Source organism: Acipenser ruthenus, chromosome 8 (assembly GCF_902713425.1).
Source record: "Acipenser ruthenus chromosome 8, fAciRut3.2 maternal haplotype, whole genome shotgun sequence".
Taxonomy (NCBI): domain Eukaryota; kingdom Metazoa; phylum Chordata; class Actinopteri; order Acipenseriformes; family Acipenseridae; genus Acipenser; species Acipenser ruthenus.
Window position 1 is genome coordinate 48,208,980 of NC_081196.1, and position 103,668 is coordinate 48,312,647.

Genomic DNA, 103,668 nt, shown 5'->3' on the forward strand with positions numbered 1-103,668 from the left:
AGCCGTGCCAGATAAAGCAGACTGTTTAAATATTCAAGCGCAATCTTCATTTTTTTACAGTTCCATTTGGTTTTGTTTGTATCTGTCCCAGTAAAGCAATAAGACCCAGCACAGGGAAAGAAATCCTTAAAGTATCCTGTTTGTTTTCTGTAAACAGTCTGAGATGGTATACTCGGTACAGAGATTTTTGTAGCAGGACTTCCAAGCAGTTAAGCAATAACTCTCTGTCCACAAAGATCTTCTACTGAACATCAACGTTAGAAAATACAAGCGTAGTCATCCACCAGATGGTGCTGTCTTACTTCAAAGATCTTGGTCAGTACTGTAGATGGGTTTAATTAGATTTACAGCTGCCTGGCTCTGTTGTGGGTGGGAATATGAACATTAATACCCTGCAGAGATTAGGACGTTTATTATGCTTAGTCTCTGAACAGAGACACCAAATAACATATTGTAGTTATATATATATATATATATATATATATATATATATATATATATATATTGAAACCATTTTATTTTGTCATGAAAAGAGCCATCAATAACTTCCACTGTCAGCTGCTGCTCTTTTTTAATTTCCATATGCAATCTTTCATTGGGGCCCCTATTTACAACTAAGTTTCTGTTGTGGCTAATGCAGTCATCTGCTGCCGAGATAGCTTATGTTCCTTTGATTGTGTGTGTGTGTGTGTGTGTGTGTGAGAGAGAGAGAGAGAAGAGCGGGTAACAAAAATGCTGCACCACCATGAAACATTTCAAATACTGATTTGTTCAGATGAATCTCAGTTCTGATCTAGAGATTACCCACTCAATCAGAAGGATTCTTTTTTAAAACATCTTTTGCCTAGATCAGGGGTGGGCAATTCTGTTCCTGGAGGGCCAGTGTCCCTCCTGGTTTTTGCTCCAACTGTACCCTAAATTAATTAATTAATTGGACCAATTAAGCTTCTAATAAGCACCTAATTAGTTCAATTAAGTAATTTAGGGTACAGTTGGAACAAAAACCAGGAGGAACACTGAGCCTCCAGGATGAGGATTGCCCACCCCTGGGCTAGATTATATAATGGTTGTACGTGGAACTTCAGTTTGTTCACTAGCCCACAGCTCCTGTTGTATAATATTCTAACTTTATTATCCTCAGAATCCATCAATATTGATTATACTGCAGTGCCGAAAACCAGCAGTTGTCTCCTTAAACCATACATGATGCACCAAAACAAGACTAGTTCAGCTACCCCCAATATAAAGAATTAGCTAATGTGCCTTTTAACAAATTAGTGTGTATATATATATATATATATATATATATATATATATATATATATATATATATATATATAGTAATTAATCAATATAAACAAAAAAAAAAAAACACATTTTCAGTTCTAAGATCAAAGAGCCTTTCTAAAATGAACCTGGAAACAACCGAAGGCCTGGCACTAGACCAGAAGTAGGCAACTCCACTGCAAGGACAATGTTGTGATTAGCTACATCATGGTGTCTTGGTCAGGGGTTTAAATGGTGCAGGTTTGGAATGGTGCAGGTTTCCTACATTCACAAGCCAGCTTAGTCAAACACAATGCAAGAGAATTGCAAAGGACGAACATTTAGTAAATCCCCCATTAACATAGCTCTGTCTCCACCTGCACCTATTGTGTCCTCAAGAAATCCATTACAATGAATGGATTTAATTGTTAGGGTCAAATTACTAATCTGGAGTCAAATGCGATTTTTGTAAAGTCTCGAGGTTTGGGCTCAGATTTGACTGAAAGCCTTATCCCTTTCTAGGTGCTGAGAGACCAAATGTATTCATAAGACATACTTTTTTTTTTTTTTTTATCAAGAAGTCATTGTTACCAATTTCAACACTATTCAATTTCAATATACAATAGCTATCAACTGCACAAGGCAGGGAAATTAGAGACATTTTATTTGAAATAATCCATGAGGTGCCCCTAAGAAAGACACAGGGTACTGGCCACTTTATACGAAACAATATATTTTATTTTTCTTCCAACACCACAGCTCTGGCAAGTGGTTCTGTACCAAATTGAATGGAGTTACACACGACAGTTTTACATGGGGGAGAGGGACATAAAACAAAGAAAAACACAAACACAGAAATCTTACAATAATGTGGATATCCAGATCAACTCCCAATGCAACAGCGGTCCTGGGAAATTCTTGAAAAAAATTATACATACTGCAGCAATTAAGGTTTGTGACAACCCTCAGTCAAAACAGGATCAATGATTTGAAAAATGAGGTGCGTAGTTTATTCTCTAAACCCCCCACCCCTCCCCCCTCCAAAAAAAACCAAAAAGATATCGCAAGAAACGGGAGGACAAACTGAGCATTTTACAAGATTCCACTGTTTCTACAATTATTTTGCCCTTAATGACAACTTTAACAATAAAAAAACACTTTCAGTTAATCCATTTTTGTGCTTTTAATACTATTATCTGTATGAGGTCATAGTTCAGTTTGTTATACAATGGAATAACAACAAAAAAAGCGGGAAAAAAAAAGTGATCGTGGTTGACCCAACCCTAAGTAAACAGACATGTTTAGTGACTGGTGCAGCATATTACTCGCCAAAATGCTCCCCCCCAAAAAATACAAATGTCATGAGTCACTGCTAAAATCCCTTTTACAATACAAGTACAGTACACAAATACAAAGATTATTTTATTTCCAAAGGAAACAGATCCATGACGTAAACACACAGCAAGAACGGTGCAACTTGTGATAAAATGGCGACCCTTTGTTTATTTTCTTTATTTTTATTATTTGTAAAAAAAAAAAAAAAAAAAAAAAGAAGAAGTACAGCTACAGACTGCTAAACCTGGAGCTTTTTTCCCCCCACATCCCGAGTCCACAAAAATGGATAAAAAAAAAACACAACCCCAAAAAAAACCTAGGAACTGTTGAACTAATGATGTAAAAATCCACTGTAGGTTAATCTCATACATTCTGGAGTTTCCAAAAAACAAAACAAAACTTTTCTGCTTTCTTGTTTTTATATACCCATCTTGGCATTTGTTCTCCGTGTCACAGTAAGACTGTTACACATGCAAGTCACTTTTTGTTTGTTTGAGGTTTCCCCCCCAATTGTACACTTGTGTAAGTGATGCCCATTTCCAGTAGTTCCAATCTACAATACATGTGCTTGTGAGTACAAGTCTTTTTAGCAGCTTAGAACATTATATTCCCTGGGTTTCCAGGCCCCTGGTTGAATACCATTCCCACATCTGCTGCCATGCCTCTAGGCCTCATCTGAGACGGCATCATCATAGTTTGTTGCGGGCCACCCATCCCGTGTAACGACATCATCATGTTTGGCGACCCAACCGGTCCTGGGTGATTATAAAGACCCACCGGTCCTCGCTCTTTGCCTTGCATCATAGCTGGGTTACCCATCATGCCAGGTTGCCCAGGCATTCCAGTTTGTCCAGGTGACAAGATCCGATGCTGAGGTCCCATCATTCCTTGTGGCATAAAGCCTGGGGGTCGCATAGGGTTATGGGCTGGGTTTCCCATGACCATGTCCTGAGGGCCCATGTGGCCTGGTCCACCCATACCTGGCATGGGAAGTCCCATTCGAGGGTTTTGCTCCCCCATCATTCCCTGCATTTGAGGAAAGCCAGGGACTGGGCCCGATGGATGGGGCATTTTGCGGCCAGGGCCGTCTCCACGTGGGAAGTATGACAGTGTCTGGCTGGGTTTCTCCGAAGGCATGATCCGGGATAAATCGAACTCTGGAATCCCTGACGCACCAGGTCGAATGACCTCTTGCAGATTAGGGTCAGTGTAGACGGATGGCATGGGATTACCCATAGAGTTGAAAGAATCTGGGCCACCAGGTGCATTTGGCTTACAGAGCCCAGGGTCACCGCCTGGGCCTTGCGGCATATTGACAAGACGGGGCCCCCCTTCCCCTGGGAAACCCATTCCATGATGGAAACCGCCTTGAACCCCACCAGGACCAGGGCCGTTGTGGGGGAAGGGAACGTGTTGTGGTGGAGATTGCACTGGTGGAAAACCCTGTTGCCCGTGAGGAAATCCCATTCGACCTTGAGGTAACATATGGGGGTTGCCAAGCCCTGGATCTTGAGGGCCAGGATGCATCATCATGTTATGGGGCATCATACCTGGCCCCATTGGGCCACCGTGTGGAGGGATATTGGGTCCCATTGGGTTTGGAGAGTGCATCTGGTTTGGGAGTCCATGCGAGAGAGGCTGGGACCCAATAGTGTTCAACCCCATGGGGCTGTGGGATGGCATATGTCCTGTAGAGTTTGGAGCCATCATGCGAGGGTGGTTTGGGTGGTGATTGCCACCTACGCCTGAAAGAAAAAGGAAGAACAAAAAATGAATACATTATGAAAAATTATGTATCAATTGAAGACCTTGGTATTAGCACTAGTCTAGAATAAAGCTACATTAATATGAAAATTTTACACACTGATGCACAGTGCTTCTTAGTTTGAACTGGCCATTTTTGACACAGATGAACTGACTAAATAAAAGTCATATCTAAACCAAAATGAAGACAAACAGCTTGAGTTAAAAGCTACTCCTGCCTACTATATCTATATATATATATATATATATATATATATATATATATATATATATATATATAAAATCAGCAGAACTACAGAACAAAGTTACGCAGTAAAATGAATTTATTGCTCCAAATAAATAAATAAATATATATATTATATATATATATATATATATATATATATATATATATATATATATATATATATATATATATATATAAAATTAACAAATAAATAAAAACATGGACTTAATGTTTGAAACATATTCTTTACCAGGCATGTTGTTCATGGGCGGGAGGTTAGGTGAGCGGGCAGGTGGCGAGTCATCGTCCGAGCTTGCAACTGTCTTGATGGCATCGTGGTAGAGGGGGGTGGAGCTAGGCATAGCAAACTTTGACATACGGGACATCATAATGGAGAGGGGGTTCTGGGATAGTGTGGGCTCAGGGGGCATGGCATAAGAGCCACTGGAGGGAGGGGCAGAAGGTGGACCACCTGGGTGAAAAAAAAATGTAGAATTTTGTTTTTAATAATGTTCAGGTGAGAAGTCTGTCAGTGTGTTTGTGTTGTCCTTTTTTGGTTTATATCATTCACAACCACTGGTAAAGGACATATCTTTTAAAGCTCAAGCTATTAGAAACAAAGCCAAAAATACTAGTACGTTCTGGATTCATTGCAGAGACAGAAAAAAAAGGCTGCAAGTGTTTTATCTACAAAAAAAATGTCTCTTTGAAAAACCTCTTTTGGGTCTGTGGGATCCTGTTTTATCTTGTTGGAAAGCTGTAATCTTGTGAGATGTCATAACAAATTTAATGCAACTAGGGACAGATTTAAAACCGAGGTGCAGATGGGTAAGATCTCCGGTTGGTTCTTCAGCAATCTGCTTTAGAAAATATTAAAGTATAACCTTGAAATGTACAAATCAAATGTAATAAATCTTCATTCTTACAAATATAATTTGTTACAGTATACAGTTTTTAAACGATGTTTCAGATTTCGGACACCACATACAAAAATCTATATGTTGCTTTAAAGTCAGATTATATCGAATTTAACGTTACTTGGCTGTTTAACAAAGATTATTAGAAAACACGCATTTTCCATCGCACAACAGAAGAGGCACTGGTCTAAAGAAATAGCTTAATTGAATTTGGAATTTGAACCCATCTTAAATGAGAATATGGAGAACAAGTAATAAAATGCCTTACAAAATCAAACAAAAATATATAGAATACACAGTGAAATTCCTACATTACGACAACCAATAAGACAGTCCTAAAAGGGAGATCTTTGGAAAGAGGACTAACAACGACTAGCTCACCATTCACATCACTGTTGAAGGAGCTGGAGAAAAAAAAAAAACAGATGATCTCTCCAAATTAGTTTACTATAACTAGATGGTTTCTGACATTTTTGTGCTATTACATTTACGTCTATGCAGGGGACCACCGGGTGGAGCTGTTTCCCAGTAAATCTTGACACAATGGTAGAGGGTGTAATAAGAGAAATGCATTGAGTGTCTAATCTGGAACCAGAATTTCTAAGAAAAAGCCTAATACCCAAACACAGGATTTGACCTGATTTATTTTTCTTTAAGAGAAGCAAATGGACAATTTAATAAAGTTAGTAAACAGCCAATTAAAATGTACCTTAAAACGGCTGGGTTCACAGGCCTTGATTAGTACGGATCTTGTTCTAAATTAGGTAAGGTTTTCCCAAGATCAGAGCCATATGTTTTTTTTTTTTATATCATGTAAAAAATCTGTTACCTTGCTCTACATTTCCCATCATGCTTGGTGATGTCATGCTAAGTGAGGGCTTGCTGGTTTGGGGGATCCCAGGGCTCTGCATCAGAGGTTTGGGAGAGGACGTCCAGCCTGGAGAAGGAGCAGAGATGGATGGAGACTTTAGGTGTACGGGGGAAGCTGCTGCTGATCCCATAACAGGAGGGGACTTGATAGAAGCAGCCGCTGCGGCAGCTGCAGCAGCTGCAACAGACGCCGGGCCAGACAGCATCCCTGCCAGCTGGGAGGGCGTCTGGGGCGACTTCAGGTTTGTGGAGGGGGAGCCCAGCATAGGTGAGTGGACTTGCCTCAGTGTTGGAGACTTGAGGGGGTTAACATTGGGCGAGTTGACCTGGCCTGCAGAGACACCAAGGTCTGAGGGCTTGCGGGCCAGGTTTCGTGGATTACCAGAGGGGCCTGCATTAAGACTGGAAGAGTTCGGGGGTTGGTTTAGAGGTAGTGGTGGCATATGACTAAGCCTGGCATTGCCTCCCATGTTAGTCCTGTGCTCAGGCCCAAACGGATGTTCTCCCCGGGGGCCCCTCATGCCGCCTGGCCCTTGAGGCATGCCAGAAAACTGTCGGTTGGGGCCCATGTGGAATTCCTGTGGTTGGTCTGGGAACTGGTGTGCTTGAAGCATCTTTTGCTGCGGCCCCATATGTTCAGGTGGGCCGCCGCCTTGACGCATTTTCATAATTTCCTCAGGACTCATGTTCATGGGTGCTTCCCGCATTTTGCCCATCATCTGCGAGTTGGAGCTCATGCTGACATTTAGGTTCATATCCACCTTCATGTTCATGTTCATGCCTCCAGGACCCATGCCAAACTCCATGTCTCTTCCAGGTCCTTTCACAAAATCCATTCTGGAGGGGCTCATAGGGCCATCCCCTGGCATCCTGGGAAACATGACTCCACCACCATTACTTCCAGGATCCATGGACCTTTGGTTGGCCATCATTCGATTAATGTCCATGGGCGGTCCACGCACATTGTCCATGCCCATTCCTGGCGGTAAGCCAAGCTGCTGTTTTTCTGCCATTTGCTGCTGGAATATTCCTTCCTGTACTGCCTGTGGGTTAGGGAATCTCTCAATCCGGCCTCCTGGACCACCAAAGACTCCTTGGCCAGGAGGGAACCCTCTACCATCCCCCATCTTGGGCATGTCCTCTGGCCAGTTCATGCCTGGTCTTGGCATGGCATTGGGGCCACCATCCATGTCTGGATTCATCATACCAGGGAAGCCTGGCATTCTCTGCACGGGATGGGGAGGCATGCCTCTTGGGGGAAGGTTCATATGATCACCAAAGGGTTCAGGCCCTCCTGGCCCCCAAACCTCACCAGGGTTCATCTGATAAGGGGGCGGGGGCCCCCTTATCATACCCCTGGGGCCATGCTGATGAAGCATTATATCAGCCATTGGTCTGTGCTGGATTTGCTCCTGCTTCCTCTTCTTCTCCTCATAGAACTCCTGCTGCAACTTCAACCACGCTATTTGCTCTGGGGTCATGTGGTCCGAGTGCTCAGACCCAGACCCTGGTTGTGTGTTCATGGGCGGTCCAGGTGGGGGCCCCAGGTCATCGGGAGAGAAGGGCATATCGCGAATACCAGGCTGCCCAAACGGAGGTCCTTCCTGCCTAGGGCCAGGAGGCTTGCCAAGGCTTTGGGACTGGGCCATCATAGCCTGGAGGGGTCCTTGATCAGACTTACTGGGTAAGCCTTCCATCATGCCTACGTTCTGGGGTGGAGCCCCAGCATTGCCTTGCCCCATGGCCGACAGGTCTTTAAGGGCAAAGTCCTTGTCGTCGGGAAAGAGCATGCGCTGGATATCCCGCAGAGTCTGCAAAGAGCGCTCCCGGTGCTCAAGCTGCTCCTGGGAAAGACCCTCTGGGTTCTCCCCCATGCTGGACAGAATTTCATTAGCTAGTTGCTGGTGGTGCTGCTGCTGCTGCTGTTGTGGTGTTATTTTCAAATCCCCCTTCATTTCCGGAAGGAGGAACCCAGTTTGAGGGCCCGGGGTGGAGGCCGATTGGCTGCCGGCTGTACTGTTGGGATTAGCTCCCTCATGAGGAGTTGTGTTCCTGGGGCTACTGACTGGCAGGCTTTTATTGTCCATGCCTCCTGCACTGTCCTGCGGCAGGTTTCCAGAGTTCGGTCCTTGCTGCTGCTGTTGCTGCTGCTGTGGTGGTTGAGGTTGGGGTTGCTGTTGCTGTTGGCTGGGCTGTACTTTGGATACCTGTTGATTTCGTTCTGGTGGATGAGAGGATTGCTGCTGCTGTTGGGGATTGGACTCATTTCGAACAGGTCCTAGTTGGTTGTTCTGAAACAAGTAAAATCCCATTAGAGCATTTAACAATCCAGTATTTAAAAAAACACTAACAATACTGAGAGATTCAAATATAAAGCAAATCATTGGTAAAATAGTATAATAGCTCAGTAGACTAATCCTTTTTTTTTTTTAATATAAAATGTGTTAATTGAAAGGATGCTTATTATTTCCAAACTAGGAGGACTAAGGTGGGTTTACAAGAAAACTGTAATGGGAACTGGAGGGAACAGCTCAGTTCCAAGTGCTGAAGGAGAGATTTGCTAGACTTTCTACTTACCACTGGGAGATGACTTTTTTCTGTCTTGTTGCTGGATATATTCTGCATGTGGTAGGCAACAATGGAATCGGAATGGCCTTTGATAACAGCATCTGCAGCCCTAAAAGCAAAAACAAACAATTTATTTGGGTTTTATTTATTTTCATACCAAAGTTTTATTTATGTATATATTTATTTATATATATAATACAGTTTATGTAATCAAGTGTTAAATTAGTTTAAATCAGTTTTGGGTTGGAATATATTTTAAAATAACACTAAGTAACAGTTAGCTGACCTAGTCCGGGCTCTCTTCTGTTTGACGATTCGTGCAGCTCTAAAGACAGCAGTCAAACATACTTTGGGAAGCTTTATGACCTTGTAAGGAACTATACTGGTGTGTTTTTGTTGTTTAAGCTTTCATTATTGACACCCCCTCTACCAAATGCCATTCAAATTAAAGCTATTTTTTTCCACTAGATGTAAATCATGTGTTTGTGTTACATTTCCAAACAACTTAAATATCCTTCAACTATTTCTCTCAAGTGAAGTACCATACCGGTGAATGTAAATCTGAATCTCAATGAGTTCTCCTGGCTAAGTGAAATAAAAATAAATAAATAAATAAAACTGTTGTATCTTGCAGCCCTTGTATTCCTTTTGCAGCCTCCAAGCATTGAGATTCGATTTCTACTACATATAAATAATTACTTTTGGAGTAAGATGAGCAGCCTTGGTTAATTGCCTTGTACAATGTGAAATAACTTTTTGCTACTTAATGTTACTAATAGTTGTATGACTCAAACACAACCCTTCATAAGAAAATACTGCGCCAATAGCCAGCTTTAGGTATGAGTAGGCTGTATACGCACACCCCCTGTTCCCCCACAAAAAAATATATATATATATATAATTTACTTGTTGGCCATCTCTGTGGAAAAGACGTAAACAACTTTAGTTGGAGCCTTCTGACTGCCTGTTGTCTCAGAGGTGGCATTCTGTCCAGCAACAGAATTATGGGACGGCGTGGAGGATCTACTTATTCCTGCATTGGAAGAGGGGAGGGAGTGAGAATCTTGGGGCTTCACATCACTGGAATTACAGTCTGTAAAAAACAAACACACAGGCAGGCAAGAAACTTATGATACATTTAAAAAATATAATATACAGTTACATCATGAATCATATCTTATTTCTCAAATTATTATTATTATTATTATTATTATTATTATTAGAGCTCCACATAAAACCATAATGACTAATGGCTACAATGACAGACTTACTGAAGAAGCCTTGCTCATCTTCATCACTCTCACCCCCAGAACACCAATCTGTGCCACTGTACGGCTGCCTCCTCTCTGCTACACACATCCTTTTACTTCGGCTTCCTGCATCTGGGAAAAGAAAAAGATAGTGGTGTTTTTTTTTTTTATTTATTTAAGGTGGCAGCTTACTTACAGGACAATGTGGTTGGTTCTTGCACTTCTGTGAGTAAATCATTTGATCGATATAGTGCTGCATGTGTGAGTCCTGACAAGAGTTAAATCCATGATAATAATGCAGGGAGAGGAAGACTGTAACTTGAGATTTCTTGCTTCATTAGGCCAGCACATGCTGCTAAACCAAGAACAGACAGGAGAGGCAGCTAATGTTGGTTAAACTACACCAAGCCAATCCAACCTTCCCAGCAAGTATTGCTTTTTTTTTTTTTTTTTGCCGGGGCTAAATGTAAAACTGTGCATAGAACAGGTAATTTAGACAGTGGTCATTTTAGCTGTGTTGCCCAAATGTATGGTTTTTAAACTGGTGGTTTGCACAGTTTAAATGTTTCATTAAAAGGGCAGTAAACCACTGTTGTAATGGTGCTACATCAAGCAGTTATGTCTATGTATATTTTAAAAACATCCCAACGAAAAATTAGACACAGTCCGAATTTTACAGTATCTACCGTATACATCTCTGACAGATGCCTGCTCTAAAGGGTTATATTTAGAGGTGCCAGCCACCTAGCGGGTGGTAGGATGTGGTAGTACACAAAACCACACACATGGCATGCAGGTCGGACTGCCAGTGGCCAAGGCACGGATTAATCAAACAGTCCAGTGCCACTCAGCCAACCACTCTGCAGTGATTCTCAAGCTGGCCCCTGCAGACTCCTGGCAGCATTTAGTGAAAAACAGTGCTACTGTGCTCTACTAGTAGGTGTAAAAATAAAATCAATTTCTTTCTGTTTGCAGAAAGTGTGACAGAGAGAAGAAATGTCTGAGATTAGCATCAGACTAGAAGCACTGATCAGCAGCTGTAATAGAAAGGCAAGTTGGCCTATATAAAGAATTAGTGCTTGGTTTGGGTGAAAAATGAAACCAATGTGCAGTGAGCACGGAATGCAATGGTGACCTTCGGGACTTGGCTGGACTTGTAGACACACTGTCTGTGGTTCTGCAGTGTTAGGATGAACCCCTTCTGAGAGACTGGGACGGAATATAGTGACTCTAAAGTAATAGAAGACACGGTTTAATGGTTTGGTTGTCATTTTATTATTATTATTATTTATTTCTTAGCAGACGCCCTTATCCAGGGCGACTTACAATCGTAAGCATTTTAAATCGCACATCCCTTAGAACAAGCATAGAAGTGAAACAAATCAAGCTGTAACATTGTTCTGGTGTCATAGACAATATTATTACTAATTGGGATCGAAAGCAGGCTTTATTGTTAGTGAAGAACGATACCACTTTTAATTAGGGAATACACCAAAAATGCCTTGAATGACTGCAGCTGTCGTGTGTTTGCCCTATTTTTATTTTTTAAATTACTATTATGGCAATAAAGCTAAATAATATATACTATATAAAAGTCCACCAAAATATATTAATTCCATCTAGAGTATTCAGTATTGGTCTAGGTTTAATCAATTCTTCTAGATGCAATATTCAATTGAAAAAATACTCTCGAGTTCAGTGTCCACATCCTCATAAATAGATACATAAACAAACAACAAATTGGAGCTTTTGTGAACAAAAACAAAGCACCCCATGGTAGTAGAATCTAATGGGTATGTCATATCAAATCGAATGGTTTGTAAACATGAAGAAATATGGAAAACGCATTATTGAAATGTCCAGAGGTTAAGGCAGGGAAAAGGTTCATTTCTACTGGACGCCACCTCTAATGTAACTTTATTGAGAGAATCATAGAATACAAGCATGTACCAGTTATAACCCTATGTCAAAGCATGTGATTGATTGATTGATTGATTGATATGGCCAAAGGTTAAAGCAATTCGGCAGTGAAAAGGTCATTTTAATAGACAGCACTGGTAATGGTACTTAACCAACCCGCTAGCGAAGTAGGATCTGAAAACCAATATGGTGGCCATCTTAGGCTACTGGTGAAAGTGAAGGGTGCAGTTAGATTTTGCCTGCATAGATTTCATAACCCTGAAAATGTGAAGTTGACGGCTTATTCGGTTCATGAGAGATTAACGGTAGTGGGTGTGGCTGGTTTGCAAACTCACATCAAAATAAACATATAAATAGGAGATGTGTATTTCAGATTTGATAAACAAAAGGAATGTAAAGTTTTTAAACAATTCAAGTTTAATGTGTTGACTTTATATCCAACAAATGCACTAAGGTAAAATCTTGTTATAAAATGCTATTTCTGAGGAAAATGATACCAGGATTTACAACTACTGATTTCGAGTCATCATTATTACTGATGGCCACCCCAAAGGGAAGTGACCTAATGAAACAGCACTAAAAGAGGAAGCTGCCTGCCCCCAGAGCTACATCAAGGCAAAAAAATGTTCCTTTTTCTAGCTGTGCGGTTAACCACGCACCACACAATTAAAACTCATTGTGGTAATTAAAAGAACTATTGCCACAGAGTCAAGCGGTTTTTAATTTCCCCCTTCCAGACGATCTACTGCAAACAATTACATTACACAAGTTTCATTTTAGATCCTTTCCAGCCCATCCTCCCCCCCAACCAGTCAAACAGCTGCTCAAGACACAGACAATTTACTATGCACAGTGAAGCAACAACTGCTGTGGCTAATTGTTCGGAGGGCTCCGCTTTGTATTGCCAGCCCCTGAAACTCTATCAGTATGCTAATGATCTGTAATCGTACTTTAGATGGGAACAGGCTCTCCTGGATTTCCTTGTACTGCCCACCCTTTTCTCTGTGTCTACGCAGTGTTTCAAGAAAAAATAAATGTCCAGCATGAACTGACAAAAGCTTTCCTTTTGAACCACTAAACCTGATTGAAGTGTTTTAATGTTGTGCAACGTGTCAACATTGTAGGTAAAGCGTTTAAATATATATAAAATCTCTTGTGTATTTGCTATCTGAATTCAGCAGGTCCTGGATCTTTTTCCTCCCCTATGAGAGGTTATTGTTGTGCTCTAGAATGATCCTCACTTTCCCTCTAGGGTTATTTATTATACACAACTTGCTTTAGAGCACTGTCTGTATGTCAAACCTGTCCTCTATAAAGATCCAAGATATATGAAGAACATACAAGCATGTTTAAATGTATACTCACACAGCAGGGCTACATAAGTCGGGATGCACTGTTAATGCAAAATCAAAAGACCAACTTAAGCCTCCTTGCATTCCAGGCAAGTGATCAACTTCTGACCAAGATACTGTAGCCACACGGAACACTTTTCTGGAGTGGAGATTGCAAAGTCAAGCAGCACATTGAATGTCATGCTAGTCTTGGCAAAGTCCACTGCACATAGCTGTATTGTGACTACTATTATTTAAATGATCAGGGCTCTCTAGTCCCTTGAGGTCCAGCACACCCTTCGGTAGACTCTATATTTCTCTATGCCTCTTACTGGAAGACAGGCTTATGTCGCTGGGAGCATTAGTGATCAGTAGTCAGCTGGGGAAATGTAGGGGGAAGTATCAAAACTAGTACCACTAACAAAGAAGGTGTTAGACCACAGGCAACTGCAAAGATAACCCATGCTCATATCCACAAAACTAAAAGGCACATTTGAGATATTTCAATGTTACGCTACATCCAGTGCCCAAAAAATAAAAATGAGTTGCCATGTTGACTGTTTTTTCATGTTTAAGCAGTGTGGTCTGAATTGGAACAGCCATACATAACAGGAATTGGGGACTAGTTAACATAACATCCCAATTTCAAATTCACTTATTTTCAGAAATGGCTAAAATGTCTAACCACAGCACAATAATAACACAAATGAAGAACTCAAGTATGGGGGCTTACCTTTCAGTTCGGATTCGTTGTTGGGCGTTCCAGTGTCCCGCTGCTCAAATGAGTCGGCTGAAGTGCTCCTCTCCCTCTTGACTTTGCCCTTTGCCCCGTTACCCGTGTTGAGGCCCTGTCCATTTTTAATCCCCATGCTTCCCGTCGCACCTTGGGGCCCCTTGGGAGCATGGCCCCCACTCAAGGTTTTGGGATCACAGGGAGAAGGTTGAGACTGGCCCCCAGTACCACCCTGCTTTCCCTGATTGGGCAGTTTGGAGTCCATCTGAGCGGCGCTGGAAGGGGACATCACAGGGGGTGAGCGCACCATGGCCTCCTGTTTCGATTTTGGACTGCTGCAAAAAAAAAAAAAAAGATAAATAAAAGATTTAAAAAAACAAAATATAATATTACTATACTAGAATCCAAATTTGTTACAACTGGCCACAACAGTTAAAATGCTAAATTGTGGTCTCAAGGCTGGTTGCAGTGTTTGTGGGACAATAGGAAGCATAGTCCCCTCTAGCAATAAGGTCACATCTGAGTCCTGTCTGTGAATAACCCCAAGTGACCCCATCTACCAACACCTCAGCAGGGTATACAGGGGATGGTCTGTTGTCAGTCTGGGCGAGACACATCCAACAAGGCTTGAGAGCTACAACTGTCAGAGCACTGGGGTCCAACTCTGCCGTGCTCCCACAAATTAAGAACCTTCCAATCCATGAACAAGCATGGGCCCATGAACATCCCAAAAGCATGTGCAGTGGTATGCAATACCTGTGTTACCCTAGTGGGTATACCAAAATAGAGCGTTTATAACAGGTCTACAACAAAGATAATTAGCTTAAAATGAAGCACCCAAATAAATAATTTCAAGAACAAGCTTCGTTCTGTTGGACACCTAATTATTGCAAGCCCTGCTACGCAGTTAAACATCACGGCAATCCTGTCTAATTTCTGGTAGCTTGCCAGAAAACTTACTGGTCGGCAGCCCAGCTGCTTATCAAGAGATTAATGAATTTTTACCCTTGCCTGCGATTACTCCAGCAAATGATTTTATTCAGATACAGGACACCACCATCTGGAGTGAATGCGAGAAAGGAATTACAAACCAGCAATGTAAATAACGATGCAGCAACCCTGGGTTGCTTTAAGTCAAATGTTCAAGTTTAACAGTGACATTATTTTTGTTTGTTTGTTTGTCATGATTACCTTTTTTTATTCTTTTTAATTTGTTGTCAGTTTATTGACTGTGGTAAAGCATTTTCAAAGAATAATGAAATAAACCCTCCACCTACACCTGCCCACCCCCACAAAAAATGTGAAACCCTGCCATAAATCATATCTCAACACTGCCGACACACAGCTTTTACACAATATAAACTTCCCCCCAGCTACACTTCACGCTGAACTAGATAAAAAAATATATTGTTGACACAGTAGAGGTTAAAATGCAAGCCTGGCCCGGTCTTACACAAACAGCCCATGGTTGTCAGGATTTATCTGATTCACACAAGAAGCAGCCATCTATTGGCAGCCGCACCTGTCCACAGTGATGAAACTCAGTTTCTATGTACAGAGACACTCTGCAAATATAACGTGATGTAAATACTCCGCACACAAAGATATAGCATTCGGGGTGGTGGGGCAGAATTTCATTCGTGCAAAAGGATACCACCCAACAGAATAAAGCTATACCGAAATATTTATTTGAATCAACCACTACTATATATACACACACCAAATTACTGTGTATAAAGTGCATTGCATGTTGGGTCCTAGAAATGGTAACTGTACAGAAGGATAACCCAGGGATTTTGCAATAATGACAATAGCAGTCTGTTTCAGGGGAGGTTACCTTTTCTATACCTGTATAGTGTCAGTAACACATCTCTACTCCAAGCAACTGCTTGGAAAACAATTGCATCTTTATATACATACAGAGGGACATACCAACAGCAACGTACATACATACAGTAGATGAGAAGACAGGTCTTCAAGGTAAAGGAAATACACATGATATCCCACTGGATATTACAGTACAGCAATGTAACATCCTCTTTGCGTTTCTTTTTTTTTTTTTTAATCCTTTGAGAGCAGAGAGGCTGCTTGAATCTAGCACTGTGGACTCCCTACTGATAAAGGGTGTGAAAGCAGTTACTACATGTGCTGCTCAGTTCACACCTTAGGCCCAACACATACTCACTAGGGTTTTGAAATACATTTCCGGGCTTGAAATATTTCCACCCGATGACAGGCAAGTGAAACAGCGAGTGTTTAGCTTTCTGTGCACTCTGCACAAATCAGGAAGAAGATCTTGTCGTCAGATCAGTATAGTTACACTCCCAAGGTTTAATCTACATCTATGGCCAAAAGTTTTGCAACACCTAGAATTTAAGGATTGAGACAAAATAAATAAAAAGATAAACTATGTGAACATAATTCGGATGTTTTATTTAACATCATGTAAAATCAAAGAAGCTACAAAATGATTCTCTCAAAAGTCTACCGGAAGCCATAACAGTAGTACAGTACTTTAGGTTAGATTTCGAAATGTCACATTATTCAATTTGTCAGTTTTTGTTAAGTACATGGAAAACTACAAAGCGGTATGTAATTCAATATGTTAACGTAACATTTTTCAACAGGTTTCATTCGACTTTATGAAGCAAAATTTGTTAATTCCATAGGGGGATGCAAAACGTTTGGCCATCGCTATATAGTGGTACCAACTTCCTTTACACTTAAACTTTTTTTTTTTCCTGTAGCCCAAATAAGCATACTCTTAGTACTTCTTATATCAGTAAAAGTGTATATACATTTAAGATATTTTAGTTGAGAGAAAAAATTCAATAAATGATAATATTTTAAAAAGAAAAAAAGCACAAAAAGCCAGTGAAGAGCTATTTACCTCTGAGTGTTTGCTGATGGGGAGTTCCTCACTTTGGGGTTACTGGAATGCATTGACGGAGATCCCGAGGAGACAGAGGAGTGACTCAAGTGCTGGTGTGGGCTGGCGTGGGCTTTCTGCACAGTCCGGGGGTTCCTCTGGGAAACACTGCGGCTCTCGCGGCCGTCCTTCGCCTCGTCGTGCTCCTTTTTCGCTCGCTCTTTCTTATTGAAGTGTGCTGATCTCTCTTCTTGCACTTCCAGCATTCTTTGTATGTGTGCCTGGTCTCTCCCCAGGAGCCCTTACATCCCTCGGGCACACTACAAAGTAAAAAGACAATTAAATACACCGATTAGAAGTTAACTAACAATCAGAATGTTAAAAGAATGTTAGGGCAGCAGTGTGGAGTAGTGGTTAGGGCACTGGACTCTTGACCGGAGGGTTGTGGGTTCAATCCCCAGTGGGGGACACTGCTGTTGTACCCTTGAGCAAGGTACTTTACCCTAGATTGCTCCAGCAAAAACCCAACTGTATAAATGGGTAATTGTATGTAAAAATAATGTGATATCTTGTAACAATTGTAAGTCGCCCTGGATAAGGGCGTCTGCTAAGAAATAAATAATAATAATAATAATAATAATAATAATAATAAATGGCTAAGGCTTGTCATGTGGCAACAGATCATGTTGGATTTAGACAAAGGATAGCACTTTATGGGTTAAAATACATGTTGTGCAGTAAGTCTACACGGTCAGCCTTCTCCTCTTACGTGGGGACATACAGTAGTGTTTCTTTCTCTAAGCACCTATAGATTTTGGGCTGGCGATTTAAAAAAATATAACAAGTACAGTTGGCAAAACAAGAACTTGCAATCAATGCATTGAAAAGCATGCATTAGAAATCTTGTTTGAAGTCCTTAGGATGACAGTCAGGTATCTCTCGCGTACAAAAAGACACTTGGTTTTGCAATGCTGAAATCCACAAAGGCAGATAATTCACTAGAATCTGCACTTATTACCCCCAAAAATGTATTGTAAAGAAATGGAACGAGTTAAAGGGGAAGGGGCTGCACTTGTCCTGCAGCCAGTTCTAATTTCTAGAAATACGCTGTTGAAACATAAATCACCTAGTGCCAACAACCAGGTCCGTGCTAAACCAGCCTGGATGTTTTCCAGCAGCAATTAATGAACAATCTGTGTGTCACACTTACATATACCACATCTAGAGAACCGTTTATCCAATTGTCTTGAACCTCTGTATTACTGTGGTGTGTGGACAGTACTGTATCTGCCTGTCACACTTACAAAGTCACTTTTCAAATTGTTAATTTCATTGCTATTTATATTCTGTATTCTTCATCACAAGAGGTTCACTATATAAAACTCTAAAGTAATAGATACATATACATACTTACTTCCTTTTGCTTTTAGTAACGTTAACATGAAAAAGGTGTAAATTACACAAGAGACCAAGCACACCAAAGAATTTGTCAGATTTCTGAGCCCAGATAGTGAAGAACAGACATCATGCCAGTGACTGAAGGGGCGTGAAGCCAGAAAATGACCCTATGTTAGACAAAACAACAAAAAGAAGCATGCCCAGTGGGCCCAGTTCTAAAAATACAAGCTCTCTCTCTCACTAGCTTGATGGGAAGATGTGTGCGGTAGCAGAAGGAAGAGGAATACAAGAAAACCAGTATGATGGTGGCACGGACATTTGTACAAAAAAATAAATACAAAAAATGTAAAAAAATCACAAAGGGGAAACTTGTTCAAAATCAGAGGGAGGAAAATTGTGTTAAGTCACAGGGAGGAAAATTCAACTATGTCTTTTTAATTGCAATATACCTACATAAATAATATGAACAATAATATACTTATGTGTTTTGCTAAAAAGAAAAGAAAATCATCCATATGTAATGGTCAGTAGTGATAGAGTAATAAGACTTTTTGGAGCCACTGTAGAAGCCCCCACTGTAGCCTCAATAGAGGATAACAAAATAAAAACATACTGGCAGGGAAAGGCCTTTATATCTTAAATTTACAAGAACTATATTTTCTCCTCAAACACACACACACAGCTGGTGTAGCTGAGACTTGAACTTCAGATTGATCTGAAGCTGTGAGAATCAGCCCTGGGCTGTTCCAAATTAAGTGTACTTGGTGAGCCAAATACTGCGACAGAAAATAAAAGAAACTGACTCATATCCCATCTGTTTTTGTTTGTGTGGACATTTAAAGAAACAGAGGTTATTACATACAGTGACACAACAGTCTGACAAATCTTCTTATATGTAAATGTAAACAATAACTTTCTTACCAAAGAAAAAGACGTATTTTTGCTATTCAAGAAAAGCCAAACAAATTAGTTTAATAGTTAACAATAAACATCCACAACTTTCAATTATGTACGTTCTCCCCCCAGAACTGGTTCATACACCATATACTATCACTGCATCACGGTACTAAATCAAAAGATTTCCTTCTAGGGGTGAATACAGACCCTTTGTTTAAAAGCAAACTGCATTGGCCCTGAAGCTTGGCCTTCTACATATATTGACATCACAGCACTTACGAGGATACACTTTGAAAAATAAAGCTGATATATTTTAATCGATTAACCTTCAGGCTTTTTTTTTTCTTTTTTCAAATTGTATAATTGTTAGTGGTGTGATGCCGCAGTCTCTCTAAGTGTTCTGTCAAATATTTCTGGGTTCTGTTGTTCAAACTTCCTGTTGTTGTTTTGTTGTTACTTTAACCATTTGAATTGCTCGTCCTGTTACTACAAAGTACGTATTAACAGATTAATAAACACAATGCTGTTGATGGCTACTGACATTTATTTAACCCTTACATCCCTGTGAATACATACAACAGGAATTTAAAAATGAAGTTTTTTTCAATACTGTATCAGGAGAACTCAGAAGTATAAATACATTATTTATAGGTGGGTCATTCTACCAAGAGAGTGCCTTTTTGTCCCAATGCCATATTTTGTATAAAATAACTGATTCTACTCAAAGTAATTAATACATCATAAAGTATTAAGTAGTTCTTATACACAAATGAAAATATTTAGCACTGTCCCTAAATCCATTGTCAACCCTGTTACCACAGAGAAGTCCCCCCTTCAGAATAATGGATTATTCCACGAGTCACATGATTTTCATTATGTGACTGTCATCAAGAAGGAAGATACGGGAAACATCTTCAGGTATGTGTCTAAGCAGTGTATGTATATATATTATATATATATATATATATATATATATATATATATATATATATATATATATATATATATATATATATATATAAATTTAATTGCATTTAAAAGTCAACTGATTAAAAACCATAAATACCTTTATTTACAGGTAGATTTAGATCAATCACACTTACTGCTGCAGAAAAACAATGGCGCTACCGTGCACGCCGTGATGCAGATCCAGAATTACTTAATAGAACCCTTAATTGAACTAATAATTTGTCTAATCAGAGCTTTTAAATTATTTCTTCAATGGAGAGTTACATATAAAATTGTACAAGGAACTTGAAATTTCCAACTTTATAAGCTAAACTGTTAAAGTCTAATTAAGCAAATTATTAATTCAATTAAGGGTTCAATTAACTCATTGAGAGCCCAGTTGGAACAAAAACCAGCAGACACATGGGATCCCCAGGACTGTTTTATGGCCATATTTGTTGAAGACATTGTTGAGCTCTTCCACTTTGATAACAGTAACATATTGCTGATGTGTGCAGTGTGTTACATCTTGCTTTTACTGACAGAATTTGTGTTGCTGAATGCACTGTTAAAATAATTTTGTAATATTTGAATTTGCTGATGGGTTGCATATTGGCAATATTCATAATAATAACAATAATAATAATAATAATAATAATAATAATAATAATAATAATAATAATAATACTTTTGTAATAGATATCTCAATTTTATTCATTGAACATTTTTATTTTCTATCCATCTAAATATTGATTTTGAACTTTACATTCAAAATGTTACATTTTGAATTTGCTTGTTAACAGTGCTGTTACATTATGTGTATTGTTAACATTAAAGTTTGTATTCTACATTAACACTGATAATACATACAGCCCCTCACAGTTAAGATCTACATGTATAAAAAAATTGCAGTTGTATAGTTTAAAAAAAAAAAAAAAAACATTGTTAATTATCTTCTTGTATTGCAGTTGCATAGTTAAACAGCTCCTGGCTTAGTTTCCAAAATTCAGTGTGTGTTTTGCAATAAACATTCTGTCTACTGCAACTTATAAATGCTAACATTTGTAGGACTGTATTACAATGACATTTGTGACTTCTATATCTGTGTGACCATGTTAGAAATTAACAAAATAACTGCTGCACTTATCGTCCTGTCAAATGTTACTTTTGTCAACACTGATACTGTGTTGTCAACTATGTTACTTTCAAATATATTTCTCCAAAATATTTAATTTTGTGTTTTGTAATAAACTAACTTGCTTTATTGACTGGCAAAAGTGAAGAAAATGATCCATCCTGAATATTTTGTGAAAATTATGTTGATATCTAACACTAACTTATTTGTCCATAAGAGTCGACGCAAAATATAGTTTAAACAGCAATTTGTGGCTTTTAAATGTAAAGGTTTTTTTGTTGTTAAGCACGGCAAAAGTGTTTTTTTATGCTAACACACTTTTTTTTTTTTTTAAATACACAATGATTTTCTAAATTTTTACAAGGTGCAAAAGGCACTCTATTGGTAGAATGACCCAGGTTTTCATTTACAGTACACTTACTCAAATTTCCTTGATATCTTGATCTCAAGGGCACAAATATGTAATTCCTCAACAGAAGAGGAGATATTCTTTTTAATGGATTTCCTGTTTCTGGCCTCAATCCCTGAACAGTAAAAGTTAATATAACAATTTATTGGAATCTGGACATTTGATAGAGTCTTTAAATTTAGTAGTCGCCAATTCGTTTTTTGTTATTTTCTCCCCAATTTAGTAGTGTCCAATTATTTTGTTTGGCTCAGCTCACCGCTACCACCCCAGCTCTGACTCGGGAGGGGTGAAGATGAACACATGCTGTCCTCCGAAGCATGCGCCGTTAGCCGCCCGCTTCTCTTACACACTGCAGACTCACCAGAGGACAACGCAGCCCTGGGCAGCTTACAGGCAAGCCCGCAGGCGCCCGGCCAGACCACAGGGGTCACTGGGGCGTGGTGAGCCAAGGACACCCTGACTGACCTGACCCTCCCTCCCCCCAGGCGGTGCTCGGCCAATAGTGCGCAGCCTCCTGGGAGCTCCCGTCCCCGGTCGGCAAAGGAATAGCCTGGACTCGAACCGGTGACATCTAGACTATAGGGCGCATCCTGCACTCTACGCGGGTGCTTTTACTGGATGCGCCACTCGGGAGCCCTAGCTGTGTTTTATTTTTATTTTATAACGTGGTTATGTTCTGCATTGATCAATTTTTCATAAAGGGCCCTATTTATTATCTATACAGTAGAGAGTCAATAATCAACTGAACTCGCCTATAATCACGTGATGAATTACGTGTGGTGTATTACGCACACAGCTGCTGCTGCTAAAACTGCTATGAGATTTAGCTGCAATAAAAAAAAAGGACCAGCAGACCGAGGCAAATGAAAGTTAAAGAATTATTCAGACCACCAAAACCTTAGATGGAGGATTGTGTGCTTTACATTGTTGCAGTTAGGGGTCTCCCGAGTGGTGCATTCGGTATAGGCGCTCTGCGTGGAGTGTAGGATGCACCCTATAGCCTGCAGGTCGCCGGTTCGAGTGTTCCCAAGGGGCGGCTCATAATTGGCCAAGCCTCGCCCAGGTGGGGAAGGCTTAGGTCGGTCAGGGTGTCTTCGGCTCAACGCACACCAGTGACCCCTGTAGTCTGGCCGGGTGCCTACGGGCTTGCCTGTAAGCTGCCCAGAGCTGCATTGTCCTCCAACGCTGTAGCTCCTGGTTGGCTGCATGGCGGGCCTGCAGAGTGAAAAGGAGTGGTCGGCTCACGGCACAAGTTTCGGAAGACAGTGTGTGTTTGTCTTCGCTGCTCCAGCGTCAGCGCAGGGGTGGTAGTGGTGAGCTGAGCCTAAAATAATACAACTGGCTATTTCAAATTGGGAGAAAAATGGGGTAAAAAAATAAATAAATAAAAAAAAAAAATCAATCGGCGACTACTAAATTAAAAAATAAAAAATGTTTTCTTCTATTTCGCTACTAGATCCTGACTGTTATTGAGCAACTAAGAACTTTTATTTTATTCATTTCAATTGCACTGTATTACAATGCCTTAACAGCATGTATCAAAGTATAGAAACATTTTACTGAATTTTTGAAGTTTAATGATTCCTAAAGTTCTGTAATGTGTCAAAGTTGTACTGAATTGTATTCTGATGATTTTTAAAGTTTGGTATATGGTACGTTTAATTACAGTATTTCATTACTTTAACTGTGCAGAAGGTGTTCATTTTACTGAATTGCATTAATTTAATGATATGTAAAGCTTTGTAATTTTGTATGCTTAGTGTGATAGAATAGGTTACTCGCTATATATCATCAGTAGGTACTTGTGTACTAAGTGCATGTGTATGTTAACTTTATCCTATACATTATTAAAAGGTACAGTAATTGTTATTAATACTGGTTCAATTAGCCATACAAATCAATTATGTGAACTAGTATCAGCCCCAATTAGTTCGGATAATTGACTCTACTGTATATCTTCAGCCCCATACCCATGAAATTTCAAAAAGCCTATTCAATATCATATCCATAGTAAATCCACATAAGGCAACAGAGGCCTACTTAATTTTAGAAACAATCACTTCACTAAACGTGAAACCAAACTATATTGTCACTATATTTACAAACTCTTGCAGTTACATCGTACATGTTGGCAGATGGCGGAAGCCCTGGGGTCTAGGCAGATTGTATAATTTATCTAAATACATAAAATAAGTAGAAAAGTGGTACGTACAGTTTCAAGTGATGGTTTACAAATTGTATTAATAATGGTTTAAAAAAAAAACGCTTTCAATCATTGATATGGAATATCGGTATCTGAAAATCGGCCCCAAAAACCACAACTGGGGCATGCCTAATATATGGTACCTCAAAGTGTTTTATAAATAAACTACTCACAAGTTATTTTCAAAATACTTGTGGTTACTCTTTTGGTACACCCATTGCAGAGAATTTGTGAAAAGCATGTTATCACTGATATGGGTAGAGGGCAAAACGATGTAATTGAACTTGACAGAGAGAGTCATAGAACACATACCAAAAATGAGGACAATATCTCAAAATGCGCTGTCTATCATATAAAACCAACAACACCTAACATGAAAACCGTATTGGTGGACAGGTCAGTGTCAAAGTAACATTATGCATGCATCACATGAATAACCCTGCAAATATGAAGCCACAACTAATAGCCTGTAAAATGTGAGGCTGTGAGAATGTGACAGCGGCTCCTTTGTAACATTATCGCCACTAACTGGGTTTTGTGGCAGCAATTACATTCAGATCCAAAAAGCCTATTTATACCAATTGTCTCAGGAGTGGCCAAAGGTATTGATTGACATTGCATTTAGCCAACCACCTTCCCAACTGGTAGAAATAAATGTATTCAAGGGAATCAAATTTTAATAAATCACAACCAACAATTGTGCCCATATCGCTGGAGCCATAATTGTATATGCACTATAAATTCCGATCAAAAGAACCCAATAGGAAAGCTGTAAATCTGAATAATAGGCACGCTCTCCTGGACTGTTAGGCTTCCTAAGTAGTAGTAACAGCAGCACCAGCAGTAAGTTCAGAACTAGCAATACATTAAAAATAAAGAACCACAGCTTTTTTACAGGACTCTTGCTTGCAGCGGTTCTTGACAGTCGAAGAGCCAACAACCTTCATTATCAATTAGTCAGCCAGGCATGATACACAGGGCCTGGCCCAACAGACATGGTAAACAATCCCAGAGTACATAGAGTCTGTCTGAAACCACAGCCCACAGGGGCAGCAATGGGAGAGAATGGGAGAAGGGATGGGAAAAGGAAAGAGCAGTCTCCGCAGGCTGTTTGCATTGCAAGAATCCCCCAGAGGTTTCCATGTTTGCTCTACATGCTATAGTCATCTCCAGACATCAGTGGTGTGGGAAAGGGTTAATTAAACTAAAGCAATTTCACTTCTGATCATGTAAAAACTGCCTCCAGCCCTAGAAGGAATGTGAATTTGATGGCCTAAACTATACTAAAGGAGGTAAAGTCTATTAAGATGCAGCATCTTCTCTCCTGTAGTGATGCATTATAAAAGACAAGTCAAAATAATGCTTTTAGCTTATTGGCGACTTAAAAAATGGATGCTTTGAATGGTGCATTTGAAGATATGTATACAAATACATATCACTCAAGGGACTACATGGTTATTCTAGCCTTTGGAAAAGAAGGTACAACAAAATGAGTTATTTAGAGCCGGTTCACTGTTTACAAATCATGCACATCACATTTCATTTTGAATTTACTGACTTTCCTTCATGAAAACTAATCTGTCTGGGAGGTTACTAGACATCCTCTGCTTTTGACCGACTCTGAGGACACCTGATTTTTAGTCCCATGAGAATCATGCTGAATGTAAGATAATAAATATCATGAATGGATGTACCCTCATCACAAAAACCATGTATGAGGTAAGTCATTGGTACCGGAGATGAATTACGGTGGTAATATATCACATCTTTATAAACACATATTCTGTTAAATGTAGGTTAACTAGATAATTGAAATGTATTTGCTTACGATTGTAAGTCGCCCTGGATAAGGGTGTCTGCTAAGAAATAAATAATAATAATAATTGTCTAATAATGCACTATCGCCAGGAACTACAGTATAATGCCCATAGTATAAGGATATTCAGAATATAGTATAACATTACATTGTCCAGAACTGTCAGCAGATAGTCTTTAAAAATAGATGTTAAAACAATTAATTGCACCGACACAGTTCTTAAATTGGCGACAAATAAAAAAAGAACTGAGCGTTTGTCTAATTCGTAAATTTACTGGATGCAGAGCTCCAGATAAAGGACCGGAGGGACAACACATGATATACTATACAGGGCATTGTGGTGACTGCAGTTCTGTGCTGGAGACGACCTCATAAATCGAAAGGAATAGAAAAAAAAACATGCATGATAAAAACAGCCAAAAAATAACAAAACCACCAAAGACAACATTTACCTGCTAAATTCTTTCAAAACAAGCCAAATCTGGCTGCACTGATCATGGGGGAGAAGCCTAAAAGTTGCATGCATTACCTATTAAATGTTAACAAATAAAACGTGAATTCATATAATTTGTTTTAGAAAAATCTATATTTTAATTGGCGTTCCGGTACTTTAAGATGTAGGTCTACACCACTGTATGCAAGGGTGGTGGTACCGCCAGTATATTTTACTTCAGCCTTGCATAAACAACATACCGCAATGTTTGATGCTATACAGCCATGCTTTTTAGATTCCACACATGTGACTTTGCTTTGCAGAATTTAAGCAGCTCAAAATCTCTGTGTGCTTCTGCCATATTTTCTTTTGTGTCAGCACTGCTCGCAGGAAGTGATTCTCACGAGATAATAGCCAACATTTTTCAGTAGACGTTTCCCTGAATCGGTTAAACCAAAAATGCCTGTGTTGTTCAAATACTGGATATTGTATTGCCTGATGAATATTGCAGCACACCGGTATATCGGTATTATCTCGCCACCCTACATAGTTCTATCAAAAATGTGTTCCAGGTGTGGCCTGGAACACCTCCCCTTCCAGTATTTTCATATCCAGGGATATGCACTCCGACACATAACATAGGTTAAGGACTATCTATCACGTGACTGTGAAACCATTAAAATGTGCTACACTGACACCTAACTCTGCTTTTGTGATCAGACAGGGACAAAGGATTAACTTTACACGAGAAAATCAAATAAATGAAAGAACAGGTATAATAATTCAGAACCCCACCCCTGACCACCATCTCTCCCCCATTAACCCCAGTAAAACCAGTTACTTACAGTATCCACAGTACAAGTGCATACAGTAGTTACCATTAGAAACCAAGTTCTTCTGAAATCTTAACCAATGCTTTATGGAAATTCAGCACACACCCTCAGTGATCATGAGGCTGAAAGCAGAAAACTCAACAATAAACCCTTTTTCTATGAAATGTTTGCACTGAAATCCCAGTCTCAAGGGACCCTCACTCACACTCTTAGGTCAGTCTCAAGGGACCCTCACTCGCACTCCTAGTTTGGCGACTAATAACCCTGCAGCATGGAAGTAAAGGGTTGATCATTATCAAAGCAGACTAGTGTTAAACAACATCCACTAGCAGTGTTTCTTCATGCTGTAAAATGAAGTCTGTAACAGCCCAGCAGGGGGTACTGCCAGTCTGTATCAGAATGATTCATCATCCTCCTCCTCCTCCTCCTCCTCCTCCTCCTCAGGGGGTGATTTTAACCCAGGGAATTCATGCCAAATTGCACTTATTTAAAATTATTTCGAATTTTCAGTAGCCAGAAAAAATAAACCAGCAACACTGGGCTCTTAAAAGGCAAGTGAATGTTTTATTTGTTTTGAAGCTGACAAAGGAAAGGTGGCCTACCATCACTATAGCAACAGCTATCTGCTTTCAACGGACTCTTGTCACTGTTAGCACATCACAAAGAAACAGAGGCCTCTAAAAACAGTCTTTTTTAAACCTAGGCTTTTGGACCAGTTGCATGAATAGCATCCTTTGTTTTTATTTATTTTTTAAAATCTAAATCAACTTTTACCTCCAGTTAACTTCCCGATTCACCACTCACCACTGCAACGTATTTCCTGATCAGTATTATGGTTCAACAGGCAATGTTCTCGTGGCCAAGCCAGTTTGTCTATTCTCACCCGTCTGTTCTACAGTAAGCAGAGTATGTTAACATGCTTCTGAACCGTTGAGTCGAGGCCCTGCCTGGGAATGAGGCGAGCTATATCCCCAGCCAACGTTTCTCCCAACTCTGCTGAAGCTAATGCAGCACTCCCTGTGGCTCCCCAGCCAAGATCGGCACCTCATGAACAGAACTCACACTGCCTGACAATAGGCAGAGCTTTTACTAGGGGAGCAACTGCATAGCAGTTTGTGAACTAACGTGCAGGATACAGTATAAACTGCACAACTAACACAAAACACAGTTTGGAAATATGAACCCCCTCCTCCTCTTCTTTCAGGACTTAGTGAAACACTGATAGATCTAAGAAGTAACATGGGTGAAAGTGGCCAATTATCATTCTGTGATAATCCTGGGCAAAATCAATCTTTTGGTCGGGGCTCTGGGGTTGTACATGCCCTCAGATGCATTCTGAGCCATTTTGGACCACTTTCAGAAGCAAAATTGAACTTGACTTTGTAGAACTTGTCATTTTACCAGATGGATCAACCTGACAAAATCACAAACGAGGCTAGTTAACAAACATAGTTTTTGAAATGTTACTGAAACATTTTACATGTATGCCCAGTTCACCTAATATCAATTTTATAAAACTGTATACAGACGGAAAACTTTCACCCATGAAGTAATCAATTAAAAAAAAAAAAAAAGTTTATTAATATAATTTACTACTAGAAATAAATAAAAATAAAATCATAACACAAATCTGTAGCGGTGATTAGTTTAAAAAGAACTAGCAGTGCAAGATTCATATGTATGAAACATTTTACCCAGTTTCCAATTTAACCAATATCTACCGAAAATGATTCCAGGCTAGAGTTCAGTCATTCAGTCTTCTAGCACAAGATTCAGAGGCTACTGAACAAGTGCAGATTCATATTTTTCAAGTGAAAAGGGTCCCATATTTTGTCCTTGAGCTAGCAAAACAGCCACAGCTCTTTGGCATTGTGTAGAAAAACAGCACTCCCTCTCCAGCTAAACCATCCACACCGGTAGCTTAAAAAAAATAAATAAATAAATAAAAAAGGAAAGATCGTCCATTTATTGCTAGTATTATGCAAATCCTATTTTGAAGTGTAGCCCTGGCTGATCTGGGACAAAGGCTCACATACCACACAGAACTCAACACAAACCACAGGACCAGGGTGACTGCCTTCCACTGCTAGCTATCTGAAACAATTAAACACAAACCATAGAACCAGGGTGACTGCCTTCCACTGCTAGCTATCTGAAACAATTGTAAAAATAAAGGAGAAATGGTGAGCAAATGTGTTCAGCCTCCATTACTTAACACGCATACTCCAATGTTATTTGTATTTTACAACATCCTGTACAGTTGCCTATAGGAAACACTGGTTAGTTTTATATGCTTGTTAAAAGTACCTGAAACAATAACCACTTAATAATGACACTAATAAACACATTTGTGCGAAGAATCTAGCCATGGTAAAGCACTGTTAATATTTGTAAAAAAATAAATAAATAAATAAATAAATACTGTACATTTAACAGTTGTTAAGGTACCAACCTGAGCAAAGTCCTGCAGTTTGATTTCTAAAAAAAGCAGGTTTCAAAAGGCAGCGCTTTGCTCCTACACATCAATTAGTTATAAAAGGAGGTTTATTGGGCAGACTTAGCAACAATGTGCTACGTGCATAAGCCAGATAAAAAATAAAAAAAATTATGGAACCAGAAATTCAGATATACTTGTCTGTAATTTATTTTTTTTTGTAATTAAAAAGGTCAAGTAGATGCTATGGCAATTAAAGAGTGCATACTAATATTCTCCCTTTTCAGACAAAACAAAGGAGAGCGTCTACATCCTCAACTGAAGAAACGATTGCCAAGCGAGTCGGCATCCAACACTTTCACTGGGCAGGAAAAGAAATGCAAAACAAAACAAAATCTGCATAATGTCGTGCGGTTGTCAATTACATTCTAAATGTTCCACACTGTCCCTAGACCAAATCTCAAAATAAGCCAGTAGCCACTGAATATTAGAGTCCCTGATGTGCTGTTTATTGGCATTATTGGGGTTACAGTTCCCTGCAGCTTGAATCTGCGAAAATAATAAACAGCAAAAATCACTTGATCACTCAGACAGACTGTTTTCAGCTGCAAAAATAGAAAACATTTAGAAAACTTTAAGATAACAAAACACACAAAACACACTCGAATATCCAACACCAGGGATGGAAATAAGACTCCTATTGCATAGCAGTAAACCCATTCCAGGTTGATTAGCTCCAGTGTATAGGCAACAGACTCAGGTGTGTCTTATAAGTGCTATGCAATGCAAGTCTTATTTACATCCCTGTAATACCATTAAAGAAGTTTGACAAAACGAGCTTGAAACTGTTGCTACCAAACAAAAACAGAATGAGATTAATGAATCAGCCAGAAGCTGCTGCTTCTTACCTGTACTCACATAACTGTTAAGACTAAATCATGTTTATGGCAGCAGTGTGGAGCAGTGGTTAGGGCTCTGGACTCTTGACCGGAGGGTCTTGGGTTCAATCCCAGGTGGGGTACACTGCTGCTGGGTACTTTACCTAGATTGCTCCAGTAAAAACCCAACTGTATAAATGGGTAATTGTATGTAAAAAATAATGTAATTGTATGTAAAAATAATGTGATATCTTGTAACAATTGTAAATTGCCCCGGATAAGGGCATCTGCAAATAAATAAATAAATAAATAAATAAATAAATAAATAAATAATACATACATGCCAGTTTAACAGAGAAAATACAAACATTCAACAAGTACAATCCAGCCCCACAAACACTATACATTAAAACCAAAACCACTACAATATGGAACTACTGTATGAGATACTTTAACAGAAGACTATGTATTTCTTATACAAATAATTATGTAACTGGAACTTCATCTTTAAGTACAAAAAGAAAACCACTTAATAAATGGCAGTTCCACAAATTAGGCAACCTCACAGTCAAGATCATCCTAATTACAAAGGTAATTATCTCTAGTTTTATAAAAACAGGACTTAATGTTAAAGTACACACAAAACAAATCTTAATTTATTAATGTTTTGAACATAACAATAAGAAACAAACACTAAAATCTACAAACAGAACGTTTTTTGTTTTCTGTCTAAGAAAACAAAGAACAAAAAGGCATCGCAATAGAATCCACGAAGATCCATAAAAGGACAAACCACAATTCTATGCAACCAGGCATCCCCCACTGCTCTCAATACTAAAGGAGACCAAATGCTCCAGAACCTCTCAACTTTTAAAACTTACTTTTTTTTTTATTAACAAATGTATAGTGTTATAAGATGAAAAAGTCAGTTTGTCTGAGTATGTCCGACACCATAGTATTTTATGAGCATTTCTCCCCTATCAAGAAAGGTGGACAAATTATTTATATCTGAATTACAGTCCCAATTGGTTGACATACTAGGCTCAAGTAAAAACGTAATGATTCCTAATGATTACCCACATCCGAAACTGTGCAACTGCCCACAAGTGAATGAAAACTGAATGTGTGGTATATAATATAATTAGTTAAGCAACTGAGGTGTTAGTATCATGGTTAAGTGTTTTAAAACTAGAAATGGATATCTATAAAATAAAGCATCCCCAGGAGCATACTCTAATGTCATTTTCAATCAAATGATTTGTAAACATGAAGTAAAACTGTGTAGGTACTCTATGTCAAACCATGTGGTCTGTATCATTCACATGGCCAGAGATTAAAGCAGTGAAAGGGTTCATTTTTATAGGAAAATTACTCCCACTATCGACTGTGACCAAAAGAATCACAGAACACATATGTGTAACAAGTATTAAGCCAATATCTCTAAGCACTGGGTCCTTATCATCCCGAAACCAGTCACGTGACCCCAATATGGTGGCCATCTTAGGTCGCAGGCCAAAGTGAACGATGCCTTTAGATTATGCCTGCAGAGTTTCCACAACACAAAACATCTGAATAATGAAACATTAGCATAAGTAGGTGCGGCAGCAGGTTCACAAACTCATACAAGTTCCCTTTACAGGGATGCTTAATGACTGATGTACAATATGTGGAATAACTTACTGTCTTCGAGAGATGTTTTAAAATGAAAGAGTGGCATCGATGGAGTGATGTACAGACAGAGACACAACAATATATCTCCACAATCTGATACTCACAAAAACATGCAGTATACTAAATAATACCAGTCATCTCATATGTAAAACAAATGTTCCCGTCTTTTACAGTAGCTACATGATTAGCTCAATGGTGAACCTACAGAATCCATACTCAGTTGCTACAGACTTCAAACATTATTCCAGTATATCCATGTTGACCTTGACTGATTTCAGGAAACACCTTGCTTTCAGCACAGTACACATTAAGTACCTCAGCCATCTTAAACAGTGCACTGTGTTCCACAGTCCTGTGTTCTAAGGCAGCGTATTCCAAAGCAGTGTTCTGCCTCTCTATCAGCATTTGCTTTCCTTCGATCAATACATTAGACAATCTAATACACTGCATAACTGCTGTGCAAGTCTTTCCTGGACTCAGCTCCTCAGTATTCCTTAACTGTACTACAGCAAACTGCTTCCTAGACATAACAAATAACTGCAATACTCAGGAGGTGTTCCAGATACCAAATTACTCATGATAATGAACAAGAGGTTTAATTAATCCACAAATGCTTAGTGTAAACTTTTTTTTCTGGTAAACAGTGATGACTTTCAAGGGCTCATGCATTAGAAAAAAAGGCAGTGATAACAGTCTTAAAGCCAAACACTTAAAGGGAAAAAACTATGGGGAAATTGAGGGGTTTTATGAAACTGACCAAAGGCCCTACCAAGAAGAGAGAGAAACACCCTTTTCAGGGAAGGTTCAACTCTTCAGAAACACAATTATTTCAATCTATGGTGCAGTCTTCGCATGTGAAATAACGTATTTTTCTCAACATGCAAGAATGAGTAAGACAGTTGTGTACTAGAAACTATACTGTGGTTCAAGACCGTTCTTTAATAAAAGCATTCTCACTTTGGATTGTGGAGTCTTCGGATATTTGCAGCTAGTGAGCAACTTCTGATAAAACACAATATGCTTCTGTGGCAGGAAATGTGACTCACCATGTCCCTCTGTGTCATGATATAGCCGTGGCCATCTCTGTAGCTGCACTTCAACGGTACAATAGAATTAAATCCAGCTACCTGGAAAAAGAAAAGACAGGTGTTATGGTTATGAATCATTGTAGTTCACAAATATCTACAGCTTTATATGTTCAAAAACAAAATGATTGGGGCTCCTGAATGGCGCATCCGGTAATGCAGGATGTGCCCTATAGCTTAGAGATCGCCGGTTTGAATCCAAGCTATGCCACTGCCGACCATGGATGAGTGTTCCCAGGGGGTGGCACAGAATTGGCCAAGCGCTGCCCAGGCAGGGTAGGGGTTAGGTCAGCTGGGGAGTCCTTGGCTCACCGCACACCAGCGCCCCGTGGCTGGCCGGGCGCATGCAGGTCGGCCTGTACGCAGTTTGGAACTGTGTGGTCCTCTGATGCTGTAAATTCTGAATATGGCTGCACGGCGGGCTTGCTGAGCGAAAAAAAGTTTCAGAGGACACGAGTGCTCGTCTTCATCTCTCCCGAGTTAGTTTGGGGGTTGCAGCGATAAGCCAGATTGAATAATAATTGGACATTCCAAAATTAGGAGAAAATTTGGAAAAATGAATAAAAATAATGTATTCTCTGGGTTCCCGAGTGGTGCTTCCAGTAAAGGCGCTCCACATGGAGTGCAGGATGCACTCTATAGCCTGGACATCGCGAGTTCGAGTCCAGGCTATTCCACAGCCGACCGTGGACGGAAGCCCCCAGGGGACGGCGCACAATTGGCCGAGCGTCGCCCGTGGGGAGGGAGGGTTACGTCGGCCAGAGTGTCCTCGGCTCACCGCGTACCAGCGACCCCTGTAGTCTGGCCGGGTGCCTGCGGGCTTGCCTGCAAGCTGCCCGAGAGCTGCGTTGTCCTCCAACGCTGTAGCTCTTGGGTGGCTGCAAGGTTGAGTCCGCAGTGTGAAAAAAAGCGGTCGGCTGACGGCACACGCTTCGGACGACAGTGTGTGTTCGTCTTCGCCCTCCCAAGTCAGCGCAGGGGTGGTAGCAGTGAGCTGAGCTTAAAAAATAAATGGCCATTCTAAATTGGGAGAAAATAATAAAAATAATTGGCAACGACTAAATTTATAAAAATAAATAAATAAATAAGAATTATGTATTCTCTGAATGTCATTTAAAAAGAGCCAACCCAAATAACACTTCATTCCACAATGTGCAACAAACCAACACTATGGTGACTTGAAGGGAGGCATAGGAAGGAAGTATTTGACCAAATACTTTGATGGATGTCCCTGAACAGAAATTGTGTTCGACCACAGTTGCTATTGCTCCTATACAAATATTATTTCCCTCTGTTAGTCTTCCAGTAGATTCCAATACAATTAAGAAGAATTGAAGCTTAGCAAAAAACTTTGAAATTGTCAGCAAAATATGTACCTATATTACCTAAAGATAATTCTTAAGTTAATATGTACAGCTGACTCCTTCCCCTTAGGTCTGAGAAGTAAAAGGCAGAGACCTAGACTATATCCTCCAAAAGTAATGCAAATGCTCTCTCTGCTCTGTAATAAACATAGCCTTCACAGACCACACATTAGCTATATCCTGTCCCTCTGAATTACCCCAGATGCTAATGTACTTCAATGCCATTATTATGCCATGGTATTAAATGGCCAGGATATTTTTTCCGGCATGACTCAACACTGGCAAGGTATGACACTGGAACAGCACTAAACTGGCATGCTGTTATTCTGGCATAAATCTTTATTGGCCTGGCATTGAAAACACTGGCAGGATATGTTGGCATTGCGTTATATTGTCTTGGCAATAAAGAGTTCTGACCATTTGCAAAATATGTCTTAAAGCTGTGCCAGTTGCAGCACATTATTAACTGCCTGAGGGATATTGGCCATTTATACTGAAAACCTGATTAATGTGGTGGGCGACACAAGAAAATTACCAGAAATTAACAAAGGTTTTACCCCCCCCCCCCCCCCCCCCCCCCCCCCCCATTAGTATCATAAAAAGGGATTCCACAAAACCTGCACTCAAAGTATGCAACATATCAAGTTGCATTGCTAAATGTTTAAAAAGAGTTTACAGTGCAAGTGTGTAGCAACAATTACCGGCACAGAGACAATTGAACAGAATACCATATTCTGGCACTCAAAAACAAGTTTGAATCGAGGCCTTAAACTTTCCAGTGGTCAGAAATCAAATTTTGTTGCATATGCGACCCAAGAAATTGTTTGTGCAGCCATCATTTGTTTTAAGCAATGCATGTGCTACCCGATAAGAAACGTACATTGAAATTATCCGGCAACAAACTCCCCATCCCGAGTTGTACGGCTTTCCTAGAAAAAGGAGAACATTCCGGGGGACTATTCTACTTGCAAGACGTCTTGCTCATTAAAATATTTAGCATATTTATAAAGAGGAGATGATTATCTAGTAAGAGATACCAGGATATTTAATAAATAAGGAGTCTAAGTGGAGAAAATGGACAATACAATACCCACCCCTAGTCTTGCTGTAAATCATTTGTTGTTGCCATAGTGTGTGCTGGTATTGTGTATATTGGTCTTGCTAGTGAAGTGATGCTATCAGGCCTGGTCTGGCTTTAATTGTTTTAAGGTTTTCCTGTGCTGACAGTGGAGGATATGTAACAGATGCAGGTCCCATGCTCCACCAGTAAAATCTTGCAGTCCACTCACTTTGATTTCAAACAGTTGACAGGAAGAGCCCTCCCTGCTCAACAGCTTACTTTGTCACATTTCTGTTGAAGATAAGCCCTCCTGTGCATCAAAAAAGGGGAAAAAGGAACTACTCCAACACAACTTAACCGGTTTATGTCTGTAGGTCTAGTAATTGATTTGCAGTTTACTTTAGCCAGTTAACAGCATATTTAGCATGGGTTTGATGCTCACATTGGCACATGATTTTTTAAATTCTATTTCTCCATTGCCATAGGGACCACTATCTTTAAGAGAGGGTGACAAATAAAACATTGCTAAACTGCATACTGTAGATGCTATACAAAGTTTAGGTGATAATTGCCACATAAACCTAATTTTGTTTCATTATCTGTTTCTATCAATTGTTTTCTGTCTAGATGCATGTAAACCTCGCAAGTACAACATAATTTTTACTGGCGTCATCTCACTTTTGTTCTATACAGTATTTGCCTCCATCACATGAACATCCATGGTCCCCAACAGGGTTAGGGTCAATTTCTGTTTTTCAACTCCAATTCCATTTCCAATTCCTTTTTAAAATCAATTGATATTTCAGACCACACAAGTGACCCGCAAATTGACATTAAAACCTCCAGACCTGCGACAGTTATTGTGCAACTTGCAAAATAAGACTTGTATGTAAAATCACACTTTGGGTGACGTAAAAAAACTGAAGTTTGTCACTGAACATATGATTGTAAGCACACTCCATTCATTGGTGGGTTCTTAATTCAAGTTGCAAATTATATCATTTTAAATGAACCAATGTTGTTGTTTTCTTTCAAAATATAACTAATAATTTAGGTCAGATCATTGTCCCACATTTTCTCGAGGAAAGGGGATACCCTGAACCCCCCTCCCTGTTCTGGCAATGGTCTGATTTTTTATTTTTTTTTTTCCCCACTGTACTGTCTCATAAGTTTTTTATAGCACTTTAAATACAGTGTGGTAAAAACAGTCATACAATGCTTGTGGTTAACAGAATACTGCTAACAGCAATTTTGATCAGTGATGTGTTGGATTGATTTAAAGGGAATGGGAAATTGATTTTTACAGTATGCCTAAACAGTACTAAACTAAAAGAGTAGTTCTGTTCACACAGTGAGTATCAAGAAGAGATTTTGAACACTTTAGAAGATCTGCCTTCTCAAACTTGGCCCCTTTTCCGTGCTTGTTTTCATCTGTCACGTGCACACCCTGATTATAGGCCACTAACTTCAAAAATAAGGAGACTTGAGAGTTAATATTTTGGGTTGCTTCTTAAAACTCTTCAGGTAAATTCACAATGCGAGACCATAAGAATCTGAGAGCAACAAAGGTAACACTGGTCCATTTGATGTGGAATGGCCCAAAGCATAATGACCGGGTGCAGCAGGCACATAAGATATTCAAAAATTTCACACAGTATATTGCTGCAACATGACAGCATAGGAGTTTTAGTAATACAGCCACAATGGAATTGCAAGATGATTATAAAATGTAGTGTTAAACTGGCTTGAGTTCACCAAGTTTTAAATTAATCATAGCAATACTCTTCCAAAAGTAAAATTTACAAAAAAACTCTGGATTTGGCCAAATACATTTCAGTCAGTTTAGTCACTTTGAGCAGTGGAATAAGACGGCAAACAAATAACCGTCTGAATTGGTTCCCTACAGTCTCTAAGTATATTAAAAATAATTTAAAAAAATAAATAAAAATAACAGTGCGACTTACACACATAGACAGATGAATTGACATGCTTCTGCTCATACAGTATACACTGATTCGGATATCGTATCAGTAACTTCTGCTAAATAATGTCCTAACCAAGTTTTATCATATTTGGATAACCAATTCTCTAGAATCTGATGCACAACTCTATAATGTGTAACATATGGGCACACATTTCCACTACACCCCCATGCATCCATTCCCCAACAGGGTATAATAATCCATATATGTAACCAACAAGTATAGAATTGTATTCTAAACCAATTAAAATGTCCTTCTAAATATTGCACAGGAAAGCTCACGTCAAGTATGCACAGACACCTCCACTATAAGCCTGTTGCTGGTAATATGATCTCCCACAAAATGGTGATCTCACACACACACACATCACAGTCTGATTTGCTCAGCCTCTTTCACTTTCCATAGGGCTTGTCGGTTCTAGGGTCAGCATCTAGCTTACTTCTTACTGTAAATCTGTCTCACTCTTCATTATCAGTAATAAATTGACTGCACATGAATATATGGGATTACCAGAACTGCAGACCGAGGTCTTCTGTCTATCCAGAGGACACATACGCTGTTAAGAGCCACACAGAGATGTCTGTCGAGAGGAAGGGAAGACATCAATCCCCACCCCTTAACTACTGAATGGAATTGGCAGCCTTGCATGTTAACCCTACCTTTACTACAACAATACGTTGCTTTCTAGTGAAAGTATATGGCAGGGAGGAAATCAAGCAAATTCAGTACTCTTTCTTCACAACAGTACATTAACATTTTAAACATCAATAGAGTAGACAGAATCTTTTATTATTATTTCTTTATTTAGCAGACACCTTTATCCAAGGCGACTTACAGATACTAGAGTGTGTGAACTATGCAGCTGCTGCAGAGTCACTTACAACAACGTCTCACCGGAAAGACAGCGAGTCAGTGAGTGAGCCAGGATTTGAACTGGGGACCTCCTGGTTACAAGCCCTTTTCTTCAACCACTGGACCACAAAGCCTCCTAATCTTGTCAGCCAAAAGGGATCACTGAAGGTACCACTTACTACCAACAAAGTGGTCTTGATCCATAAATGACCAGGCTCTTAACATTGACTGAATTAGTACTGTATCTGGTGATTTTCTTTTTTCACTCTACCTAAAAGTCATTACCTTGAAAAGCCCCCAGATCCTAATGGCAGTGGCACTTCCTCATCGGAAGAACTTGCAGGTAGAGCCCTCTGGGAACAACTGGACTGCTAACAGATTGCAAATTTCAGGTGTAACCCCTTTCAGATCCAAAAACAGCAACCACCCAAAATCCAGGTTCTCTGGTTTAAATAATCCATCCACAAACCTAAAAGAAAAAAAAATAACGAGATTCGGAGTTTATTGAGAAGCTGTGTCTTATTGCAGTCAATGAAATGTGTATTTAACCACTTAGAGGCAATAAACAACCAACTGTCCTTATTATATAGCATTCTTCATTATGTGTTGACCGGAGGGGACTGCAAGGGCTGCTTTTGGTTTTATTTAGGTCTACCTTGTGCAATCAAGTAAAAGTGTGCACCCAAGTTTGATTCGTTTTTTTTAAGCCGGAGGGAAAAACACTTCTGCCTGTGTAAACAGCTGGTCCCTCAACGTTGCGACTGCATTCACCAGCATTGCCCTGGGTGTTCATGGAATGACAGTGGGGGCACCCAGAGCTCAATCTTCTGATTTAACTACCAATTTAAACCACTCTTCCTTTCGAATTTCTGTGTCTGGTCCAGTTGAGATATTCGCCTTGTAAGTGTTGCCCCATTATGGGAAGAGTTAGTCTGCCATTGCACTAACCCAATCCACTGAGACAACTTTGTTTCAAACACAAAACGAATACCACCTCTGATTGCATCAATGGGTCTTGGTGGAACCTCTGTTGACTGTGATCTCTGCCACTGTTATGGAGTGGAATCAATAAAAAACACGCTGTTTGTACCCAGTTCATGATGCCTTGCTGGAGTTTTGTACATACCACAGACAGTTCATCCAGAATTTTAAACACTCAGTTGATACTTTTGATAAATTGATACTTTTCCTTTTTATGGTGTTATTGAGCAGCTTTACTTTCCTTGCATTTATCTGGAATGATTTATGACTGATTTCACAAACCTCTATTAGAACCTTTTACTTTACCATGGTCCCTATAACATGGTTGGAACCGATTACTCAATGAAAATGTGTAGTTTGAGGTCTTCCAAACTGTGTTCAGATCCTGTAGATATAGCAACACCTCCTGAGCAACATTTAAATAAGACACACAACTCAATGTGTTTAAATAGACACAAAACATATAACTTCTTATTTGGAATGTGCCCTTTTGTGTTCTTGTATGGCCCAATTCTTACAATTTTTTTTAAATAGCTTACAGTAGTACCTCGCAAGTAAACGAAGATTTATTTATTTTAAGATGAAGCCCCCCTCCTCAATAAAACACACAATGCTTTTAAATGTCAACTTGAACATCCTGTCAGAATGGATCGTGTACTCGCCTTGATTTACAATCAGGTACTCGTAGTATTTGATACAGTAATTCTGATGCACATCATTATGCAGTACTACTGCCTTCTTAACAAGTTGTCACGAATACTGTAGCACCTATAGGACCAGTAAACTGGAAAAGGAGAAACCTGAAACTAATTCCTGTACTGACTCTTTCCAGTCGATGTTAGATTGAAGTACCTCTTAGAACACAACAAAAAGCACAGAACAAAAGTTGGTGAAACTACAAACAAAAAGTTTCAGATCAGTTGCAATCAGTCGACTGCATTGATTTCACCCACGTGCACAAACATTGCTCATTATCTCTTTAAATCTTAAAGGAAATAACCGAATACGCAGCCTGCAGACAAAGAAATGGTAAATCACAAAAAGAGTATTAATATGACCACGTTTTCTACCAATCATTTCCAACACAAAACAGCAGGGGGAAATATGTTAATATTTAAATGTTTTACTAATTCTAAATGTTCTTACTAAACGACCGATACCGGTAACTAAATGTACCAAAAATAAAAACAAAATCAATCGATTAAATGCTTACAAAACAGTGATAAATACACTAGCATGCTTACATTGATTAAGAACCGAACATTATATTATATATATATATATATATATATATATATATATATATATATATATATATATATATATATTACTCCCGAACTATAAAATCGAGCAAGGCCAATTTTTTTTTTTTTCAAAACGAACAACTACAAATAAGAGAAAAAATTGTATTTAATGGTTATTTTTATATTTTAGACACGATAGCTATTTAGACTCACCCCGTGTTTAATATATTGAGACCACATTCCATAATAATGTGGTACATCCACTCCAAATTAATTTCACACCAACATCAGTAAGAGTATCCAACGATTATCATCTTTTCTTTTTAAAAGCACTCCTCCTCAGACGACAAAATCCTCCAAAAAAAAACCCATCCACGGTTGTTAATAAAAATACAAAATACACACGTTGACGTTGGTTTAAAAACCACAGCGCTGGGACTCCGTACGCCAAACAAACAAACACAGAAAGTTTCCCGAAGAAGTTAGTTTCAAACTTGTGCAACTTTTTTTTCAAATAAGTTGTTCCTGTTTCGCCAAACTTGGGGGAGGGGAGTTCAAATAAGCTCCGTTCTAGTAACATTTAAGACAAAAGTTTCTCAGTGAGAAGAGAAGGCTGCAGTACTACCGACTCACCAGGATAATGCAGTGGTCGGGAGTTTTCCTAAATAAATGCATTGTGCAAGAATGTTTTTGTCGTTATGTATTTTTGAATAAAACGTGTAACTTGTTCATGGATTTATTTTTTTTTAACTACATTGAAGCACAAAATATACTTGGGCATTTATTCATGCATTTCTTATTTTATTATATATATATATATATATATATATATATATATATATATATATATATATATATATATATATATATATATATATTTACCGACGGTGTTTAGAAAGACTCCAAGGTGTAGCCACGGAAGACATAGTAAAACTCAAATATTATAATATAATACCTTTCTCATAATTTCTGTTTGTAGGTAAAATGTGTTAAATAATATTTTATGGCATGACATTCAACTTGGAAATAGTAGTAAAAAATAATGGTTTTGCATTCATCCTTTGGTATAATTTTATCACATAAAAATGACCTTTTTGATATGTTTTATGTTAGTTGTGATACCGAGTAGCCGACAACAGTCTCCTTGCACAGTTGCTACATATAGATACATAAAGTCCATCCGGCTAACAAACAACAAAGTAACAAAAAAAAAAAAGTCCTTCTTGTATTATTTACACCTCTAAAGTCTTTACACCTCTGTCTTTTACAGCACACCTCTACAGGTCACGTGATTAACTGTATCTTTGCAGTGGCGTATATCATTTCAACACAGTGAATAGAAACATATTCAGTGGCCATTAGTTTGCTGGCATATGCACCCCCGCTTGCTCAGAGCAGATGGAAAAGTCCGACTCCAAACAGTGATTCTAGGTCGGGTCGGTGTGCCATTGAATACATTAAAGCCTGGAATCAATGCATGAGTGTTACAATCATAAGGGCAGTAGCGACCCAGCCGTCAGGAAAGCTGCAGGCGCTACATTTTCAGACACACTGCAGTAGTAATTACTGCAGACGTTAACCTATTTACATAAGAACATACGAAAGTTTACAAACGAGAGGAGGCCATTCAGTCCATCTTGCTCGTTTGGGTGTTAGTAGCTTATTGATCCCAGAATCTCATCAAGCAGCTTCTTGAAGGATCCCAGGGTGTAAGCTTCAACAACATTACTGGGGAGTTGGTTCCAGACCCTCACAATTCTCTGTGTTAAAAAGTGCCTCCTATTTTCTATTCTGAATGGCCCTTTATCTAATCTCCATTTGTGACCCCTGGTCCTTGTTTCTTTTTTTGTAGTAGGATGGGATATGGTTGTGTGTTTGAGGAATTTCAGACAAGTAACCCCCAGGCCTATTTATTTAATTTATTCCATTTGAAAATTGTAAAATTGTTTTATGAAAGAAAAAAAAAAATGTCCATGTTAAAAAACAGGGAAAGAACATAGTAGGTTATATTTCGTGACAAGATTTTTTTTTTCCCCTAGTTTTGAAAGTTTACTCTAGTGTTTCCTAGTAACATTGCTGGTATGTCTCTGCTTTATAAATACAACCTTGTGTAGTTCCTCAGATTTATTAATGGAAATTTATTTTTGAATTCCAAAAAATGAATTTGCTACAAAGGCTGGGGAGGGAAATGTAAAGGCTAATAAACAAAACACTTATTACCAGACAGTGTTGCCAGTGTTGTACTTGAGCAAATTATTTGGGGAATTTAGGCCTCAAACCCAGTGGCAACATAGATAAAAAATTTTAAAAAATGGATAAGCTTAGACCCTGTCTGTCTTAAATAAAGTTTCTGCCACATATTTTGTCCGCCCTTGTCAGGCCTGCTCATCAACAAATACATATGCAGCAGGAGAGAACAGCATAGGACAGATTTCTGTGTCTGCCAACCCTACACGTTTTCCATGGTATGAATTTAGCCCAAATTGAGAGTTTCTGTTTTTACCCTTCTGTTAATTTATTGCCAGGCAAATAAATCAATATAGCCTAACCAGTGTGTCTCTAGCCTTAACTGACTGTTTAAAGAAAGAGCACAGTTTGACGCACAAAGAGAAAGTGTCGTCACAAAGGGCCTTATTGAAAATGCATCATCTCCACTCAGCTCTGAATCACAGTCGTAGAATTTTCTTCAAAATATGGTAAACAAACAATTCAGAAGAACCCTTTTATTTTCTGTATGTGTGGGTGGAGCCTAGGGTCTAATTTTACAGCTGTAATTCACTTACCCCTCTAGTTAGGGACCTGAATAAGAGTATTTGTTGTTGTCTGTGTTCCTCCTTTCCCCCTTTTTATAAGCATGAAACAATTCCAATTAGTTCCCTCTTCTAGGTTCTTTCTTCATGTTGCAGATAAACAAACCACAGAAATGTGAATCTTGCTTGTTTGCTGTTCCCTCACCTGCATACAAAACATATTCGGTAATGCAAGGGATTAAACAACCTGGTTTCTGTATAATCCTGTGTATCTGCCTGCTCTACTCTATACCCTAGTGAGTACTAGCACGAGGAAACCAAAACCTTCTACAGCACACATTTGCTTTCAACAAGAGTCCCCTGAGCTAGTTGGATGCACTTGTTTTAATTTTTTATTCACAGGCATTTCTATCTGCTGTTTATGTAACCCAGCCATTTTTTTCAGCCAGCCTGCCAAGAACAGCTACAAAACAGAGGCTTTTATAAATAACAACTTTTTCGAACTGTGCCATTTCAAGCTCCTTTGTTAAACTGTTAGATTAATTTGTTGGTTGATGGTTGTTTTCATGAAGGAGGATGCCTGCCGTCATGTGTGACAACGTTAAGTACAGTAAGTAAACGCTTATAATGGTGGAAATTCCTTGTTCCTTGTTTTATTTTTTACATCTAATAGCAATGATGTCGAACTAATGTATCCCTGGATATAAAAAGTATAAACTGTATATATTCCTGTATATTATACTTTTGATATCAATTGTACTCCACAAGCGCATTCTATTTAAACTATATTTCCACCTCATGTTGTTATAAGAGACATATTGATTATGTTTCCCCATTCTGTGACTACTGCAACAAAACCAGCCGTGCTCTTTGAAATAACAGTATACAGTAAACTTCAAGCAGTTGAGACTTTCTAGTATCTAACTGTACAAGGACCCCTTTTCTTTGAAATGTTTTCTATTAAATCGGCTTCTACAAAATCATGTTAAATTTCCAAAACTGTTTTTAGAATGACATACAGTTTACAGGGGAACATTTATTAGCTTCTTACCCTAAATCTGAGAGTGATAACTAAATGTGCTACTCATTTCCAAAAGAATGACTAAATGCAACTTGAATGTTGAATAAAAGAGTTTCACAATGTTAGTTACATTCAGATAAATAGAACGCCTAAAATTCTACTGTAGTTAACCTGTGGATTAAATAGGCTGCAGCACGCATACAGGTATCCAGCATGTATTTTACCACCAGGAAACAATCGTCACTGGGGGCTAGTCTACAATCTGAAATGAGTCTCCTCATGAATAAAACAATCACGTCCAAAAAATAAAAAAATGAATTCTCCTGCAAATGAATACTGTTTGCAACTATTTGCAGCAAAATTGGGGTTGAAACTGAATCCCCTATGGCATACTGCATGTTTTGGGCAAAGATATGGCACTGTTTCGGCAGAGAAGCTGAAGTACAGTGACATCAATAATCCTGGAGTCTGAATACACAATTGTATAGGACATTTTAACCAACCAAAAGACTTACCAGTAAACATGTCTTTATTCGCTAAAAAAAATAAAAGGCAGAATAATTTGGTTACATGCTCAGTTAGGAGTAGGGGTGACTGAATTGCCTGACTGAGACTGTAGTGCCATTAATTTAAGCGCATTAAACATATAACAGTTAATATGGAAATGACACTCATTAGCTGTATTTACAGGGATGCAAGGAGATGATTAATTTCATAGTGTAATGTTGTCAGTTAATCAGGGGAGATGTTAATGAATGTGTCGGGTTATTAGAGCATTTTCACTCTTGTAAACCCAGAAGTAAAAGCTATAGCTTAATTTGAGCCAGGTGTCAAGCAGTTAACAAGATATATCTAATTTACTGTGGGGTGTAGACCTGTGCAGAGCAAGCAGGGTGGAAGATATGAAGGAATTAGTAAGGCATTATCAGATTATTATCTGGTAATTGCAGATGTAGATCCAGTTTTACATTTTGTTTAAGGAATCAAAGACCACATTCCGTAAACATACTTATGCAATAGTAAAGATAATAAACTCAGTATCATTGTTAATTTGTTTCTGTTTCATTTAAGCTTACTTCAAATTCAAACCTTGAAATGTATTCTCTGTTTTACAATAAGTATGCCACATTTACATTTACACAAACATTTATTCACCTAATTATTATTTACATTGTTTTCAAGGATATGCAATATATTCAACACGGTTGTTTTAGAAAAAAACAGCTATATATATATATATATATATATATATATATATATATATATATATATATATATATAGTAGCAATCAGGGTTAACGCAGGCAGACGCATCACAACGGGTGAGGCAATCCACAATATAAACAATTCAGTTGGTCTAATAATTAAATAAAGTTATTCGACTGATGAACTATTATTGAGAGCTACAGTAGATACCCAGAGGATGAACACTGCTGTGTTCCTTTCCATTAGCCTTTCATTTGTTACAACAGGGCACACTAAAGTCTTTCTTTGTCATCAGCCCGGGTTGACAAACAGCCTGGGCAGATGCTGAAATGACATAAAATTCGAAGCTAATTCGGCTTCTGCCCGCTGCAGCTGGGCACTTCGCCAACTGCCCGGGCATTACGGCAACGGTCCATAACATATATGCATGTTTTAATTTGCCTGAAATTAAATTATAATTGACATGGCTGAGGCACATTTATCCTGTCACAACTACGCTTCTTGAAAACAGTGTTTCCTGTCCTTGTTCACTGTGCATGGGGTATTAGACACACACCAGAGCACCATATCCACATGTAATGCAACACAAAACCTAGGTAAAGTGGGATCCTGGTATTGTGGCAGGATACATGTTTAACATTTTCAGTGCCAAAAGTTGCAATAATAGACCTCAGCAGGCCTTGTATTGACACAAATAGTGTCAATAAACCACATGCAAAGTATGAAAGTGTGGGGTCTTTAAGAAAACACTGCCTCCTTCTGGGGGCTCTGTTTTGAACATGTTGAGTAATTGTGAGCTTGCGAGACGTAAAGAAGCAGTTTTTCATGCTATTTACAATGACAGCCAAAAGGTTAAAGGGACATTTTTATTTTACTTGGTGGATTAAAATGTTCTAATTGCACTCTTATCTTTGAAGCGAAAAGGCTGACAGAGACAATGCAAGCATGTGCTGAAATAAATCATTGCACTGGGAATAGAACACAGCATTTTCACCTCTAGGTCAATATTCTCATTATAACTCTGGTCAGTAGGGATAAAGATTTTTTCTTAACTTGACAATATGGATTCTGGTACGTTATTTACTCAGCTGAGTCATTTGGTGCCTTCGCCACAAAAGCCAAAGGGGACCGTCTCTAAAAGATGGCAACATTTAGTTCTACTATGTCACACCCTCAGAGTGAAGTACTGTATCCCACTGTAAATTTGACAGTAGGGCTTTGTAGAGAAATAGTTTCAAAACTACTGAGTAAATGGAAATAATCTAGAATTTACAGTATGAAAGTGGAGGAGTTTCAGTAAAGTCTACCAGTCCAGTCAGTCTTTATCTGACACTAATTAGAGGGATGGAAATATGACTTCTATTGCATACAAGTTTCCCCCATTGCAGATGAGCTTGATTATCCACATTGTATACGGTAGGTAACAAGCTCAGATGTGTCTTATTAAACTCATAGCAACACCAGGAATGGATCAGACTGCTATGCAATGGGAGTCTTATTTTCATCCCTGAATTATAATGATGGTAATCACAGGGCAGCACGGTGCACTGTGAGATTCCAGGACCCCAGTGCAGAAAGCAGCAGAGTGACAGACTCAATCCGAAGCTCTCCATTGGTATCCACTGGATGTTTCTCTTTGGTTTACTCTATAAATCAAGTCAGGCACACTCATGGTTGCGAATGAATGAGGATGTTCTTCTTCTATTGTTTCCAGAAGAACTTATTTCAGGAAAGGACTTTGCAGCCCGCACCCACCCAAGAATGCAGCCCTCCAGGCTGTGCGAAGTAGTTAGTCAGTCATTATAAAAGGCTTTTTTTAGACTCCTACACTACTTCTCCTCTTGAATGCTTTCTGTCTGCATCACACACATCCATACTCCTGTTTTTTTCACTCAGATATTTAGTAAGTAAGGGAGCTCAAGTAAAATAAGCAATAAAACTCTATCTATTTCAAGGCTGGTGTCCCAATGTATTAGGCAGAACGGTGTATATATATAATATGATTTAAAGTTCTGTACAGAGGGCTGCCCACAAATGAGCTCCTTGGCTGCTTCAGCTTGTATCTCACAGCACCCTATGCTATATATTTTATAATAAATAGTTTTATAAGAATAATTGAACAGTACAGGTACATCTTCAAGTGACATAATTTCCAACCGATTTAAATTATGTGACACAAGGCATCTGCTACAAACCATCAGACATGTTTGATATGTGAAACTCTTTATACAGGGCAACTCTTTCAGAATTCATGCTCATTTCTAAAAGGGCCCTTTCTCCATGGTGACGTGGTGAAGTAAACATTCTCAGGGGTATCTGTCTGGGAACGTGCAAATCAGGCAGGGAGGCAATGGTTTTTATTTTTATAAAAGACATAACCTCTACAGCAAAGCACCCCCACACTTCGAAGGGTAGGCTACTGGTAGCTAGAGTAACTGTAGGCCTATGATTGAGCAAGGTTTTGAATTGGGACACTCGAACTGTGTTACTGTTACCTTTTGTGATACATAATTAAGAGCGCAATGATCAGTAAGTAGGGTGACCAGACGTCCCGGTTTAGCTGTGACAGTCCCGGTTTTACATCAAAGGTCCCGGTGTCCTGACATTTTGCTCAAAATCTTTTAAAAGTTCATGTAGCACGACACACTCTAAATACCTGAAAATAACGTGAACACCCGGTTTTAGTTTATGGCACCAGCACTGAAAACAAAATAAAATAAAAAAAACAAGGTAGTCGGGTAATCGAGAACATTATTTTTATAAAGTGATTAACACAGGCATGCATGCTTATTCCTGAGTGTGCCATGCATTTTCATATATTCAATATGAATCTACAATTGTGTGTAATACGGTCATTTTGTAGCTGTAGCCCCGACATAGCAGCGAGAGGTTGCAATCATCCGAATCCGCCAGGTTAAACCACATCAACATCGTCAATAAATAGAGCCTGACGCAGTAAAAAAAGAAAGAAAGAAAAATGCCAAAACGTAAATGTATTTTTAATGATTTAATGTATTATTAAAATAGCCTATATTTAAATGGTATAATTAGTCTTATCAATTATTTAACAATGTGTGCCGGTTTTGAGCTTTGAAAATATGGTCGCCCTATCAGTAAGGGAAACGCAGCTGCCTAAAGTGGACTGGGCAGCTTCTGTATTGTATATTACTGTTCATCCTGAAACCCTCCATGGTTTCCAATTTGTGATCAACAGCTTTTGAAACCATCCTGTACTGTTGATTGATAGTGACTGAGGGTACAAGTGAGAGAGGATGTACTCTGATAAGAGAGGCTATGAATGGCTTTGTTTTGTCTGGAAGTGGGCTGACAGTGTAATAAAGCTTGCTATCACACTCCCGGTATGAAATGCACAACTGGCACAGATTTTATAGCCGTCCACTCGGTGGAAGACCCCCCCACCCCCCACCCCCAGGCTGAGAGTTCCTACCAACTACTTTTTAATATCAGTCCAATACATGCCCAATAAATACCCCTATAATAAATGAAAGACATAACAGACCAGCTTCATGGTAGCAGCAAGGGAAGGGTGGCACTGGCACAGCAGTGTTTTATGCTTCTGGTCTTCTGATATGGATGTTTTTTTTGTAAACCATTCTCTTCATATTTAATAAGAAAGCAATGTGGCAGATTGGGAAAATTTGATTATTGTTTTTTTTTTTTTTAATTCTGACAATGGAATCCAAGAGAATTAACATATATATCCTCTTTAATGACAAGCCGACTGAAATGACGACTTTGTGAGATTAGCAGCTACTTCTGTGTTAGTGCTAATAGAAATAGTTGATTGAGTATGCCTATGATGCAGTAGGGGTAGGACATCACATTTTACCCACCCCTTAACCTAAACAGAACCATCATATTTTTCCAGGGATTCCACAGCTTTGTTTTCAGATGGACGTGTTGGGAATGCAGTTCCTCATAGCAGCTGTCAGATGCATCCCGTCTTTGCCTGTTCGAGTTAAATCCCAGAGTGACAAAGCTGCAAGTCGACATGGGTGACAGAATAAGCCCTTTCCTGAGGAGTCACTCAGCTGAGCCCCAGATCTTTAAACTGAAGCTGAAGATTTAAAAAGCATTTCAGAGAATATCAATATACGGGTGGGGGTGCAGCAGCTACACAATTTGCATAGCGCAGTTACATGCAAATCTATTTTCTAAGAGCAGTCACTGCTAATGACTAGAAATGGCTACAGAGCTATCAGCTTGGGAATGCTAAGAAATCAATACAGCAGAGGAGAAGTCTATCTGTGCCTGCAAGAAAATGGCACCTCTTGTTGAAAAGACTTCTGTCACTGTTTGAAATGAAACGGATGAAGATTATTTTTCTATAAAGCACTAAACCTCTTTCAGACAGAAAACCTTTAGAAGACCAAGGACAGGTAGTGTCGCTATTCTTTTGTAATGCTACAGATAAGGCTCACCTTAGAAATATGTGCAACAAGTAATCTAAAGCTAAACATGGGAGTCAATACAATATACATAGGGCTCTTCATTTTCGTTTTTTTTTTTTTGATCACTTGATGTCCCTTCAAGTTATATTGCGCCGACTTCATTAAACTCTTGGAAATCAGTTGATTATGAAACAAGATCAATTTAGTTTTTTCTCCCGTAACTTGAATGAGACTCAGATTCTGTTTCATTGACAATGTAAAAAAAAAATCACGTGCTCATGCAACACATGCAATCACACATTCTCCAGGCCAGCTGAAATTTTACAATGTATTCGTATCTGAAATGTTTCTGTCAACCTACAGCAATTGAATGTTCTAATTAACCCACATCTATCATCAAGATTAATATCAATATTGACCAAAGGGTGGACTCTCTCTGCCTATCCTTATCTCAGATACTAGAATATGGCCATTAAGTTATATAAAAACATACCATCCCATATTCTAAAGGATTAGCATGCCAGTGAGTGCATAGTGGACTCACTGTACTCAAACCAGTCACACTTATTTATTATTATTATTATTTATTTCTTAGCAGATGCCCTTCCAGGGCAACTTACAATTGTTACAAGGTATCACATTATTTCACATTATACAGATACCACATTATTCTTTTATTACATACAAATACCCATTTATACAGTTGGGTTTTTACTGGAGCAACCTAGGTAAAATACCTTGCTCAAGGGTACAGCAGCAGTGTCCCCCTCCTGGGATTGAACCCACGACCCTCCGGTCAAGAGTCCAGAGCCCTAACCACTACTCCACTCTGCTGCCCCTCATGTAATACATGTTGTAATACATGTTGTACAATACAGTCTAGCTGTTCAAATTTTCATGTAACAATAAAACATGACAATAACGTTCATGTAAATTTGACTGTCAACATCTACTATTAGATAGATCTTTTCAGGAATGGCACAATATATACAAACTCTGTCTGCTGCTTTCCCTTTTTTCTCCCCTGTTTCTGTAACACACATTTGTGAGGATGGGGAAAGATATTATTGTTGCGCTATGCACCGAAGCTCATAAGTGAATCAATGTGTACTGAAGCCTTTGCTACACTTATGTTCCTAATAACCACATAATTTCCTTACAATCAGCCTTGATAAGCCTTTTGAGAAGCATGTTTTGCTGGAAAAGTGAATTAGCAAGGCAAATAACATGCAGAACACACATACCTTTCTACTTGCACTTTATGTAGAACTGTGTGGGGTAAAAAAAGAAATTGGATCAGAAGAGAACCTGTCTCCTTGGAGAAGAAAAGATCCAGCAATGTGCTCTCATGAGCAGGGGTCTTCATTCCAGGTATAATACGCAATGAGGTTTACTACAACATTGTGTGGTGGCATGCTGTTCCATTCAAAACTGCCCGCCCCTGCCTTGAGGGTCTCCTGACCTTTCATTGATTCAGTGATGAAGCGGATAGAGTCAAGTAGTAATATGTGCCAGATGCTTGATATGCATTGCCAGTGGAATGTCTTGAGATTCTTATCGATCGAAGGCCTTGTATCTGCAAAAATGTCACTCAAGGCAAGGTCTAAGTCACTTCTGGTGAGGGCAGTGTTTAAGTGTACAAAGACAGCGTCTAACTGTTTTAAGGATTTTGTTTATTTGTACTAGCCTTGAACATATATAGTACATTTATAGTATCAGGGCACCCGTGTCACAATACAGTCAAAGTATTTATCGCAATGAAAGATGTATGTATTACAATTACAACAATATTCGTCAACTAGTTCACATTTTAATGAAGAAACAAACCAAAAATGAGAATGACTGCAAAGCAAATTCTTTTCACTTATGGTACCCAGTATGTCCCTCAAGTATTCCAAAAGTAGGGCAGAATCTGATTTAAAGATAAAAGTATCCTTGATTAAAGCTATTTACAATAATGTTTAAAATAACAACTTGCCCAGACGGAGAAGCAGATAGCTAGAGGGAACCACAGACAGGAGTTATATTTACGGATATATATATATATATATATATATATATATATATATATATATATATATATATATATATCTTTTTTTTTCTTTTTTTCAACAGGCTTACTAAAACTTTGTTCAATTGAACTGGAATATAAAGGGCATGTGAGTCTATTTGGTATATTTTGGGCTGGATTTTCAAAACTATTTACTTCAAACCCTCATTAGCACATAGCGTAATTTTGTGCTGAAAGGAAAAAGAAAACCACTAAGCATCAAAAACTAATCAGAAACAACTTAATATTTCATCCAAGCCCCTGGATTAAAAGTCTTAGGGGTAGATGTACTAAGATGGGCCAGTCACAGCACAAACATACTGCAATTTGCGTTTTTGTTATGGCAATTCACAAAGTGTACATTTTGTCGTATGTACTAAGAAAAAATATGTAAATGAAGAGATCCACAATATACTAATCTAAATATTATTGCATCATCTTAGCGAGATCTCTAGCGAGAGTTGTGAGACATTTTTTCAAATAAAATAGCGGCAGTTGAGTTGTGGTTTGCTGCAGCAGAGGGTGCCCAAAGGATAACGTCTCTACATGCAAGGGTGCAAGAATCAAAATAACATGTTTTTGTTAAATGTAAACGTCATGTGTGTAATGCATTCTGTTCCATCTTCATTTTACTTATTTTAATACTGTATAAATGAAAGGCAGTTTAATCCCATCAGATTCTATAGTGGGGTCCCAACCTTCACCCCCAAAAAGCGTTTCATAATCATACAGTGGCCCCTCACTAAACCGGACGTGTCTGTCAGACATAAGGAGGTGTCGGGTTTAAAAACAATACAATAAAATCGCACACACATACATTTACAGTTCTTGATGTATTTTAAATATAAATCACTGCGCTGAAATAACACTAATGTGTTTTAGGTAGGCTACACATTACATTATGTAAAATATAAATCTGTACAGTAGGCTTATACAGTATACAGTACAGTAGTAAAATCAAATGAATACCTAGTGCACATTTTTGTACTTTAGCCTACTGGTAACACAAAATAAACCATGCTGCTGCATTGTACACATTGGTGTACAATGTGAATAAAAGATTATTTTAAATTGAAACTAAATTATTTTAGGGTTTTTTTTTATTTCATTTTAATTATTATTATTTTTAACTTGGTCTACTTAGTAGCCTAGACAATTAACACACAATAGATCATGGTCCTATACAGATGCTCAGAGGGGGGGTTAGTGGCAGTGTATTGCTCCCAACATGCTGGGAAAACTGGAAATGCCATAGAAATTTGTTTTCAAGGCTTGTAAGTAACCCTGACTTTAGTGAAAATGAGGTACTTGGGTGTTCGTCTCAAAAATACATTGAGCACACCTGGCAACACATGAGAAAAAGCGGACTGGGAAATGCCAGTAACAATTGCGCCTGCTTAAAACATGCTTCCAAAAGTTCTTAACAAATTGATGCAATTGTAAGTGTCGCAATTGCCCGCAGCGTTAGTACATCTCATTACAATATTTTTGATCCCTCATTTGCACCATCTCCACCCTGTTTTTGTGAATTTCTGTAGGAATGCCCAGAATTACATACTCATTTAAGGCTAAAATGCAAATAAGAATGGTGGCTGCAGTTCCGCTACACTTCCGACTGGTTTGCAATGATTGCGACAGACGCAACACTTTAGTACATCTACCCTTAGTTGTTTATTGCTGGTTTGGTAAATCTACTGGGTGTGTTTCTAGTTTCTAAAAAAAAAATTGCTAATGACGAATTGGAGTAAATAGCTTTGAGACTGTAGCCCTTTGTCTGTTAAAGTAGTTATTTAGATCGACTACTCATTGTTTTAGAATGAAATGTCCAATGTTACAACGCCCCCCTTTTATTTTAGAAGTGTTGTTTTATTTCTTTCTTTTAAAAATGATCCCAGATGTTAACAAACCAGAGGAAGTCTGTAAAGCCTCTACATTTCAAGCCAATTCCTCACAGTTTGAAAACATGTCTTTATATAATGTACCGGTAATTCAAAATATATATATATATATATATATATATATATATATATATATATATATATATATATATATATATATCCCCTCTCCAGCAAACACAAGCACAAAAATTCCCTGTCCAGCCCAAATTTCAAATGAATGCAAGCCAGTCTGAACTGGATGAATTCCAGATAAATCGGAAGAGGCAAGATTTGCAGAGCTCGGATTTGAATCAGCGCCAGTTGGCCCCCTCCTAGCAGTATCTGCATTTCAATGCCTAACTTGTTCAATTTTAAAACTTGCTTGGATGTTTTGTGACATTGGATTTTTCTAAGTGTAATTAGTAAATCAATACCGTTTTCCAACCCTCTTCAATGTGGCAGAGGGCCATTGACAGGGGGTGATACACACCGTTGGTGCTCTTTTAGTATTTCAGGTCCTAGTACGGTATACCTGAACTTCATATAACTATATTTGATCTGATATTAGTTTGCTAAAAAATTTAATTCACTACTTGCACACTAATGTTTCCCTGGAGGGTGTGTGTTTTTTAAGTTATTTATTTTAATATAACTTTGCCAGTGATGACTGCTTACTGCATATGATACTCAGCGATTTTGTTTTGTAAGCTCTGTGAATGGTAACCCACTATAAAGGAGCTCAGTGGGCTATTGTATAATCTTACTGGCAAGTCTTTTTCAAGTAATGATCAAAAACCATTGTTAAACTGTTCAGGCCATTATAGGTCTCCCTCATCAACTTGTACCTTGTGCAAATAAAATATTTCTGCTGAGCTGCATGTAAAATTCCCATTATTTCAAGTTATGGTAAAAGCCACATTTAAAAGATCTTTTCAAAAAAGTACTCCAGCTTCAACTACAATAAAGCCCAATCAGAAAAAAGCAAAGAAGGAATCCTTTTCAGTCATTGCCCATACAGTAAAATCTATTCAATTCAGTAACTTACAAAACTTAGGCCTGTCCTGAGCCTGCAGGCATACAGGGCAAGTGCCGCAGGCCTCTTGTCTATCTGTATAAATAAATCAGACTCTGTATGAAAAAGACATCAGGCACCATATCTGACTTTAAGGGCTGCCGTACAGCTGAGGCCAAAGGTCATTGTCACCACCTAACCAGCCCTAGCAACTGTAGACAAGGTCTTACTTGGGTCTAGCTCTTGGGTCAGGAGGCCTGCTGGCCTGTGTTCCACCACTGAAGCTGCATGTTTACTTACAGCACTCCCCCCTCCCCTAGGGACCCATTCTACATTCTTTCACTGGCCTCCCTGCATTCTTTCACTGGCGGAGCTGACTACTCTCAGTTACTTTATCCTCTGAGCAGCCTAAATGAATCTATTGATTTGTAACGAAAGAAAGAACTGTGCGTTTCTGGCTATATTTAACATGCTCCACGGTGCTGGACGCCCTTTGGCCTAGATACAGGCGTAAGTCTTTGTCCTGGCAGTCTTGCCAGAGAGATTTTTTCCCCCTTGTCTTTCCTCCCCTGAAAACCAGACAGTGAGCCAAAGGCAGTCTACTTTCTCCACTATCTTAATCCACGGGAGCCCGAATGAACAGATGCCCAGTGGCTACCAAAAGTATGGGTTGGGCATGTTACTTTTAAGTGTTACCATATGACTAATGATTCTTGGTAAAATGGACCCTTGCTACAGTTATACATAGTCTCTGTGTATATGCTGAAAATGGGGTAGAACATCATTAAAAACTAACATTGTTTTGAACAGATAAAAGCAAATTACATAAATATTTTTATAGCTCTATCAAAATGGAACAACAAAGACTTTACATAGTTAAGAGATGGTGGGCTGAATCTAAATATCACCACTGTTTAAATATTAAAATAAAAGACAAACATGCACCTCATACTCTCAATCACTGTTAGAGATGGGTGTATACAACAGTCCTTACTACTGAATATGCTTTATCATTATTTAATATTTATATTCACACAATCCTGCATTGTGTGTATAATGAGATGTGTGTTAGAATGAAGGTAATTGCAACAGGATGTAATGTAGGCAAGAGCCAGCTTCCCACAGACATTTTATTAACAGAGAACCTGATAATGAGTGTGACGTGTGCATTTAATTCCTCTTAAAATCACCTTTATTATAATATTCCACTCCCCAAAACATTGGTGAATTGTACATCTCTATAAATACAATAACAGGACATGATAAAAAATTTGATCTTTATCTATTAACATTTCATAACCCTGACCCTCAATGGGGCTGCAAGTACAGCATTTAGCACATTGCATGAAGACACTAATAATTAAGACTGTAATAATTTAGTTAATCTTGCAACAAAGAAAGTGGCATTTAACAAGAAACGAGTGCTCTGGTGAACAAAAGCAAACCATCCCCCAGGACCCCATCTCACAACAAAGTGCTTAAATGTTTATTTAACAAATATTCTTGAAAAGTTTAATAAAATGCCTAGCTCCCAAGATATAGCCTTTGATTAATCAAGCACTAAGTCACCATAGCCGAGATTACAATGGACTGCTGATGGGCCATCACAAGTTCAAAACCAACCGCATTGGAATAGTTCCTGTGTTTCAATGCACTGGGTTCTCTTAATTACAACAAGCTACTGCAGAACTCTTCTGAAAGCTGTGGCACAACAGCCGTCCTTTTTGTTCTGCTGTCAATTAAGACACAACATGGAATTTGGTGTTTCCGACATCCCCACTCCTGGTGGGTGGGGTTTGGAAATGAAAATGTAGGCAGCTAACCAACCTACCATTACATGCAGCAAGCCATCGGTCAGTGTTTAGAGGACCTGCCTGGCAGTGTGTGTGCATGTGTGTGTGTGTGGTTAGTGTGGAACATTGACAGGATAAAACTCTTCAGGCACTTTAACACTGGCAAGGATCAGATAAAAGCCACTTGCATAGGTTTTTATACTGTATAGGTTATTTTATACTGTACTTGTATTTGCTTTGATATATTACAAATGCCCCCCCCCCCCCCCCCCAAAAAAAAAAAAAAATCCTAGTTTTATATTTTATTTTTTTCATTTGATATTTTGCTGTGCTTCTGTGTCAGGAGGAATGGCGTGTTTTAATTCAGAGGGCTTCGTTTATGTTCGCAAGATGTGGTGGTGGAAGTGGAGATCTTTTTTGACACTTAATCAGTTTGTTTCATGTTTTCTGCCAGTGAAGTACTGTAGCTGTGCTGATTTAATTGACAAATATGCAGGGCCTCCCTCACATTCAGATTTCATTTAAAGCACTGGAGAAGTAAGAATGACAGCAATTGACTGACAGTCAAGTACCACTGACATTGCCAGGGCTGAGGCCTTCTGGATATGACACCTGCACTTGTGTAGTGAAACGGGAAACACTGAACTCCAGGTGGCATAATTATATTTTCCTGTCTGTCACAGTTAAAACAAATCTGTTCTAAATGATTGTTATGGGGATATTTAGATTTATTTTAACACACAAAATTACCTGCTAATTGTGTAGAGAGCTGCAATTTAACAAACCTGTTACTGATAACCATAAGCGCTACTGATAAGGAGGACAAAAAGAATGAACAGCCCTGGTATTAATATCCTAAGTTGCATTATAGTTGCAGCTGTTGAACTTTCACTGAACACACCTTTCACAACCCGCTTAAAAACATCTACACATTTACCAAAGCCAGGTACTCAAAAAAGGCACTGAAACAAAAGTCTCCTTGGATTAAAACCAATACCATGCTGAGTGTAAATTCTTTGCCCCACAGACAAGAAGTTCTAGTTCTTCCACTTCTTTTGACATTCCAGAATGTAAGGCCCACATCAGTAGGATGTATCTGGGATGTAACAGCCACCACAGACTCCCCTGTGTGCTTCGAAGTGTTTACATACAAGCCAATGGCACACTTCTGACTGTTTACTGCCTTACATACCAACCCTATAGAATTATTGAAAAAAAAGAGAAACAAATGGAGGTGGCAGCCCTTGGGACAGCAAGGCCCACTTTTTTTACCGTGTTGCTAAACAATTCATACAGGTGCCACTGTTTGCTTATTACAAGTGACCCTAAGCATTCTGGCAACATTGGACTGGACCTCATATTCAGTAAACTATTATGGTGCTGGGCAATTTTTTGTCTTGTGTGGATATATTGTGTGATATTCCTTCTTTCTTTTCTATACCTTTGAGTGAATAGGCCAAACTGGCTGTCACAGTTCTCCCACATGACCTTCCTACTGAGCCCTGCAATGGATTTCCTATGGTACAGTAGCCTGCAAAAAATAATAATAATAATATACATTCAGGAGCTGCACTAACAAGAGTGCTCCCAAGTAACCATAGGAACAGCCGGAAACAGGTTAATCTCTTCAGCAAGTTTCTGAATTCATAATAAGTCTTTGTCCTGTCAGTTGCTGAGTTAAAATAACTTTAAGAAAATCTAAATCAATTTGATCAAACCTTCATTAGCTGATGACTCCAGTGCTATGAGTTTAGGTAATAGGATGATCCATTTTACCAAAGATACCAGGTATGTGTGTGTGTGTGTTTGTGTTTTTCTTCAACATTGGAATTGGGTTCTATGCACGGGGTGACATCTGTACACAGGATATGTACTGGAATTTTGGCAAATACTTCACTGTCTTTGGTTGATTTCTGATATTGGATTTATAATTGTGTCTATCACATACACTGTGTATAACACACATGACTGAGGAACCTTGAGTTTATTCCTTGTAACCTGTGTATACAACACTGCCTTTTCATTCAAGCACACAGTTATTTTCACAGTTACTTATTTTCACATTGATAAGAAATAATAAGAAAGGAAACGGGAAACTTCAAACATGAAAAATCCTACTTGTTTGACTGCATGCATTCAGCTGTAAGTTACTGACAGTTACAGCCATTGATCTTCCTCTCACTCATTTAGTGCCAACACACCTTCCCAGTGTTTGCGATAGTTCCCTCCACATGCATAAAACACACATTGTTTGTGCTGCAATTTTGTGATTTCAGACAAAAGAAAAACAATGTTGATGTAATAAGACGATCTCAGCAAGTATTCAGTTACAAGATCACTTTCTAACATACACGGTTACAATGCAATGCTTCCTGCCTTGCTCTGCTAATAGTCACTGATTAAAGAAAGTTTTGATTGTCTCATCAGGGAATACTTAAATCAAGCAGTTTAAGTAAAGCTGTATCATCCTCAGGGCTCTCAGCATTTTCTACAGCCTCACAAACCAAATAAATGGCTTAGCAAGCTCGGCCCTGATTCCAAACATTAAGTAATTACATTTTTACTAGAGACAACTGGAGCACGAGATCTAAATATAGGAGGCAAATACTTCCTGTACCCGTATTACTGACATGTTGCGATGATTGCGTTTAATTATACTTGGCGCTAATTTGGTTAAATGATCTCCAGCTCTCTTTTTCTAGCTCCACGCAGCCACAAAGGAGCCTCACCAGCATGTCTAATGTCAAACTCATTTTCTTGCTTTATTTTTGTATTTTGAAATGATTTAGAAGGATAAGCATCTTGAGAAGAAGTCTGCTCATTTTCAGAGACCACATAACAAGGTTTGCAGACATCTCAGAGAAAGTTTACTTAGAATAATCCTGAGCTTCTTGGCATTTTGTGAAGATAGTCCAAATAAAGCTTAAATTGGCTTTAGCAAAATTAAATACATAGAAATGAATGCATAAATAAAGCTGTTTGAACAGGAAAATTATGTGATACCAGGCTCCTGTTAAGATCCTACCTGTCAGAATCTCAGTCTTAAATTGAGGTGCAGTTGAGAGAGAGAGGGGGAGGGAATGGGAGAGAGAGAGCTTCCGACTAAATTTGAGCCAATGGTAAAAAACAAACAAACAAACAAAAAAAACGTCGTTTTGTTTTAAGATATAATAAGGAGGGAAGATATTACATCAGGCAAGCCACTTTACTTCTTTGCAGACATAAACTATGGCTTTCATATGATTTGGGCTGGCTGATTAGTGTATGAAAGAAGGATTGGGATTCATAAATAACTGGGACTGCTTTCATGGAATATTGAGGTACCACAGGGGCAAGTAGATTAGCTGCTAATATTGAAAATCATTTAGTAAACTATTTAAACTAGGACCTGGAGAGGGAAGGAAGTCTAAAGATGGCTGCCATGAAATTGAAGTCAAGATATCTAACCGGTCCCACTACTCACTGCCATTGGCACTGAGCAGACCTCTGCTCTTGGTGATACCATTCTACGCTTGGCTTTATCAGTGATTTTATTATGGACTATAACCTTAATATTTTATCTTTAACTGAAACTTGGCATGGAGCTGATGACAATGTTTCTTTGATTGAGGCTTCTCCTCCAAATTATTATTTTTCCCAGAATGTACACAGTACTGGTCGGGAGGTGGCCTTGCCTTTATATTCCGCACTGAATTTAAAATCAAACAGGACATTTTCAAGGGATATTCATCTTTTGAATTGCTAATGCTAACTATAAATAACATATTGCCTGTTTTTATTGCAATTATATATCGTCCATCCAAGTCTAATTTGCTCTTTTTGAAAAAACTTAGTGATCTTTTATCTATATTGTCTGTTAACTATGACAGAATTATTTTATTGGGTGATTTTAATATCCATGTTGACATTGACACTGATTCTAATTGTTCAGAATTGTTGAGGCTACTGGAGTCCCTAAATTATGCCAAGCATGTTAAAGGTCCTACTTATAATTGTGGCCATACTTTAGATCTAGTAATTTCCTGTGGTCTGATTGTTCAAAATATTATAACTACTGGCCTTACTATTTCTGATCATCTTAATTCTTTTTGAGGTTAAATTACCTTCAAATGCAAAGAGCCTGGACAGTATAATCAGAACCGTGAGGCTTTAAGCTTATTGGCAGTTACTCAGTCTGTATCATTAGAGGAGCTGGTTAACAGCTACAACACCTCCATAACTAACATTTTAGATACTGTAGCACCAGTTAAAACCCAGAGGGTGTTTTCCAAAAGAAGCACACCATGGTTTAATGACACGACTCGTAAGCTGAAATGCGAGGGTCATAAACTGGGATGCAGGTCGAAGGGTTCTGATCTGCATGATCATTACTGTGCATGGAAAAGTCCCAGGCTAGACCTTCATACTATTCTAACCTGATTGAAACAAATACAGATAAGCCTAGATTTATTTTTGGGTCCATAGATACATTAGTAAATCTACCTTCTAATACTTCTACCCCCCAACACTGGCTCCTCTTTTAACTGCAATGGCTTCTTAAAGTATTTTCAACATTAGAGATCAGATTTTACAGATTCCTTTTATTATAGACCACTCTTCCTTACCTGAACCAGCTAGACTTGCTAGAGCTACAATGGAGGCTTTTTACTTGATTACCTTACAAGACCTGACTGCATTAGTTCTGCATATGAGACCTACTACTTGTTCCCTTGATCCTATCCCAACCAAATTATTAAAATATGTATTCTGTGTTATAACACATGCAATTTAACAATTATAAATGAATCGCATTTAAGGTTGTGGTTGTAAAGCCCTTGCTAAAACAAAAAAAAACAAAACAACCTAAAAGCCTTTATTAACTATAAGCCAATCTCCAATCTGACATTTTTATCAAAGGTTCTAGAGAGAGTTGCTGCCAACCAATTACACAAATTTCTAGTTTGTAATACTGTATTTGAGAAATTTCAGTCTGGATTTTATGCTGCACATAGCACCGAGACAGCCCTTGTTGGGGTAGTGAATGATCTTTTGATAAGCTCTGACTCTGACTTTCCTTCAGTTTTAATTCTCCTAGATCTCAGTGCTGCTTTTGATACCGTGGACCATTCCACTCTATTGAATTGTCTTGAAAGTTTAGCGGGTTTGTCAGGAGGTGTCCTATCTTGGTTTAGGTCTTATCTTTCTGATAGGTTCCAGTTTGTCTCTATCGGAAGATGAAGTCTGATTTGTCAGAAGCTGTCTGCGGTGTTCCACAAGGCTCTATCTTATGTCCTTTGTTGTTTTCATTATATATGCTGCCATTAGGTGATATTATCCAGCTATACTTGTTTTTAAATCCAGGCAATCCTTCTACTGGGGTGCTATTAGCTGCTTGCCTTGCTGACATCAAGTGTTGGATGTCACAGAACTTCTTAATGTTGAATTCTGATAAAACAGAGGTCATGCTTGTGGGCTCACAGCACCAACTAAAAAATGTCGATTTACATAAGTTAGACATTAGCAGTCTCTCATCAGAACTAAAACTGGAAATGAGAAATTTGGGGGTCATTTTTGATCATGATCTATCATTTGAGACTCCTATTAGGAACATTATTAAAGTATCATTTTATCATTTGAGAAATGTAGCTAAACTTAGACCTATTATTTCTGTACCTGATGCCGAGAGGCTAATGCATGCCTTTGTTTCATCAAGAATTGACTACTGTAATGCACTTTTTTTCTGGGATTCCAGAACGTTTGGTATCTCTCTTACAGCTCGTCCAAAATGCCGGCGCAAGAATACTAACTAAAACCAGAAAAAGTGAACATGTTACCCCTATCTTGGCCTCTTTGCACTGGCTCCCTGTGCAGTTAAGAATTACTTTTAAGACTTTGCTTTTGACGTATAAAGCTCTCTCTTAGCACCCAGTTATTTACAGAGTTGTTGACCCTGTACACTCCTAGTCGCACTCTTAGATCACAGGATGCGGGGCTGCTGGTTATTCTGAAGGTGAATAGACATAGTATGGGAGAAAGGGCCTTTTCTTGTAAGGCTCCAACACTATGGAACCCTCTGCCTTATTCTGTCGGAGAAGCTATGAGTCTTACTGCTTTTAAATCAAGACTGAAAATGAATTTTTACAAACTAGCCTTCTTATAATAGTTTTTTTTTTTTATTATACAATATAACTGCTTTTTTGTTGTCCTTTCTAATTTTACATTTTATTAATGTTCTTACTATGATGTTTTTATTCTTTTTACATGAACTGGCTTACATGAACGTTTTGTGTTTAACTGTCTTTTTACAATTAATTGATTTTTAACTGTGTAATATGAATGGTGCTATATAAATGTGAATAAATAAATAAATATTGATGGGATGATTGGGTTTACCAACTTTCTAGTTATTATTATTATTATTATTATTAGTAGTAGTAGTAGTAGTAGTAGTAGTAGTAGTAGTAGTAGTAGTCATAGTTGTAGTAGTGGGTTTTCTAACATAAGGGCAGCAGTGTGGAGTAGTGGTTAGGGCTAAAACTTTTTTGTTTTGTTTTGTTTTGTTTTGTTTATCTCTTCCTATTTCAATGTCCAGTGCCAAATGAAATGTATTTAATTTCACTGATGTATTGCTTTTCTAAAGATCCAATACAAGTAAATGACCATGACACTGAGACCTCACATACTGTATTTGGTAACATGCAGTTACCAGAAATCATGTTGTTGTACCTCTCATAAGAATACAGTGTATTTGGCCTGATCTTTGCCACCTTTTGTTTACTAGCTTTGTTTTTGTACAGTGTTTTATTTTGTAATTATGTACACGTGTGTGTATGTTCTCCTGCACTAGGGATACCATTGCTGGTAACCTAGTGGTGGCCACCAACCACTGCAACTGCCTGTTTGTAAATAAAACCTGGACCCCTGAGGAGCGTTTCAACTGCAAACCCTCTGTGCCTCTGTAATATCTCAGCGGATACCCATACTGTGACAGGACCCCCTGTTACATGCACCCAACAAATCCAACCAAATACCAAGTCTTTGGTCATGATAGGGAGCCATGAACAGTGCACTCTACCTGAAGCCAGTAGGTTTTGTTCCAGTACGGGTGATTGCTGCTGGAATATGTAGCTCCAGTCTCTTTATGTAATACAGTAGTTATTATTTGTTGTATTAATATTTGTATACTGATATTGTTGCACTGCTTGGTGTATCTGCACTTTTGTATTTTTATTTTAAACAAGATAATCTCAAGGGCATATCTTGGTTAAATAATTAATATATAAATGCACGCTGTAATCCCTTCAACTAGTTTGGAATATCAGGATCCATCTGCTACTGCTACAAAGAACATGACAATATCACTTTATTGCATGAGGTCTACTCGCTAGTCTGCTCATCCCCTTCCCAGGCAGCTGCCTTTAAACCAAATTGCTTTCTGTCCTCTAGCCCACCAGAAGGTTAGGTTAAACAGGCAGGTCATTGTAGAGCAAAGGGCCACTTTTCGTCCCATTACAACCAGAGCTTGCCATAAACAAACAATAAATCTCTTTACAAGCCTTGATTTTAATTTGTTTAAAAATAATCACAAGAGGGAGATGAAACAGGTGGATACACCAAATGATGGTAACCAAGATTCCTGAAGCACCACTAAAACATTAAAACAGTAATCTGCAGATTTTTCCCATGGACTCACAACATATTGAGGATTAGGAAGGATTGTACCACAGCAGCAATGCAAATCACAAATATAATATATATATGTGTGTGTGTGTGTGTGTGTGTGTGTGTGTGTGTGTGTGTGTGTGTGTGTGTGTGTGTTTTAATATCTTAATTTATTATTTGCAAGCACCAATCTGGTGCATGGAATATAAAAACATTTTAAATCTGTTTTGGAAGCTGCAGTGTCTACAGATGAACCATTTTTTATTCATGATTGCTGTTTGTTTAAAAAAAAAAAAAAAAAAAATCGTATCCAGTTTGCTGTGATGCTTTCTACTGACAGTCCAATATTCCAGCAAGGTTTTTACCTGCGGTGGAGAGAGTATTGATTGGTCTGCCATCTCCAGTATTTTGAAGCTTTTAAAATGCTTTATCTTGTTTTACTTGGTAGGTCTGCACATCACTTTCTATAGGAGTATCTGACAAACTGCTTGACGAAGCAAGCTGATCGTCTATCAATTGCACCCAAATGTCAATAATCCTGGTACATTTCCACATTCAACATGCAGAAACAGGGAGGTATTGGGTTTACATGTTTGGTTTCACGCTCTAGTTTTTTACTTCTACTCTAGTCTAAAGATCTGTGAAAATCTAGTGGCTGGTGCTCTAGTTGGAAAGGGCTCACAAAAGAAACCAGCAATTTTCATCTATTTATAGAACGAAAATCTGGGTATTTAGGTAGGCAGTGGGATGCAGTTACCTTAGCAACACTGTTGGTGCAGTAAACAGAATTACTTAAAGCTAAATGTAAGAGCAGAATGATATTTCAGAAGGCTCCAAGATTTTCTATAGAGTTATTATGCACATGCCTGAGTGCATGTTTTTTTTTCTTTTTTTTTCTTTTGAAAGCACTGTTTTTGCCTGTTATGGGTCAATGACCGTTTTTATTAAAGTACAATCTACAATCCATAGGAAAGACTTTTTGTTAACCTCATACAGTATCTTTAACATATTTATACTAAGAGTGTAGGTGTTCCAAAGCGTATTTAATTTTCATATTGCAATGGCCAGTTTGTAACAGTGAAGTCACAAAAAACGGCTTTGCCGGGGCTTGAATTCAGAGCTCACCACAACAGCAAGTCATAAAACAAAAAATGAATTGCCTTACTAAATCATCATAGGTACATTATGAATTACACATGGGATAAACCAAAAATATGATTGTTCCTCCCAGAACCATTACATATCCTCTTTATAGTAGACATTGCTTAGGGCTTGATAGCAAGTAAGGCACAAATGGAAAATTATGTTTGAATGATCACATCTGGATTAACCTCCAATCCAGCAAATGGCACATGTTTTCTTGGCATTTTGAAATGGTAGTTTCTGGTTTGCATGTTTAAAGAGATATATGTAAATACTTTATTAGCTTTATAAACTTGTAAAATCTACTGTTTTCAATGCTCTGCTGGAAAATGATATAACTACAAAAAGTCTGTAGATCTCCTGTCTTGGAGAGATTCCAACTTTATGGCTATCATTTCCCATGCTGGAGGGGATCCGCTTGCCTCATTGCATTTTTTAAATGTATTTATTTTTTCTTAATGAAGCATCAATCCAACTAATTGGTTTTGACAAAATCATGAACAGCATAGGGAGCAAATCACCTCTATGATAAATGACATCTTTCAAAGGTTAGGAATGTAGAACATAAATAAATCTGTGTTTTGTACTGGGACTCAGCATCACTTATGCTAATATGCACGATTGTAAGTCGCCCTGGATAAGGGCGTCTGCTAAGAAATAAATAATAATAATAATAATAATGCACTGCTCACATTGGACTAAGTGTCAAACCTGGGATGACAGTGAAATGATGACGCCAGTACTACAAGACACTCTCATTGTACCGGATGCAAGCTAGCTATGCATGTTTGAATGCAAAGCAGTGGTCAGTGGCTTTAAATCCTCAATTGTACTGGGATAGTTCTTTTTGCTTGTATTAGTCAGAGGTCTAAACAGTGGTGGATCTCCAATGACGGTCTAAAACTGATGATCTTGCTCCATCGCTGACCACTTTTCATTGTATTTTTATTTTATTTAGAGATGTTAATACAGGTGTTAATAGAATGAGGAAAAAAGGTGGCAGTATAGAGATACAGAGAGAAAGACAAGAAAACAGAACATCGTTATCAACCACAGAGATCCTGTATGTCTCGAGTCTGCCTCCTAGTAGAGCTGGGATATATATTTTAGTATTTAAAGTGCCAAATAAACACAGCAACATCTCCTGGCTGGGAATATTTTGTACACCTGGTTCTGTCACTCACTGTGTGCTACTTGCAGGCTTCCTGTTTCTGAGACCATACTTTTATAGCATCTAGTTTTCATAGCCCTCCCAGACCTAGGCTTGATCATGACTGAGATCCAGATTTTGCCATCTTTTGTTAGAGTTCTAAACCATCTTATCTGTAACATTGCCTTTAAAGTATTCACCTGATGAATGGACCCTACACTGCAAATCCAAGATAGTGGTCGGTATATTAATCTCAGTAACACCAGTGCAAGCCCTATATATAACTGACTCTTGCTAAATTTATTGAGATTAAAATAGCCCCCAAGGTGTGATGGTACTACCAGCCAGCAATCATGGTGACACACAATATCCTCAGTCTAGATTAGGGACACACTGCCTGCTGGCAGCAGACTCCTGTACATCGCCCCCAGGATTTGGTAGGTTAGTCAATTTAGTCGAGAGTCAAGCCATATATCAGAATTTATTTTATGCCCAACATGTCTGTATCCATATTTGATTTAGTGTCGCTGCGAGAAATAATGGTGAAATGGCTTTGATGAAATCATATACTATACGTGGATTCAGCTGTTGCCTTGCCTTGGAGGAGGGGGGGGGAGGGTTTAGGAGGGAGGAGAAGGTAGAGAATAGTTTATGTGGGTTGTTAGTGGAGATTTGGATTATAGATTGGAAATAAGAACATTTAGCAGAGGAGAGAGTAGAGGAGAAGGAGGAGAGGAGAGAGCAGTAGAGGTCTAGGGCAGCAGGGAGTTTGGTGCTCTTCCATTTCTTTTCAGTAGATCGCAGTGTGGTTCTTGCTGAGCAGAGCATAGAGGAGAGCCAGGGTTGGGGAGGGGAGGGGCAAGCAGGTCGGGAGGTGAGGGGACAGAGGGAGTCGAGGGAGGTGAGGGAGGAGAAGAGGAGGTAGCAGAGTCTACAGAGAGTTGGTGGAGTCGATAGGAGGGAGGTGAGAGAGAGTGGTGGAGGCAAGGACAGAGGGGAAAGAGAGAGCGGAGGTTACAGAAAGAGGTGACAGTGGGGATAGGAGGAGCAGGGAGAGAGGGGAGAGACAGAGAAAAAGAGATGAAATAGTGGTCAGAGGGGTCCAGGGGGTGACAGAGAGGGTGGAGGGGCAGCAGGCCCTGGAGAAGGTGAGGTCCAGTTGACAGCCAGCTTTGTGGGTAGGGGGGGATGGAGAGAGACAGAAGTCGAAGGAGTGAAGGAGAGGGAGGAATCTGGCAGAGTGGCTGGGGTCGGAGAGATGGATATTGAAATCACTTAACAGGACAGTTGGGGTAGACAGAGAGGGGAGGGAGGAGAGTAGATAGTCGAGTTCAAGTGAGCAAGAGGCCCAGGGGGACGGTACAGTACAATTAGCAGGAGTTGACAGGGAGAGGTTAGTTGGACTGCATGAAATTCAAAGGTGCTAATAGAGAGTGAGGAGAGGTCAAAGGGGACAGAAAAGAGTAAGGAGGGGGAGAGGAGAAGACCTGACTAGTAGATGGCGTCTTCCAGAGCGCTGCTAGGTTCAGAGCTATTCCAACAGCGTCTCGGCGCAGGCCTCCCCGCGCTGGACTCCCACAGCTAGACTCCCGGCTCTGTTGTTGTGACACTCTTCAGTTGGCTGGCACTTCGTGCTGGTGCACAAAATAGCCTGCCTGACTAATATAGCAACTAGGTGGAAAAAAAAACAAAATTGTGTGGAAACCAATCAAATAGCAATCAACCTCTATTCAATTTAACCACACTCACCTGGTACTAATCACACACTACCTCACCTAATTGAAACACCACCTTACAATGTTACTTAATGTAGTTAATTTAAAATTACTTGAAGCAGAAACACTTACCGATCTGCCTCAGACACTGGTTACCTGTAAATAAAGTCTGCAGACACAATGGTTCAGTTTAGCTAGCTTCACACAAGCCTGGTTTAAAAACACCAACATGTGCTTCCAAGGCCACACTCACTGCTTCACTACTCATTTCCTGAAAAGACTTTTATCCACCAGCTGCTGAATGATGCTTCCTGTGAATGATGCTTCCTGTGTAGGTTTTCAGCACACCATCCCGTACCTCAATATGGATGGGCTGCATCCCCATCTCTCTGTCTCCTTGTTTGCTTTTCCTCTAGAGATCTCACCACACTGGGGGATGAGTCATTTTTTTAAACTCTACAGCTACACATCACAGGTGGCTTGAATGTTTCAATTTCAATTAAATAATCTTTTAAAAGAAAAGCTTTCATACAAAATTCAGACCAGCTGTTACTAATACTGAGTAAGAAGTTGTGTGTTCGATTCATTGCACACTTTTCTCAGCCAGGGCTTCACAGGTTTGGACAAATTTCATTTAGGGTATTAAGTGTGCGTGATGATGTTGTCTATAAGGAACCATTTTTCTCCTAAAATGTAAAAACGTCTTTTCTGTGAAAAAATGCAGTAAATATGCACTAAATATTTGGGCCTAGTCCTACAGTATCCTCAAAACACATTCTGATTGATCATCACACCTATTCATCACTGTAAAAGGCCCTGTTCACAAGTTCAGAGCTTCAGTCTGTAAATCACCCTGTGCACCTCTTCACACCACGTTCAGCCATCACTTCTTTGGTGAATTCCTACAACAACCGCATAGTGGGGTTCCCTGCACATCAATTGTCAAGCCAGCCATTTTGAATCTAATGGCCTGCTTGGTTTACCAGTACCTAAAAAGCTGACATGTTTTGCTACTGGCTCATAAAAGAACAGAAAAGACCACACTGAAATCATCTATTCTGTATGTAATCTTATATTTTCCACAAACACTGCATACACTAACCCAGATGGAAGTAGACACACTTACTTTGCTTTTCATGCTGTGTATGATTATTTTTCTAGTCTCCAGTATAATTACATTAACTGGGCTGAAAGAAATAAAGATATCAATCCAGTTTCCCTTTTTTTAGGGGGGTGATGCTGGGACGCCAGAATCACCGTCGAGCCGTCTTGAGGTGTCGTGGGCTGGTCGACGAAACACTGAGGATGGAAGGTGCCCACTTGAAAACCCCAGAGATGTACCCTACTTAGCTCAATCCAGACGGTTGTCATGCTGATGCGCTGGGGAGGCCGCACTTTGGTTGATCCCCGGAGCCAGCATCGCAGCCGTTGTGTGTGCTGATGCGCCAGGGAGGCAAAATAAGCTGATCCCTGGAGCCAGCATTACACTTCAGCCATTAACATCAGACAGAAGGATATCTACATCATCATATGGAAGGAAACGTAAATGGATGGAGACGCATATGGATCACATTAGTTTACTGTAAAGCTACGTCTTAGTTGGTGCTTATCTTGGCGAGAGCCGAGTTCAAATCAGCATGAAGTTTTAACATCTACTCTCGTGTAATGGAAATCATGAAGATCTGGATACGTCCAGTGACTGCTGTGAATAGTGCAGCTGGCAACAAGGGAAAGACCTTGTGACAGCCTGGAGAGACAGCTGACAGGAGGAAAGAGACCCCATTGGGGCTGGTAAGGGTTAGCTACCCTTGTCGGCAGTATCCAGCTCTGTGTTTACAGGATGCTGGAGACACCCGCCCAAGGCTTCTAAGAAATTAAAGAGAAAAATACCCCTAGAGTCTGCGAGAGCGGGGGCGGAAGATGACTCAACGTTGGACAACACGGTTAACGACTTAGGAACGGAAACGGATATGAGTATGGAGAGTACTTCACAAAAGACTAGTTCAAGATCTGCAGTTAACAAAGACATGGAACTCCAGGTTTGTGTCTGCGGCTGGAGCAAGGCGACAACGGTCAGGGGTTTGAAGATTCATCAAGGGAGAATGAAATGCTTGAGGGAGAAGGGACAAGGGCCTCGCATTGATCAGTACTTCTTACGAAGTCAGTCAAGTCAGTCGAATGAAATCCAGCGACAGGAAGCAAACCACAGTTCGCAGGATATCAGCACCCCTGTCACAGATGTGAGGAGGACTTGCATGGACACAGTTAGTGATGGACCTAATGATCCTTGTGAACCCGGTCAGACAAACCAGCATAAGAGAGAAAAGAACCTCAACGGGCACAAGCCTGGAGTTAAATGGCCAAGAGCTTGTGAGAAAACTGCATGGGACACAGTAAACACAGATCTCTGCGTTGCATTGGAAAGATTAAGTGGAACAGTTGAAAAGAAGCTGGATAAATTTGGGGACATCATCTACGCATATGGAAGTGAGAGGTTTGGAGTTGAAAAAAGGAAGGAAAAAGTACAAACTATTCCTGGAAAGTCTAGACGGCAGCAGGAGATTGAACGCTTAGTTAGAGAAAGGAGACAGCTGAGGAACCAATGGAGAAGAGCAGAACAAAGTCAGAAGGAGGGACTCAATCTCTTACAAAGGGTCATAAAAGATAAGCTTGCAACATTGCGCAGAGCTGAGCGCCTACGGAAACGCTACAAAAAGAAGGAGCGTGCGAGAGCTAACTTTTATAAAGACCCATTCAAATTTGTAAAGAAGTTATTCACCAGTGAGAAGAATGGCACACTAAAAGCATCTAAGGTTGAGCTGGAGAGATATTTGGAGGAAACACATACAGATTCAAAAAGGCAGGAGCCTATGTCAATTCCGTCAGACATCCCACCTATCAATCCACCAGAATACCAAATGGAGGACTGTGCACCTAAGTGGAAAGAAATAGAGCAAGCTGTGAAAAAAGCAAGGGCTTCATCATCTCCAGGGCCTAATGGAGTTCCGTACAGAGTGTACAAGAGTGCTTCAGGAGTTCTACGAATTCTGTGGAAATTGATGAAAGTGGCATGGGAAAAACAGGTTGTACCAAGAGCATGGCGCCGAGCAGGTGGAGTCTTTATACCTAAAGAAAAAGATTCTACAAGCATCAGTCAGTTTCGTCCCATTTCCCTATTAAACGTAGAAGGCAAGATTTTCTTCAGCATTATTGCTCAGAGATTGTCAGCTTACCTATTAAAGAACTGCTTCATTGACACTTCAATACAAAAAGCGGGCATTCCAGGTTTCCCAGGTTGCTTAGAACACATCAATGTGATCTGGCAACAAATTCAATCAGCTAAAAAGGAGAGGAAGGAGCTCCATGTGACATTCCTGGATTTGGCTAATGCATATGGTTCAGTGCCACATGAACTACTTTGGGCAGCATTTGATTTTTTCAGTGTACCGATGACAATAACAAATTTAGTGAAAGCCTATTTTGGAGATTTGCAATTCAGTTTTTCAACTTCAGAATTCAGCACTACATGGCAATGCCTAGAGGTTGGAATAATGGCAGGATGCACCATTTCTCCACTGGCTTTTACCATGGCAATGGAAGTAATCATTAGGGCATCAAAATGGGTAGTAGGAGGAGAGCGCTTGGCTTCTGGAATGCGACTACCACCAATTCGAGCATACATGGATGACATGACAACCATGACTACAACAGTAGCCTGCACTAATCGATTATTGGGCAAATTAACCAATAACATTGAATGGGCACGAATGCAATTCAAGCCCACTAAATCAAGGAGCATCTCTATAATTAAAGGCAAAGTAGTAGATAAAACATTCTTCATTAATGGTGAGGCAATACCAACAGTGTCTGAGAAGCCAGTGAAGAGTCTTGGGAGATGGTACGACGGGGATCTAAAGGACACAGTTCGTGTGGGAGAAGTTAGACAACAAGCAGTGGAAGGGTTGAAGAGCATAGACAGCTGCGCTCTACCAGGTAAACTAAAACTCTGGTGCTTTCAGTTTGGTCTACTGCCGAGGTTGCTGTGGCCACTGACTGTGTACGAGGTTTCTTTGACAACAGTAGAGAAGCTGGAAGCTTTAATCAGTTCATACATCAGGAAATGGTTGGGAGTTCCACGCTGCCTCAGCAGAGTGGGACTTTATGGTAAAGGAATACTGCAGCTACCAGTCTCTGCTCTAACCGAGGAGTTTAAGTGCGCCAAGGTCAGACTGGAAATGACATTAGTAGAGTCACGCGATAAATGCGTAAGGGAGGCAGCACCTGTGTTGAAAACTGGAAGAAAGTGGGCGGCAAAGAAAGCTGTGGAAGATGCAAAGGCTGCCCTTCGAATTGGTGATATCATGGGGCAAGTTCAGCATGGAAGAGGGGGTCTTGGTTTCAGTTCAACTCCTCCTACATGGCACAAGGCGGCCCCAGCTCAAAGAAGGAAGCTGGTAGTCAACGAGGTGCAAAAGCAGGAGGAGAGGATGAGGTGTATAAAGGCCATTTCCCAGGCCAAACAGGGAGAATGGATGAGATGGGAGAGTGTGGAACAACGCAAGATTGGCTGGCAAGACCTATGGTCAATGGAACAGAGCAGGATCAGTTTCCTCATCAGGTCAACATATGATGTTCTCCCATCACCACAGAACCTAAACCTCTGGGTAGGAGAGGATCCCTCATGTCCTTTGTGTTCATCACCTGCAACATTAAGGCACATTTTGACAGGATGTAAGGTGGCTCTTAGCCAAGGACGGTTTACTTGGCGCCATGACCAGGTGCTGCGATGTTTGGCCTTAGCATTGGAAGACAAGCGTAACATGACCAATAAGTTGCCACCTGTTCCATCAAAACATTACACACAAAAGACAACATTCCTCCGCCCAGGAGAGCAACCACCAAGAAAAGGTGTTAAAACCAATCCTCGCCCAGGACAACTGGAAGCTGCTAGAGACTGGAATATGCTGGCAGATGTTGGTCAACGGCTTATTTTTCCACCTGAGATTGCCACCACTAACCTTCGACCAGATATTGTCTTGTGGTCTGGATCAGCACGCCTTGTTCACCTGGTAGAGTTAACAGTGCCATGGGAGGACGCTGTAGATGAGGCGTATGAGAGGAAGAAACTGCGGTATGCTCAACTAGCCACTGAAGCGGAACAGCGAGGATGGAGAGTTCGGGTTTACCCAGTGGAAGTGGGTTGTCGAGGATTTGTGGCACACTCTACAACCCGGTTTCTCAGAGACGTCGGATTCAGTGGCCAAGAGTTGCGTCGCACAGTGAAGAACTTATCTGAAGCAGCAGAGAGGAGCAGCAACTGGCTGTGGTTGAGACGGAAAGATTCTGGCTGGGGACAGGTAAGTAAGCTGGGCTGAGTTGAGTGGGGGACGGAGGGGGGTGATGCTGGGACGCCAGAATCACCGTCGAGCCCTCTTGAGGTGTCGTGGGCTAGTCGACGAAACACTGAGGATGGAAGGTGCCCACTTGAAAACCCCAGAGATGTACCCTACTTAGCTCAATCCAGACGGTTGTCATGCTGATGCGCTGGGGAGGCCGCACTTTGGTTGATCCCCGGAGCCAGCATCGCAGCCGTTGTGTGTGCTGATGCGCCAGGGAGGCAAAATAAGCTGATCCCTGGAGCCAGCATTACACTTCAGCCATTAACACCAGACAGAAGGATATCTACATCATCATATGGAAGGAAACGTAAATGGATGGAGACGCATATGGATCACATTAGTTTACTGTAAAGCTACGTCTTAGTTGGTGCTTATCTTGGCGAGAGCCGAGTTCAAATCAGCATGAAGTTTTAACATCTACTCTCGTGTAATGGAAATCATTTTTTATGTATTCTGTTTAGAATTCCTCCCACATTTAAATTTTCGGTTTTCTTCAGCAATACAGAGACACACAATCTTTGACTGCTCTTGGATCGTGCTGTTGTTTGATCTGCAGCATTGGAATTGCTGCTCGGTTTCAAATTTCATGCAAGTCTACTCGGGATCAGAACAATAAGGGAAGCAAACACAATAGCCCAGCCTAAGCTCTTTAAACCCAAACATCGATTAATGGATTACTGTGGAAACAAAGGTACACTTTATCTATAAATTTCTTATAGTTTAATAGCTGCAGTCTAGCAGTGTCCAGTCCTTGTCTCTCCCCTTCTCTTTCTCCTGTATTACTGCCGAATCGAAGAACATTCCCTGTAGGATGTGGTTTTCTAAATGAGCTAATCAGGCTTCAAAAGAGATTTCCATTTCCAAGTTCCCTGAAGGAATGGTCACATACTCCTCCTGAGTGATTTAAATATGACACCGATTTGTCACATCACATCAGCACTGTCCTGGCTGCTGTGAGGGCCTCGTGTAATGGCAGGTGTTTCTGTGCTGTACAGTGCACGACCTGAATACAATTTGTTAATTTAGAATAAGGTACTGGCAAAGGTTCTCAGTATGTCTGAATACTGGTAATACAGTATATTGCACGAATCTTACAATGCTACATAAGTATTCTATTTTGGTCTCAGAAACTGAACCGTGTGTAATCCTTGATTTAAATGCTAGAAACAAGAACTTTTTGTTTTTAAGAAACACAAAGAAAAATGGTAACACTGAGATTCCCTGCCTCCCATCCACCATGTAGACATAAATGGTGAACAATTGGATTTGTTTTCAATATACTGGACTGAAATGGACAATCTGGTGCACTAGAAATGAATTCTAGATCAGGGCCTAGCTGTATCAACAGAGATTCCTTTCAATCAGAAAACAGTTACCACAGTTCTAGTACAGTGGGTACTGGTACAATGTGTACATCATTTATTTTCCTGGCATTAAGCAAAAATACCACTTGCTTTCAGTACTGCAAGGGGCCCTGTTTTAAATGCAAGGGGCACCTGAACTATTGTTGTGCCCTCACTTGGAAATCTAGCACCGCAGAAGCATTTAGTGGCAAGACAAGGAATGCAGTGTACTTTTCAGCTTTTTTTTTTTTTTTAAATCCCTGTATCGAAAGGGGAATAGATTCAAGTGATTAGCCATCCATACTGTCTGACAGAAGGTTTGCAGAGGGCAGTGAATTATGTAGCACAGTGCAATGCTTATCTAGACAGTTCATAAGCTGAGTTTATTGACTTAATGAAAATTCAATAGCTTCAGCCATTACAATACAAGAATTTGCAGCATCGATTTTTAACACAACGACATAATGTGATCAACAACAATTATTATTATTATAAGTAATAACCCAAAGCTATGTTCTTGTCAAACTCCTAAAAAAGGGGGGGAGGTCATACGCATCATACACATGGGAGAAGTCAGACGCAAAAACACTCATTATCATATAATAGACGTATCCCCACCCAACTCAACACGACACGGCCATCATGACAGTAAAGTTAGTATTGTGTCAGCCGCACTAACTCTACTGTACAGAATAATTTTTTTTTTTCTATGGGTTAATATCGGGACTTTCTTCCTATGCATCAGGACGCGGGACATTTGCTAGGAAATTGGGACAATCCCGACCATATAGGGACTGTTGGCATGTATGCATGATACGATAAACTTGTAATACTGCAGTGAAAGGAAAGCACCGATAAGCAAATGTTGCAAGTTGCAGCCTTTTTGTCTTCATTCTGAAATATTGTGAAATTTTGGCCACACTTTCCAGTTGCTCTTTTGCCAAAATCTTTAGAAGATTATTTTTTTTAATCGATCAGAGCCCACAGGTGTGATTAATCTATTAATCATTAATCAGTTAAAACCTTGAACCATGACGAGAATGTAAAGAGCTTCCGGATCTCAGTTGCTTGAGGGATATATTTGATATCACAGGGCAGTGAGAAGACAACCTTTAGATAAGGCATTGCCTGGTTGCTGAACTGGAAGAGTAACCCACAGCTGCCTCTCCCACTCTGGCCTTTTTGTATTATACTACAGTAGAAGGATGTATCAGTTGTAGCTCTGAAATATTAACCTACAATTTATAGGTCAAAGGAAATGTGTGTATACCTCTCCTAAAATATCAAAACACCTTCTTTGTCTATACAACAATTCAACTGCTCATAACTGAACTCTCAGCCTTAACCATGTATATTCCTCCAGTTTTATATGTTTTGTCCATGTATCAGTTTATCTTCCTCTGTGTATGTAATGCTGTAAATACAATCTTTATTCAGCTATCTACTTTCACAAATATAAACCTGGGGAAAACATTTATCAAAAGACAGGTTAAGGAGGGCATTGGAGGGGGGGGGGGATTAAGAAACTGTCTTTGAAATTCATTGACTTAAAAAAAACATAGTTCCTTTCAAACGACAAAGAACAGCTGTATAATAAAAACTCTTCCTGAAAAAAATTAAAAATGTATTAGTTCCTGCTGTTTGTATTACAAGCATCTTTAGAGGGACCTGATGAGAACAATGTGTCTGAAGCTACCCAGCTGGGTTTGAGGACTTCGATGGAGAACAAACCCCACAGAATCCTTCCCTGCTGAAATACTCAGTGGCCTGCTTTTCAAATAGAATGGCAAATGGAGATTAAAAGCACAACGTGCAACACTTAATTATTTAAAAAGCGTTAATTCCCTTGGTCTGTAGTTTACCAGCAGATCTTGGGCGGCGCAGTTCACAGAGGTTGATGCTGGTTTCTCACAAGTAAATCAACTAGGGAAAAAAAGATGATCAACTGAACCAGATGACTCAAAAACAGACATTTTCCATAGTAAATGGTCCCAACCTTGGCCATCATTCATTAGTTACTGTAGTATCCCTTTAAGGATTAGACACTAAGACACCTCTCTAGACCAAGAGTATCTGTTGAAGACCAGAGCCTCTAAATGTCAAGTCTACACCTGATCAAGTGCCTGTTTTCGATCCATGGTTCTACTGTATTACTGCTTCCGTCCAAATAACTTTAAAACTCTTGTACAGATTAGACAGCTGCCCCACTCCATTTAACTGTTGTTAATTTAATATGTCGACATTGTTATTTAATTTCTGGTTTAATTTGATTCTAAAAGGCACATGCTTTTAAGATGGCACACAAATAATCTCAGGGGTCTCTAAAAAGGGGAAAAATAAACTACACATTTAGTGATGTGCCACTAGGAAGCTTACACCAAATTCAAATTGGAGCTACCCTGAACCAACATTGAGTTAAAATGTTGCACAAACAACTGATCAGCTGTATATGTATATACAAAAAACCCATAGGTGAACAAATGCTTCACAATGTGTCTTTATGAGATGTATGTTGTGTTTATTTTGTTAGCATGAAGGAACATGATTAGAATTTTTTGTTGTAATCAGCTATTTTTAAGGCATATTTCAGGCATTTTCTTTAACTTTAACATTTTTAAACATGTTATGACCATACATCAGGGATGGAAATAAGACTCCTGTTGCATAGCAGTTTCATCCATTCCAGGTTTTACTATAAGCCTGTTTGCTATTGTGTATAGGTAACATGCTCACGTGTGTGTTATTAAACTCATAGTAAAACCAGGAATTGATCAAACTGCTATGCAATGGCAGTCTTATTTCCACCCCTGTATATACTGTAGTACCACATCATACTGTAAATAGTGTTGTGTGTGTGGTAATTACAAAACAAACAGTACATTATTCTTACTAATTAAAAATATTTATAGGAAAACAAATCTAATTGAACCTCAACAATTGTGTCCTTAGGGATACCACAGATCTGAACAGCTAATTACACAATTGCGCTTTATTATTTATTAAGTATAATAAAAAAAGAAAAACATTCAAATTAATAGTAATTAAAATAGCACTTTACTAAAACACCTCAGTATATTGACAGCTTTAAATGATAAAATGAGGAAATTAGTATATACTGTATATATATATATATACAGTATATACATACAGTTGTAGTCAAAAGTTTACATACCCCAATGGAAATGAATAATTTCTAGAAATTTCTTGAAAACAAAGAATTTTACGAAAAATAATTTGTAGCAAAATTTACAAGAAATAGATATCTAACAATTATTTATTTCAGCATTTTTTTGGCAAAACTCCAAAAATGCTAATTCAAAAGTATTCATACCCTTTGATGCTATGATAGTATTGTCTACAAGGTGCTAGAAATTTCAACATGATAATGCAAAACCTAATTCTAGAAAAGTCTAGAAAATTATGGATTGTAGGTGAACATTCTTAGAGAGTATAAAAGGGTTAGGCATAGAATGATTGCTGTCATTACCAATAAGTCAATATGGGAAAAACTAAAGAGCTATCTAAAGACCTTAGACAGAATTATTTATTGTCATAAAACTGGAGAAGGATACAAGAAGATTTCCAAGCATCTGAGTACCACAATTTCAACTATTGTTTCTATTATCAAGAAGTACAAGACTCATAGTACTGTCACAACTTTCCCTCAGTCTGGAAGAAAGAAGGTTCTTTCACCAAGAACAAGTAGAAGAATTGTAAGGAAGGTTAATAACAATCTGAGATTGACTGCCAAAGATATTCAAAGTGAACTGGCTGCAAGTGGGACTGGGGTTTCCATTTCAACCATAGGTCGAGTATTACATGGTGAAGGTCTCAATGGTCGCAGGCCAAGGAAAAAGCCACTCTCAGGAAAACGTCACAAGGAGAATCGCTTAAAGTTTGCAAAACAGCATTTGAATGATGGACATGAGTTCTGGTCAAAGGTTTTGTGGAGTGATGAAACAAAAATCAAGCTATTTGGTCACGCTGATAGTCATTACGTTTGGAGAAAGTCTGGTGAGGCATACAAATAAAAGAACACCATGCCTACTGTCAAGCATGGAGGTGGTAATATGGGGCTGCGTTTCTTCTAATGGCACAGAAAATTTAGTTCCAATACATGGTAAAATGGATTCCATAGCATACCAAAAGATATTGGCCAATCATCTGAAACCCTCCGCCACAAAACTTGGTTTGCAGTGCATCTGGATGTTCCAACACAACAACATTCCAAATCATACATCAAAATCCACTTCAGAGTGGTTAAAGAAGAATAAAATCAAGGTTCTGGAATGGCCTAGTCAAAATCCTGATCTAAATCTGACCGCAAATCTTTGGTATGAGTTGAAGAAGGCTGTGCACAAGAGAAGTCCTCAGAATTTAAATGACCTGGAACAATTTGAATGGTCAAAATACCTAAAGAATCATGCCAAAAGCTCATTGACAAATGTCCTAGTCGTTTAAAAGAGGTTATTATTGGTAAAGGTGCCTAAGCTAGTTATTCATTTAATTTACCTTGTCAGGGTACGAATACTTTTTAATTAGCATTTTTGGAGTTCTGCAAAAAAAAATTGCTGAAATAAATAATTGTAGACATCTATTTCTTTAAACTTGTTTTCCTCATCCACAAAAGCAAAACTTTTGCTACAAAAGATTTTTCCTATAATTATTTGTTTTTGAGAGATTTCTAGAAATTATAAATTTCCATTGGGTTATGTACACTTTTGACTACAACTGTATAGGTGTCAGCTCCGTGGGTGCTGTGGGTGCTTGAGCACCCCAAAAATGTATTGATGCAGGTGTTACTAAGTAGGGGTGCGCGATAATACCAATAAACCTATATTAAGATATTCAGCAGGCAACACAATAACCGGTATTTCAACAACAATACCGGTATTTTTGGTTAAACGGATTCAGGGAACCGTCTACTGGAAAATGTCGGCTATTGTCTCGCGAGATAATCACTTCCCGCGAGAACTCGAAATGCGAGCAGGAGTGCTACTGGACACAAAAGAAAATATGGCAGAAGATTTTGAGCTGCATAAATTCTGCAAAGCAAAAACGTGTGGAATAATTTCATAATAAAAAAAATCTAAAAAGCATGGCTGTATAGCAACAGACATTGCGGTATGTTGTTTATGCAAGGCTGAAGTAAAATATAGTGGCGGTACCACCAACCTTGCATACAGTGGTGTAGTCTTACATCTTAAAGTACCGGAACGCCAATTAAAATATAGATTCTTCTAAAACAAATTATACAAATTCACGTTGTATTTGTACATTGAACTTGAGGTAACATTTAATAGGTAATGCATGCATCTCAAATGCTAAAGGCTACTCCCTCTTGATCAGTGCTGCCAGATTTGTGGTTTTCCAGCCAAATTTGGCTTGTTTTGAAAGCTTCTAGTAGACAAATTTTGTCTTGGGTGGTGTGGTGGTCAGTTCCAGCTTTTGGTGACATCTATCTCTCTCTTTCTCTCTCTCTTTCTCTTTCTCACACACACACACACACACTGTATATGGAGGCATTTCTCCATTCCAATCAAGTTTTATTTTGTAGTGGAGTTGCAAGTATAACTGCATGCTGAACATACAGAAAACTAAACAACTTTACTCCATGCACACTCAAATAACTGGGAAGAAAAGTGTGCAAAAAAAGCAAAAACCTTAAAGCTATATTGCTGTAATTTGGAAACAATATATATATATATATATATATATATATATATATATATATATATATATATATATATATACATACATATATAGAATTCCACTAAGAAGCCACATTTTTCTAATGGGTAAATCAGCATACCGTCATCGGCGCCGGTTCTGCTCTGTTGCATTTGAATCACAGACAACTGTGCATGATTTTATTCATATACAGTATGTGCCTATTCGGGGTTACATCGGGTAAAATCAGATGCCCCAAGTATGTATATATATATATATATATATATATATATAAATATATATATACACATCTCTTCTTTATCCTCCTTTCCTTCAGTGCCATGCAGCACATTGTTTACGGTTTATGAAAACTTGCATTACAAAAAGCAGCTAGAACACAACACAGAGTTTGTGCGTGCACTTTACTGTCGTATGGCTTTTGGTAAGGAGTGAGACCACATGGTAAAACTGTTTTTGGATTACATTTCATCAAATCACTTGATGATTGTGAAGTAAAAGTGAATACAGGTTGGATTTTAAAAACATTAATCTGGATGTGTCTGATATCAAAATAGTACCAGTCTTGATTAATTTATTGAATTTTATGTTCCTAATATTTAACCCTATATTAACAAATATTGCTTAAAATATTGATATATATAGATAGATAGATAGATAGATAGATAGATAGATAGATAGATAGATAGATAGTGTGGTGTGTCACCTGATGACAGCATTTGTCAATACAGAGATAGTTTCTTACTTTCTTAATATCCTATTCTTTGTGTTCGCAATGTTATTTGCTATGCTTGTTAACTATTCCAGCAACACTTTTTTTTTTTTTCTGAAATAGCTCCTCAAAGCTCACTTCAGAAAACCAGCTTATTCAAAAGCAATTTTGTTCAGTCAACAATGCCTCCCCATTTGAAAGTGGTTTTATGCAAGATGAAAAAAACTCTCTCAAATTTTGTAAACCCAAGAGAAATGAAACATTCCAAATATTCTGGTAAAAATGTAATGACACTGTTTTGAATATGTAAAAGTCTCATGCCAAGAAAATGGGGGGGGGGGGGGGGGGAGGGGGGGATTTGATGCTTTGACACATGAGGGCTTGAAATAAACAGATATCGCATAACAGTATGCCTTGCAGATTTCAGTCTGTGGTGATAAACAGCTTCCTCTGAGAATATCAGGTTAGGGTATTACTGTGTGTCAATTTAAAAAGCTGTGTGCCAGTTTTTAATACAGGGATCCCAACATCTCACCATTACATGCATACTACCATAGTTAGTATGCATGTAATGAGTCTGGGTGGTCTCCTTCTCAAACAATACTCCTCACTTTTGAAGCTCCTTCAGATTGTACACCCTTACTTTTACTTACAAGAAAAGGTTGCATCGCATAGCAGGATAGAAGAATGCCCTTCATATTTGCACAGCTTTTGTGTGGACGGTGGAATTGCGATTGAAATTTCACTTAAGTATCCTCTAGAATGCTTTTGATGCATGGGAATGTTTTTTTTGATTATGACTAATACAGTTTACTTAATTTATTTGCAATCTAGCTGAATTGTCATCAAATAGTTAACAACATATTAGTTGCATTAACATGTACAGATTATGCAGATTATTACAGCGAATAGCTTTCAGTCAGAACACTCTTGCGTTAATTATAATACAAAATCTTACAGATTTCCAAAAACATTGAACTCAAACAATGGGTGAATAAAAAATAGATAATTGGAGCACAGCCTCATCCCTTGGAGCATCCTGGTGCCGCCTTCTAAAAAACAAACAATAAAATAATAAATCTATGCGACGTGTTAATCCCGGTGAACAGAAAAGGCTGGGAGTGACGTGGTGGTGGTTGGGGAGGAGGTGGTCATTCAAAAGCACGGCAAGACTGAGTTTGCGAAATAGGTATATATACACCTTATAGGTTAACTGGAACTTGCTGGTAATAGGCTTGTAGATTAACCAATGAATGTACCAGGCACTTGTACTGTAGATTTCCTGCCTGAAAACCTTGCATGCTTTATATCAAATACAAATTTAATGACATTTGTATTTTTAATTGACCTCGTTGTGGCTACTGCAGTACAGAATACCGGAATACTTCAAAAAGTAGAGGGTTTAAAGCTAGCTGATAACACCAGTTAAATTAATATTAAATGAATAGTGTTTGTTTGTTTGTTTGTTCTTGAAAGTTTAATTTGATGATTTTGAGACCAGTAAGTCACTAAGCTGCAGAAGCAGGCTACACAAACAATGTTAACTGTGTGTCGAATGATTTATACCACACGCATGGATGGAATGCCTATGGTTTTTAAATCTCAGTGGTTCTACTTCTACTCAAGGACTAAGCATGTGGAATGCATAGAACAAACCACAGGGGATTTGGTTTTATCCAAGTGATGGTTGACCTTGATAACCTGTTCACACTCCATGAACGTTAGTTTCACAAAGACTGTCCACATTGAATATTTTTAGTAAACCTTAGCTCCCCGTTGTATAAGAGTCTCTCTGTATCATAGTAAATGTCTAAAAACAAGTTTCCTCCTAGCACCCTGAAAAAAAAAAACTTATTTACATATTTTGTACAAGATGCCTTCTTTAAGTAGAGACAGCATCCCCATAACTTAAATACAAAACAGATTTTATATAAATTTAGACTACTTATTTAGACACCACAAAATGTAATAACTTGGTCACTCACTTTGGTGTCGAAAGGATATACACGTACAATTCCAGCAGAAAAAAAAAAAAATCACTTTCATTTCAATTCCTTTTTATGGTTGCTAGTCAATGGAACAACTCAAACAGGGTTTGCAATTTTGACTGTAACATTGAAACTGACAACCGCAAGACATATGTCACATTCTGGAAAAGTATTCTTACCCTTAAAACATCTCACTAACAGTTTAAACACTGAAAGAGAATAGGCCTATATATAAGGCAGACGTGCTAGGCCTTGGAAATACTGATACAGCTGTTGGCCAGCCAGAAAGATATATTATGTGTTAATTGATAATAACAAGATAAATCACTCATTGAGCTCCATAAAAAGACAAGATTGCTGACAGGGAACGGAACTCTGGGAAGTCATTGGAATGTCATCTTGTTGCTCCCAAAAAGTCAGACAGTAATAGCAATAGCTTTCTATATATTTATGTCTCAGGCTTTATGTCTTACAGGATTCAATTCATATTTCTTAAATGCACCAAAAAATATTTATTAATAAAACCCACTAATGTAGGACAGAACTGAGAAGAATTGTGTTGTTTAATAATGAGAACCCCATTTCTTAAAAAAAATCATGAGCAGGGCAGCATGTCATTGAATTTATCAGTATAACGTTGTAACGTGGTACCGCATTTAAAATATATATATATATATGTATTATTACTATTCTGTCGCTCCTTATTACTTACTTTTATTACTATTCTGTCACAAGCAGTTCCTTAGTGTTATCTTTTATTTCACTCCAGAGCAACAGCACTCAGAGCTAAAGCACATGATGTACTTTTGAAAGCTGTATTCTATCGCTGTTTCTTTTATCTTGTGCTTTTTCAGATGTTCCTTTTTGTAGGTCAAGTTGTCCTCCACATGTGAAGGTAGGTGGGTAGCAAGCATTCTACATGTTCAGTGCAATCTACAGAACAGTACAAATCGAACAGCATACTGTGCCTTCAGATGTTTTCTTTGCAATAAAATGGACTTATGCTGCTGTGCAACCACTTCAGAGAACCCATTAAAGAATTGTATTGGTTTTTGGATATCTGTCTAATTATAATCATGCTCTGTGATATTGTATAATACTGTATAATGAAGACCGGACTATTAGAACTGGCAAAACTGAATTTTGACAAATGTCCACTAAAATAACCTCTATTACATGTCATTGGTGATATTGGTAATATGAACAGAGGGTTCAGGACATACAGCTTTTGGTAGCAAGTATGGCACACCTCAGCATAGTGAGTTTCCAGCAGTGTAACTGAGACCTAGATTAAATTCTTTGTATATAAACAACTACGAAGGACCTATTTGAATGCATTGACTTTGTATCAAGGAACAGTGCTGATGATGCTTGACCCAGCTCAGAAACTGAAATACCCTGCTTCTACAGGACATGTGTGCTCTGTGTGGGTTTGTAATGCTGTGCCTGAAATACCCTGCTTCTACAGGACATGTGTGCTCTGTGTGGGTTTGTAATGCTGTGCCTGAAATACCCTGCTTCTACAGGACATGTGTGCTCTGTGTGGGTTTGTAATGCTGTGCCTGAAATACCCTGCTTCTACAGGACATGTGTGTTCTGTGTAGGTTTGTAATGCCGTGTCTGAAATACCCTGCTTCTACAGGACATGTGTGCTCTGTGTGGGTTTGTAATGCTGTGCACGCTTGTGACAGGGTAGCGTCACGGTCCAAGTTGTTACTGGCAGGAAGAGTGACTCAGATACGGAAGCTGCAGGTTTAAGAGCTAGTGCGCACGTTTAATAACAAATAATCACAAACAAAAACAACAAACAAAACACCGGAACAAACCCACAGAGGCACAGTGGCCAAAATAAACAGTTGAACAATACAAGACAAACACTTTTAAATGCACCCTGTGGTTCCCCCTAAACACCAACTATACCAACAAACACTAACCTCACCTTCACCAGCATTAACTCTCCACCCAACACCATTAACACCCTATTTATACCCTGTGACTGGAGCCTAATTAATCATCACTTATTCAATTTACAGCTCTAGCCACATCCCCACGTGTTTCTATAGGGAGGAATTTAACCCCTTCCCTGCAAACCCAATATCCCCCTCCACACACCTGTGCACCGGCAGGGCTTTCACCCTGAGACAACGCTCGTGACTGCTTCAGTTTCAAATAGTCCTGGTTTAACAAACAAACCAATGAAAAATGACATGTTAGTTTAGAAAATGTAGAAATCTCAAAATGTTAATTTTTGAAAAGTGGACACATTTTACTGGAGCTGTAGCTCAGTTATCAACCAATCACTACTGACCCAAGGGTAAACCTGCAAAAAGAGTTATATGTATTTCAATTATGTATAGGCTTATATCACAATGTATTAAATATACATTTGATTGGCTGTTGCTTGCCTGTGTGTGATTCCCAACTTCCCACAAGACGCCTTTATGTGCATTGAAGGTCTTGAAATAAAACATGCTGTGCTATAAAAAATACATGACAATCCTGCTTTGTGTAGGCACCTATGTGTCATGCTGATGGAGCACTTCATTTAGTATTCCCATTAACTGAAATGTAGTGAAAGTTTATTTGCATTGTTTCTAAAGAACTAATATTATTCCAGGGAGGGCGTTGTGGCCTAGTGGTTAGTGCTGTGGACTGCATCCCAAATGAACACGGTTTCCCTGCTATTCATTTTCATCTTGGAGGGAAGTACAGTTTAAGGCATTGGTGTTACTGTTACTGAATTTTAATTTAATTCAATATTTAGCATGATATCTTAAACAAATTGAACACGTAGTCAGGGGTTGAGTACAGAAATTCCTGCTGTGGACTAACCTTGCTAAATAAGTCAGGCAACATACACATACAGTACACATGGCCTGCCAAATCCTAACAACATCTGGGTTAAGCAGGTCTGGAGCAACGGCAGGTTCGACCACAGTGCTGCCTAGGGGTCGTCTGCTTTTGGACATGCCCTGGCTTAAATAATACAAGAAAACATCCAACATTCCGGATGATAACTACATCCCCCATCATTGAAAAAGAATCCCTGCCAAAGCAGCACAGCCTACATCCAAAAAAACATTCTCATCAGAAGTCCCTTACTGCCAGTTTGGAACAGGCATTCGTGCTTACAGCTCAGCAATGTACTCCATGTATTCAGTAGGAGAGCAGTTGTGACCCTGTACTGGAAGGTAATAATAATAATAATAATAATAAAAAACGCTCAGTGTATACTTGTCTAGGGCCACATTTTACAATCAGGGGCAGCTTCGAGAGGCAGGGGTTGAGATAGGAGTAATTGTGGAATGCATCATTAATTGAGAAGAACTCAATTAATTCCAACTGTTGAATTCCAGAATATGGAAACTCCCAGAAGAGAAATTAAACATGAAAAGGAAATTGAATGTACTAAAAGAACAAAAAATCATTAATAGTGGATTTGAGAATGGCTTTAGGCACTAACAACTATACAGTCCAATATCACTTAATTCATAAGTACCAAAATGAAATTATTCAGTATCTTTCAAGTACTACATCAAAAAGTTGTGGCCAATTTCAGACCTACTAGCTAAACAACCTGATGCATGGTCTATGCTGGTTCTAGGATCAAATTCCATCACAAACCTAGGTTAGCCTGCTGTCACATATTGTATGTGCTGTTGTTATTTTAAAGACAAATCCAGAAGAGAAATCCATTACATTTTGGATATTTCTGCATGCTAGAAAACATTTTGGGGGCTGTTTCAAAGTAAGTTTATGGATTTGACATCATGCCTTCCAAAGTTCATTGAAGTCGGTTGCTGTTAGATGTGGTGTTGGGTATTGTTTTATTCTGCAGGTACACTGTTTAAGAGTGCGTCTAACATTTCAAAATCTGGAATTTTCCAAAAAGAAACTGGGGGGCTTCTGCACTTAGAAGATGCAATGTTCACAATCATATAAAATTTTACATTCAAATACGCCAGAGTCTATTTATTACAATGTTGTATAGTCTAGCCATCTGCACTGTCTATTTCACAACACTTTAGTGACAGTCCAGTTTGTTTACATTACACAGGTTTAACTTCGGGAGACACAATTTTCCTCCCCTGTTGAAACCTTGTCACTACCACTACGTCAAAAAAAAATAAAAAATACGCTCCCCTTTCTGCTTTTAGACATAGGAGGTTAAATATGACATCTCCAGGTCATGTTATATCTTTAGACGCAAAACAGAAATTAAATAGGACTGTGTTTGAGTTTATGTAAAAATACTGATAAAATACTGATAAAGCAGAATACATAACATAGGGCACTTTCAACTTAATAACCTTCAATAGGCTCAATGGGTGTATCCTGGTGAAAAACTCTCAACAAAGTACATTTAAAATGAAAGCAACCCTTATAGAAAAAAAGTTTGATTAGTTTTCCAAATAATTGATTACTTTGCAATAATTCCATATGTTTAACCATTTAACTGTGCTTTAGTACTCTCTGCTCCACTTTTCTATGTTTTTATTATAGTGTACCGCAATAAACTTTAAAAAGGGAAGGGAGACAGACAAAAAAAAAAAATACTGTTGTGCATAGCTTCTGCATGTGTGGGTACACACATTCTGTGTTGGCGTATTTCAGTAAACCTATTTCTGGCTGCCTGTAACCCACTTTTGGCACGTCCAGGTAAGCCAGGAAAAGGAAACTGTAAAGGCAGTGTCAGCAAAAGAACAGCTCCTTTGGCTAGAGAGCTGGGTCATGCATCAAGAGTGCCAGCCACTGAATGTGAAAGCAGAAGTCTGTCAGCAGGGTAGAGGGTGGCCTGGAGCAAAGTGTGCTGTCTAATGGCTGGTAGCAGGACAGCAGGGCGCAGGTTAGTTCAGCCAGCTGCTAGTCTGCCTGTGTAGGAATAGGTGGGGGGGAGTATATGACGTGCATGGAACAACAGTCCTAAGAACAACAAAGCCTTGTCAACACAGATAACAAACACTTTTCATGCTCTGTGCTACCAGACCTTTGTGACTACCACCAGGGGGATACAGTAGACAGTATGTGCCTGGTATGTGTGTTTGTGTATGTATCTGGAGGGTGACGTTAAACAGCAACTGTGTCCGTAGATTTGCTTGAACATTTTTTAATAATACTGCTGCAGTTATTTCCCCATTTGTTAATACAGTAATTTTCATTTTAAACAGGCAACTACTGTACTATATGGCAAATAAATAGTTATTGTTTGCTTAAAACCTTTGTTTTGAGAAACTTTGAACTACAGAATATCAGTACCCAGTCACCACATTTTTAAACTTTACTTCAGCCAGCAAGGATGTTCCATTTTGCGTGTTTAATAGTTATGTAAACCCCATGTTTGTTTATGTGTGTGTGTCTGTGTGCGTGCGTGCATGCGTGTGTGTGTGTTATTTTATCCAGTTAATTGCTACTTTATTTATCTGAACTATACCCTAGGATTACATTTAAATGATGGAGATGCTATCCTGCTGCCTTTAAAAAAGTACCCAATAACAGAAAATTAAACAACCGTGATGAAGATTATGTATGTTTTGGGGCATTTTTACGCAGTGTTAGCACTAAATAAATACACACACACACATACACACATACACACACACACACACACACACACACAGTGTATGTTTCAAGATGTATCTGCTAAATGTTATCAGTATAAAAAATGTGCTTAAACAAAATTAACGTGCTTTCTTAACAACAGCAGAGCTTATATACATTATGTATAACCCACACTGCTGCAAACACATTTGGTGGATCTGTAGTGGGAAGCAGTATTCAAGAGTTGAGACATGTAAACAAATGTACTATCAACAAGGTCTATTTTTTGCATAAAAACTAAACTACAGGTGAACGTGATAAGCATCAATTTAAAATGTCAAATTTAACCAGGCTTTTACTACACCGCACATTTTATTATTGCACAGAATATAGCAAAAGCATAATAATAATAATAATAATAATAATAATAATAATAATAATAATAATAATAATAATAATAATAACATTAAAAAACACAATAGTTTGCACAGAAATTTCAAATATTTAGGTTTTTCACATTCACTAATTTTGCCTAACAGAAACACACCTCCAAATGCAAGTTTTTTAAAGCCTAAAGCAGGCTAAAGGCACACCGGAGCTCTAGCATTCAAACTATTATCATTACTACCAACACAGAGCTGAATAATACATATAGATTACATGTAACATGTGTGCTTTAAAAAAAGAAAGAAAAGATCACTTTAAGTTCTTCAGTTATGAGCTAAGTGGGGCAGGCAGCCCTTGACATAAAACAGCAGAAAAAAAAGAGGTGTAATCACTGCAGCTTTCTTCAGTAGCCCTTTGTATGAAAACAGCCAAAAAACCTACTCCTTTACAATTTTTTTTTTTTTTTAAATCCAGAAATGAAAGTCCTGTATGGGCCAGTTATCTTTAGTCCCGAGAAGCTTTATAAGAACACACACCTTCTAATCAGCCCCCTCCTATTAAGAATAAAATGCATGGGGGTCCAAATCAAAGGAGGCCATCCCATTCTTAGGCTATTAGCCAGACTTTCCAACGACAGACCAAAAAAAAAAAAAAAAACTGGGCTAAAAAGTAGCCTGGGACTGAGTGATTTGTAAGGACCCCCCTGGAGCCCACAGCATTCAGTCAATCCAACTTCAGCATTATCCCACCGATATATAAAAGCAATGAAGAATAGCATACCTTACCTTTCTGTTGCTGCTGTTGCTGCTCCAAAAATTCTACAGGCTCATTTTGTTTTTCATATATATATATATATATTTTTTTTTTTGTGCTGAGGGGTTAAAAAAAGTGCACACATCCACACAAAGACCCTTTTCCCTGCAATCCCTAGCCCCCTTAGCATCAAGACACTAGGACAACATCAAAGCAACTTGGGGGGAACACTTGAGGGGCCTATTGTCTGGTCTGGTCTGATCTGTTTTTCTTGTGCCTCCCCCCTCCCAACACCGCTGCACTTGGTACGGCCCAGGCATTCATGCCAAGTAGCTTTCACACATGGAAGAGAAGCTTGTCTCAAGCAATTGCTGACAAGCCACAAACAAGACAGCCTCCCTTCTCCCTCCCTCGGTCTCCGTCAGAATGTGAGACTCCCTAACTCCTGTGACAGACAGGCAACTAGCTCGAGCCCACAGCTCCCCTGTCTAAAGCTTTAGGATTCACATACACAGCCTAGAGCTTGTTGTTGTATATTCACGAAAGCCAGAGCTCTGAAAAAAAAAGAGAGGCGAGAAGTGGGGGGTTGGGTGAAACTGTTCCTCCAGTTGAGGTCCTTCAGCAGGGTGTGTGGAGAGAGAGGGAGGGATCGAAGGAGGGGGTGGGGGTGGGGGTGGCAGTGCTAGTTGGTGAACAATAAAACCAGAGGCTCTTTAGACATATATGTTCCTCGGCGTGATTTTGCTTTAACCTTTTGATTGCTGAATCTTTTTTTTTTTTTTTTTTTTTTATCTTTGCTGCTATTGCTGCTATATATATATAGCATTAAATTCCTTTTTTGGGAAGGAGAGTGGAATTTAACTGCATAAGAAGATGCTATTTAAAATGCATTCTTTTTACAATATAAACAGAACTGGGTTTTCACACAGTAAAAAAAAATCCCCTAAATTAAGAACAAATAAGCACTGTACAATTTCACAAATCCAGCTCCTTCTTATTGCAACTGTTTTACCTTCTTGTTTAAATGTCTTGTTTGAGATAGCAACTATAGTTTTAAGTTAAACACATTTCCTGCTCATAAATGTATCGGCCTATCAATACAGAAATACAGGCAGCCTTTTTTGAGCATGCATGCTTGTTTACAAAGAAGCTCTGTTCTCCTTCTGCATGCCGGGGAGGAGTGGGGGTGGTGAACCTCCTTGTGCTTTGGGATTTTTACCACTCACACAGCAGACGGGACCTCGAGCGCACATCTCATGCAATGGACACTGCCTTCAACAGCACAGCACCACATTGAACACAAAAGTAATTGATTCAATAAATTAGTTAAAGTTTATCTGAGTAACATATATCACCTGTACCATGGTAACTGTATTAGACAGAACACAAAAACCTTGAGATAAAGGTGTATTTTAGAACCAGCTATAATGGTAGCTCTGGTGAGACCACTGAAGCTGGCTTCTCAAAGGGTCTTAAACAGCTTCAAATGCCTTTTGACTAGTCTGCATCACTGAACTGGAACAGAACCTGTGACCACACACTTGTAAACAATCAAGCTAGTCTGGAGGATTGTGTTTATTTATTGAGATATATTTGTGTTAATTCTGGATAACCTTTCTACTTATTAAATATGGCAAAAATCCTTCTGTTGTGAAATGTCCATTTTGAAATAAAAGCTGTCACTGGCATGCGTGCTAGGTGTCAGATTCCTTTTAATGGAACAGAAACTAACCTTTAGATTATATGACAAACTTATTGTCAGTTAAGATGTACTTACCTTTCCCTGTTAAAAGCATTGTTTTTGTTTGGGTTTAAAGTCTGTGCAATGCTAATATGATTCAAAAGTATTAACAAACCTTACGAAACACACACAACAGTGTATTAAACAGGTAGGGTCAAACACACTCCATCCCATGACCTAGATTTGCATCTGTTTGGCCCTTTGAAATTAATTATAGGGCTCCAACGTTGGAATGAACTGGAGGTGCAAATATGGTTTGGGTCTACCCTTCCTAAATATTCAAGGACCAGGCTGGGTGGGTGCCTCCTTTATTGGGAATAAGAGAGACTTACTGTAAGTGTGTGTTTGTGTGTGATTACAAAATCTTTCATTTTCAACAATGCTTGCTTTGAATTAGGATAACCGATCAAACTTCACAGTGGAGCCCGATTGCAATATGCAATTCGTTATCTTTATTCATTAATGTTCACTTTTATACTGGACATGTATAATGCTGTATTATACATTTCATTGAGAATCTGTAAAGTGCAGTTGTTATGCCCACATGCTGTATTAAATAACTTTTTGATTGCAGTTTGATTTTCTGGATTTTCTAACATTAGAGTTTATGAAAGAGCACGACACTTTATAGCATCACATTTAATTCCTTGCTTGTTCGATAATAACAATGGGATATTAAACTGGTAAGAAATGAAATGTAGGAAAAAGTAGATGATATAAAGTATACCTTTAATTGATGAATGTTAGAAAAAGACTTGAAATGACTCATGAGTTAAATCTAAAAGGTCTGTGTGATCTGAAATTGAGGGTGAACCCTAAAAATCGCTAATCTAATCTAACCACTACAAAAGTGCTGCATAAGGGCTCTCAAATCATACATCAATATGATCCTGGCACAGATACCCCACAGTAATGGATATGAAATCCCAGTGATGTTCCTGGTCTGCAGACGAAGGAGGCTCCAGAGAGGAAAGGGTTAAGCATTAAAGCAGCTCACTGCCTGCCTGACATAGAGAGGAGGGTGGGAGTGCGGCAGAGAAACCAGCTTCCATTGAGAATAGGATGTGATTGCTGTGCCTGAGATTGAGCTGAACTACTGTGTGCTGAGAAGCAGGGGGTTTCAAGAGGGAAGCATATTTTATTGTTGATGTGATGTTGAACTGGGCTTGAAGACACAGCTCAGACACATTTGCATGTACAAGTTAACCCAGTACAAGCTGGAGTCTGAGAGGTTATAATATATGGTTCAATAAAAAAAAAGAAAGAAAGAAAGAAAGAAAACACTACAGGCTTTAATAACTAATATTAAACTGCACTGTCCCCTTTTCAAAGCTGCACAAGTAAAAATATGATGTCAGGAAAAACTAAATGTTTTAATGGGGAATATTATTAACCCATGTTAAAAAGCTCAAAAAACTGCTTGTTTTAAGGGAAGCTATGATTGAGACTTAATAAATAAATAATACATGCTTAAATAAATATCATTGGTTTTGACCAATTGCATTAATTATTATAAAACAAGGAATACGGGTATGTAGCTTGGGTATGTAGCTTAGTTCAGATTTAAACATTCTGTAGTTTGTTTGTTGTGCAGTTTGTTTATTTTCCCTAACAGCAGTGGTGTGCTCGTGCTACAACTTACAGCAGAAATAAATAAATACATAAAAAAAAAACACATTAGAACACTACAGATGAGTGATTTGCTTAACCCTGTCTCCTTAATGAGAAAATAGACACATAACACATAAGTAGCTGTCAGATTTAATCTTTGTGTATGAAAGCTGTCATTGTGCACTACAAACTGCAATTCCAAAGTGCTCTGTTAAGGGAAGGGGTTAAATGTTTTACTTAAAGAAATGTAATTGCAGTCTCCCATTTATGAGATTGCTTTGTGTTATCATGAGTGCTGCCCTCATGCCTGCCCTTCTGGAACTCCAAGCTCCTGATGCTTAACAATAACCTGGGTCTGAATGTTTGGACAAACAACAAAGTTGCAGATAGAAGAGCAGTTTCACTGACCAGCAATCATTCACGTCCTTTAAGTCCACAGTGGTAAACCAGTCGCCCTGCCAGACAGACTGGAGAATGTGATGTTACGTGAGCATTTGGAACTTCTTCTCCCTCAAGAACCCGTTGAGGTGTCTCAGGTCTAGGATGGTCGGAGGCTGCCGTCCTTTTTTGGCACTAGAAAATACCTTGAGTAGAACCCCTCCTCCTCTTGATAGTTGAGTTCTACGAGGTGGATGGCTTGTTTTAGAAGTAATTTATTTATACCTTGCCGGAGAACCAAGATCTGGAGAGGGTTGCTCACGGGTGTGACCGTGGTCCCTCGAAAGGGAGGAGGGCCCATATGGAATTGCAGTGCGTAACCGGTGTGTACAATGGCGAACACCCAAGTATTTGAGGTGCAAGTGCACCAGTATTGTAGTTGGTGTTGTGAAAAAGGGTGGTTCTGAGGCCGCAAGCCTTCAGGGGCCTTGCTGGGGCTGCTGAGGCTGAGGCGTTGGGGCTGTCTCCCTGTCCGCTGCTGCACTGGGGCCCCATGTCCTGCATTTCCCCATATTTGCAGGCAATTCTGGTTAGCAGCTACGGAAGCCTGAAGGTGATGCCTCTGGTCGCCGCATGGCTCAATGGGAATCGGGACCGTCCATGTCACCGTTTGTGTCACGGGTGGACGCCAACACCTTGTCCTGTCCCATGCCAGAGCACGGGACGGGAGAAGGGAGCGTCGAGGCCTTTTAATGTGGGTCTCTGTTATACTGCATTGGCTATTAGGGCATGCAGGGTTCTTAGCCAGACCTTCTACAGGAGGGGCTCGCACCAGGGCTGCGATGATAGAATCCACCGGTGGGAATCCCGCTAAGCCCAACGCCTCCGCGCCTTCCAAGGAAGCCAGCGGGGCTGCGTGTCTTGAGACAAGAGTGCCAAGAGGACCATATTTCTTCCAGAATGTCTGGGAAAACTGGGAAGGGCTGGGGGGGTGCGGCCTGCGCCGTCCTGAAAATGGAGCATCACTGTTCAGGTGCTGCCGTCCAGGGAACCTGGAGGAATTTGGAGGCTCGCTCCATAAGTGCCCGAACTGAGCTTGAGGGAGGGGTAACATCAGCCTTTGAGGTGACCTCTGAGCTGGGACCCATCTCCTGAGTCAGTTCTTGGATCTCTCTCTCTTCCTGTGGGAAGGAGTCACCATCCCAGGATGCTGTGATTGAGAACAGCCTGCTGCCTGACCAGGTACTCCAGAACCTGAGCAATCTGGCTCTTCAGTTCGGAAATGTCCCTTGTCTGCCTCTAAAGTCTCGCCCACTTAGTGGTCCTTGAAGGAGACCTTGAACAGCTGCAAGACTGACTGGTTGAAGCCTGTGTGCAGGGAATGCTCTGTGAAGGGCTTGAAGGCAGATGGAGGAGGGGGGAAAGCTGGGGCTTCCAACGCCACAGAGGGCTCAGTTGAGCTGGGTGAGACAGTCACACCCATGAACTCTGCCAGCCTCCTACGCAGGGTCTGTGGCTGAGACGCTGCGCATATTGCGCAGAACATCTCGTCCCCCAAGGCAGAGGAGGTGTGCTGCATGCCCAGGCACTGTACACAGAGTAGCTGTGTTTGGAGAATATATAAAATAAATACTGGTGTTCAGGTAGGCTCCTTGTCTAATCTGTTGTTGCAAATACCCACTGACTGTGAAAACAGCACAGAGGAGTGGAAAGTGGCAGATATGGAGGAAAGTCCATATTATATTAGAGACATTCCAATGGCCCATGGTGAGCCCAGATTAGTGAATTCATGTGAGCAGAGTGAGATGGATAAGTACGGGACTTTCCATAACTGTCCTGCAGGGGATTCTGCAAGATTTGGTTTGAGAGTGAAATATTCCAAGAATAAACAAGCTTCTCCAAGACACCCAGATTGTTGTTGTGACAACTGCCAGCAAAGACAGGGCCTACTTAAAAAGAGAGTTTGTACAGTTTGTTCCCCTGGAAGATGTTGTGTTTATACTGAGGTTAGTTCAGGAGAGCCAGTGGTTAATTTCAATGGAAAGGAAATAATAAGAGCAATTTGCCTCAAGTGTAAACAACCAGTAGACTGGAGAGACATGGGAAGCATGGTATGTCTGCAGTGTAGGGAGCTTACTGAGGGAGTTGCAGTACATTACAGGTGCCGACCAGAGAGAGATCACCATACCTGTGATGCAAGATAGTGGATGCCTGGGACCAGCCTTGCTGTTTGAGGGAGAAGAGGGGAACAGAAAAAGATGAGGTCCCTCTTGACCTGAAGAGATGAGCTTGCCTGCTTGCTGCTAAATAATTTTTCTCATAAAGTATAATTGCACACTGCATTTTCTATAATTAAAAATAAACCTATGCTTTCTGGTCACTAGGACCAGTTTCTATGAAAGATGAGCTACAGCTGTCTTTTCTCTTAACACCTTTTCGGGGAAGCAGCAACACTTCAAATTTTTATAAATTTGGCAAGAGCTGGGGACTTTTTCTAACTAACCATTCTCTCTGAAAAATGAACTTTTACCCCGTAATGGCCATCTTGGCAGTATATTTTTTATCAATCAAAAGGTCAGGTTGTTGTTTGGTCTTGTAATATCGCTCGCTAGAAGCGGGTTTCTGAGGAAGTAGGCTGAAGTCTATTTTTTGTGAAGGTGTTAAGACAAGATGTATAATTAAAATGCTAAACTTACAAATTAAATGTGATAAGCTTATGATTTATTTATACTCAAACTAATGCATTATAATTATATTTACTTACCGTAGTAGATGTGTGCATTTTTGCTTGCTAAATATTTTATAGTATGAATTTAAACATTTAGGTAAACTTGATAGGTAGCAGACACATTGTAACCACATACTGCGTAAGCAGGGGGGTTGTGGTGGCATCATTAAAGGTGGGTAGGCAGCTGAAATTGGACATAAAAACTTTAATCAAACAATACCAAAGGATTATTTTTCCCAACCTTCGATCCTCAACTGAGCTAGTGAGAATTTGGACCCAGCCTCTGCGGTTGAATCCTGATTTGAGACTCTGTCTGAAAAGCCTTTACTAACAAACTGACATCACCAGTCCGCTCTGAATCAATTACATCTCAAAGAAGAGTGTAAACATATATTCATTGCCTGAAATATAGATGTCCAATGGAGCTCCCAAGTGGTGCATCCGGTAAAGACGCTCCGCGTGGAGTGCAGGATGCGCTCTATAGACTGGACGTCGCTGGTACGAGTCCAGGCTATTCCACAGCCGACCGTTGACAGGAGCTCTCAGGGGGCGGCGAACAATTGGCTGAGCGTCGCAGAGGGTGGAGGGAGGGTTAGGTCGGCCAGGGTATCCCCTGTAGTCTGGCCGGGCACCTGCGGGCTTGCCTGTAAGCTGCCCGAGAGCTGCGTTGTCCTCCGACGCTGCACCTCTTGGGTGGCTGCATGGTGAGTCTGCAGTGTGAAAAAAAGAGGTCGGCTGACGGCACACGCTTTGGAGGACAGCGTGTGTTCGTTTTCGCCGGGGTGGTAGCGGTAAAAAATAATTGACCATTCCAAATTGGGAGAAAATAATAAAAAATAATTGGCAACGACTAAATATATATATATATATATATATATATATATATATATATATATATATATATATAGATATCCTAGAAATTAGAATTAATACATACATTGTTTAGAGTGGTTTAGTTAAATTAATATGCCTGACTGAAAGCAGCAATCCACTTCTGATCTCCTACAAGCACTAGTAGTAACATTTTCTCTGCCCCCTTTTTATTTTCTTGTGCTTTAATACACACCTAGAAACATTTAATTGTAGAATATGTAATAACATTAAAAGAAACTTGACAATGAGAAATACTTAAAATCCAAACATTTGGAAATAATTTAAGCACCACACATTGCTTCTTCCCCATGGTCTAACTACACACTACAGTCATACCACATGACCTACAGCGCAGGTTGTGATTGGATAAAAAAGAACAGCGAAGACCAAAAGATCCAGAAGGGATGGGTGCAGTGATAATGTCACAAACATTACAGTAATAAGAGGCCAGTAAGTATATTTCAGTTATCATGCCTTTAACTGTAACATTAACATTTATAGTGGCTGTGTTTAAAGACTCTATTCTTCACTGGAATCTGTTCCTTGAAATTAGTATGGGTATTGGTAGCTCAGTCTGTAGAATGCATGCTTCTGGGTCAAAAGTCACCGCTTTGAAACCAGCTTAGGGATATCCTGGACATAATCCACTGACCAGCATCCAAGCTTATTATGTGAAGGCGATGTGCTGTGAGATGTGAAGCTAAGGTGCTGCATGTATAACAAACCCTGACACTTACTGAAGAAAGGCAGGGTAAATTAGTCTCGAGTCCCATTCTCCCATTACAAGGTATATTTGACTCTCCAAGAAGGATTTGTTTAAAATGAGCCAGCATGCTGAAATGGCGTCTCTGTTGTTCAGTTTCCCGTGGAGAGACTGGATTTCTGGACAGTGAAAGTAAATATAAGCTTTCTCAGCTCTAAAAGCTTGTTTTTCTACAATTTTGTAAAGAGAGTTCTTAAACTCACCCCAATTGCTGGGGTCTAACCTGAGTTCCTTTGAGCAAACACATTTATTATTATTATTATTATTATTATTATTATTATTATTATTATTATTAGTAGTAGTAGTAGTAGTAGTAGTAGAATGTACTTACAGCATTTTCTGATTTAAGACTGTGCTTGCTCAACCGTGCACTGTAGGATAGTTTTCATTATATTAGGTGGCAGGTTTACACAGTGATATTTTTGTCCTGCTTTTAATATATATGTAATGCATCCTTTATATTTATTTGTGTTAAGTGCTGTTAGCTATTCGATACAAGGAGATTTCTGATTGTTGTATTGCATTGTCAGTGACCACGAAACATTACCAGTATATAGAGAATATAGGAAAGGGCACTTGTAGATACAAGCTCTGCTATAACAGTTTATAAGTACATTTGTAATTTATGAACCTGGCTCATCACGAAAATAAAGCAATGCTGGCTTCAATTGCAGATTTAATGGTGCCTAAGGGAATCCGTTGTAGAACTTGAACAATACACCACTCGCTAATTTGCATGCAAATCCTGCTAAGTTACTATAAATACACTCCTGAAAGAGCTTTGAGCACAGAGAGTATGTGACTAGCCATTCAATTGAAACCAAACAGCATGTCAGTTTTGTAAGGTGGAGAGAATAGTTCGCCAAAAGCAGGTATGAGTTATTTATGGCAGCCATTATATCAGACTGGACTTAAACACACACACACACACACACACACACACATATATACTGTATATATATATATAGATGTGATCGAAAAATGACAAACTCTGTTTTAGAACAAGTGCAGTGACTTTTTATTGTGCTGATTAACAATTGACATCACGAAGATGCTGCAAAATGATCTGTTGATCTTGGGCAGGTGTTGTGACACTTGTTCTCCCAGTTCGTGGCCTGTCATTGACAGAGTGTGTCTGGTTATACCATGTTGCCAGGTTTGAAATTGCTGGCTGTGAGCACCCAAGTATGCTGCCCTAGTCCAGCCTCCAACTTGCCGATTGCGAAGGCGCTGCTCTCTTGACAGACATGGCATATTGTTTTTTGTTTTTTTTTTCTGTGATTTTCTTTATTGCTTTTAATGCTTGCAATTCAACAGCTGAAATCACTCCATATCCATTGTCCAATCAGCTGTCTCACTAATTAGGTGATTAAGTGCATATGCTTCAGTCATAGTCACTCAGGCGTGTCATGGTCAAGAATGAATGATCGAGTGATTAAAAAGAAACCAAAAACATTTCGTCAATGTCCATCATTTATATACCTTATTTTTTCCAAAATAAATGTGTTATAACAATGATAAGTTTCTTTTGATGCTCGATAGATAGGTAGATCTCGTTTTTGAGTTAAGGTGGGAGAATGCAGTAACTATAGAATTATGGGTAATTGGGATATTTATGGCAGCCATAAATAACTGTCCTATGTGCTTTTGGCAAACTATTCACTCCACCTTAAAAAATTAACTATATTACACAAGAGCCAATCAAATCGTGTGAAAGTCTCCAAACTTCTACATTCACAGCATTTTAAGTCAAGCCCCAAACAGGGCGAAACATGTATGCAGTTTCTGTACTCTGTGCATACTGTATGTATATTGTATAGTATAAAATAACTACATATGGAGTGAAAATCTCTTGCTGACGTGAAAGAAAATATACAAGGTTTCTTGTGTCATATAATGAATAACACAAGAATGTTGACCTTAATGAAGCAAGTTGTGTCGTTTGACACAGCTGATTACCACTAACAACTACATGAAGTAAACAAACTTTTAAAAGTTATTTGTGTTTCAGAAACCTTTGCCATACAGTATTTCAGTGATCTTTGTCATTCGTTTTTTCAGGAAAGTCTACTTTATTTTATAAAATTGCCTTTATTCAGAGAAGACAGAGGTATTTTTGCCAGTTTGGCCAGTGAACATCTGAAATGGATCATGATTTTTGTTCTCCATGCAGTCAAAACTTTTTAATATCCCTCCTGTTAATATTGCCTTCCACTTCTTATCAACACCTAGAGATGGGTGTCAGAAAGGACTGTTTCTGCCCTGTGATTCTGAAGCAATATTAAATGGCTTGTTTGAAAGTTTAATCTAACAGATCTGTCTTGAGACTAGACTAGTATAAATCATTTGAGTTGTGATACTAGTTTTTTCATGTTAAGTCATGTTTCTAGGAACTGGATTAATTATTAAAAAACTGCTTAACGACACTTTCATAGGACAAGCTTCAAAATAAAAATGTGTATTACATGTATCTTAAAACTTTTTTAATGTTTTGTTTTCAGTCATCACATTCTGTTAACTTTTTAAAACACACACGTTTAAAGCCCCTTTTTGGCCTCAAAAGCTCTCCCACATGTCTTCTCTCTAACACACTGGCATGCTGTACCCGGGTCGGAACCTATCCGGTGTCATGCGGGTCGGCTACGCGATTTCACACTGCCATTGATAAAGCAGGGTTGACCTGGGTGACAGAAGCAAGTAAACAATGCGTGCATCAATGCCCCAGAAGCAGCTTTTTACAGATGCTTCCATCCCAGCTTCTCTGGATTGAACCGTCGGCCCAAAATTTTATTAGGGCAAATGCTTCTTCATCCCTGCTGCAATCTGGCTCATGGTGTGTCTCAAGCAACAAAAATATGGCTAAACAGAATAAACAAAAACGTTCCATGAGGAAGTGAAACCTTCACGCAGGTGTGGCTGTTTGTTATTTCGTCGACTTACAAACGGCCGTCACGCATTTTGTCTCGCTCAACCCGGTCAAAGTGTGTCAACCCACATCCTGAGGTGGGTCGCTGGGACCCGGGTTAACCCAGGTACGTGATTGTGACCCGGGTAGCCAGAACCCGGATAGAAGTGCCAGTGCGAAAGGGGCTTAAGTTCAGCTGCTACATTAATCATTAACCTGTCTCCCTCGGTCCCAAGTGGATATTTGTTGATGTATGTGGTATTACTATTAATCAGTTATTTAGCAGGTGCTTTTATCCAAAGCGACTTACAGAGACTAGGCGATGAACTATGCATCACAACTGCTGCTGCAGAGTTACTTACAATAGGACCTCGGTTTTACGTCTCATCCGAAGGTCGGCTTCTCTGTTATTTTGGCTCCAGCACTCCAATAGTTTAAAACACTGAAGCCACAAAAGCAGCTGTTTCATAATGTCTTGTATTCTTTATAACTTTGAACTTAACCAAATTCGTGAATTATGGAATCGTGCAATATTGTGGGAGCAGCATAGTTACCAGGTTATAGTACAGTACAGATATTACAATTTACAAAAACACAAAAGCAATTACAGAAATCCCATAAAAGGATGCGAGAACATTGAAATAGCAAATGAACACATTTCACACTGTAGAAATCCCCTTTCAGATATACATTGTGTTGGTTGGTGGGACCCACACTGAACGTGCCTGGGATCTTTGGGTTTAGAATGTATGCTGTACAAACTGTGCACATTAGTAACACAGTAAGCAATAAACTGAATGAATGTAGATCAAGGTACTGATAGACTGCGATACATTCTACAGACAGAGCGATAGTTGAATTAATGGATGGGTTGGTGGAGGGACAGCAGAGGAATGTACATATTGGGAAAAAATCCTTTGTGTACAGACTTGCATATTTAGTTTCTGGGAGCTTCCCCTTTAAAAGCAAGATTTCTCCCAGCAGCCTCAACATGGTTTATCAAAGTTACACTGACAAAGAAAGGCCTTCCCAGCTCCCCCTCCCTAAAATTCTTGCCTGTATTCTTACCCATCCCCCCCTCCCTACCACAGAGAGGTGCCTCCATTGATGTACAGCCTGACTGATAATAGCATTAGGAAGATGAAGCCATTCCTCAAGGATTACGGTTTGTTTTTAACACATTTAATAAAGGGGGATACTGTGGGAGGAGTTTGTGAAAGGGAAAACCACAAGCAATGCTTTAACACTGAAAGGCACAACTTGATGGAACAACTCGTGATTCTGTGGTTCTTCAGAGATGTCAAACTATTGTTTTCTGCGTATCAAAAGCTGTACAAGCCTTGTCAAACAAACACGTCACTGATGGTGTTATTCCCTTTATATCTTTATACCATTCTAAACTGTTAGGTACAGTACAGGCTTAATCTGATTTTCATACTGCACTCATTTGAACCATGCCAAAAATACACTGGGGAAGCTGGAATACACAGAAGCAGATATTAATAATAATAATAATAATAATAATAATAATAATAATAATAATAATAATAATAATAATAATAATAATAATCAGTAAACATTTATAACAGGAAATAATAAAAAAGAAGTTGCAATAGAAGTTGTCTCCATCTGTCTGCTTAATGAAAACCAGTCTGCAAAATTGTGTTCCTACATCAAACTGGGGCTGTCCCTGATAGTTACATTAAATGAGAGCCCTCTGTTCATCCAGCAACAACAACACAATGGGTTGTATGAATATGGTTAATATTAGGGTTAGGATGAGATTTAATTTCCCAAAAGAAAAAAAAAATGTACAGTATACAGTAATGGTCCATAAGTATTCATTTTATAAGCAATACATGCTGATTTTGATGAAATATTTTAAAGCTGGATGGAAATATTATGGTTCAATACTTAAGGCATTCTTATTCATTTTTATATTAATATGTTTAAATAATTGATAAGTAATTGAAATCAGAGGGTGGCATACTAAAAGAAAATAGGAACCTGAGTTTTTACATTACACTGTAGTAGAAACAATATTTGAAAACATGACTGACAGTGGCATCTTCTTACAATACTCTTAAGAATCCCTCGGGCAATCATTTTTAGTTGTTTGTATAATATAGAATATCATTTTGCAATACAGAATACATTATTTTTAGTTCTATATTTATTTAAAACATTTACTGTGGCTGCCGGTCATAGGCTATTCTTGAAATGTATTAGTTGTCTATAAAATAACACTATAGAATATCTTGTATATTTTTTATTATGATATCGAGTGTGTTGTTTTAATCCTCTTTGAAAATGTGCTTTTGCCAGTGCTTATAAAAAGGTCCACTGTGCAGATCGCCATCTAGTGGTTACATATATGTGTAGCTTTCATACAGCCCCAGATGTAGATATGTTGTTCCAAA

General features: G+C 39.1%; 2 protein-coding genes across 8 annotated transcripts in view; one reads left to right on the forward strand and one right to left on the reverse strand.

The window, feature by feature from the left end:
* Positions 1-2,796: 2,796 nt before the first annotated feature.
* Positions 2,797-90,807, reverse strand: LOC117407463 (B-cell CLL/lymphoma 9 protein-like). Of its 6 annotated transcripts, none has more exons than XM_059029120.1 (11): positions 90,282-90,807; positions 38,733-38,916; positions 33,151-33,231; positions 17,071-17,369; positions 14,181-14,515; positions 10,218-10,328; positions 9,853-10,039; positions 8,956-9,055; positions 6,338-8,669; positions 4,842-5,063; positions 2,797-4,346 (listed from the first exon to the last, which is right to left on the reverse strand). In XM_059029120.1, the coding sequence occupies exons 4-11, from the start codon at positions 17,313-17,315 to the stop codon at positions 3,196-3,198; spliced, it is 4,683 nt and encodes a 1,560-aa protein (XP_058885103.1). In that variant the 5' UTR covers positions 17,316-17,369; positions 33,151-33,231; positions 38,733-38,916; positions 90,282-90,807; the 3' UTR covers positions 2,797-3,195. The 6 variants fall into 6 exon arrangements, with proteins under 6 accessions (XP_058885103.1, XP_058885107.1, XP_033868422.3 ...); XM_059029124.1 differs by lacking the exon at positions 90,282-90,807 and adding an exon at positions 40,886-41,299 and having other exon boundaries at positions 9,853-9,979; XM_034012531.3 differs by lacking the exon at positions 90,282-90,807 and adding an exon at positions 40,886-41,299.
* An 11,563-nt stretch (positions 90,808-102,370) lies between these two features.
* LOC117406688 (Golgi pH regulator) overlaps positions 102,371-103,668 on the forward strand; it is a 14,975-nt gene continuing 13,677 nt past the window's right edge. Inside the window, exon 1 of one of the 2 annotated variants that reach the window (XM_034010949.3) lies at positions 102,371-102,413. The gene's annotated coding sequence lies outside the window, so the exon portion shown is untranslated. The remainder of the gene's footprint in view (positions 102,414-103,668) is intronic. The other variant, XM_059029126.1, reaches the window with a different exon arrangement.

What these genes read in the sequence shown, in the direction of transcription:
- LOC117407463 (XM_059029121.1), bottom strand. Translation starts at nt 17,315, where the DNA reads ATGCTGGAAGTGCAAGAAGAGAGATCAGCACACTTCAATAAGAAAGAG. An exon ending in CCATCAGCAAACACTCAGAG is followed by an intron (nt 14,516 to 17,070) that starts GTAAATAGCTCT and finishes TTTTTTTTGCAG; the next exon opens with CAGTCCAAAATCGAAACAGG. An exon ending in TCCACAGAGATGGCCAACAA is followed by an intron (nt 9,056 to 9,852) that starts GTAAATTATATA and finishes TTTTGCTTTTAG; the next exon opens with GGCTGCAGATGCTGTTATCA.